The 143,647-nt window shown below is 48.6% G+C and overlaps 1 protein-coding gene across 2 annotated transcripts; it reads right to left on the bottom strand.

Moving 5' to 3' along the window:
• Window positions 1-22,784: 22,784 nt before the first annotated feature.
• FGD3 (FYVE, RhoGEF and PH domain containing 3) lies at window positions 22,785-141,835 on the bottom strand. Of its 2 annotated transcripts, none has more exons than XM_068162579.1 (19): window positions 141,503-141,835; window positions 85,009-85,179; window positions 80,409-80,577; window positions 78,761-79,358; window positions 68,106-68,195; window positions 67,099-67,235; window positions 63,996-64,152; window positions 58,634-58,772; window positions 57,389-57,447; window positions 52,175-52,321; window positions 51,519-51,611; window positions 51,011-51,090; window positions 50,580-50,610; window positions 50,016-50,117; window positions 43,125-43,187; window positions 36,573-36,695; window positions 33,481-33,633; window positions 31,065-31,205; window positions 22,785-24,227 (listed from the first exon to the last, which is right to left on the bottom strand). In XM_068162579.1, exons 1-19 carry the CDS (start codon window positions 141,636-141,638, stop codon window positions 24,003-24,005), a joined length of 2,814 nt encoding a protein of 937 aa, XP_068018680.1. In that variant the 5' UTR covers window positions 141,639-141,835; the 3' UTR covers window positions 22,785-24,002. The 2 variants fall into 2 exon arrangements, with proteins under 2 accessions (XP_068018680.1, XP_068018681.1); XM_068162580.1 differs by lacking the exon at window positions 141,503-141,835 and adding an exon at window positions 110,645-110,839.
• Window positions 141,836-143,647: the final 1,812 nt, after the last annotated feature.

Raw genomic sequence — 143,647 nt, 5'->3', positions numbered from 1 at the left:
CCCGTGGCTGGCACTGGCCCTGTAGCAGCCAGCTGCCAGCACAGAAAATCACGTCACAACTACCTGTGGATAAAAAATAAGAACAAAATTTTGAGTCCCAGCTTGGAAGCCTTCATTGTTGGTAGCTGGGGTTGTGGGGTTTGTCTTCAAAGAGTACAAGCTTATGCTGGGGCGGAGAAGATGACCTGAGGCAGGGCATCCCACCCCCTGCCCTCCTTAGTGTGTGTCAAGGCTGATCTCAACAGCAGCCCACCTGCCTACCCTACTCCCCACAGACCCACCTCACTGCCTCTTGGTGCTGCTGGAAGCCACAGAGCACAGGGTTTGGGATTTTGAGCCACAGCAGGCAGCAGGACTGCAGCAGTGTGAGCTTGAACCAAAGTGCTGGGAAGGTGACCGTCCAGCTCTGAGCATGGCCAGGCTGGGAGAGGCCACTGCTCCAAGCTGTGCATGTGGATTTTCTCCATTAACGACAGGCCCCAGCCAGGGGCCCTGCTCTGAGCTGCTTCTGCCAGCTCACCCCCAGCCTCCCTCGGCAGAAACCAGACTTGCCTCTAGCCACAGGTGTGGGAGGAGTTTCACATTCATTTTCAGGGGATGCACAAATGCCTCCTAAGCTCTGCTGTAGGAGGGGAAAAGTATCATGAAACTGAGCAACTGCACAAGTCTCCTGTACATCTAGGGGCAGCAAAAGCCATGATGGAAATCCCTGATTGTCCAGGCTTGGCAGCAGGCAGAAATGATCTCATGCTTAAAGATCAAACAAAGGTATATGGTCAGATCCTCAGCTAATTTAACAGATGGAGCTGTAACCAAATCCATCTGTTTGCACTAGCCAAGAAGCTACCCCCTGTCCTTCTTCACAAAGAAAGGATTCATTTCATGGTGAATGCTCAGCTTTTGTCACAGTGCTGCATTCCCCCTTCTGCAGCTTGAAATGGATTATTGCAATGATTAATTTTATTAAGCCGTTTTTATTCTAACCTTTTGCCCTTTTCACTTCAAGCACTGGATTTGTTACAGTCTCCGAGTGGTGGATTCAAGTATAATTGCAGAGGTGCTCTGCAGCATCATCAATTTGTTCATTTAGCACAGGGCAGTGTGTGACAGGTACACAAGCACAAGCTCAGCAGCAACTTCAAAAAATGCCTGAAGCTCACACTGGTTAATATTTCTTCCTCTAGCTTGTTAAAGGGACTGAACAAAGGGAAAAATGGCAGCCAGCAAAGTGCTGACACACCAGTACTGACCCAGACAGTCAAAGTGGAATGAGATGCTGAAGAGGGAAAATACTCTGCCCCAGACACAAGCAGTCTGGGACAGAAACATCACCTAGGCCACCACAGTAGTCAGCCCACAGGGAAAGGCTGAAGACCTCCAAAGTGCTTCCCAAAGTTCATACACCACAAAACATCACTTTTGATGGATCCATTTTCCCCCCTTCTCTTTCCTCATCTCAACAGACTGTTGTACCCCTTGAGCTCTCAGCCAGCAGGCTGCCTGTTCACAAAGGTGTGACCATTCCCTTCCACCCCCTGACAAACTCCAGTGCCCAATTTAAGTGGAGAAGCCAGGGGGAGACTGGAAACATAAAAAAATGCTGGGGAGGTAACAAACAGGATGTGGTGGGTTGAAATTCCCCCCAGCCCCCAACGTTAACTTTGCCAGAGCAGCTCAGTATGAAGCTAATGAAGCTGTATTTACAAGCAGAACTACACTCTGCAATGGAATGCAATTAATAGGTACAAAATATGCAGCAGTTACAATGTTCTACAGATATTTACAAGTATCAAACAACACAAAAATCCCCCTGGTCAGAGACCAGGGAAGCTGCCCCTCTGCACTACCCCTACCCCCTTTTTCCCAAGAGAGGAAGGAGCAGAGACAAAGCAGTGGTTAGACTTAACCAAAATACTGCAGAAACAGGTTAATCTCTCCTGAGCAAAACAGGCAGAGAAGAGATCAGAAAAGAGGAAGAATTGTTTTGGCACAGCCAGTCTTATAGCAGATATTTCTCCAATGAATTTGTTTAGAATGATCTTTGGTCTTCCTTTTTATACCCAATAGTGATTTATTGATATTTTCCTGCTTTTCTGCTCAAAACCTTTAAACCTGTAAAGGCATAGCCTAAAACCACCACACAGGATGCAGGAAATTACCCAGAAAGGAATCATAGAATGGTTAGGGTTGGAAGGGAGCTCAAGGATCATCCAGTTCCACCCCCCCTGCTATGGGCAGGTGTCTCGGTCCAGAGAGGGAAAGAGCCTCAGTTCTTTTGAATGTTCCTGTGTTGTGAAATTAGAGGCACAAATGAGGCCAAAATATCAACAGCTAGACTCTTTATTAGTCAAATGAAGTGGATGGATCAGAAGGGGAGAGAGAGAGAATAGAGGGGGAGAGAAAGAGAAGAGGAAGGGAATTGTATAAAGGAAGGGTGCTGCAGCTTTGGCTGCGTTGTCCTCTGGGCAGCCTCTTCAGCTCCATGAGTTGCAGCAGACGGAACTAAGAACACAGGGAGAGGGTTCCTCTTGGTCTGCTGCTCCAAGTCTCTGTCCCGCTATTCTCTCCAGTTTTCCTTCTCAGTGGCATTGTCCAGGTCTTTTCCTCCTGTGTTTTCCTCCTGAGCCAGTAGTTGCTCAGGTCTTTATATACAGTGGTTTAGTCCTTAGGTATGTGTCGAAGAATTGTCCCCCAGGAAGTCTTCCTGTGTATTCCTTTGTGTTTGGACAGGGGTCTGGACAAAGAGGGAGGGGGACTCTGCCTCCTCCTTCTCCATTTAGCTGCCAACACACCTAATACACATCAGGGGCCAGGTGGTGAATCCATTGTCTCACCATCCTCCCTTTCCAGGGTACCTGATGGCTGGAGATGATCTTGTCTCCTGCATATTCCCGAAGGTATGGATAACAGTGGCCTCAGTCCTTTGTCTGGACCAGCAGCAAAGGTGATTCTATCTTTGTTGAGTCACATCAGGAGAGATAAGATTTTCAGTCTCTCACAGCAGGGACACCTCACACTACAGCAGGTTGCTCACAGCCACATCCAGCCTGGTTTTTAAACACCTCCAGGGATGAGGCTTCCACCACTTCCCTGGGCAACCTGTGCCAGTCTCTCACCACCCTCATCCAATCTGAATTTCCTCTTCTCTAGCTTGGATCCATTCCCTCCAGTCCTACCACTCCCTGACACCCTCAAAAGTCCCTCCCCAGCTTTCTTCAGATACTGCAAGGCCACAGTTAGGTCTCCTTGTAGCCTTCTCCTCTCCAGATTGCACAACCCCAACTCTCTGTGTCTGTCCTCACAGCAGAGCAGCTGCAGCCCTCTGCTCCTCCTTGTGGCTCCCTTGTGGTACCTTCCAGTACCTCCAGATCCTTCCTGGAACAGAGGCTCCAGAACTGGACACAGAGCTCCAGCTGTGGTCTCAGCAGAGTGAAGCAGAGGAGGAGAATCACCTCCCTGGCCCTGCTGGCCAGACTTCTCTTGCTGCAGCCCAGGCTCTGGTTGGCTTTCTAGGCTCATTTTGAGCTTCTCATCCCCCAGAACCCCACAAGGAAGTAAAAGCAAACCAGAAAGAGGCATTGTACCACAGTATTAACTAGTGATAAACTTGCAAAAGCACCCATCTGCCTCTGCCCTCACACTTGCCACTGTGTTGTTCAAAAACAGTGCTCTTGAAGTGGTGGAGCTTCAAGGAAATGAGATTCAAAGAGGGGAAACAAATATATCAGAGCTTCCCAGCAAGGGATGACCTATCAGGCCAGGCCCTTCAGCCTCAAAAGTAGACATCTGGGAATAGCCAAGAGAGGGGTCTGGGGATGGTTGAGGAAAGCTGCTGTTCAGTGCTGCTCCCCAGACGAGACCTGGAAGGTGCCCGGGCTGCAGCTTCAGAACCAAGGCCGGTACTTTCTGCATAAGGGAGGTTTGCTGTGGTGTTCTTTGACACAGCATACTGTGAATAAAATGATGCTGTGAAAAATCCCCCACCTAGGACAAAAATCCTTTGCACAGAGCTTTGCTGTCTCTCTCTCTGAAGCAGCTGCAAGCCTCCATCTGACAAGGCAATCCATGAGCATGGGGAAAGAAAGCCTGAGGACTCACATTGCCCTCTGCCACAGGCTGCCTTTAGAAGCAGCTGTTCACAGAGAGACATGACCCCGCTGCCCTCCTGGCGCTGTGCGCTGCTCGGCCCCAGCACAGGCTCACACACGGCTCTGAAGTGCTGGCTCTGGTTCTCCTCAGAACTCAGCTTCTTGGGGGAAAAACTGTCAAATGCATCTTAAGTACCCCCTAGTCATCAGGAGGGAGAGTGGAGAATGAATAATCCAAACGGGCAGGCTGAAATCTAGACATATTATAAAAGATTAAGGTAAATACTAAATAATCCAGCTGCAGAGACGAAGCCCAGCTGCCTCTCACAAAACCTGGCATGGATTGCCCTGTGCCAGTGATCTCAATGGCCACAGCACAGGAGGACCATCCATGTTACCGCTTCTCCTTTCTCATTAGATTTGTAGCTGCCCAAGGCTCACTGGACCCTGTGCACAATACCCCAGGTTTCATAACTACCTTCAAATAACTCAAGGCCAGAGACAGTCAAAAGCTCAGTGCAAAGGTAACCTCATTCCTTCTTCAGCACTTTAAGTGGTGACAGTGATCTGGAAAAGCCCTCTCCCATGGCTGGTTTGCTTTGCTGCAGTGCTGCCAGCAAGTCCTGTCTGAGCTGCAAAGATCACAGTGTGGGCATAAAGAGCTTGGTTCTCACTCGTGCAGTACAGAGGCCCAGATCAGGTAGGAAAGAGAAAATCCATCTGGAGCTGGCTCATTCCTGGCATGCTGACTCTCTGATTCAGGAGTGCAGGTACCCTCATTACCCTCACCAACACACTTCTCATCACCTCCTGAATTAGACACCTGCCATAGGCTGTCCCACATCTAGGGGCAGGGAACAAATCACCAAGGACTCACCGGGTCTGCTCTCTTTGGCACCTCCTTTCCCCCTGCACTTGTCAGCTCCCTTCCTCGTGCTTTGCTCTTGCCAGCTCCTCTTCCTCCTGGTGCCCTGCTACACTTCAGCAGAACAGGAAACGGAGCAGGGGAGCTCACAGGCTGGAAATGGCACTGGAGTGATATTAAGTGCACCTAATTGCTATGTTAATGAACACCACCTGAAGCCCAGCTGCTTTTGCTCCAACCAGTGAGTGTTAATTGGAATAAAAAAGAGAAAGATGACAGATAGCAGTTTAATGAAGTGCAGCAGGGGTGGATGGGCACCTCAGACACAGCAGGCTAATCAAAGGAGCACCTCCCCTACCTGCTGCCAGGACAAACCCAAGGGTGCTCATGGGCACTTCAGTATTTTGGGACCCTGCAGTACTCACAGCTCGCTTTCATTCTTCACCAGGCATGCTCAGAAAAGGTATTCTGTGACTCAGAGGCAGGCAGGGCCTGATGGCCTTGGTCTGTCAACAGGTATCACAAAGACCTGGTGTGTTTTACTTCAGGATTGCAACCATCAATGTGAAATGCTTTGTGCAGCTCAGCAGACCACACGCATGACACACAGAGGAGGCTGTGGACTGACAGCCTGGGTTTGGCATCATTGCTGAAACAGGCTTGACGTCAGGACTGCTCAGCTGAGGCTGTCAGGATTTTAATCCTCACTGCCCCTTGGTTGGTGCTGCTGGCACTGCTGGGGATTTCTCTCTAGACTGATCATGGCTGTGTATAAAATTCAGCTCTGCGCAGAGAGCTAGGAAGGGGCTACCAGCAGCTTTACTCTTATTTATGCACTAATGTGATGGCATAAGCAGGACTTAGGATGCTTAGTCCCTGAGCTAGGCCTCTGCACAGAAGCAGGCTGTACTCAGAAGAGGTTTGAAGACAAAAGAAAATCTTCAGCTTACAGCTTTCATGCCAAATCCTGCCAGTGACTCCCACTTCTTCAGCTTTGGAAGCTCCCAATTCCTTCCACCTGACAGATGGTGAAGAATGAAACTCAGGTCCTGACCTTATACCCTTTTACCTGGATGCACTGAGACATTGCTGTAGCTGTGACAGCCTCCAGAGCATGGCAGTGATGTCTCAGAGCAAGGCAGCAGGGTGCTCTGGGTCCCTTGTGCTGGTTCCTCTGCTACAGGAAGCTGATGCAGACCAAGGCAGACTCTGCTCCAACAGCTTCTGCAGCAGCTGTCCTGTTCCTGGGGGTGCTTTGATGCAGCACCAGTGCACGAGGTTCTGTTAAAGTGCAAATTTCCCTTGATTTGCTTCAAGTGCACCTCCCTGAAGCTTTTATGTGAATGAAATCACAGAAAATGAGATTGTGTTGGATTTGTAACTGGTGGAGTTTTGATAGAGGGGGAGCAGGCTACTGGTGTGGGCTCCTGTAAGAAACTTGGAGAAGCTCCTGTAGGTCCCAGCTGCACCCATCTCTGGCCAGACCAGTCAGTGCCACTGGGATAGTGTATTCAAGAGGGGGAAATCCGTTGGGTGAGGTCTTTTGTTTGGGGTTTGAGGAGCAGGACCTCCATGTAGACACCAGGGTCAGTGAGAGAGGAGGGGAGGCACTCTGGAGCCCATGCTGAGAGGACTGCAGCCCACAGAAGAGGTCTATGCTGGTAGGAGAAGTTTGTGGAGGACCATCTCCCATGGGAAGGATCCCATGCAGCAAGGGAGGACTGTGAGGAGTTTTCTCCCTGAGGAAGAAGAGGCAGGAGAAACAACTTATGATGGGCTAACCACAACCCCCATTCCCTGCCCCCTTAGCTACTGGGAAGGAGGAGGTAGAGAGCTGGGAGCAGAGCTGGGCCCAGGAAGAAGGGAAGGATGGGGAGAAGCTATATTTCAGATCTGGTTTTATTTGCCACTCTCCTACTGTAATTCAGTTGATAAATTGGAGGTGGTTTGGTTGTTTACATTAAATTGACTTTGTTTCCCCTAGTCAAGTGTTCTTTGCCTGTGACCATAACTGGTGACTGTGCTCTCCCTGTCCTTTGTCATGACCCTCAAGCCTTTTGGTGCATTTCCTCCTCCTCATCACACCAGACAGGAGCAGGAGTGAGCAAGCTGCTGCTTGGTGCTCTGTTTCTGGCTGGGTGGGCAAAAAGCACCACAGAGATCTGAGTCTCCTGATTCCCTTCTTAGTGGATTCAGTTGCAAGAACAGCAAGGCTGAGCAAGGAAACCTCACAGGAAACAGCTTTTGCCTACTAGCATGCAGCAGGAGAGACTCTGTACAAGAGTAAAAGAAAAACAAAAGGAGCCATGAAAGGCTTTTATCGAGGAGAGTTTGCCATTTGGCTGTCCTCAGAGTGAACTGATGTGGAACCCACAGCTCTCCAGTGAGATAAACAGTCGTCAGCCTTTCTGTGCACACGGAGCAGAGCTCCTCTCCCCCTCTGCAGCAGACTGGCAGCACTTAACAAGAAATGTAGTGCCTTGCACATGCCCTGCAGGAGTGCCATCAGAACTCGAGGTTGGGGTCAGACTGGAATTTATACACAACAGCACTGGAAGACTCCAACCAGGATCCTAGAGCATTCATGCCTGGTGCTGTTGGGGCTCTTAAGGATAGACAACTTAGAGGCAAACCAGAAGGTTTGTGTTCAAACACAGAGGTAAAATGTGGAAGCAAAGACCAGAATAGTTGTCACAAGTCACAGAGCAGGTTGGAAATACGTAGAGAAACTGGAATTCTGTGGCTGATCTACTCCACCCATGACAACTTTGCAACTGCTTAGACCTGCCTTAAGCCTTGGAGATGTTAGCAGAAGGATTTGTTTCCAGAGACAGTGCCTAAACCAAAGCTAACTCACAGTCAGGCACTTCTGTTTCCAAAAGGCTTTGAGTGCTTGGAGTAACTGAAAAATCTGCATATAAAAGGCTGTTCCTTCTGCATTGCACTTGTGACAGCAATGGGTCTCGTGTCTCAGGAGAACAGTGCTCTGCCTTGGTCAGCTCCTGTGAAAATGTGAAACTCATCTGCTTGCCTTGGAGTAGTTTTCTGAAAGAACCAAAGTACCTTCACAAAAGAGACCTGATGATGTGGCAGCTGGTGGGAAAGCTAATGAGCATGGCACTGCCGGTGCCTCCTGGAATGGCTCATGCTGATAAGAGATCTATTTGAAGATACAGTTCAACTTCAGTGGTGTGGCTTTGAGAAGAGCTAAGGAGAGGCATTATGAACAGTGGTGAAGATAATGACAGAAGGGACCACAAGCCTCTTGTCTAACAGCTTGCCACGAGGTCTTGGCCACTTAGTATTTACTTTCAATACAAATGCATGGCTTCAGTGCAAGTTCAGCCCAAAGGAAAGAATTGCTTTCATCCTGTGACTTTAAATGTAGACAGCTACTTAAAACCACTTAGAAAAATAAACCAGTCATAAAAAAATACAAACAGCCACATGGAAGAGCTTTGTAGTCCAGAACTTGTGTTTATGTGAAGAAAACCTCAGCAGTGTTGTTCCTATCCCATGTGTCCTGCTGTGATCCCTCCACAGTCCTGCACCTAGTGCAAACAGCAGACCTGAGTTTTCCTGCAGGTATAAAAGTAGCAGATGCTGTTGGGAGGATCTCCTCTTTGCTTGATTAGAGGACAGAGAAAGATCTTCCTCCTGCAGTGGTGTTGAAGTAAAAATTAGTATAAAGAAAGAGAGAGGAGTCCAGGGCTCCAGCACACTCCAAGACCAGGTGGGGAAGATCCCAAGAGCTCTGCTGTGCTGCAGCACCAGCTCTGCTCAGGAGAGGGAATGAAAAGCAATTGCAGTAAAATCTTATTTGAGTTTCTAAAGCCAGAAGGTTGAGTTCCAACACAAGGAGCAGAAAGAACTACTGAGAAAGGGGAAGGTAATCCCCTCCCCTCTTCACTTTCAGAGCACAGCTGCACTGTCAAGGAAAGAAAAAAGGCATGAAAAATAACAGCTCCTGTTGTGCCCTCCACTCCAACACTGCTCTGCTGCTGAAGGTCTGGGGTGGGTGATGAGCTCATCAGCTTGTTCATCAGGTCTGGTTTGCCACACACACTGGAGGATGAAGTTCCTCTCTTCCTGCTTGGTTACACTGGACAGCAAGGCAGGCTGGAACTGGGCAGAGATGGTGCTGTGAGCAGGTGTGAGGAACCCAAAAACCCCTCCAGAGGAACCTGGAGGTTCAAGGTTCATAGGATTTGAGCCAAATACACATACCCAGGGCAACCTCTGGTGGCAACCTCTGTGCTGGGAGGATGCTGCCCAAGGCAAGGTGAGGATTGCTGACAGAAGGCTATCAGGTACACCATAGGGAGGCAGAGTAGCAGCAAGATTTTATTCCTCTGCAGTTTCTGGCTGACCCACTTTTCTTGCTGAAAAAAACCCAACACCCTGGCATTATCATTCACACAAACCTGGTTAGGAACTGTCTGCTGCAAGTGCTGCTGAGGAGGTGGGAAAAGCCCATTTTAGAGCTGCAGAGAGTTAGAAAGAAGCCCCCAAATCCATAAAACCCACACATGTACATAAGGACTCTGGGGATGAGTTCTCACTGGCCATTTCACAGAGGTGTAAGATCAGAGCTACACAGAAGCATCTCTGTAAAACAATTAGTTACATTATTAATTTATTAATCAGCTTTTTTCCCCCTTTTGATGGTGCAGCCCTTGGGCTTGTTCAGTAAAACAGTGAGAAAAATGGACTCTTCTCCTCTAAGCAACTCAAAGGCAGGCTTGGCAGGCTGTGTGCTGAGCAAGGCTGCTGATCCAAACCCAGACTGCACATCCCAGAGCAGTACAAGATGAAGGCATGGAAAATGTAGGCCCAGGTCCAGACTACAGGGTCTGCCCCCAGGCTGCTCCCATCCCACAGTGCTGCCTGCCTACTTCCTGTGTGCTTTCTGACTGCCAGTGGAGGTAAGGGACAAGGGGGCAGCTGGGTGTCTCCTGGAGACAGCTGCAAGGAGGGGCTGCTAGACAAGCACCAGAGAGAGAGCTCTAAGCCCTTCTGTGTAAGAGCTGGCAACCCGTTCAGCCTCCCAGGGCGGTGTTAGGCGATGGGACGCACAGACCCAGATCAAGGTTCTCGCTCATATGTGAAAGGAGCTGGAAAGGCAAACTGCCCAAGGAGCTCAGCTCCAACCTCAGACACCTTGCAGGTTATTGCAGGCACATAATGAATGTGTGAGGTTCTTTGGGCTGCTCTTACAGCAACTGAACTGCAGGCAGCCAGCTGAGTACGTGGCTAGCTCTACACTTCTCCAGCTCCCAAAGCCTGGCTGAGGAAACATCTCCCAGCTTTGATGTGATGTTTTTATTTTACCCAGCAGGGGGGGAGAAACCACCAGAGCTTGCCAGTGAGGAGAGAGGTGTTTTTTCCTCTTTAGAAATAAAAAACCAGCCTGTTCCCAGGTTATCACATCAGAACAGACATTTGGAACTGAAGGAGAGAGTGAGCTATCTGGAGCTCTCTGGATTTATTTAAAGCACAGCTCACTCCTCCACCTCACTCTGGCCAGCCCTAGCAGAGTCTTACCTGGCACCCTGGGGCCTGGGGAGGTGACAGTAGCAGCTGGGGAGGATTCAGTTCTCCTCATGCCCATTCACTGTGAGGGTCTGCAAGGAAACCAGGAAATGTAGTAGTCCAGAGTGGCATGAGGGACAGAAAAGGGCAGGGAGAGCTTTGGGCTGCTCTTAAGACTTGCTCATAGGCAGCACTGACACTGCTCCACAGATGCTCTCAAGTCTGTGTTTATGCCTATGCAAGCAAAAAAAGGCTGAGGCCATTTCTTGTTATAGTTAAGCATACACTAAGCATTGCTGGGCAACTCTAAGGGTGCAGTGAATGATACCCTGCCCCCACTCCTAAACTCCACTCTGTAAACCTAGGGAGGAAAACCTGCATTTGACAAAGGAAAAATAGGTCTAAAGAGAGGTCAATGGGAATTTTACCACTGGATTTCTCAGCATTCAGGATATGGTTTCAAACTGTGAAAACATAGGTAAGGGAAATGATTCCATTTCCCCTGTTTCAGAAAGCAAAGCCTTGTTCTAACCTGAACCACAGGGTTCAGAGGTTCAGATTTCCTCTACCAGTCTGGGCTGCTGCTGCTGCTATGAGCAGCATGCACAGTGCCCTGCCTGCTGCACTAATCCAAAGCAGTGTTTCACCAATGCACTGCTTAACAGCAGGCAGCTGGGCCTAGTCAAATGCCATCAAACACACCCTGAGCAGCAGTTTTCTGCAGCTGGGAACTAAACCACTCCAAAGAATTCCCTGCACCGGCCCTGGTGCAGAAAGGGAAACCTGAGCAGAGCCACTGGAGTGCAGAGCTGAGGGGTTACTGCTCCTCCAAAAATGCTGCACGATGGTGGGGCTAAGCCACCGGCTGAAGCCCAGCTCCATCTGTGAAGGGATGTGCACTGAATCCCACCTAAATGCATTCTAAATGATCACAGTGTATACAGAGACCTCTGAGAATGCAAGCCAAAGCTTCACCCCTTGTAATGACAGCCATTCTGCCAGCTCCTTGTTGGCATTCTTGTCTTTTCGAGGTGCCTGATGCTCGTGCAGAACACTCTGCCATGTCTACCATTAAAGGAAGAACTGCTGCTGGTAATTAAGCCTCACATTGTGGACAGCTGCTAGAAATCAGCACTGAGATTACTGGCAGTTCTGCCCTGAGATTTCATCACCAGTGAGCTCCTCAGACAACAACATTGCAGAACATGGGCTGATGCACAATGAAGAAAGTACCAGCACCTGAGACAGCCTCATGACTCAGAATGAGCTGAAATGTTCCACTTGCATTTAGTGTTGGCTTTCCTGAGGACGACTTTGGCTTGGCCAGCACCCCAAAGGAGAGCATTGAAACAACCCCAGCCAAGGGAGTTTGGTCCTCTTGACCCTCTGGCCAACAGGACAGAGGCAGTGGTTGAGGGACAAGGCAAGCTTGTACCAGGCCAAGGGAGTTTGGTCCTCTTGACCCTCTGGCCAACAGGACAGAGGCAGTGGCTGAGGGACAAGGCAAGCTTGTACCAGCCTCTGCCAGTGCCTGAGTACTCAGCAGTGCCAAGCCTAGCTGCATCAGACACAGGTTTAATCAGTGGCCCAGACTGGAGGCAATGTTAGGACACAGCTGAGGGCAGTGGGAATAGGTAGGCAGCACTAGGTGAATGTGTGAGCTGGCAAGAGCGGCAGGAAAGGCTCCACGCACCTCACTCTCCCCCACCATTCCCAGTGCCATCTGCTGGGGGCTTCTCATGTTCTCTTCTCTCACAGCTCCTCCAGCCCTGCCAGGAGCCTGAATTGCAGCCAGTTACTTTCAGCATCACTATGCAGAAGTGCATGCCTGGGACATATTTTTCAGCCATCAGCGATTGACACATAAACATAAAAGCTCTGGTGCTCCAGCAGCCTGTCGCAGTGTGCACGGCGGGGTGGCTGTGATTAACGCCCAGGCAACGTACTGCTGCTGCTCACTGATCAATGTAGGATAAATCCATACATCTGAAAAGCATAAATCCACTGTCAAAACACAACCCCCAAACCCAGCAGCTGCTCCTTTCCAAGGATGGCACTGCCAAACAATCAATTATTTAGAGGCATCCAGTGGACGCTCTTCAGCACTGCTGTAATTAGGGGTGCGAATATCACACTCCTGAGACAGGGACTACCGGTCAGCACCAGTTAGAAACCAGCTTCTCAAGCTTCTCTTCTTGGCTGCAGGTGTTCAAGTCACAGCTGTCGAGGCTCTTCCTTCACCCAGGTGCTGCCAAACAGCCCAGCTCATTAGCAAGTTCACACCACTTTGCAAGCAATTCTTTTGTGGGTGTAGACAAAAAAGATGCAGGAAGGGAGGTGGCATGGAATTGAAGTCTCCAGTGACTCAGACCTCAGGGAGGTGCTTGTGGTTACAGATGAAGTTACTGCCACTGCCCATCACAGTGGAGGGTTGCCATCACCACAGCCTCCACAGGGTAACAGGGAAAAGAGCCCCAAAACACAGCCCCCAAGCTATCCTGCCCTCATTTCATCAGTGTCTAGAGAGGGTGGTGGCTCTACCAGAGCAGCAATGGGCAGAGGGATTTCTGAGCTACTGCCTTTTGCACCACCATGGCTGCAAGGTGGTTTGTAGCTCCCTGCTGGCAAGTAAAACTTTATGACATTGTGCTGAGATCCACAAAAGCTCACCTGACTCTTGCCCATGAAATATTAACATCCTGCAGAGCTCAGACACACAATCCTCTCTCCTAAAGAGACCTGCTGGGAGAGCAGCAACCGGAGCAATACCTGGGGGCGGCAGCAGCAGGCAGCAAGCAACCCACGGTAAAAGAGATTCAAGCTGGTTTTCAGCAGGGAGGGCTCCCGTTTCACACCATGGTTCAGCACTCCTGCGGGCATCAGGCAGGGAGCAGCATCAGGTGTTTGTCACAGAGATGCTGATTTGAGGCCTCACGACCAACAGAGCACTTCAGAGGAACAGGAGCACTTCTCTCTGAATCAGCCCCACACAGCACTTCACCACTGCGATCAGCCAGGTTGCTCAGTGCAAGGGAGCTTTGGAAGACCTGTGGGCATCGATTTGACAGAAAGTCCAGGAGCAGCACCCTGACAAACCTATGGACAGGGAGAGGGTGAAAAACCAGAAAGGAGGATAGTTTGCAGCAACAGAGAAAAGAAAAAAGCAGAGGGAAAAGCAGAGTAAAGAGAAGTGGGTGGTCTAAAGGGGGGGAAGCATTCTGTGCCTGCCTGCTCCTGTTTGTTCTGAAGATGTTTGTCACATTGTCTCCACTGTTTTGGTGCTAGAACATAATTTTCTGCCCTGCCAGCCCAGCTAGAATAGGACATCTTTTAGAGACATTTGTCATCTTTGTAGATTTGTCTCATCAGTGTTACAGAGAGGAGGATTGAGGCACCCTCATCAGGTCTGCAGATGACACCAAGCTGAGTGCTGCAGATGACACCAAGCTGAGTGCTGCAGCTGACAAGTCTGAAGGATGGAATGAGTTAGAGGGCTGAGGAGCACATCATGAGGTTCAGTAAGGCAAAGTGCAAGGTCCTGCACATGGGTCAGGGCAACCCTCAATATCAATCCAGGCTGGGGGATGATGAGCTTGAGAGCAGCTCTGCAGAGAAGGACTTGGGGGTGCTGGTGGGGGAGAAGCTGGACAGGAGTCAGCAATGGGCAGTGGCAGCCTAGAAGGCCAATGACAGCCTGGGGCTGCATCCAAAGCAGTGTGGCCAGAGATGGAGAGAGAGGATCCTGCTCCTCTGCTCTAGTGAGATGTCACCTGCGGTACTGTGTCCAGATATGGGGACCCCAAAACAAGAGGGACTTGGACCTGTTGGAGAGGATCCAGATGAGGACCACAAAAATTATCAGAGGGCTGGAGCATCTTTCCTGTGGGGAAAGGCTGAGGGAGCTGGGGGTGTTCAGCCTGGAGAAGAGAAGGCTCCAGGGAGATCTTAACAGCAGCCTTCCAGTACCTGAAAGGGGCTACAAGAAAGGTGGGGAGGGACCATTTACAAAGGCAGGTAGCAACAGGACAAGGAGCTTTAAACTAGAGCAGGGGAGATTTAGGTTGGAAGAAGTTATTTACTGAGAGGGCGGTGGAATGCTGGAACAGGTTGCAGAGTCGGTGGAGATCCCATCTCTGGTGACATTCAAGGTCAGGCTTGATGGGGCTCTGAGCAACCTGACCTGGTTGTAGATGTCCTTGCTGACTACAGAAGAGGTGGACCAGATGGCCACAGCAAAGCAGCATCTTCCTCTTTTGTCTGCTATTTACATTTATTATTATATTTAGAAAGACTTTCTAAAGTCAGTCACCATCATCATAGGTGGCCCCTGTCTGAGCAACAGGAGCAAAGGACAGCAAAGCATAAACCAGAAAAGGATGATGGGGAAATGGGAAGGAGTAAGATCAGAAATTGCTTTTGAGCAACCCAAGGAGCAGTGGTCCCTGAAAGCTTGCACCAGTCCCAGGAACCAAATGGCAGGAACCAAACGGCAGGAACCAAACAGCTCCTCGGCCCAGCTGCAGACAGCCCTGGGATGATGGCACTAGATAAGGAGGGGAGAGGCCGCTGGAGAGTGGCCAGGCAGAGAGGGACCTGGGGGTGCTGGTTGATGGTAGGCTGAACATGAGCCTGCAGTGTGCCCAGGCAGCCAGGAGGGCCAATGGCATCCTGGCCTGCATCAGGAAGAGTGTGGCCAGCAGGAGCAGGGAGGTCATTCTGCCCCTGTACACTGCACTGGTTAGGCCACACCTCGAGTCCTGTGCCCAGTTCTGGGCCCCTCAGTTTAGGAAGGAGGTTGACTTGCTGGAACAAGTCCAGAGAAGGGCAACAAAGTTGGTGAGGGGTTTGGAGCACAAGCCCTATGAGGAGAGACTGAGGGAGCTGGGGCTGCTTAGCCTGGAGGGGGGTTGTAGACAGTCAAAGGTTGGTCTCTTCTCCCAGGCAGCCAGCACCAGAACAAGAGGACACAGTCTCAGGCTGTGCCAGGGGAGGTTCAGGCTGGAGGTTGGGAGGAAGTTTTACACAGAGAGAGTGATTGCCCATTGGAATGGGCTGCCCGGGGAGGTGGTGGAGTCACCATCACTGGAGGTGTTCAGGAGGAGACTTGACAGGGTGCTTGGTTGCATGGGTTAGTTGGTTGGGTGGTGTTGGATGATGGGTTGAATGCGATAATCTTGAAAGTCTCTTCCAACCTGCTCTATTCTATTCTATTCTATTCTATTCTATTCTATTCTATTCTATTCTATTCTATCCTATCCTATCCTATCCTATCCTATCCTATCCTATCCTACTGCTGCTGCCCCACCAGAGACGTGCTGCACCTCCCTGCACTAGACTGCAGTCAGAGCTTACACACATTTTGATGTGACTTTGTGTACTGCTGCACACCAAATGCCACTTTGTCAGCAAATCAGTGTTTTAATGGCTTCAGTGCTTCTGAAGAGGCCAGTTCAGCCCCACCTCCAGCTTCCCCCGAGCCAGTACTGCTTCCTTTGATGTAGAATTTGGAAGGGAGGAAAGGTGATCCACAGACACAGGGGAAAAGGTAGGCTTGAAACCCACAGGAGCTATTAGGTACCTTGAGAGGACAAGGAGGTGGCAGGGAAATGGGAACTCCTGGTGGAGTGCCAAGTTCCTCTGAGTGGTTTTGTGTGCCTAATTACCTTTCACCTGCATTGATCAGTGCCGCCGCATGGTGACAGCTAGTAAAGCTCAGCCCCTGGCAGACTGCTTTGGGATGGCCAGATTTACCCAGGTGCCTGCAGGGAAGGCCCAGGCTGAGGGGCTCAGCACTGGGCACAGCCAACTCTTTCCAGCCAGAATCTACCTTCAGGAGCTCTCTTTTTTAAATCTTTTTCTTTCTCCACTTAACTTCACTCAGTTCTACCCCAGCCGTTTCTCTCTGGATTATTTCTTGATTCTTCTTTCACATCCCCCAGGACTTGCTGCTTTACAACTCACACAAGCTTCTAGTAATTGCTGCTGATGGCAGACTGGGGAGAACAAAAGCCACGTTCTGGTTTATTACCTTGCACTCTGCTCCTAATGTGATGCTGGAATGCCTGCCTGGGCACTCGCTCAACCCTTAGCACCAGCTCCAGCACTCTCCATCCTTGGACTGCCTTCAGCCCTCACTATGGACATCACAGCTCCACGAAGGCTTTTCCCTCTTGGTTGTCTCTTTATAAAGTCACCAACTGCTGCAACAGCTCCAGAGGCAGCGTGGCAACTGCAGAAAGGGCAGGCAGTAGAAAGAGGGCTGCTAGTGCAGTTATCAAAGCAACCCTGCTCCTGCTGTGCCCTGCACAGCCATGAGGGTGGGAATTCCTCCACGGGCTGTGTGTGACCATGGCCTCAGCACTTCTCAGTTTGAGTCACTCGCCCAGACATTAGCTCAGCAAAACCACTCTACTGCTCCTCTCTCTGAAGTCCTTCCCTGTAATTTATTAGTTAATATCCTATAATGATTCCAGTTATTTCCTTACACCTTTGCTGCTGCAAGCCTTTGAATAACCAAAGTAGGAACAGGATTTCACAGAATTGTCAGGGTTGGAAGGGACCTCAAGAATCAGCCAGTTCCAAGCCCCCTGCCGTGGGCAGGGACACCTCACACTACAGCAGGTTGCTCACAGCCACATCCAGCCTGGCCTTGAACACCTCCAGGGATGAGGCTTCCACCACCTCCCTGGGCAACCTGTGCCAGTCTCTCACCACCCTCATGGGGAACAACTTCTTCCTAACATCCAATCTGAATCTACCCATTTCTAGTTTTGCTCCACCCCCCCCAGTCCTATCACTCCCTGACACCCTCAAAAGTCCCTCCCCAGCTTTCTTGTAGCCACCTTCAGATACTGCAAGGCCACCAAATGTCTCCTTGCAGCCTTCTCCAGACTGCACAACCCCAACTCTCTCAGTCTGTCCTCACAGCAGAGCAGCTCCAGCCCTCTGCTCATCCTTGTGGCCCTTCTCTGGACACCTTCCAGCACCTCCAGATCCTTCCTGGAACAGAGGCTCCAGAACTGGACACAGAGCTCCAGCTGTGGTCTCAGCAGAGTGGAGCAGAGGGGCAGAATCCCCTCCCTGGCCCTGCTGGCCACACTTCTCTTGCTGCAGCCCAGGCTCTGCTTGGCTCTCTGGGCTGCAAGTGCTCACTGCTGGCTCCTGTTGAGCTTCTCCTCCCCCAGCACCCCCAAGGCCTTTTCAGTTATTACTATTGGTCTGGTTTGGATTAATTTACCTTTTTAAGCAACAGCCAATCAACTGCCTCAGCTCCTCCCAGATGTGCTTGAGGGACATGACACTACAAAGCCAAGGACTTCAAGAGTTCCCAGTGTCAGTGGCTGTTGAATGTGATCTCCATCTCCACAAGTACTGTGATACATATTTAATGCCCATGATGGAGCTGCTGCATGGAGGGTTCAGATCCACATAAACGAAGGAGTTTATTCTCTGCTGTCCCATAATGTGCAACAACTGTCAGATGATTTCAGCTATGTTGCATCTTGCTTGCTTTTGCCAGTGACTCTTCCATTCCCAGAGACAACACAGAGTGCTTTGGTCCAACATGCAGCCAGCACCTGCTCACAGGAGAGCACCATCCACTTCCCTTCAGGCTTTGCTGTTGTGAATGGCAGAGCCCTTGCCACCCATACCCAGCAGCAGGAGTGGACACAGCATGGTGTCACACTGATTCCCAGGAGACCTTTGTCACCCAGCTCCCAGGCTTTTCAGTCTCTTGACACTGTTGTTAACCAAAGGGACAGAGGGACTTGGAGCTTGATTATCAAAAGGGGTTTCCTCACATGATAGAATAGAATAGAATAGAATAGAATAGAATAGAATAGAATAGAATAGAATAGAATAGAATAGAATAGAATAGAATAGACCAGGTTGGAAGAGACCTTCAAGATCATCGCGTCCAACAAGCAGGTGGTCCGTACCCTCTCTCAGGGCACTCAGGCTCTGGACTGAGGTCCAGCTTTTCCCAGGGGAGTTGAACATGCACAGGAACAGCTCTCATTTGAGCAAGGGATGTCTCTGACACAGCCAGAGAATAGGCACCGGGTTTGCTCTCTTCTGTAACACAGTTTTAACTACCCAAACCAGTACTTGGCTGCTGCTGCCTCTCCCCAGCTGCTGAAGCCCCACCTGGCTCTGGGAGCTGCACAGCAGATGCTGTGGGGTTGTTTCCAGTTCATGCTGCCCGGTACAAAGCCTATTCTGTTTTAATTCAGTTATTCCCTTTCTCCATGATGTGCTTTTGACAGCATTTACTGTAATTAAAGACTTCTAGAACCCCAATGCAGAGTTTTCCTTGGGAAGATGTTACGTGGACCATCCACACTGTGAACAGCACACTGGGAGCTCCTAAGACAGTTTCCTACCCATGGCTGACTGTGGAAATGTCCCAAAGCTTCCAGATTTGCCCAAATCACCCAGACAGCTAAGACCTAACTCCACTGATGACAAAGGGTTGCAAACTAACACTTAGTGAGAGCCCTTTGCAGCTTTAGTAGAGAGTCAATACTGGGCCTTTTAACAAAGCAAAATGTGCTGCCCAGGGTGGAGAATGCAATGAATAATGCATGTACAAGGGCAAGACACAGGGTTTAACTATTCTTACCCAGCTCAGGAGGCAGCTGGCACTCACTGGCACCAGTTTCACACCAAACATTGCCATCTTCAGCATGGAATTTGCAAGCATCTCCTTCAGCACTGCAAGTGGGACAATGCTGCGTTTTCCAGGCCAACCTCTTCCTGCAAGTGACAGACTGCTATGGCACAAAGCAAATGGCTAATTCCTGGAGCAATGCTAAGGGAACCCGTGAGTCCTTCCCAGACTTAAAGACATCAGCCACAGTCCACAGGAAATCTCTTTGATCTGACTGGATGAACTAAGCCCTCCCAGCTTCCTGAAGCACAGGAAAAACAGCTCCAAATGACAACAAACGTTGGGAGCTGGAAATGAGAGCTTTCCAACACAGCATGCCTGGTACAGACACAGGGACACAAAGTCTCTTTAAGCTGTTGGGATTTCCATTAATTTCCTCATCAAGCTGAACATGACTCATCACTGATCACTGCAGGTTTGATCAAAACCACAAAAACAAAGGAACACTTTGGGCTTTGTCATTCAACTGAAGTTCTTCTCCATTAACAGCCAACATGCTGAAACTCCAGTGCCCTGTAAAAGAAAGAAGAGATCTCCTTTCCTATAACACTCAGAAACAATCCTGACACTTACCTCCCTCTCCTCCCAGGTACTCAGCCACCTCTGACTGAGCCATCCATGTAGCTGATGTACTGGAAGGACAGCTGAAGCACCAAAACTTCACAGACAAGAAACCTCTCCTTTTACTTCCTGTGGCCCTTGGAGACACATCAGATACACCTCTGGGTTCTTGAAACTCCTGTTTGCACAAGAGACCTCCACTGCCAAATTATTTCCCCAAACTATGCAAATTCAACAAATCAAATGATCAGAAAAAGCCTTGGGAGGTCTCTGTTCTATCCTTGTCTGTTCCACATGACTACAACAGCTGAAAGGAGTTGGGGCTGTTCAGTCTGGAGAAGAAAAGGCTCCGAGGTGACCTAATTGTGGCCTTCCAGTATCTGAAGGGGGCCTACAGGAAGGCTGGGGAGGGACTTCTCAGGATCTCAGGTAGTGATAGGACTAGGGGGAATGGAATGAAGCTGGAGGTGGGGAGATTCAGGCTGGAGGTGAGGAGGAGGTTCTTCACCATGAGAGTGGTGAAGCCCTGGAATGGGTTGTGCAGGGAGGTGGTTGGGGCCCTCTCCCTGGAGGTGTTTAAGCCCAGGCTGGATGAGGCTCTGGGCAGCCTGATCTAGTGTGGGGTGTCCCTGCCCATGGCAGGGGGGTTGGAACTAGATGATCCTTGTGGTCCCTTCCAACCCTGAATGAAACTATGAAACTCTTCTGCACAGGTAGTTGCCTGTGGGAGCAAGCACACATCTGTTAGATGTCACAGACAGAAATGATAATACAAGAAGCAAAAAGTTAAAACTAACCAGTGAGCTGTGCACAGCCAAATGCCTGTGCAGTTTATCTGAGCTGTTTCTCACAGCACTCCAGCACTGCCCAGGACTGCGCTCAGGGCTGCATTGCTCTGGGGACAGCAGTGCAGGTATTCCACACGCAGGACCTTCTGCTTTGCACCACTGATCACCACCTCCTGCCCACTAGCACCGGGAGTTTCCCAGCTGCAGCTCTTCTTTCAGTAGGTCATTTACATGAAATACTCCAGCTTCATCAGCACTGAATACCAATGAGACTGACTACAGCACCCTGATTCCGTCAGCAATCAAAGCCCTGTGCCTAGGGAAGTGCAGGAGATGAGAGGAAACATTTATCAGTGCTTTCCCCAGAGCAGTCCCAAGCCCATCAATTTGCCATCCAAGGAGCAAGTGAAGGTTAGGATTTGAGTGCACAGCTATAAAACTAAATGGGGAGAATGCAGATTTTGAAAGCTCAGGGACCCTGCTTGGCTTTGCTGGCTGCAGTTGTGGCATGCCTGTTTATCATCGTGAGAACTCGACTGCCATCCTCTCAGGACTTCTTTTCTGTTCCTAATTCTGTTCTTTGACATGGCAGGAGAGGTGAATTCATCAGGATTCAAAGAAGTCAGATGCATTGAGTTCTTCTCCCAGAATCATGTTCTCAGCCTTGATTTATGTAAAGGACACACATGTATCCCAAGGACAGGGAAGACGAATCCAAAGCCTGAAGGATGCCTCAAAAAGGAGGCAGCTCCAGTTGTGGCTAATGGAGACTGTTCCTTCAGCTTCACCAGGAGCTAGATCAGGCTTGGAAGGAGAGGGTACTGCTGGCTGGAGAAGGGCCACTGGTGAGGACAACACTCCCACTGCTGCCTGTGGCTGAGGGACTGAGATCCCAGTTTGTACCAGCAGCCCAGACTGTAGCACCATTAGTTGTTCCATTTCAGTCTCTAGGCAGCACATTTCATACAGTATCACACCAAAACCAGAGAACAACAACTACATAAAGACTGCATAAGTTTTCTCCTGGCTTCATAAAACTGAAAGCTGTATTCAGGTGCATTAAAGGTTGTTTTGAGCCACCCTTTTCCCTTCCCATTTCTCTCTTGAGAAAGAAAAGAACCAAACCCAGGAGTAACAAGGGGAAACGGTAACAATTTAACACCATAAAAAACACACAGCCATAAAGAGCAACACTCCTGAAGCAGAAATGTTCCAAAAGGAGTCCATTTCAAGGTAAGCATTCCACATCATCACCTGCCCAGGGGAGCCTGGGGGAGGAAACACAACCTTAAAAGAATGATTTCTCATGAGCTATAAGAACTGCTGCTAACTGAATTGAGAGGAGAGGGAAGATGTAAGCACTGGGGAGAGGGACCTGGGGGTCTTGGTGAACAAAAGGCTCAAGATGAGCCAACAGTGAGCTGCAGGGGCAAAGGTAGCCAACAGGATGCCAGTTTGCATCAATCAGGGTGTCACAGGCAGGGATAAAGATGTCATTGTCTCACTCTGCTCAGTGCTGAGTAGGCTGCACCTTGAGCACTGTGCACAGATTTAGTCCCTGCTGCACAAGAAGGATGTGGACAGGCTGGAAAGGGTCCAGAGAAGGATCAGGAGAATGATCAGAGGCCTGGCAGCCCTGCCCTGGGAGAGAAGGCTGAGAGAGCTGGGGGTGTTCAGCCAGGAGAAGAGGAGGCTTAGAGGAGACCTCATAATCCTGTACAAGCACATGAAGGGTGGCTGTCATGAGGAGGGAGATTCCCTCTGAACAAGGAGTCCCATGGCAAAGACCAAGGGTGATGCTGCTGGGGAGATTCCCACTGGATGGTAGAAAAAATTGTTTTCACCATTCACACTCTTAGACATTGGAATAACCTCCCAAGGCAGGTGGTGGATTCCCCTACGTGAGGCAGCTTCAAGGCCCAGCTTGCCAGAGTGCTGGGCCAGCTCCTTTCAACTCTGTTCTTAGCTTGGAAGGGTGGACTGGGTGACCCTTGAGGTCCCTTCCAACCTGATGTGCTATTAAACATTACCACAGCTGACTAAGCACGTGGCTTCTAATGCTCAGCATCATGGACTTCAGGTGTATGATTTGCCAGACCAATGTGAAACCCCAATCCCCAGTCAGGGGAGATCCCAAATCCTTTTCTGCGGGTAAGGAAAACGCTCTGCTGCAGATCCAACATCCCTAGCAGGCTCTGGCTGCGGGGAGCAGCTCGTGTTTCCCACCTACACCAGGAAACGGAGGAGGCTGAAGAGGAAACAAAAGTTAAGCCAAACCATTTAAAAACACAGTAGTGTGACAGCTTTTATTTCACTTTTAACAGTACTACATGCTTACTACTGCTAGCAACAGACATGCCTTTTTTGTTTTGCTCTCTTGGGTTTGGTTTGGTTTGGTGGTGGTGGGTTTTTTAAAAACCAGCCCTGTATTAAATGTTGACCTAAAGCTTGCTGTGCCTCGGAAACCTGGCCCAGGATTTCACTGCATGAACTTTTATTTAAATAGAAAAGTACTTAAGGCTGAAAATAAGACAAATACAGGCGAACAAGCAAGTTAAATTACATATTCAGTTCATACAAACATCTCTTACTCTAAGCACTAAATCCTGTGAATTAGCTGAGAGCAGTTAAAAAAACACAACCACCCTTGAAAATACTTAGGAAACAATATTTACAAAATGATATAAATAAACCCTAGGTCACTTTTAAATTAACCAATGCAACACAGAAACGTCACCTTGTGGTCCTGTGGGTACTAAAAACGGTCTTGTTTATTGATCACAGCCCAGTCTGCAGTATAAAGAGTGTTCACTTACATCCAGGGGGGGTCAGAGAGAAGGAAGGAAGGGATGGGTGTCAAAGGAAAACAGAACTCTCTTATACATGTGTAAAATCGACGAGGCTTCTTCAGCTGGTGTTCTGCACTCTTGGCAGTTGTGTGGCTAGAAGTCCCTTCTACAGCATTTGTCTCACGAAAAGGTCATCTTCAGATGGCTTAGAGAGGGTTTCAGCAAAAGGGAAATACTCAGCACGTTGCTCACACTCCACAAAGACCTTTCAGCGGGGGGGAGGACGGAATGTCAGTGGCCAGCACAAGCCTTTACAACATTTAATTTAAAAGGCAGCATTTATAGAGCTAATCACAGACTATACACATCTTGCACTGAACAACAACCCAAAAGGACTGGAAAATATACATTTAGGGGGGAAAAAAGAGACCGATGGTTTTCCATTGCCTTTAGTACAATTAATGCTTTTCTCCTTGTCTTTTGTTTTGCAACCAGCATCTACATCACCAACAGCTCTAACTACCTTTGCCTTTAACATCTGCCAAGGATCTACTCTAGGTGAGCAATGTACAATGAAAGAAGAGAAACCACTGAGTTTTCTATGCAGACACATGAAAATACAAAGCCATACAGATTTCAAAGTGCCATGAATACCAAATTCAAGTGATGGTTTATAGCATGTAGGAAAGAAACGAAATGGAACTTGCTCTATGGGTTGCCAAGCCCTTCAGCTGTATCTTCAGTTTCCCCTTTGGCTGCTTTGGTGAGAACTTCCATCCATTTGATCTGCAGCTCTTCATCTTCTGCACTGAAATAAAGTGTTTGCTGGGACTGGTGAAGCTTAAAGACATGCTTCACTTCGAACTTCTCACCAGAGCCTGGCAAGCTGACTTCATACCCAGGCAACGGGACGGGGCGCGGGCTTCGGCTGTCCTAAAGGAGAAAGAGCAGATGTAAACATTCAGCCACAGATGCTCTTGGAACTGGAAGCAGCAGGGCTGCACTGTGCTGGGAAGAAAGAGTTCCTCTCAAGGGGGTTAAAGAAATACCTGTTTCAAACAGTTCAGAACTCACTCTGAAGTAGTGAGTGCTGACTGGAGATGCATTACCCTACATCCAAGGCACGACCACCAGACACCCAGGCTAGGCAGCTGCACCACAGCTCTCAGCAAGATGGAGTCTCAGAGTGTGCTGCCAGCCCCTGCATGCCAGAGCCACAGCCTGCCCCTCCTGCCCAGAGCCATGTGTGGGAGCGCAGCCCCGGGGCACACCCGCACTCAGCTCCTCCTTTGGAGCTGCAGTGCTGCTCAGCTGCCCATGAGGAGAGAACTGCTGCTTGCTGCTTTGCTCTCCTTAGCCACCAGATCCTCCCTCGTGGCAAGAGCACTGAGCCTGCAGCGGTGCGGCTGGGGAGCTTTGTGTCATTTCACAGGACTCACCCACCTTGTCTGTTACATTAGCTACAGGCAGTCCCTTTTGAACCTCATGGGATGGATTCAAGATTGGTTAGAAGGAGACAAGTAAGCAGAACTCATTTATGAGAGACTACTGCCCAAGAAAGGACTCTGACATCATAGAGAATGTCAGATCTGAAATCAATCAGTGAATCCTCTCAGAAGGTCTTGTGTTGTTCATGATGCTCTTCAGAGTTGTCAAGAAATTGGAAAAAGAACCCAAATGGAGGTTACTTTGGAGGGGTGGACCCCTTGGTGGGGCAGGAATTGGCTGGATGGTTCCACTCAGAGCTGTGCTCAATGTCTGAGGGTGCCTAGTGGTGCTCCTCAGGGGGCAGGACCAGGACTGATACTGTTTCACAGCCTTGTCAGTGACATGGGCAGTAGGACTGAGGCACCCTCAGCAAGTCTGCTGCGGACGCTAAGCTGTGTGGTGTGGTCAACACGCTGGAGGGAAGGGGTCCAGAGGGACCTATACAGGCTGGAGAGGTGGACTATGCAAACTTCATCAAGTTCAACACCACCATGTGCAAGGGGCCCTGCCTGGGCTGGGGCAATCCCAAGCACCAATAAAGGCTAGGTGATGAAAGGATTGGGAGTAGCCCTCTGGAGAAAGCCTTGGGAGGTGTTGGCAGATGAAAAATTGAGTGAGAGCCAACAATGTGCACTCACAGTCCAGTTGCATCCTGGGCTGCACCAAAAGAAGTGCAGCCAGCATGCTGGGGGAGTGGATTCTGTCCCTCTGCTCCATTCTGATGAGACCTCACCGGAAGAACTATGCTCAGCTCTAGGGGCCCCAGCACAGTAAGGACCTGCTGGAGTGGGTCCAGAGGGGGCCACATAGATGATCAGTGGTATGAAACAACTTCCCCTGTGAGGACAGGCTAGAAGAGTTCGGGTTGTTCAGCCTGGAGAAGGCTCCAGGGAGACCTTAGAGCAGCCATACAGTACTTAAAGGGGGCCTGTAAGGAAGATGAGGTGGAAGTCTTTATCAGGGAGTGCAGTGACAGGACAAGGGCTCATGGTTTCAAACTGAAAGAGGACAGATTTAGATTAGATACTAGCAAGAAAATTTTTCCCATGAGGGTGGTGAGGCACTGGGACAGGTTGCCCAGAGAAACTGTGTATGCCTTATCCCTAGAAGCATTCCAGGCCAGGCTGCATGAGGCTTTGGGCAGCCTGGTCTAGCAGAAGGTATCCCTGCCCATGGTGGGGGGGGTTGGAACTAGGTCCTTCTAAAGTCCTTTCCAGCCCAAACTATTGTATGACTTTATGAAACTCAGGTTCTTGAGCACCCTTTAAAGGCCAGATTAAGTCACAAGGAGAGATATAGCTCTCTAATAGTCACATCTTGAGCTTCAGCCAGCTCATCTAAAGGTGCAGGGTGTGCCATGACGAAGCAAGTCATTTCAACTGATGCCAGAAAAGTGCTTTCAAAGGCAAGTCCCCTACCTAAGCCTAAACCACACAGGCATTGAGTATCTCTAAGATGCTGTTGCCTCTTGTAGCAGCTGCTTGTGTAGCAGCCTCTTGACAGCATTCAGAAGACATCCCACAAAGAGTCTTCCTTTTGTCACCTCATACCGAACGCAGACTTGGTATATCTGAAAGGGGATCACAGCTCTTGGAACAACAGCCAAAAAAAAATAATCAAAGCATCTACTTTAGTAACAGAATAAAGTAATTCAAGGTTCAGAACTGCTCACATCAGTGCAAAGACACAGATTAACTGAAGGGGCAAGAAACACAGGCACCGTGTGTCTGCTTTTCATTTACTGCTTATCATGGGTATGCAAAAATGCCAGAGTCCCTCTGCTCCAAGACCAGGGAGGCTTACAGCAGCTTTAGGTCAAAGATTGCAGGATTCAGCTCCTATCTGAGTGTCAGCAGTTGTCTCCACAGCAGCAGACGATGCCCAGGTCCTGAGGCCACGGCTGCACCCACACAAGCAGGGAGACCTTGCACATGCGGCACGGCGCAGAGCAGCTCTGCGATGGGCACTGCTGAAGCAAGCCAACAAACACAAACCACACCAGAGCACATGCAAGCTCCGCCACACCTGCTTCACTGCTCATGTTGTGGGCAAAGGGCTACCAGCACTTGTCACAGGTGAGGCTGGAGCTGCCCACAGCAATGCAAATGGCACCGTTGGTAGCCAAGGAATGCAGTGCAGCAGCACAGCGATGTCCGCGTGGCACCTACCCAACGTCTGTAGATGCAGGCCAAGTAAGCAGACTGCCTTTGGTCCTGCTGCCTTCCTCCCTTTTCTTAATAGGATGCTTTTGCCACTTTCTCTGTACCTGCCTGATCCAAAAGGAAGGATTTATAATTATCTCTGGATAAGCTGTGCTGCTGACAGATAAAGGTGAAGCACTCAGCCTCGAGTCACACCGCACCCCAAAGCAGATCTCTCAGAGGGACCATCAGCACCTCAGCACTCCCTCTGCCACTAAGCCTTTCCCCTTCTACCTGGAGCCCAGCAAATCCAGGGGCTGTTCTGCACCCACGAGGACCTGGGCCCCACTCCAAGCATGTCAGCAGGACTGACAGGCCTTACAGGAGCTAGATTTCATACTCCATTTTTAACAGCCTGCTGGATTTGACTGGCTAGATTGGGATTTTCACAAACCATCTCTGTATGCAGCATGCCAGGGTTGAACGAGATCAGTATTTCATCAGACCAAAGCCCCCAGTGCTGAGAAGAGCTGCATTTTCCTGAGACAGTGAGTAAGTAGTACACACTGGATGTGTAATACTGTCACTAATCAGTGGCACTGTGCACTCCTCCTGACTGTAAGCAGCACAGTATTACAGGGTTCTTTCTCTAGGCAATTAGAGCAGCAGTTCTGTGTTGCTTTGTTGCAGCCATCACCACATCTGGTGTTCCAGATCTGTGAACAGGCAGCTCAGCTCCACCTCACAGCAGCTCTAGGCAGACATCCCACTCACACCACACACCTCTCTGCACCATGGAAGCTTCCTTACACGAACGAACAGAGAACAGCTACCTACTGATGGGCTACTGTCAACCTCCCCTCCTACTTTTGAGTAAGCTTAGAAGTTTCCCACTGAAACTCCACTCTCTGCCCACTTACGATCCAATTCCAGACTCCTGTGATGCGACGGTGTGCCAAGAGACAAAGGTCTGCAGGGCCAGGAGAAAGGACAGGCAGAGTTTTTTTGTGCAGGGCCATTTAAAGCTTCACCTAAACAGGGTCAACAAAAGAGCCACAAAAACACTTGTCTGAAGCCCTGAGCTCAGCTCCCAGCTCAGCTGCTCCCTTGTTTGTAGGAGTAAATCACATTCACATGATGAACAAAGGACATTTTTTTTTCAGAACTTATAAAGCAAAAATTTCTCTTGGATCAAGCTTGACAATTATCATCTGGCCTTGCTCTCACTGTAATAGAGCTACCCTTTGTATTTCTTCAAAACTTCTTACTTCTCTGGCTTTCTGGGACTCCTCAGGTCTGTGTTTCTCAATCAGATGTAAGTTAATGCCAGAGCTGGGGAGGTAGCTGTGCAGTTTGAAAGGCCAACAGGGGCAGAGGCTCCAAGTGGAGCTCTTGGAGGCACAGACTAATTTCTATACAAGAGCTGGTCCTTAAGCTTGAGGTGGTCTTTGCTGTAAACAAACTCTTCTAATTCCACTCAGAGAAATGTGACAAACAGCTGCACAACTGGGGACAGATACACTGATTTTCCATACCCAAATAAGCTGTGAACTTTATCCTCATATAAAGCCTTAGTAAGCAGGACTTCAACTGCGCACACTTGGGGGATGAATTACTTCTCTTGAGACAAGGATCAAAAGCAAAAGAGCAGTTTTCTTGCTGTGGGTTGTATGCTGCACTGGCATCCCTTCTGTATGGCTGCTGAGGGTGTCAGACACCAAAGCTGCCAGGGCTTGTGCCATAGCCGAAGCTGCAGATCCAGTGTAGCTGGCCCCTCCTTCCCAGCTACTCTTTCTGCTCTGGTTAAACAGGATCCCCCAGCTTCCAGACACCTAGGACCATGCTCCACTTGGTCTGTGTCTTGAGATCTTTAATTCCATTGTTGACAGTGTTATACCTGAAGGGCACCTCTTTTTCAGGCACTGAAATGCTTCTTTGTAGGTCTAAGGAGCTTTGTGAGATGCATCAAGGATGCACCTGGGGCAATAACATTCACAGACACAGTGGCTCCCAACTGCCAGCAGGAGAGCAGCTCCAGAGATTTTCCTCAGCAGTCAGTGTGTACTATGGGAACCAGAACTAACAAGAACATTAGATTAAAACCGAGGGATGGGATTTGCTTCCTAATTCTTTCCTTCAGTTGGGTGCAGACAAGCAGCACACAAGCAGGAAGGGCAGGCTCTGGAAGAAGGGATTCCCTTTTGATGGTTATAGTCTGGGCCTGCAGCTGGGGATTCCCGACAGCAAATCCCGGCTTGCTTCGTGATGTGGGACAAATCAGCCTTGTCCTGGGGGCTTTCCTGCTCCTGTATCACAAGATTTCCCTCCCACATGAACCAGCTCAGGATACCAAGCACTCCCTCTAACTGCTATCAAATCACAGCCAGTGCCAAATGCACACTTTTGCCCTAAACCCCAGGATCTTACTGCTAATAAGAGTTTCAAGACAAATTTGGCAGGACCTGCAATAAAGAACACAGCATCTGGAGCACAGATTCTCCTCCAGCTTCCAACCCTGGCTTTGCAGGAGGAGGCCTGGAGAGTCAAGCACCATCCTGCTGTGCACTACACAGAGCAGACATCCATCCCCTGGGCTGTCACTTGTGCTGTCCTGTGACAGTTGGGTGTCATGAGAAATCTTCTGTCTAGGTCACACCATGTAAGGGGTGTTGCTTCTCAACTTCTCTCAGCTGACACACATTGCTTCTAGGTAAGCAAGGCCAAGGAATTCAGACCTCTCTCCCTCAGTTCCCTCTCTCCTGCCCTGAGCTTGCCTGTGTGAGATGCTCTGGCTCAGTCTGCTTGGGACACAGGGCTCCACTTTGCTGAGGAACAGCTTGCACATCACGAAGCCATTCTCTCTGCTTTGCTTTTTGTACTTTGTTTCTTTCCCCCAGACTCTGACTCCAGAGGGACCTAATGACTGGGTTTGTTGCATTTGGTTTAGTGCTGTCTCAGCCATTTGCTTCTCAACTTGTCATTTCAGTCGTGCACCTCACATTGACTAAGAGGGAAGCCAGGCAGATGAACTGGAATCCTACCCAGCGTGGGGCTTGAAGCCCAGATAAAGCCAAGTGGGCTGAGCTTGGAGTTCCAGATTCAAGCTTTCAGTCCCTCAAGCACACACTTGTTTAAAACCAGAGGTGTTCCTGCTGACAAGCAGGCAAATGGATACCCTTCCAAGGATGTTCCAAGTGCTCTTGCTGAAGCACTTGCCATGGGCTGAGCTTTATTTCAATAGCTCCAGAGAATCAGAGGGAATATTTAGCTCCCAGACTACTCCTAGCTAGTTACACACACAAACTGATGCTAATAAAGAGCAAACCCTTCATACCACTAAAATTACAGCAGGGTAATTGTAGGTTGAACTATGACAGATTTCTTCTTCCATCCCCCCCCAGGAGACAAACCAAAGTTGTTTATAAAAATGTCAAATGGCAAATACAAGATTGGAGATGAGGGCTGTAACTCCAGCATGAGCATTCTTTATCTTCAGCACTATGGAAGCATGCCTACTTCAGTCCTGGACAGAGACATTCCCAGCTCTTGCCTTTCAGCACAACTGCACACTTGTTCAAAAAAAAAAAAACAGAAGAAGAAGGAAATTTGTATCACAGTAAATTATTTCAAGTCAGGATAAACCCACATGATGCTGTGACATGAAGCTTCACCAAACACTCTATTTTTCAGGCTGAAGAGCATCTACATTTCCATCTCCATCCTCTTAACCCAGAACTGGGTTTAGAAAAGCAAAGCTTGAAGCAGCAATGGCAGTATCCAGAGGGCTTTGCAGCTCTGTCCATTTACAGGAAGTGCTTTCCCTAACACAGGGTAACACCACCTCTGAATATTCCTGTCTGAAACCTCTGAAAAAATCAAAGCACAACAAATTATTTTGTTTTGTCCCTTTCTGTTAAAAAATGGAAGACAAAGCTATGAAGCTGAGACATTTGCTCAGGTCAGCAGTAACTGCAGCTAATGGAGGCAAGCTGACCCCCCGCAGGCTTTGTGCTGTATTCAGAACACCCAGTTCATTTTGGCTGAAACCAAGCCAGACCCTTTGGCCTACCTCTCAGCCTGACCTATTTAAATTCTTGGGGGGTTATTCACTGTGTGTTAGCCTTCATGAATGTCATCTTACCTGGCTACTTCCCTGCAGGTACAGGACAAGGGGCTCAGTCTTGGGGATGGTCACCCACATTTTGTACCAAGTCTTCCCTTTTTCAAGGAACTGGAGGTAGCTGCTGAAGAGGCTGTTTTCTGCTGCTAAGATGCTTTGCTTCTGGATGAAGGAAAACAAACAAAAAAAGAGAAAGCTTAAAAGAGATGTTTCCACTGATGCTAATGTGGGCAAAACACTTCAGTGCAGAACCTATTTAAGTTGTCCAGAAGCAAATAACCCTGCAGGGCAAAGACTGGACCGCTCATAAGTGAAGTGTGAGCATTATTGCGTACATCAATAAACAGCACACCCCATGTACAAGAGGCAGATGCTGAATTACTGGTCCCAGGGGACATGAAGTTAAATTCCACTTCCACCAAGTAATTAAGATGATGCAGCTTAGCAAAGTAGACTGAGAGGATTTCAAACGAGTGCAGACGGTCTATTAACAGACACTGCTGAGCACGGCTGCGGAATGACCTGAGCCAAACCAAAGAGCACCTGGGGGAAAAAAAGATTGAAAGTAAGTTTTATCTTCTGCTAGAAAGCAAAGAAAAATAATCTCTTGTTCACATTAGACTTCAGAGAAGTCTCCTGGGGATCTCTGGTATGTGCTAATATCATTTGTAAAGGAGCAATATCTTCAGCTGCCTTTAAGCTTAAGTTGAATGTAAATAGGAGGGAAAGGAAAAGACCAGCTCTGACCTTTTTTGTACACCTATTTTCTTGCATTTTACCTGATCCTCTGCAGATTTAGCAGAAGGCTGGAAGCTTGAGCACAGGATGCAAAAATTACTCTTTTCCTTGTTTTTTTTCCCCACAGCTTTCTGCTCTAATCTGCTTTCCAAAGTAAAGCCATAGGTCACATTTCACTGCTCTGGTCTTTGGCTTTTCAGATTAAGGGATGAAGGGGTCAGGTTCTTTTCAGTGGTGCACAGTGATAGGACAAAGAACAGGTACAAACTGGAGCCTAGGAGACTCCACCTCAACACAAGGAGAAACTTCTTTGGTGTGAGGGTGCTGGAGCCCCGGAGCAGGCTGCCCAGGGGGTTTGTGGAGTCTGCTTCTCTGGAGAGATTCCAAACCCACCTGAATGTACTCCTGTGTGCCCTGCCCTGGGTGATCCTGCTCTGGCAGGGGGTTGGACTGGATGATCTCTGGAGGTCCCTACCAACCCCTACCATTCTGTGATTCATAATTCTATGATCTGAAGTTTTTGATGGCATCAAGATCCAGATCCAGAATCTTGCCTGCACTCTGCTCAAGGCAGGGCAATGTGCATTTGTGTTTCTGAGATCCTGGATGTGCTGACAAAGCACCTGAGCAGCTGGATTCACTTTGGGACACTGTGCTGGTGTCATTTTACCTGTGTGGGTACACTTTAGTAGCCTGGGAACAAATCTGACATGCTGGAAGGCAGGGCCTGGCAGGATCTAAGACTGTTTAAGAAAGCATTTCTTACAGGAGCTTGGGCTATGTTTCCTGCTCAGTCCAGCTCTTATCCACAGTTTGGTTCTGATGAGGAATATAACAAGGCTGGGAGGCAGGCCAATGGCTTCCAGAGGTATGATTTTCAGGGTAAGATCTTTTTCAGTATAGGCTGCAACTGTTCCCCAATTTTCCTTGCAGTGGTCAAAGGAGGATGGTGTAGGTCAGCAGGTCAGTGGGAAAAAGGACTTGCAATGAAGCTAAATTCTCCATGTGTCAGTAGCTCTTCCAAGATCTCCCTCCAGGCCCACTTCCCACTGAGATGAATCTCCGTTTACACATGCAGTGACTTCTGGCTGTATTTCACAGGTGAAATAAACAACTCCCTCTTCTTCAAGCGCCTCACGATGAGCCTGGCAAGCAGTGGCACTCAGCCCTGCCCTGAGGCTATGAAAAGCATTGGTAAGGGAAGGTTCAGCTGTGGGTGGGGATGAACAGAGCAGTTTGCCAGCAGGAGTCTTGCTCTTGTGAAAAATAAGGGTAGGATGTGCCACTGTCCTGGCACAAAGCTTGGTGACATCTGAGGCAATGGTGGAGCCACAGCTCACACAGGGTAGTTCATCTTGGAGAAAAGAGTCTGAGTTGCAGCAGGTCTGAGCAAGTTTCAGTGAAGCTTGATAGTTTTTCAGAAGGCTGCCAGGCTTTTGCACAAACAACTAAGACAACATTTGTTTCAATCATATTTTGACAGGACAAGGAGGAGTGCAAAACTATGTTCTTTCTGGAGTGCCAAATGACAAATAACCCCATCCCCTTTACCAAGCTTTGCCAATAGCTACTGTGCACAGCCTGGGACTGGAAAGGCACCATCATAACAAGAACCAAACAGTTAAATAAACACATGGATAAAGAAGAGAGACTCTCAAGGCAGCTAACAGATGAAAGACTCCCTAGCTAAGGACTGTACCTCTGCAGCCAGTCTTTTCTTTTGTTCTCCAACTGCTTCCACTCCAGGGCTGCAGGGGCTTGCTGGTAGCTGCCCAAAGCACTCCTTGCACACGCGATTGTGGCGGCTGTTGTCTGCCAGAGCCTTGAACTCGGAGCATTTTGCACAGATCACCTGTATTGGGAAGATGCTTTATTAGCCATCATCCAAAGACAGGGCCTCACAGAACCGTTGCTACTGAAGGAAAACCCAGAAGCCAGCGTGGCCAGTAGAACATCTCCCTCACTTACCATCATTCCTAATCACTATCTGTGATGCCACGCTTGTGTCCCCACACCTCCAACTCAAGCAGACACCTGATGCCTTCTGGGAAATACAGCAGCAGCATGCAAGAATGCTTTGCTTTTCTTAGAAGCCTTTAGGAGCCAAGCAGGGCTGAATTTGACCAGGCAATTAGTGCTTTTTAATGCCAACCATGAAACGGTCTGGGGGGGCGGGATGTGCAGAGCAAAGGGGGCTGATGATTCCTCATCAGCTAGGCAGTGCAGCCTGACAGAAGGGAGAACCCAAATGCTACTGACCATTTTAAGAACATTGTCCAATGTACCATCCATTAACAACTCTGCCTGAAGCCAAATGAACAACTTTGGACTCCTTTCCTCAGCTGCCAAGGGCACACAGTGACACAAGTCCCACAAAACTAGCACATGCGAAGAGTGATGGATCTGCAGCTCTAGAACCTGTCTTTAAGCTTAAAATCTGTCTCTCCTACTTGCTGCTGCACAGCTGCTTCAGGGAGAGCAACTGCCCTGCTGCTGCAAGGCAGGGCAGCCAGCCCAGTCTCACACCCCTTGTGGATTTACTGCCCAGTGGCACAGCAGGAACAGTCCCCAGGCATAGGTATGTGCTATTGTTTGCTGCAGTACAAGTTCATAATTACTAGAGGAAGACAACTGCCTTCATTCAGCAGGCATTAAGCAAAGCAGCACTCTCAGGTGGCATTTTTAGTAGCACAACCCTCTGTCCTTGAGACAAACCAGCTCCTGTAATTTGAATGCCATTGCCCATCACAAAACATCACCAAGCCAACAGCCCTTTAACAGTTCATTATTAATAATGCAATTCTTCTTACCTCTCTGTCCATGGAAGGAAATTAGCATTTAATGTCTTTAACAACACTGAGCCTGGCAGTGGAACATGGTAAAGCTCCAGAAATACATTTAATGATTTTAGTAATTAACTAATAAAAGCAAACCCAGAAGACAGGCAATCCCAACTCCAGTGCCAAAGTGTCTCCTTCACAGCAGTATTATCTCAATTGTTGAGACTGAAGTTTCTTCAAATATCTCAACTTTCTCTTCAGCTGAAAATTGATCTCCACTTAAAATGAATCTAAATACCTTGTTCTGTACTAGCTGAACACTGAATGGTGCAACTGAAGTCACAAGAGGCAGGTTTCAAAGTGGTGGTGGGTTGAAAATTCCACCTCCCCCAACATTAAATTTTGCCAGACCAGCTCAGTTGGAAGCAAAATGGAGCTGTATTTACAAGCAAAGCTCCACTCTACAATGGGATGCAATGAATAGGTACAAAATACACAGGACTTACAAAATTTACAGTTAATAAACAGCACAAGAAGCCCCCTGGACAAAACCCAGGAGAGCTAATAGCTTCTCCCTCCCTGCCCCCTCCTTACCCGCCCTGTACACAAAGGGACAAGAGAAAAGAGCAGAGAGAAGTTGTTGTTAATCCCAGTCACAACAAAGCAGTGCAGCCAAAGTCAAGCAGAAGCCAGTTAGACTCTCCCGGAGCAAAGCAGCCAAAAGAGAGACAGATTGTTTTGCACAACTAGTTTAAGTCCATCATCTCTCCAAAGGGATTGTTTAGAATGACCATGATTTTCTTTCTTTACACCCAGGAGTGATTTATTTACATTTTACCACTCTTCTGTTCTAGATCTGTGAAAAAAATTTGAAGACATAGCCTAAAACTATCACACAAGTCCTGCTACAGGAATCTGTCTAATCTTGGCTGTGGTTGTGATGTTCAGAAATAAATTGAGAATTAAGCTGTCAGGGAATGGCACTGGGGAGGGGGTGGCTAAATGCCTTCAGCCATTTGGCCTTGAATCTCCAGGACTCATTTTTAATTGTTTTTTTTTTTTAGTTTTCCAGCAGGAAGAAACTGCTTTGGGGCAAGGAATTCTTGACAGCTCTGCTTGAGGGAAAGAACAGCCCATCCGTCTTTAATACTGTATGTTCAGCTGTTCCTACAAGGAAGAGGGTGTATCACAGTATCGCCAAGGTTGGAAGGGACCTCGAGGATCATCGAGTCCAACCTGTCACCACAGACCTCGTGACTAGACCATGGCACCAAGTGCCACATCCAGTCCCCTCTTGAACACCTCCAGGGATGGAGTCAACACCTCCAGGGATGGTGACTCCACCACCTCCCTGGGCAGCACATTCCAATGACGAATGACTCTCTCGGTGAAGAACTTTCTCCTCACCTCCAGCCTAAACTTCCCCTGGCACAGCTTGAGACTGTGTCCCCTTGTTCTGGTGCTGGTTGCCTGGAAGAAGAGACCAACCCCTTCCTGGCTACAACCATCTTTCAGGTAGTTGTAGAGGGCAAGGAGGTCACCCTGAGCCTCCTCTTCTCCAGGCTACACAATCCCAGCTCCCTCAGCCTCTCCTCACAGGGCTGTGCTCAGGGCCTCTCCCCAGCCTTGTTGCCCTTCTCTGGACACGTTCAAGTGTCTCGATGTCCTTCTGAAACTGAGGGGCCCAGAACTGGACACAGTACTCAAGGTGCGGAGTGAAGAAGGCTGTCAGAAGGTCATCCTGTTCCTGCAAACACAACAGGGGGGACAACTCTCTCCCCCAGGAAAAGCACCACCTTTCCTTTCATCCACTGCGGCACGGTGTTCCCATTTAATAAAGTCCAGACTAAGCCTCTCACACCTCTTGCTCTGTTTTCCCCAACTGGCAGAGAGTAGAGCAAGTGGAAGGACCTGTCATGAATCTGCCAGTTCCTGAACTGAAAAAATAAAGACTTCTCCTCAACATTCTCTGGGGAGGGACCTAAAGAGCTGCATGGGCTGTGATACTTACTGCCCCGCACTGCTTACAGTGGTGCCGCCTCTTAGTGATGGAGTTGAAGCTCTCGCTGCAGCTCTTGCAGGCCTGCTTCTCCTTCTCACGCTTGGACTTGGAAGACTTCCTGCAGGAGTCACTCTGAAAAGAAAAGCACAATTGTGTGATTTCTTTTTTCAAATTAAAATAGAAAAGACAACAAAATACTTCAGAGAGTTCTGTTGACAAAGATCCTCCTGGGGCTTCACACCACTGTAGAGCAGAATTCACATCAGCTCTGCTGACAGCCCACAGCTGGACAGCGATTCAGCCATGGGGTGTTTCTGGGAGGCATTCTGTAGTCTTGGATTGCTAAAGCAAATTACTCAAGTCCCTCTCTGCCTACTTCTGCCCTTACTGCCACTGAGTGACCTCATCTCACTGTTGGGAAGGAGGAAAAGAACTTGGCTTGGGGCAAGTGTGGCTGACAAGGCTGACCTGAAAGGACATTGTGGAAAGGCTGGTGCTGGTCTCTTCTCACAGGTAATTAGTGATGGAACAAGAGGGAATGGTCTCAAGCTGCAGCAGGGCAGGGTGAGACTGGACAGTAGGAAACATTTTTTCCCAGCAGGATTGGTCAGGCACTGGCACAGACTGCCCAGGGAGGTGGTAGAGTCACCAACCCTGGCTGTGTTTCAAGGTTGTTTGGATGTGGTGCTTGGGGCTCTGGTTTAGGGGTGACCCTTGTAGAGTAGGGTTAATGGTTGGAGTTGGTGATCCTGAGGGTCTCTTCCAAGCTGGACATTTCTGTGATTCTGTGAACTGACAACATGGGCTTCGATCCTCTGGCACTCAGCTCTGCTGCAATGGGACCTGCTTAATGTTGGTGACTTTGGGAGTGTGTTGTAACCTCTTCTGTTCAGGGACAGTAAATGAAAATTTAGGGTAAAACAGCTTGACTGAAGAATTGAACAGTGCTGGCAGAGGATTTTTGCACCATCCAATTTCAAATGCTTAATTTAGGAGTTTCCTTAGGCTCCCTCCTAGCCCAAGCTTCTCAGGAAAATGGAGACACCTCAGACACCTGCTACCAACTGCCCTTGCCAAGAGGTGCTTTCCATCAGCTGTCGAGATAGCCAAGCGCTCAAGCTGCCACCTAAAGTCACTCAGTAAACCAAAGGGTACAACTATCTGATCAACAAGACAGATATGCAGATCACAAAGCCTCCCACAAGGCTTCAGGTAAAGCCTCTGCTTTGTTTTCTTTTTAAAGAAATACTGTTCCTCCCTCCCAGTGAGGGTGGCTACGTGCCAGGGAATAGCAGCTCCGCAGGGGTAAGCCTGGGGCACCCACAGCCCAGCAGCATCTGCATGGAGATTCAAGGCTCATGGAAGCGGCTGCATTGTGCTCCTCTTTCATGAGAAGAGTTCTGATAACTCTCTTCATTTCATTTAACAAACTAAGGTTTCATTTAGAAACCTTTCCTCCAAGTCCAAAGAGCAGAAGTACTTTACAATTATTCAGAAAACAAACCAAGTGAAGCTCAGGCTCACTGCAGGTTACACAGCCTCTGGATTCCCTGACAACCTCCCCTTCCCTTTAAACCACTCCTGCCTACTAAGTCAGAGCTTAAGTCCACTTGAAAGTGAACAATTCCTCTTCTTCAGAGCCTTTATTTAACACCAGGATGTGGGGGTGGGAGGAAAGGCAGCAGCACCTACCATTAGCAGAGGCTGCTCAAGGGTCACCGGGCAGGTGTCACGGCACCAGGGAAATCCTGACATTCACCCTGAGGCCTCACATTAGTGCTTATGACTAACATGCAGAAGTCTCTAATACAGGTTTTCAGGTCAATTTATTAAAAAATATCACACCAGATTTTGTAAATTGACAGCACTCTCCCTTCTCTGAGCTCCAAGTCCCTATCCTGCTTCAGTCCCTTCCCTGGCTGCAGAGGAAGTGCACATTGTCCTTCGGCAGAGCTATTGGACCCACCCTGCCTTGTAATGGCATTACACAACACACCCACAACTAATTACTTCTAATTAGCTGGGATCTTTCAATTTCATTATCTTGGCTACAGTTGCAATAATGTTTCCAACTCCCATGCAAGCCCAGAGGAGTTCTGCAGTGCTGCTGGGTGAAGCAGACTCACAGGACGGGTGTCCCCATGTCCGTGCATGCCGGCTGTGGTCCATGCCCACGGATCGAAGCTCTCTCACACACATCAGCTGAGTGCTGCATTGCACTTGGCTTGGGAGAATCCAGATGTAACCAGTCTGCCATTGAATTACACCAACTGAATAATGCCTTGGGTGAACCACTGGCAAAAACGTTCCTTTCAGACTCTGTTAGACCCCTCCAAGTAAGGAACATAATTGAGGCAATTCAAAACAGCTTTTACTGATTAGCAGCAATCTACAGAGTCACTTATTTATTCATATCATATGCATTGGCTAATGCCAGGCATTTCTCACCCTGATTTTCATGCTAATGCCATTTAATCTTTTAGAAGAGTGATTTTCCTTCCACTGGCCAGGGATGGATTCCCCTCAAGTTGTCAGAGCAAAGCATTCCTGCATTAGTCAACCTTTTTTTAACTTTTTTCTCCCTTTTCTTTTTAATAGTTGCTTATAGCATAACAAACCTTTTCACTCGTGATAATACCAATTCCCAGTGCCACTGGAACAGCAAGAGCATAAATGAAAGCACCACATAGCCTTGAGAGCTGAAAGACAGTCTGGAGGAATGCTAAACAAAATGAGCTTTGGCTTTGAAGTGATACCCACACATCTGAGGGCAAAAATGCTGGTGTTCCTCTACCAGCACGTGAAGGGGACTGCTGCATGCTGAAACTGGTTAATTTGATTTCTACTCCAAGAGCAATTTCCAGCATCACCCAGAGGCATTTTGCAGCAACACAGATGAGGCTCAAGTTGAATACTTCCTCTAATGGATCTTGCATTTACTTCCTCCTTGGTGTGAAACAGTCTGGACGCTGTCCACTGTCAGATGTCCATGACTCATGTATTGACAATGGAAAGCAAGCAGAGAGGGCATCGAAGCAAGCAAGATTTATTCTGGCTGCTCATGGCTTGGCTGAGCAATGCTCTGCTGCATACAGCACTGGCTGGATAGGCCCAAAGAGTGGTGGTCAAAGGAGTTAAATCCAGCTGGGGTCACCAGTGGTGTCCCTCAGGGCTCAGTGTGGAGACCACTTCTGTTTAACATCTTTGTTGCTGATCTTGATAAGGACAGAGTGGATCAGCACGAAGTTCTCCCATGGCACCAAGTCAGGTGGCAGTGTTGATCTGCAGGAGGGGAGGGAGGCTCTGCAGAGGGACTTGGAGAGATTGGATCCATGGCCAGCATCACCAGGGTGAGCTCCAACAAAGCCAAGCGCCAGGTCCTGCACCTGGGGCACAACATTAGTGATGGAACAAGAGGGAATGGCCTCAAGCTGCAGCAGGGCAGGGTGAGACTGCACAGTAGGAAGCATTTTTTCCCAGCAGGATTGGTCAGGCACTGGCACAGACTGCCCAGGGAGGTGGTGGAGTCACCAATCCTGGCTGTGTTTCAAGGTTGTTTGGATGTGGTGCTTGGGGCTACGGTTTAGGGGTGACCCCTGTAGAGTAGGGTTAATGTTTGGAGCTGGTGATCCTGAGGGTCTCTTCCAGCCTGAGTGTTTCTGTGACAACTACAGATGAGCTTTTATGTCAGACCATTAACCTGTGCTGTAGTGGACAACAAGCACTTAACACTAGCTTTATCAATCAAAAGGGCCCTGTCTGAAGAGGTCTTCAAGTCTCTGATGAATACCTGCAATGGTTCATGGTATTCCTCATTGTAAGAGTTGTAAGAAAAGATAACGAGGATGAAAATGCATTTTCTTTATGACTTGGCAAATTCCAACAAGCAATTACAGTGTTGTTACTTAAGTGCTGACTGTGAAAGACTGAAGGAGCTCTTTGCTCTCCATTCCTGTGAAAACCATGAGCCTGCTGCACAGGGGCTCAGAAACTGCCCTTGCTATGCTTTACACAGCACTCAGACAGAGAGCTTGTTGCAGAAAACAAGGAGCTGCATCATAACTGACAAACCCTGCCTAGGACACATAAAAGTGACTGCTACACTGCAACTATGTATTTCATGAAACAAGCAGCATTATTCACCTGTATTTATGTATGCTAAGAGGAAGGCTAATTCCAAGCTGCCCTAGCTCCAGCTGGAAGACCTTGTTACAAATGTACTTGAACAGTTGTCCTATTTCTCATTTCTTTCTTTTCCTTTCTTTTTTCCCCTGGTGTACAGCTCAGCTTTGCAGCTGGCAAACCTGACAGGAGAAAGAAATTGCATAAATTCAGTCCATAACCAGGATCTACAGGACTGGACTGTTTGGACAACTCATTTGCTTTTACTCTACAGCTGCACACAACTCTCTAACCCTTGACAGTTTCCTCCAGCTTTAAGATTTTGGTGGAAAAAGAGCATATACCCCAATGAAAAGTGCAACTGATGTATAGAGCTAAGTGACTGCACGGTGAAGGCCTTTGGCCTGCCTGCTTCGAAAGGCAGAAATCACAGTGAACCACTGGAGACTCCACCTGCTTCTGAAAGGCAACAAAAAAGGGCTGAGAGGAACAACTAGAAAACCACTGGGCTCAGGAAACCTTTCTCTTAGAGCAGCCAGCAGATGATCCTTCCTGCAGTAGCTTTTCATAGCCTTTCACTTTTGCTACCAAGTAACGCTGAAGAAGGCCCAGAAGACTCTTCAAGAGACTCAGAACCAGCACAGGAAGATGTTGGTTTGCTGACCACCACTACCACCAAGTGGTTTGCATGTGGAAGCTGTTAAGCACTAATCCACTTGCTGGTGCACTCACAGAGCTGTTCCTGAAGCAAAGTTATACCACAGAATCAAGAGCTGCTGAGCTAACCTCTGAACTCCCTGCCCGTGCTGCCCTTCGCCGCTCGCAGCAGGACAAGATCCCAGAACCAACGCTAGGCAGTTCTGGGGATTTTTACCTTTGTGGTTTTGATCAATCCCATTTCTATTTCTGTCTCAGAGATTAAATTTTTCTTCAAACAAACAACTTTAGGAACTGTGTTCAGGACTTGTGTGCCATGCAAATCACTGACAGCTACTTCAAACCTGCTAAATAGATGTATGTATGTACATTTTTAACATACATTTCTCTGTGAAACAAGGCCAGCAGAAGTTTCCACGTGCTTGGTTTCAAATCCTGTATCAAACAGCTTTTTCACTAACCAGCTAGCTCTCTCTGGCAATGAGAACTAAAGGATCAGGGGCACCAATTGCAAAGCTGACTACAAATCAGTGGACAAATAATAAACAGCAAGGAGCACACTCACTGCAAACACTTGGGCTTAATGAACTCTTGCTTGTATAGCTCAGGTTGCTGCCACTGCTCAGGGATACTCTGGAAAATCTAGCAGGAAGTTACAAGCTTGCTAGAACAGCCCTTTGCTACTAAAGGTCACGCTAATACACAACATCCCATAGCATGGCTCAGCAGACCAGGGATTTTTTTGGTGGTTATTTCCTCTTGTTGGACCTATTTTTCCTAGACTCAGCCAACCTGAAGGCATTTCATGAAAATCTGTTACTCTCAGAATCCATTTTGGAAGGCAAAGATAAGAATGCTACAAAATAGACCTCACTAAGAACTCAGAATCACAGAAACATTCAGGTTGGAAGAGACCCTCAGGATCACCAAGTCCAACCACTGACCGTATTCTACAAGGATCACCCCTAAACCATATCCTTAAGCACCACATCCAAACAACCTTGAAACACAGCCAGGGTTGGTGACTGTACCACTTCCCTGGGCTGCCTGACCAATCATGCTTGGAAAAAATGCTTCCTACTGTCCAGTCTCACCCTGCCCTGCTGCAGCTTGAGGCTATTCCCTCTTGTTCTATCACTGACTACCAGCACCAACCTCTTCACAACCTTCTTTCAGAGAGCTGTAGAGAAGCTCTGGTTTGACTCAGCAGCAGTTACAGACATTGTATAGGGCAAACCCACACAAATACATCTCACTTTTTCAGCAACCAATCACTTACAGGCCAGAGATGCACCCAGTGCTATCATCTCCTCCTTGCTATTGACAGAGACACGAAGAGCACAGTACAGAAAAAGTGTTCATCAAAGCTTGGTGCTGGAGAGGAAGTCTGGAGTGTGACAGTATTGACCAGCCAGGTTTCCCTGTCTCTCTTTTCCCTCTTTCCCCAGGTAGCTTCCCACCAGAACTCAAACAAACATACCAAAACCACAAAACTGATGCTAGAGATGTAGCAATCAGCTTCCCTCCAGCTAGGGGCCTCACAACCATCCCCACACACACCTTCAGCATGTATCTGGAACAGGATAATTCAAGTTCACTGATGGTATACACTCTGCAAGCAGCTGTGGGTATAACTTAGCCAAGAAGTTAAGGACAGAACAGTTGCAGCAACAGCCAGCAGAAGACAAAGCCACAAACTGAACACTCTCTGATACAAAAGAAATGCAACCTGTCCCCTCCCCCTCTTCCCTCCTGCCTTCCTATTAGCTCCAAATTACTTACCCCTCCGAATGCACCAGCACCATCTGCTCCTGGCATTGATTCCACCGAGCTGGTGCTTGCTATCTGAGGGAAACAGAATGACACAGACCCATGTGAGCATGGACATTCTTCTTAAAACAGATCAAACACTGCAGAAGGAAACATTTACTTTTAGTCCCTCAACTATTTGCTTGTGCATGCACTTTAAATGCACATGTACAAGACACCCTCAAATGCTGGCTGGGCTCTGCAGTGGGTGACTTTAGAGATGAGGCTGTGTTTTGCTGCAAGGTGCCAGTTCCCCAGCAGCACTGCAGGAAGCAAATGGCCAGGTTTGGAATGACAGCGCTACGCTGGGGCAAGTGCTCTGTACAGCCAGTGGGTTCTGAGGAGCAAGTGGTAGTTACTCCATTCAAACAGTACTCAGCTCAGTTCCTCTGAACTGCAATACATCAGTCAATGCAAACTGGCATCTCCATCCATCTATTCAACACATTCAGCACATCTCTATGCACTCAGTACATACAGAGAGTAACTAACAAGCTTTTCTCCACCAAAATCCCAGGCTGTGTCCTAAAAGGAAAACCATCTCAGCCATCACTAGCTCACAGGCAGCTTGCTAGCTTACAGCAGGCTCTCCAAGTGTTAGACTTGTGCTCATGTCTCCTGTTACTCTGACAGATGATTCTCCCTTGGTGGAGCAGACACCATCTCGTATTTCAAGGTTATCCAAATCTCCAGTGCATTTTGGCACTCTAGCTCCATTCCACTTGAAAGCAAAAAGGTTTAACCTCTGTTGCTAGAAACAACCTCCACTGCAGCTCTGAGTGAGCAGCCAAATCGAAGAGCTATTCATTCAGCTACCTGCTTGTATACTGATGCAATCAACTGACTGAGGAGAACACCAAAGGAACAAACGCATGCCCTGGGGCTAGGACTGCACCACTCCCGCTCACTTCCTCAGGGAATGCAACTTCAGCAGAGGAATACAACTTCAAATCCAGTCAACTACTTGGGCCTCTGCAAGAACCCAGCAACCCTGAAGTCTTCACAACACCTCTTTCCCAGTCCTATGGAAAGGGGAGATCCTAATCGACTCAGGTACTTAGATCCCTCTGCCTAGTAAAAGGAGATCTGTGTGCTGTGACACAGGATCTAGGAAAGGAAATGAAAAATACAGAGAGGAATTGGGGTCTGAAGGAGATATTCAGAAGACCCCCAGCAAGCTGAGGGACCAAATTTCTCTAGTTGCCTGTTACAGTCTCTGTGTCCTTATTTGCAATAATGTGCCCAAACCCAGACACTCTCTGCTCTATCTGGGAAAGGTTTCAAAAAGTGTTTCTGCCCTTGATGTGACCATCACCAGTCAGTGTGTGAGATCTGCTATGGAGGAAGACAGATACCACACACTTGTCAGAACCACCCCAGAGCTAGGGGGAGGAACAGAAATGGGGGTAGGAAATGATGACATCACAGGGTCTAAAAGTCATGACTTAGCCAAAAGAAGCACCCCCAGGTCTCAGATCTAAGGGATGCCACTTCCACACAGCTGAGCACTTCGCAGCACTTTCTATTGCCAGCCTTGTAACAACGCACAGACTGAGTTCTTCCCCTATACCATGAGCCTCCAGCTCTTCTGAGACCCGGCAGTGGTAAAAAAGATCCTTGTCTTCAGGAGTATTTTTAGATGGCACTGAAAAAAACCCTTTCACATAGCCTTGAAATGCTGCAGATGAAAATAGAAAACAGGGAAATGAGTGTCCTCTGTCTGAAGGAACTGAGCCACAAAGAGACCTTGCAGCTTCTGAAAAGGCTTCTTTAAAAGACCACTGCTACAGTCCCCCTGCAGAGGACAGACAAGCAGCGACTCCCAGTATTCACTTCCTGACAAGGGGGAGTTTATTAATTGCTGCAAATTATAGCACAGGCATAATTATTGTAATTTCTTCCTCTAAAGCACACTGCCCAGTGTTCCAGACAATAGCAAGGGTGGAGGATGCTGCCTACAGCAGCATATTGTTGCTGCTAGGAATGCTCTCAGTGCCTGTCCAGTTTTCCTTACACAGCTACCATCAGCTCTTTGTAACTGACAGCCATATCTGCCCTATGCAGGCATGACATCACTTCTCCAAGCTGATCATCTAGAGGAACTACTCTGCTGAAAATGCAGGTTGGCATTCAGGCATAAGAGAAAAAAAAAATCAGGGTGCATACTGCCTTAATAGCCCAGCCAGGATACCCAGGGCTCTGCTCTGCTTGACATCTATGGACCAGTAGAGCATGAGCAGTGCTACTCAAGCACTGCAGAAGCAAACTCCAGTGGCATTTACAAAGCAAGGTAACAATAAAGCAGCTGAGCAGGCACTGTGACTTAACTGGACAGCAACAGGATCCTAGGCTCTGCTCTCAGTTTAACTAGTCCTGGGATGAAGGAATATCTACTATCTGTCCTGAGCCCCCTGGGAAACCAGTCAGATAAAAATCTACCACAGCTCAGTCACTGAACCAGATCTGGGAACTCAGAGGTTTCCAAAGTGGTTAGGTACAAAAACAAGAAGAAAAGTTTAGAAGGGGGCACAGGAAAGGGAAGATAAAAAAGTTGTCAAATTTAATTTCTGCAGATTTTTTCTCTCCCTGTGCTCCAAGATCTACCATGTTTGACCACTGACATCATCACCACCTAGGCAGCGCTGCACAAACGTCCCTCTCCTGGGCCCCCTCTCCTCTTTAGCTTCCAGCAAATGACTGTTGCCAAGGTTACTGCCAACATTTTCAAGGCAAATGAGGAGATGTTGTTCTCATGCTCAGGTGACTACTTCCAAAGCAGAGCTCTCAGCAAGCAGCAGCCAGAGAAGCCCACTGCTGCTGGAGAGAAGTGAATGAACCTGCTGGCAGGTGCAGCTGGCTAGTGTTCCCTCTGAAACAGTCACTCTCTAAGGCTGTACAACTCAGGCAGTGAAGAATGCAGCAGCAGTGTTCATTGCTGTGGCTGAGTACTAGACTGAGGTGGGCAGGGGGGTCCCAAAGCCAGGCAAACCTGAGGGAAAGCAGAGAGACCCACTAGGAGATGAGCTTGGGAGCCCTTGAGAGCACCAGTGCCCAGCCCCTTCTCCTGGCATAAGGAGAAACACCTGCAGGTGTGCCCAGGCTGACCATCTGCTTGCCAAGTGGCTGAGCACAAGAAACAGTCACAAGGCCACACAACATTAGAGCAGCTGAGATGGGGGTTCATGGGTGGTTTCCAAGTGATGTTCCTGCAGCAGGCACCACTGAGGAAGAGGCACCTTGAACCCTGGTGACCCAAGGAAAGCAGGACTCCACTTCATCCTCCACTGTCTAACATCACCATCAAAACCAGATGCAGAGCTTTAACACCTCTGAACACCCATGAGCAAGGCTCACATGGGAAGCTTCACCAACATCATGCAGGGAATAGCACAAAAAGGAAAGAAGTGTGGCTGTAGTGGGTGAGTCTCTTTGTAGGGCACTGAAGCACCTATCTGCCAACCCAACAAGGAATCACAAGTGGTCTGCTGCCTCCTGGGAGCTACAATCCAAGATACTGCTGAGAGGATGCCACAGCTTTTTAAGAGCACCAACTACTACCCACTGCTATGCTTCCATGGGGGCAAAATCCAAAAGGACTGTAAAGTCCTGGGGGTGCAAGTGAAAAACCTTGGTGCCCATGTTATCTTCTCCTCCATTTTAGCAGTCAGAGGAAGGAGAAGTCAATGACATACCGATGATGACAATCAACTCCTGGCAGCTGGGGCTGTCACAAGGGGGTTGGATTTTACCACAAAGGCACATCCTTTCAGGACTGTAATTGTTATGGAGGGATGGAAGCCACCTGTCTCAAAGAGGTGAAGGAATCTTTGGCAGCAGGCTGGCCAACTTGGTGAGGGGAGCTTTGAACTGAAGGACTTGGGGGGCAGGGTTGAAGATGACAGCGCTCATGCCTTCTCAATCCAGCCAGGGAATAAGCCAGGCCAGCCAGAGCAGCAACAAATGTTCCTTAGCAGCCATCCAAGAGGTGAGTCAAACGGCCAAGGGTGTGGACAACCGTGGTGGATGCTCTTGTACCCTCCAGGGAAACCTTCTTACTCAACTGCCCCTCTGAGATGCCTGTACAGCAATGCATGCAGCATGGGTGGAGAACAGGAAGAACTAGAGGTGTGGGTGCAGGTGCAGGACCATGGTCTCATGGAGACACAGTGGGGTGGCTCACATGGCTGGAAAGCTGTCATGGATGGCTATGGAGTTTTGAGGAAAGTCAGGCCAGCAAGGTGAGGTGGTGGAGCTGCTCTTTATGTGAAAGAGCAACTGGAATGTAACAACCTCTGCCTAGGGGAGGACAAGGAATGTGCTGAAAACTTATGGGCAGGCTAATATGGCTGACACTGTAGTGGGGGGTTTACTACAGACCATAAGGCCAAGAAGTGGAGGAGGCCTTCTATGGACAGTTAAAAGAGGCCTCATGTTCACATGCCCCCATTCTCACTGGGGACAGTCACCCTGGAGTTTGCAGGAAAGACAACACAGCGAGGCACGTGTAGTCCAGGAGGCTCCCGCAGGGCCGCGATGAGGACCTTGTAATGTAAGGGGAAGGGGAGCCAACAAGGAGAGGGGTACTGCTGGACCAGGTGCTAAGGAGCAAAGAAGGTTTGGCTGGAAATGTGAAGGCTGAGGCAGCCTTTGCTGTGGTGACCATGAGATGGTGGAGTTCAGGATTGTGTGAGGAAGCAGCAGGGTAGTCAGTAGGATTGCAGCCCTAGACTTCAGGAGAGACAACTTTGGCCTCTTCAGAGTCCTCCTTGGAAGAGCCCATGGGTTAAGACTCTATCAGGTAAGGAGAGTCTGGTTAATATGCAAGCAGCACTTCTTCCAAGCTCAAGATGGATGCACCCTCATGAGTAGGAAATCAAGCAAAGGAGGCAGGAGACCTCCATGGATGAGCAAGAGTCTTCTAGAAAAACTCCAACGGAAGGAAGCTTACAATCTGTGGAGAAAGAAACTGCTCACTTGGGAGGGATATAGGAATGGAGTACAGGAGTATATAGGGATGAAATGAGGAAAGCTAATGGCCTCTTACAACTAAGTCTGCCACAGGAAGTAAAAGAGGAGAAGAAGAAGGGCTTCTTCAAGTACATCAGTAGGAAAAGGAAGCCTACAGAAAATGTGGGTCCACTAATGAATGAGGTAGGAGCCCTGATGACAGAGAATACAGAGAAGGCAGAGTTACTGAACACCTTTTTGCTTGAGTCTTCAGTACTAAGCCCAGCCCTGGGGAATCCCAGTCCCTGAAAGTAAGAGAGAAAGTCTCTCTCAGTCAAGGAGGATTGGGTTAGAGGTCATCTGGACAAGCTGGACACCCATAAATCCATGGACCCTGACGGGATGCATCCACAAGCACTGATGGATCTGGCTTGGAGAACAGGAGAGGCCTCAGGGCTAGAAGAAAGCCAATGTCATTCTGACCTTCCAAAAGGGCAGGAAGGAGGACCCAGGTTAACTACTGGCCAGTCAGCTCATTCTGGAAGTCATCTCTATGTGGGCAGAACAGAAGATTGTCAGTAGCAGTCAGCATGGATCCACCAAGAGAAAATTCTGTTTGAGCAATGTGATGGCCTTCTCTGATGGTGTGATCAGCTGAGTAGGTAAGAGGAGAGCAGTGGATGTTGTCTGCCTTGACGTCAGCTGCGTCTCGGACAGTCTCCCAGAACAGGGAGAAGCTTAGGAAGTGGGGGTCAGATGAGTGGACAGTGAGGTGGATTGGAAACTGGCTGAACAACAGGGCTCAGAGGATTGTGATTACCTGAGCAGAGTCTAGTTGGAGGCTGTGGCCTGTTGTGATCCCCACATGTCAGGACTGGCTCCAGTTGTGTTAAACATCTTTGTCAGCAATCTGGATGCAGGGATTGAGTGTACTCTCAGTCAGTGGCCTACAGGTTGAGGGAGGTTGCCCTCCCTCTCTGCTCTGCCCTGGTGAACCTGAACTACTGGGTCCAGGTCTGGGCTCCCCAGTTCAAGAGTCTGTGAATTAGTAGAGACAGTCCAGTGGGGAGCCATGAAGCTGCTGAGGGGCCTGGAGCATCTCTGTGAGGAGCAAAGGATGAGAGCTCTGGGGCTGTTGAGCCTGGAGAAGAGCAGCCCCAGAGGGGAGGTGAGCAATGCTCAGCAAGAGCTAAAGGGTGGGAGGCGAGAGGATGGGGCCAGACTCTTGTCAGTGGTGCCCAGAGACAGGACAAGGGGCAGTGGGCACAAACTGGAACCCAGGAGGTTCCATCTGAACATGAGGAGAAACTTCTTTGGCGTGAGGGTGCTGGAGGCCTGGAGCAGGCTGCCCAGAGAGGTTGTGGAGTCTCCTGCTCTGGAGAGATTCCAACCCCCCCTGGCCATTGTGATTCTGGGCAAGCTGCTGTGGGTGCCCTGCTAGAGCAGGGGGGTTGGATTGGACGATCTCCAGAGGTCTGACCCCTACCATGCTGGAATTCTTTGGCTCTGATGTTTAAGATCCTTTTCAAATGCATCAATTGCCTTTCAACCCTTTTTTTTTTTTAATTGTTAAGAAAATAAGAAAAAAGAAATAGAATATATCTCTGTGGAGATGGGGAAAGGTAATGACCAGCCAGCCACTCAGCACACTGAGGAATCACACCTGCTGTGGCTAATAGTCACCAGTCTGGGAAACAGGACCAGTAAATCTCTTGCACTGAATTACTCTGGGTGATTTATTCCATACCTGCATGCTTGAGTAACTGTGACTGCTATGCTTCTGAGAGCCAGAGAAATGGAGCTCACTGTACTATAATGTAATAGAAACATCAAGAGCAATATCACTGTATTTTAAAATGAGCTGTGTTAGACTAGTTTAATTACTGGTGAAACAGGGAGTGAAGCACTGATACTTACTGAGGAATCAGGAAGATGCTCCTCCTCTTGAGAAAAAGAGCTGTTGAAAGCTCTGAAGGTCTCACTGTTCTGTTTGTGCTTCTCAATTGTTGCTTGAATGACCTGAGACATAAATTCCAGCAGAGAAGAGAGGAGTCACAAAGAAGCCTTGGAAAAAATCACCTCACAGGAAAATGGAGAGTATGAAATGGGAACTTAAAAAGCTGACTAGCAGTGGTGGGGTCAACTCACTAACTAAAGCTAAAGACTGCTAGCTGTATGAAGTCAGACTGCCAGAATACACAGGGCTAATCTCTGAGGGCTCAGACTTTGCCCCAGTGAGCTTGATGACTGCAGGAAATGGGAACCTACTCAAAATCCCTGTACACTGCCTGGAGCCACTGGGGCAGCAGTGGGACCCTGAGTGTGGCTTCACATTTCTCCATCAGCAGCTCTCCCAGACTGGACTACACAGCTTCCTCACACAGCTGCAATCCTTCAGAACCCCAACAAAGATCGTTCCAAGACCAGAAGGTGCTGCCTGCATGGTAATTTCCACCCATACCAGAATTGCTTTGTGTTTACCTGAATCCACTCCCTCTTCTCCTCTTCTGTCCTGTTAACACAAAAGAGAAATACAGAAAACATCATCATTTACTTCCAGTATCTTCACTAAACTCTGTTCACATCTTTACAGCTTTACATCCATCATGACTTTAGCTTTGTATTCACTATAAATGTCATTACTCATTACTGACCTCATTTATTACCAAGCAAATGTCAAAAGTGTTTGAATTATCAATCCAAACAATTAGTAATTGTAGGTGGAACCCACAAGCACTACTATAAACACTCCAGGCATGCAGAAGAGCCCTCTACATGGCACTTTACCACTGACTTAGGACACCTTAGGTCTTTACACCCTCTCTTGTATATAAGTGAGTTGCAAGTCTCTGATGCTCATCTCCATGTAGGAAAGCTGCCTCATACTAGCACAGATAGATCAAGCACCATACCTGGCCTGCAGTTCCAGTGATCTCTTTCTCCCTGTTATCAAGAATGTGTGAGTCACGTTTGGCTTGGCAATTTCCTGGACCTGTGAAAAGAACAGGTCAGTTTCTTACTAGCACTGCCCTCAACCACTGGTGATGACTTACAAATCTTATCCATACTTTGAAATGCTTAGCTGGAAGGGTCACTCAGAGCACAGTACACCAGGGAGACAAAACAAAGGATTGTTTCCTTAATTATTCATCACACCCAGCTTGTGAATCTGCATCACCAGCAGAGGAGTGAAAAGGTGACTTCTATCAGCCAGGTGACAAGGGAAGGCTTTCAGTCAAGGCATGTCCAGAGTCACCATTCAGATGACTTCTGCATATTAATTACAGAAGCATTAAAAGGAAAAAGAAACCTGAAAGTGGGGTTTAGACTTTAGTTACATCTCTACATGCCTATGCTGTTACATTTTTAGGTTGAGAGGGGATCTGCTGCTACTTGAGCAGGGAAAGCAGAGATGCAAACCTGCAGTCCTGCAATGTCCATCTTCTCCCGAACGCTGAACTTCTGTCCAATCAGCCTCAGCTTTGGCACGCAGTAGAGCACCATGCTGTTGAACTGTGAGGAGGGAAGACTGTAAGCAAAGGGATTATGTGCTGGACAGACACTGCACCCTGACAGGGCCCCTGTGCTTTACTCTAAAATGCACTCCTGGGAAGGGATTTAAGCAGCAAGCTAGGCTCACATGTTGTTACTTGAAAGGAGTGAACAGCCAGACCCACGGACAGTCACTTCCCCCTTCCTTCTCTCTCTGGTACCAGTTTGAGCACCCTGAAAGCAAATGGGAGCCACTGTCTCCATGTCAGGGTGAGCTGGCCACCGTATGCAGCAAAGCACAGCTGGAAATGCACCTTGTTGGGTGCTTTGGAAAAGCACAGCCTCTGAGGAGGAAGCTGAGAAAGGCTCCTCTGGGCCTGAGGAGCCATCAGCAAAGGCACAAGAGTGGAAGAAGGAAGAAAATCCTCAGGAAAAAGATGTAGAGAAAGCTGCTGCTCAGAGGAGTAGCTGGGCCCAGGTGGTGAATGGGTTTGTATCTGAGACCAGGGAGATGGGAAAGAAAGGCAGAAAGGTACCACTGCACAGCAACCCTCTGCAAACAGGGGAGCACCAAAAGCACTCACCAGGAACAAATACCTATCCTGTGCTGTGCCATTCTTGGCTGACAGCTTCTGAATGTGTCCTTCTTTGATGAGCTCGTTGGCTGGGTTAACAATATCCTCCTCACCCCCCAGCCGCTCGTAGACTTCCAGCAGCTTGTGCATCTTCTCCTGCAAGGACAAAACCCCAGCAGCCTAAATAAAAGCCTTCTGCTTGGTGTGCTACTCAGAGGGTTTGTGTGGTATTTGTAAATAAGCAGGAAGGAAAGCAGCCTTTCCCTTCTGCTCTAGCTTTGCATTTTCAAAAGTTAATGACCACCTGCTCCACACTACTCAGTACTCTCCTCGCTTTGAAACATCACTCAGGAATGCCTGCCCTTGGCAACACTTGAATGGCTCCAGTTTGATGGCATGTGGAGATTTATCCACTTGGTACTTGAGAATATTCCTATTCAAAAATAAATATGTATGTCTAGGAGAAATGGCATCAGGCCCTGTACAACCAGTGCCCAAGATGGAGAGCAGTACATTTCCAAACGGTTTTCTGGTTTGAATGTATTAAATGAGCTTCTACCCTGCACTTCCAACTAGGATAGCATTCCTCAGCCTCTGAGAGCTTTCACCTCCTGCACTGATGCTGATACCAGGGCAGGTAGGTGGGTCTCCCCCAGGAAGCATGGCCATATTCTGCATTTCTCAGCTAAGGCTGACACCTCAGCTCTGTGGGAACGCTGCAGCCCTAACAAAAATGAAACGCTACCTCAGAAACTGGCCAGGGCAAAGCGTTTCAAATACAGCCTGAACCTCAGCAGCCAGCCCGATCATTTGCCAGGATCATTCACAAAACCATTACTCTCTACTTTTCAGCAAAGCACTGTTCCTACTTTATACTGTCACCTAAATGTTGATGTCCCTGTACACAGCATTCAAAGGGATGAAGGCAACTTGTTCCCACACTTGCAGCTGCTACTGCAAGTGCAGCACTGCAGCAGCTTTAAGGAGCCCAAGTAAGCAAGGCGTGGAAACCTTGCTACTGAGCTACAGCATTTGGGAAGGTTTGGCTTTCAACTACAGGCTGGACTGATGCATTCCAAACAGCACTGCCAGCCAGTGGTCTATGCAATCACGCCCAAATATGTGCCCAAAGCACAGCTCTGAATCATCCCTCTACCTCTCTAAACTGGAATGTCAGGCCTTGAGACACTTTGCCTACCTCCACTTGAGAATTTGCACCACAGATACACATCACATTGGTTCCTGTCCTAATCAATTCTTCCAGCCAACCATTAGACAAATGAACAAGCAAGAAAACAACCAAAACACTGAAGAAAACCCAGGCAAACCCAGCCCATTAAAATAAACACACTGCAAAACCCAGCGGAAGGCAGGGAAGGATGTGGACTGAAAACAACTAAGCAAATCCCCTAAGCCCCAGAAGGCAGGAGACTGAGGAGATGAGCAAGGCATCCCAGCAATTTAAAACCAAAACAACCAACCCCAGAGAACTCAGCAAACAGTTTTGTCTAGAGGAGAAACTAGAACACTAAGAGTCAACCTAAAACCTGAGGGACAACTGCACTGCTAGAAAAAGTCAGATTTGGAAGTGTGATTTCCTTCTTCTGCTACCCCAGAAAAGGAGGAAGCAGGCAACAATTAATTCAGACCTCCACTGCCTTTTGGAGATTTTGCTGCAGCCCCTGCTCTCCTTGGTTTGGCTCTGAGCTCACCCAGCTGTTCCTGCTGTGCTGGGGGCTCTGCAGGGGTACAGGGTGGTGCTGCTGGCACGTTGGACTGCTCCCCAGTAACCCTCACATACTGCCCACAGCACACCCACAGCACCTCCTGCTCAGACAGGTGGGCTGGGAAACCACAAGGTCTAACCTGAGATTCCTGCTCATGGATTTCTGCTGCTCAGGCAAAACCTATTAATTACAGAGGAACGTGGAGCAGGAAGGTGCCCTGATTAGAGGCTCCAGGCTCTTACCAACAATAAGGCAATGTGGGTGAGAGGGCTGAGGAGGAACCATCTACAGAGATGCCTAAGGCCAAGCAGTCCCCACCAAGTATAAGGACCAGCACCATACAGAAAAAGAGAAGGGTTATAGCTGTTGGAGACTCTCTCCTGAGGGGAACAGAGGGACCCATATGTTGTCCTGACCCATCCCATAGAGAGTCTCCTGCCCACCTGGGGCCTGGGTAAGGGACATCACCAGTAGGCTACCCAAGCTAATCCAGCCTCTGACTATTACCCATTGCTGGTGATCCAAGCTGGAAGCTATGAGATCGATAAAAAGGGCACCAGGACAATTGAAAAGGAATGCAAGGCCCTTGGACTATTGGTTGATGGGGCAGGAGATCAAGTGGTGTTCTGCTCAGTTCCCTCAGTGGCAGGGGTGCACACTGAGAGGAACAGGGGAACCCAGGCCATCAACAATTGGCTCAGGGGATGCACCTGACCTGCTGGACCTAGATGGGCTGAATCTATCTAGACAGGACGAGAGTTGGCAGGGCTCATTGGGAGGGCTTTAAACTAGGTCTGAAGGGAGTGGGTGAGGAAACCAGTCTCTCTGGAGAGGAGAGAGAGGGACATGAACTAGAGTTAGATGAGAAATCAGCAGCCCAGCTGCAGTGCAGGCACACCAATGCACACAGTGTGGGTAACAAACAAGAGGAACTGGAAGTCTTGGTCCACCAGGAGGACTATGATATAGTTGCCATTACAGAAACATGGTGGGATGATTCACACAACTGGAGCACTGCACTGGGGGGTTACAAGCTCTTTAGGAGAGACAGGGGAGGGAGAAGAGGAGGAGGGGTGGCTCTGTGCATTAGGGAATAACTAGATGCTGCAGAACTTGAGGTTGAGGATGAAAGGGTTGAGTGCCTGTGGGTTAAGATCAGAGGGAGGCCTAACAAAACTGACATCCTGGTTGGAGTCTGTTATAAACCACCCAACCAGGATGAGGGGGCAGATGAAATATTCTACAGGCAACTGGAGGCTGTCTCAAGATCATCAGATCTTGTCCTTGTGGGCGACTTTAACCTGCCAGGCATCTGCTGGGAGCTTAACTCAGCAGAGAGGAGGCAGTCCAGAAGGTTCCTAGAGCACATGGAGGACAGCTTCCTGATGCAGCTGTTAAGTGAGCCTACCAGGGGTCAGGCTCTGCTTGACCTGCTGCTCTCCAATAGAGAAGGGCTGGTGGGAGATGGGATGGCAGGAGGCTGTCTAGGGTGCAGCCACCATGAGATAGTGGAGTTCTCAACATGCAGGGAAATAAGGAGGAGCAATTACAGAATCCTCACTTTGGACTTCCTGAGGGCAGACTGCAGCTTGTTTAAGCAACTAATCTGGAGAGTCCCCTGGGTAGCAGCCCTTGAGAACAAAGGGCTCCAGGACAGTTGGACCTACTTCAAGTAGGAGCTCTTGAAGGCACAGGAACAGGCTGTGCCCACGAGCTGAGAGATGAGCTGAGGGGAAGGCTCTGGGCCTGGATGGGCAAGCAGCTCTTGCAGGGATTAAGGGAAAAAAAGAGGAAATATCTCCTTTGGAAAGGGAAGAGGCAGCTCATGATATGCTTGAGGATGTTGTTAGGTCATGTAGGAGAAACATCAGAGAGGCAAAAGCCCAGTTAGAACTCAAGCAGCACACTGCTGTGAAAGACAACAAAAAGCATTTTCATAAATACATTAATGCTAAAAAGAGGGCAAGAAGAACCTGCACTCCTTATTGGACCTGGGGGGGAACATTCTGCCCTGTGCTCAGCACTGGTTAGGCCACACCTGGAGTCCTGTGTCCAGTTCTGGGCCTCTCAGTTTAAGAAGGACATTGAGACTCTTGAAGGTGTCCAGAGAAGGGCAACAAAGCTGGGGAGGTGTCTGGAGCACAGCCCTGTGAGGAGAGGCTGAGGGAGCTGGGGTTGCTTAACCTGGAGAAGAGGAGGCTCAGGGGAGACCTTATTGCTGTCTACAACTACCTGAAGGGAGGCTGTAGCCAGGTGGGGGTTGGTCTCTTCTCCCAGGCACCCAGCACCAGAACAAGAGGACACAGTCTCAAGCTGTGCCAGGGGAGGTTTAGGCTGGAGGTGAGGAGAAAGTTCCTCACAGAGTGTTGTTGGCCATTGGAATGTGTTGCCTAGGGAGGTGGTGGAGTCATCATCCCTGGGGGTGTTCAAGAGGGGACTGGATGTGGCACTTGGTGCCATGGTCTAGTAGTCATGAGGTCTTGGGGGACAGGTTGGACTCGATGATCTTTGAGGTCTTTTCCAGCCTTTTCTATTAGGTTTCTGCTTACCAACAGGAAAAGCATCCAAGACAGAGAGCAACTAGCTGGTGGCTCCACACTCCTGCTGTGGAGATGATGCACACAGTCCCTAGAGGAACAGCTACTGAAGGCCCCAGATCAGAATAACTTCCACTGAAACACAACCTGGTGAAGAGACGACGCTGGACTCAAACAGAAACAGATGGTTTCAAAACTGACTTTCACTGAGCCACACTGAAAACAGACATCAGCTGGCTGCTTCCCTGCAGCAGCCACAGGAAGTGTGGCCTCACAGTGTCCCTGTCAGACAGGAGAAGGAAGCTGGGGTCTGATCTGGAAGGGCATTCAAAGCTTGTATCCAAACTGAGCAGTGAGCACTAAGCTGGGTCTGCAGCCTTTCAGACCTCTTGGATACAAAAGCTGCTGCTGAGGCACTTGGGTGCACAAAGGAGCTAACACCTGTAGCTCTAAAGTCCACTTCTTTCAATGGCAATGCACTGGCTGCTCTGTGAGAACCTCTGAACACTCAAACTCCCCCCAGTCTCAGACTGCCCCCTGCTATAGCTTGCCCAAGCTACTGACACGTGCTCACCATGCAAGGGGCTGAAATCCACCCAAACAAACCTCCAGCAGGACTGCAGCAATAGGGGGAAAACCTGCAAGGATAGCTTATGACACCTAACTGGAGTACTCCAAATAAAAATCAAATACTGAGCTTTATGAAGACCTCCTTGTGGAACCACTGTGTCCTTAAGAACAAGGAAAGTAAAGTTCAGCCCCAGCACCCCATGCTAACACCATGCAACAGCACCATTTAGGATAAAGAGGACTCCAATAGCCAACTGATGTTTAAAGCTTAACTCATTGCATTTGAAAATTCTCCCCAGCCCACTTGACTGTGCCTCCTGCACTGGGGAAGCAGTGGCTGAGCCAAGGGCTTCAGCAGAAGCCAGCCCCACTTTGCAGTGCCCACTCACCATCTTGCGGATGGCTGCGTTCGAATGGTTTGCTGCCGTAGATATGAGCTCCAACGACTCTGCAAGAAAGGAGCAACAGTTAGGCATGCTCTGGATTGTAGCTCTTCATAGCACCTTGGAGGGGGGGTTTCATCTCTCTGATTAGTGTTTTTCCTGCAGAACTCTGCTGCAGAAGCAAGGTCTGCATTTTTTCCTTCCATAATCACAGAATGTTAGGGGTCAGACCTTGAAGGATCCTCCAGTCCAACCCCCCTGCCAGAGCAGGAGCACCTAGAGCAGGTCACACAGGGACACATCCAGGCAGGTTTGGAGTATCTCTAGAGAGGGAGACTCTACAACCTGCCCTGGGCAGCCTGTTCCAGGGCTCTGTCACCCTCACATCAGGCTGGATGTGAGGAGGAGGTTCTTCACCATGAGAGTGGTGAAACCCTGGAATGGGTTGTCCAGGGAGGTGGTCGAGGCCCCGTCCCTGGGGGTGTTTAAGAGCAGGCTGGATGAGGCTCTGTCCAGCCTGATCTAGTGTGGGGTGTCCCTGCCCATGGCAGGGGGGTTGGAACTAGATGATCCTTGTGGTCCCTTCCAACCCTGAATGAAACTATGAAACTATGAAACTATGAAAATATTCTTCCTCCTGTTTCCATGGAGCTTCCTCTGCCTCAGCTTCCACCACTGCCCCTTGTGCTGACATTGGGCAGCACCCAGCAGAGCCTGGCTCCAAGCTCTGGGCACTTACCCTGCACATCTTTATCAACAGCAATGAAGTCACCTCTCAGGCTTCTTCTCAAGCTACAGAGCCCCAGCTCCCTCCTAACCCAGGCCTCGTGTGCTTACAGCAGCACACACCCTGTTTTGACCCTAGAGACCAGCTGCAGGCCACCTCTGGTTTCACGGCTCATGAAGCCCAGCTTGCTTTCCTAGGCAAGCCATTTCTTCCTCCATCTGCTGTCAGGATGACCTCCTGCATTTGTCCTTGGCTATACAATAGATTAAATAAGAATGTCAGATGTTCCACCACTACAAACTTCAACATTTTGCCATTTATTTGCCCAAGTCCCCTTCACTGACACACCAACCCTTCTCTTCTCTAACCTCTACTCCAAATCCCTTTGTGCTGTCTTTGGCAATCATTTCCTTATTCAGGTGTCCATTGCTAGCCCAGCCCTAGCTGTATGTATCTGAACACAGAAAGAAAAAGCTCTCCAGGATTTTCTGGTGCTCATTAGACAAAGAAGAGTTCAGGTGTACTTTCAGCATCTTTCCTGTCTGGAGACTCCTCTGGAAGTTTCTTCAAATAGTCCTTTAGGAGAAGCTCGTAGCGGGGAATTCTCTGCACCGGTTCAAGCATGTGATGCTGCAGTGTCAGATTGCCACACACCTCCTGTTTCTGCAAGGGAGAGAAAACAGACACTGAAAAACAACAATTAAAAATGACCATTCCCACACAGTTAGAGGGAGACAACTTCACAGACTCAGAGAGTCAGTTAGGTTAGAAAAGACCCTTAAGATCATCAAGTTGAACTGTAAACCAGACTCCACCACTGTCCTGGGCAGCCTCTTCCAGGGCTTGACAACCCTTTTGGTGCAGACATTTTTCCTCATGTCCAATCAAAACCTCCCCTGGTGCAACCTGAGAATACTTCCTCTTGTTCTGTCACTGGTTACTTGGGAGAAGAGACCAACCTGCCTCTAGCCTCCTTTCACAGGATTGTAGAGAGCAATGAAGTCTTCCCTCAGCATCCTCCCCTCCAGGCTGAACAATCCTAGTCCCCTCAGCAGCTCCTCAGCAGACCTGTGCTCTAGACCCTTCACCGGTTTCACTGCCCTTCTCCAGCACCTCAGTGTCTTTCTTGAAGCGTGGTGCCCAAAACTGAACTCAGTATATGAGGTGGTGTGGGACCTCACCAGTGCAGGGAGACAATTCCTTCCCTAGCCCTGCTGGTCACACCATTGCTGATGCAGGTCAGGAGACTGTTGGCCCTCCTGGACTCTGCTGATTAGCCAAAGCCTGCCTGCTGGAAGCCCCAGGTGCCAGCTCTGATGACTCCCTCTTTACTCCGCCAACAAATGCTAAGTCTGTCATTTCAGAGATTGATAGAATGGTTTGGGCTGGAAGAGACACTGAAGATCATCCAGTTCCAAATCTTCTGCCATAGGCAGGGACACCTCCCACTAGCCCAGGTTCTCCAAGGCCTCATTGAAGCTGGCCTTGAACACCTCCAGGGAGAGGGAATCCACATGATCGATGTGCCCAAGATGACCTCCAGCCATTACATCCCCCACCAGTCCTTCTCTGTTCAAAAAGGGTAGGTCCAGCAGGCGCCTTCCCTAGTTGGCTCTGTCACCAGCTACATCAGGAAGTTCTCCTCCCCTCACTCTAGGAACCTCTGGGACTGCTCCATCTCTGCTGTGGTTCATTTCCAGCACACAGGAGGGAAGTTGAAGAGCTCCACAAGAACAAGGGCCAGCGGTCACAAGGCTTCTGCCAGATGCCTAAAGAGTATTTTCTCTGTCTCTTTGTCCTGGTTGGATGGTCTGTAGCAGACTCCCACAGGACATCTGCCTCCTTGGCCTTCTTCCCCATAAACACTCAACCCTCTCCTCACCATCATCAAGTTGCAGCCGTCGGTAACACTCCCTGGCACACAGGGCTACCCCGGCGCCGCCTCTCCTTCCTTGCCTATCCCTTCTGAAGAGTTTGTAGCCACTGGCTGTGGCACTCCAGCGGTGTGAGACATCCCACCCAGTTTCTCTGATGCCCACTAGGTCATCGTTTTGCTGACACCCAAGGGCCCCCAGCTCCTCCTGTTGTTTCCCCTGCTGCAGGCATTGCTGTTGATGCTCTTTGGTCGCTCTCAAGGCCTCACCACTGTTTTGCAGGGAGAAGGCCCAGTCTCTGCCTGCCTGGCCTCAGGTGCTCCTGTGGCTGCTAACCCATCTGTGACCCTTGTGTCTCTGCTGCCACGTGGGTCTCCATTCCCTGCCTCCACTGGCAGCCCCTGCTAGCTCCCATCCTTCAGACACCGGTGTGCTGCCCTTGGGTTAATTTCCAGCCAGCCTGGGGTTGTGCCCTTCCCCCTTCCAATCCAGTTTCAAGCTCTTTCAGTGAGTGCTGCCAGCTCCTGGGCTGGGATCCTTTTCCCCTCTGAGACAGGTGTGGCCTCTCTGTTGCCAGCAGGTCTGGTGTCCTGTAGGTCAACCCATGATTAAAGAACCCAAAGTCCTGATGGAGACACCAGGCTTGGAGCCGGGCATTGATCTGCTCTTCCTGTTCACTCCCTCATCACCTCCCACAGCTAGGGGAACAGATGAGGACACTGCTTGTGCTCCTGACCCCTTAAACAGTCATCCCAAGGTCCTGAAGCCTCTTCATTGCCCTTGGACTTCCTGCTGCTACTTCATCCCTACCTACCTGAAAGATCAGTAGTGCACAGTAGTTAAACCATCATTGCCCTTGGGTAAACCATCATCACTTTTGGCTGAGCCATCCCTTGGAACCTCCCAGGGATACACTGCTCACACTTCATCTCTGGAGAAGGAACTGCCTCAAACTCTCCTCTTTTACTGATTAACCAAGTAGGGTGGTGGGTTTGAGAGAGTAACTAAATGTTACCTGGCAAGGAATTGATCATCTCTATTGCAGAGCTAGGGAGTGTTGCCATGTCCTTTCTTCCACAGAATCTAGATCAAGTGAAGGGATGTGCCCATTTGTAAGGGAGAAGGAGCACAGTAAGAATAAGCAGCTAGTTCTAAAGCACACAGGAAGCTTCTGGAAATGAGGTCATCTGCCTTCTGAACCCCACCCCTGCACACACTCTTAGTTTCTGAAGAATAAATCCGATGAAGAGCGACTGAAGGAACTGAGGCTGTTCTACAGCTCCCTGAAAGGAGGCTGTGGAGAGGTTGCTGCTGGTCTCTTCTTTCAGGTCATTAGTGACAGAACAAGAAGGAATGGCCTCAAGCTGCAGCAGGGCAGGGTTAGATTGGACAGCTGGAAGCATTATTTTCCCAGCAAGAGTGGTCAGGCACTGGCACAGACTGCCCAGGGAGGTGGTGGAGTCACCAACTCTGATTGTGTTTAAAGGTGGTTTGGATGTGGCACTTGGGGCTATGGTTTAGGGGTGACCCTTGTAGAGTTGGGTCAGTGGTTGGACTTGGTGATCCTGAGGGTCTCTTCCAACCTGAGTGTTTCTGTGATTCTTCTCCAGGGCATCATCCTCAGCTCACTCATGCCACTCTTGGTTTGTTCTAGCCCAAGCAAGCCCTCCCCAGCCATGCTTTTCTCAGAGAAAGACTCTTAGTTCTTTCAGGGATCTGCAGTTCTCCTTGGAACTACAGCCCCTGACACACTGCTGAGTCACCCAGCTCTCAAAGCCTGCAGATGATGAAATCAGTGCCCTGCATCCAGATACCAGCTGTCCTGCCACAAACTCAAAGGCATAAGTTTGCTTTTAAACATGCACAGTGCAGCAGGGTGTCCAACAACTGTTTCTAGCTGATGAAGGGAATTTGCTGTCTCTCAGTTTTACAGCACTCTGGTTCCCAGACAATACAACTAAGAGGGGTAGATCTCTCCAGAGCAGGAGACTCCACAAACCCCCTGGGCAGCCTGCTCCAGGGCTCCAGCACCCTCACACCAGAGAAGTTTCTCCTTGTGTTGAGGTAGAATCTCCTAGGCTCCAGCTTGTACCTGTTCTTCTTTGTCCTATCACTGTGCACCACTGAAAAGAGCCTGACCCCTTCATCCCTTAATCTGAAAATCCAAAGACCAGAGCAGTGAAATGTGACCTATGGCTTTACTTTGGAAAGCAGATTAGAGCAGAAAGCTTCAGAGAGCCATGGAAGTGGCTTGCCACAAGTGGAAGACAGCAAAACATCTGCATGCTTACTGTACAGGGCTTGCTGTGCAGAACCTTGGCCAGAGTAGGCTGGGTTCAGACAGAAAAAGGTTAGAAATGTGGAGTGAGGGCCTGGTAGGAGAGGACCAACCCCAGTTTCTGCTTCCAAAAGCTTTTGTCTGAGTCACCAGCCAGCAGCTCCTGACCCTCCCTGCAGGGCCTCTCCTCTCCCAGCTTGCTGGGGGATTGCTTGATTCCCAACAGCTGGCCCAGCCACAGTCTTTCCATTTAGGGCAGGCAGCTGAGCTCCTTCCCTAGCTTAACCTGCTCCCTGCCAGCCCTGCCCTCCCAAAGCAGGGGCTCTGCTTGTCCTGCAGTGGCCCAGGGATGCCTGCAAGCCTGCTGAAGCCTGCAGCGTTGCTTGGGCTGGCCCAGAGCCCAAAGAAGAGAGAGGGTTTTCATGCCAGCCTATGCACAACTCTTCTCCCCTCCCCACACAGCTTTTTATGTAATTAGAACACAGAAATCCATGCTGAGCATCCTCCTGCAGAGCTGCAGTCTCCAAGAGCTGCCTGCTGCTTCGTGAGGCTCAGCAGAGTCATACCAGCAGCAGATGCTGTCAGTGACATGCCCCAAGTCAAACACAGACACCTCAGAATGAAAACACACCTATCCAAAAAGCAATCAGAACTACTCATGGGGCAGAGGAATCAGGAAGAGTTTATAAATGGGTATTTGCAGTCAGAGCTGTTGGGCTAATGGCAAACTTTCCTCCTGTGACTTCCAGTACTCTTAAATACATAAGCAAGAAAAGGCCAGCTGTGTGAAAAGCCTGTGTCACAGCAGAGGAGAGAGGGCTGCCACCAGAGTGGTGTGGGTATAGCATTGCAGCTGCATTAGCTTGTAGCTAAACAGTGTGCCATGCTCAGCAAAACCAGACCCCCTCAAACCAGTAGATGAGATCTCCAAGGCACAAAAGTCCTGGCAGTCTGGGGCAGTCCCCACAGACTGGAAAAGGGGAAACATTGCCCCCACTTTCCAAAAGGGTAAGAAGGAGGAACCAGGGAACTCCAGGCCAGTCAGTCTCACCTCTGTGCCCAGAAAGAGCATGGAGCAGATCCTCCTGGAGACACTACTGACTCAGAAGAATAGTGAAGAGGTGATTGGGAACAGTCAGCATGGCTTTGCCAAGGGCAAATCCTGCCTGACCAACCTGGTGGCCTTCTATGAACAGGTGACTACATCAATAGCTGAGGGGCGAGCAACTGATGTCATTTACCTGGACCTGAGCAAAGCCTTCAACACTGTCCTGCCCCACATCCTGGTCTCCAAGCTGGTGACACATGGGTTTGATGGGTGACCACTAGATGGATACAGAACTGGCTTGATGGCCGCACCCAAAGAGTGGGGTGACCTCATTGCCCTCTACAACTACCTGAAAGGTGGTTGTAGCAGGGAAGAGGTTGGTCTCTTCTCCCAGGCAAGCAGCACCAGAACAAGGGGACACAGTCTCAAGCTGCACCAGGGGAGGTTTAGGCTGGAGGTGAGGAGAAAGTTCTTCACCGAGCGAGTCATTCGTCATTGGAATGGGCTGCCCAGGGAGGTGGTGGAGTCACCATCCCTGGAGGTGTTCAAGAGGGGATTGGATGTGGCACTTGGTGCCATGGTCTAGTCATGAGGTCTGTAGTGACAGGCTGGACTCGATGATCCTCGAGGTCTCTTCCAACCTTAGTTATACTGTGACACTGTGATTATGTCAACTGATAACATACCTGTATGTTCTGAACAACGTCTTTGAAAGGAGAGGACCTCTGCATACATGTGTTCACCATGTCCATGGCCCTGTCAAAGTTCTTCACATATTCTCCATACATCTTCAGAAAAGGAGCCAGCTTCTGCAGGATATCTCCCAGCCGTGGGTTGACATTCCTGTGGGAAGCAGACAGCCAAGTCCTGAGATCTCTGGCAGCCAGAGCTACACTCCGAGCTCTGGGAAGTCACAGTTCTCCCCCGCGTGCATAAACACACACATATGCAAGCCAGGTATTTCAGGCTAGCCTGAAAGCAATCTGTAAGGTACCCTAGATGAAGCCTTAATCCTTAATCTAGACATAGGAAGGATGATATTCCTGTCCCCACTGTCACCTCCACAGTGACAATCAGGTTGAAGCTGAGTGTGTGCCGATAAAGACACCTCTGTATCTCTGCTGTCCACACATAAATCTTGAGGCAAACTGCTGCTTCTCCAAAGTAATTTTCCACCCTCAGCCAAACTTCTGCAGAAGCTTTCATGCAAAGATGGTGCTCAGTCCAGCTGAGCAGTCCCAGGGGGCCAGACATATCTCCACCTAGACACATCAGCAGGCTGGGACAGCAGTAGCCACACATCTTTGTCTCCTCCAAATTCACAGGCAGGCCAAGTCAGCCTTTTCCCCCACCCCAGCTTTTCTGTCCTGCTGACCTCACAGTGTGCAGTCTGACTGCCCTAACCCTCACCAACCAAGTAACAAGCTCATGCCTTCTCTTGGCTTCCAGACTCTCCAGTCTTCCTCCCCTTTTATTGCAGCTGTCCAATCCAGGTACAAAGGTGCTGAAGCTCCTTTATTCCCTCTGGTCACTGATAAACTGTGTGGAGGCTGGGCTCAGCCAAGAGGCATGTGAACTTTGGTCTGGTCTTCACCACTCAGGGTCCCTGGGAAGGTGCAGTATCAGCTGTCTCTGCACCTTCAGTGGCAGGACACTGCAGCTGCTGTGCTATCTCAAATTGAGTCTCCAGATGTGCTTTACAATCACAACCTCTCTACCTGCTGCTGCATTTCTGCCTTACCTACAATTTATTACAGTGGCCAAAATTTAACTGGATTCTGACCTTTATTACTCAGTGAGAAAAACCCTAACCCCCTCCAAACTACCCCTCTTTTCTTCCAGGAAGTGCACACAGACTGTAAGCACTCAGTGTTTATTCTCTCTCAGAACAGAAGGCAAACAAATTCTGGGGTAAAAGCTTGTGCAATGCTCAACAGCATCAGTGGTTGCATAACAGACCTAAGCTGATTTGTGATATGATCTGATCAGGCCAGATTTCCCATGGGTTGGCTGCTATAATACTAATTTTAACATCAAATTTTATACAACCCCCCAAAATTAATGCAAGTCATCCACAAAGTCTGCAGTGTGGTGTGGAACATCCAGACTGGGCTACCATGGCAGCTACAGGCCTGCTGGGCTCATCTCAGTACCCAGCGAGACAGTGGAGCAGATCCTGCTGAAGACTCGACTGGGGCACAAGAAAAACAAGGTGTGGCTGGTGGCAACCAACAGGGCTTCACCAAGGGCAAATCCTGCCTGACAGACTTGGTGGAAAAGGGAAGAGCAACTGATGTCATCTGCCTGGACTTGTGTTAAAGCATTCAACACTGTCCCACATGACATCCTGGTCTCTAAACAGGAAGGACCTGGATTTGAGAGATGGGCCACTGGCTGGATAAGGAATTGGCTTGATGGCCACTCTCAAGAGTTGCAGTCAATGGCTCAATGTTCAAAGGGAGAGCAGGGATGAGTGGAGTCCCTCAAGATCAGTACTGGGGACTGGTGTTGTTAAATGTCTTGGTGGCATGGGCAGTGGCATTGAGGCACCCTCTGCAAGTCTGCAGATGACACCAAGCTGTGTGGTGTGGTCAACATGCTGGAGGGAAGGGATAGCATCCAGAGGGACCTGGACAGGCTGGAGAGGTGAGCCCAAGCCAACCTCATGAAGTTTAACAAGGCCATGGGCAAGGTCCTGTACCTGAGGCAGAGCAATCCCAAGCACCAATCCAGGCTGGGTGAGGAGCCAATTGACAGCAGCCTTTCAGAGAAGGACTTGGGGGTGCTGGTTGATGAGAAGCTTGGCATGAACCAGCAACATGTACTGGCAGCCCAGAAAGCCAAACTTGTCCTGGGCTGCATCAAAAGAAATGTGACCAGGAGGTCAAGGGAGGTGATCCTGCCATTCTGCTCTGCCCAGACCCCACTTGGAGCACTGCATCCAGTTCTGGTGCCCCCAGTACAAGGACATGGAACCGCTGGAGTGGGTCCAGAGGAGGCCACCAAGATGATCAGAGGGCTGGAAAACCTCCCCTGTGGGGACAGGCTGAGGGAGTCTGGTCTGTTCAGCCTGAAAAGAAGGCTCTGGGGAGACCCTCAGGCCTTCTCCCTGAAGGGGGCTACAAGAAAGCTGGAGAGGGACTGTTTGGAAGGGCCTATGGTGATAGGATGAAGGGCAATGGTTTGAAACTGAAGCAGGGCAGATTTAGATTGGACATTAGGAAGAAGTTCTTTACAGTGAGGGTGGTGAGACGCTGGAACAAGATGCCCAGAGAAGCTGTGGACACCGCATCCCTAGAAGTGTCTAAGGCCAGGCTGGATGAGGCAACCTGGGCTAATGAGAGGTATCCCTGCCCATGGCCGGGGGTCGGACCTGGATGATCTGTAAGGTCCCTTCCAACTCAAGCCATTCTAAGACTCTATGGTGCATGTACCTTCTTGGAGAAGTAACCACATGTTGGCTTTTTAATACTTCACAGTGGAGCCAAAATAAGCAATTGCCTTCCTTCCTTGCTTCCCACTACTGTGATTTCCTAGTACCACACTACAGCAGAATGGAACTGCAGTAAGGAAAACAGCTCTGGCAGCACTTGGGGCTGAAAAAATTCTCACAGCATACTGGAGATTCTGAGCTCTCAGGTCTCCTTCTGCAGTCAGAAATGCCGGAGAGACTCCATACAAGTGAATTACTGGGTCACACAGCTGCAAACCTGGAGCCAGGCTAGGCCTGACGCTTGGTACAGCTTCTCAAATGTGTGTTTTAAACTAACTGTAGTGACAGGTACCCACCATTCTTGTGTGATTCTTGTCTTGAGCTCAGGAAGAAGAAATTGTCCATGGAAACAATAGATGGAGGAAATATTTGAGAAGATGCCTGTTATCACTTCAGATGAAATGCCTGCTTCTGACAGCTTCGTGCAAAACACCTGCAGGAGACAAGGAGACAGTGCCAAGGGCCACTTACAAACACACCCCTGGACATGCTGGCTTCAGACTGCAGGCTTACACAGCTGAGTGCCTTAGGACACAGCCAAATCTTTGACTGGTAGCCAGCCTTCAAGGTCTGCCAGGAGGTTCTCAAAAGGTGAGGCAGTCAGGGTTTGATTCATAACCATGGGCCACAGCCATCAACGGGGAAAGTCTGTGGGGCAAGTTGAAAAAGATCAATAGATGCTGCTTCTTGCTTCTAAAAAGTATTTGGTGAGCACTGTGACTCATCCTCACTTTTACTTCCTTCTTGCCTCTCTGTGGCTTTTTGTTCTTTGACATCAGGAGAGAGATGCCTGACCCATGCAGACTCACCTCGGTGTTTCAGTGGAAGGAAGCTCAGCCTCACCACAACCAGTTCTGCTCCGTGCCCACGTGTATACCTTCTGGACAGCACTTATGAAACACAGTGGGTGACAGAGAGCCCCGGCCAGACTGTGAGCGTGGGGCTGGCCCCTATGGCCTCAGTTTAGTACAACTCTTGCACACCACAGAGCAGTCATGCATTTCATCACTTCTCAGTGCCTTCAGCACCTCGTGATTTCCTCTCCACGTACGCTCAGGAAGGAACCGACGCTGGTGGAGCCTGCGTCGAGGCTGCTGCTTCCCGATTCCTCCCTCTGCTACCCTCATCCTCAGGCCCCAGGCCATGGAGCCTTCCTCTGAGACCCACAGCACAGAGCCTGGCAAACTCCACCTCCCACCCAGAAATGGCATTTTCGTGCTACCAGGCTATAGGTTAGGGGTTGAATAGGAGGCATCATTGCTGCTCACAGAAAAGAAAGGGAATTGATGCAAAACTGAATTACCTGGTCCAACAGATGGAGTCTTTTAACATAAGCTTCTTCTGTATGCAGCAGCTCATTTGCAATGTTGAATAGCTTTTGGGGCTCTGTACACTGAAAAAAAAGGTCACAAATAACACAATCCATCTGCACCTGCAAACCTCAGTTTCATCAGCTGCTCCATTTTCTCAGCGGGCCAAATTCCAAGCCAGCAGAGAAGCCTGGAGTGCAGGAAGTTAACACAGTTCAGAACCTGCTCCACATCCCTCATCAATGGGTTTGTTCCAGAGACATTCTTAAAGCTATTTCCTGAAGGGCAACTAGTGATGCAGCCAATGGCTGAGCAGGACATCACTCTAGCTCATTATGGGTTTTTATAAGGAACCAGAAGCATCCTCCAATGCTGGAAGTAAGTCCAGCCCAGTTGGTAACTGAGGCACTAAATTGTAGATCAGCTCAGGTCCTGTAACTGAAAACTAGAAACCAGACCTCTTTGGCTTCAGATTTCCCTCCCCTCTCTGGCATGTTTTTGTGCAGCTTTAAACATCAGCCAGTGCCCTGGAAAGCATTTTTAGCACTACAACCCAAGTCATTCAGTGAAGGCCTTCACTAAGCTCCCTTAAAAAAATAGAATAAGAAAGGACTAATTAAAAACCTTGAAGGTGGTTATGAAGCACTGGCTTTATTCAGCTACACAGTCTCTTTGCTCTCTAAGTGCTTTTAAATACCTGAACCACTAGGATCCAAGCTTTAGCTTTCTGACAAGCTCTGCAAGCCTTTTAAAGAGTCTTAATGCCATGCTTACACATAACCAAACCAGCCCAGACCCGAGGCTTGGCTGCTTTCTGTTCAGGAACACAAGCATCCAAAAGGGGCAGCAAGGATAATCAAACACAGGGAAACTTTACTGGGCTGCAACCAGGAAAAAATTCAAACCTGAGATGCATAAATGATTAATGGAACAGACAGCATCAATGGCATGAAATTATTCACTGCTTTTTCCAGGAAAACTAAAAGGCATCAAATAAAATTACTGAGACACTGCTTCAAGAGCAAGAGCCACTTGCTCAAGCATGTGGCAAACCTCCACACAGGATGATGGAGGTCCTGGACAAATCCATGGAGTACCAGTCCAGAGCAAGCGTGCAAAACATGCAGGGCTGCTCCTGGTCCAGGGAGCACCTGGGCTGAACACCAGCAGTGCTCTCCATCCCAGCACCTGCTAGCATTTGCAGCAGGCATTTCTGAGTGTCACTGTGCAGGCCACCATCACACCCTCAAAGAATGTCCATTAAACTCTCTCTCCAAGCTTCTTGGGTATCACCTTATTTTGTTTCTAAGCAAAGCAGACAGGAACAATGCAAATCCCCCACTGTCAAAGTGAGAGAGCTGGAAGCCGTGAACCAAACACAGCTATCCCTCCTGAAACGACACTGCACCCAACAGGAAGGACCTGCAGGCCTGTGACACAAGCAGTGAGGGAAGGTGAACGCCTCTGCTGCATTTGAAACAGCATCAGCCTTCCTTCAAAGCAATGTCTCTCTTCCAGGCACAACCCTGAAGCAAAGGGCACTCTGCCTTCCCTGCTACACCAACCACTTTAAGCCACCTCTTTTAAGCTATTCTAATGTGCTACACAACATCCTGCTCCAGTCATACAGCTACCTCTATGTATTTAGGGAAAAAGAATGTCAAATGACAGCACAGCAAAGGTTTGCATTTGTTACAAGCAAATCCAACAAGCCATTGCTTAAAACGAAATGCACTGCTTCCTGTTCCAATTTCAGCTCACTCTGAGCATCTCTCACAGAAAGAATTTCCCTGCCAGCTTTGCTGGGCACAGAAGAGTGCCTGAACAAAAGGCCCTGATGTAACAGTTCAGCATGCCAGCTGCCAAGAGCTTCCTTTGATTTGTTTGAATTCACAATTGGAAAAATAATTATTTCCAACCAAATACTTTTGTTCTCAGAAGTAAATCTTTACATAGCAGAGGCACTTTGTAACCTCCTAACCTTCACCATCTGCAATTCAGTTTAGATTTCCAATAAACTTGCTGACATCTGCTTAAATACCAAACAACTGCTGAACAGACTCCCAGCCCGAGCTCAGCCCTGTCTTCAGTTGCTGTCTCTGCTAGGGGCAGCTAGCTGTGTTTTTCAGACTAATTTGTGACATATTTGCCTTTCAATGCAGATTGATTTTTAAATGAACAAGCAGATGAGTTAGGCCTGAGCAGCTCTGTTCTTTTACCCTGGTGTTGGCCCCCAGCAGCAGAGCTTTATCACAGCTCAGCTCCCTGTGACCTAGGCACTCCTCCATGCTCTGTGTTTCCAAAGGAGAAGGAAAGCAGCTCTGCAAACTCAGATGTGCATTATTCTCAGTCCTTGTATTTACAGCCTTCCACCTGAAGCAGGCTCTGGGCCACTGAGTTCCTGCTCACTGCTGCTGTGCCCAACATGGCTGCTGCATGCTCAGCACAGCCACAGCACCAGGCTGCCATCCCCAGCCATGCACTGCAGTCACATCTCCTGCAGCCCTGTTCCAAGGGCTGGGCTGCAGGTGAGGAGAGGCAAGGAAGGGGAAGCAGTGGGTGCTGACTTCATGACGCAGGAAGCTCTGAAGCTCACTCCAGCACTTGCAGCAGCAGACGCCTGATGCTCTTTCACTGCCACGTGGAAGGTTCAAAAACTCATTTCCAGCTGCAACTGGCCATTAAACATTTTAACTGAAAAGGAAACACCAGCCTGAAAACAAACAGAAGCAGCTTTCCTAAGGGTCGGACTGGCACCTGTACCTCCAATAGCCCAGGCACAGCCATGTGACCGTTTGAGGCTGTGCCTTTAAGAAAAGGGACAGCGCTGGGGCACTCTGGCTGAGCTAGGCCTTCTCTCTCAACCCACTACAAGCCACCAGCGGGGGAAGGGCACATGCTGAGCTCAATTGTGTAATGATGTGGCCACAAGTGCATCACTGCTCCTTGCCAACCCACTCACTGACCTGACTGGGTGCCTGCCAAACATGCCCGGGATGAAAACACCGACCTGGTTACCCTGAAAAGCAAATCTGAAATGCAAATTTAAAGTATAAGAAAGGCTTGACATGAGAACCCTTGGGCAACACCCTGCAGCAACCACTCCCAGCCTGCTCCTGGATCACAAGGGGCTTTCAGTGAAACTTGTAGGAAGCTGCTGGGATGCAGCTTACACTGCAATCATAGATGGTTAGGCTTTAAAACCCCAACAGTCACCTCTAAGATGAACACAAACTTACAGAAATATTGTAGGCTAACCTCCTGCTCAAAGGAGCTGGAATGGAGGTGGCAAAGTTACCCTGCGCTTGGTCATGCTCTTTGCTGCAACTGAGATCTCCGCTTCCTCAGGATATTTAACCCAGCCGATGGGAACACACACGCTGGCCCGGAAAAGTCAGATGACAAAAACATTGACCTGTGCACAGCTTTCTCAGAACATACACAGAGATAATTCTACCCCAAGCTCTGTCTTGTAGGACTGCAGGCCAAATTTTCCAACACAAACTGTACAGTAAAATCAGAAGTGAAACTCCAGCCACATACAGGCAGCATGGAAGCCTCTGCCAGTGACTGCAGGAGGCCCACGTGGGACTTTGTTACTGCTGTTTTACACAGCAGGAAGCAGGACAGATGGAGAAAGGCTTTTTTTGGTTGTTGTTATTACTGAAGACCACATATTCCTCTCAGTGAAAAGTATCTGACCAAAAAAGTATGAAGTGTTGGCCACCTGAGGAGCATTGCTCCGTGGTTCTCAGGCAGCTGGCAGAGCAGCACAGCTCGTCTCTTTTAGGTCACTGAGGGTTTTGTGTAACCATCAACGCCAACATGCCTCACCTCCTGGAGCTCCTGGCACTTTCCAAGACAACATCCAAACTAATAAATAAATCCCCCTTGTTCATTTCCATTTTGATAAAAGATAACTGGGAAGCCCACAAAGTCACTCCTGAGATTTTACAACACTCCAGTACTGTTGGGCCAGTAGTGAGATCTGTGTGGCTGTGCTGCAGACTCCCAAGGGAAGCCACATCACCCTGCAGAACTGAAGCTAGATTCAAGCACGTCATTCATCAGGCAACATGGCCTCCCCAGCCATGGGTATGTGGATGGAAAGAAATCTGAAGCAAAAGGGAAGGAAAAAGCAAATCTGACTTTTTTTCCCCATTTCTCTTTATTCCTGAGCTTCACTTCACTTCTATCCCAGAAGCTACTGAGCCATCATTAAATCATTTTGCAGCTGTAATTCTTATGCATCCCACTCCAACTACCACAAAGCTTCCTAGAACCCTGCAGATTCAGTGAAGAGCTGGTTACCTCTGCCCTGCAGCTGCACAGCCTGGCACTGGGGAGAGAAAGGGGGAAGCAGGAAAAGGATGCTGACTCCAGACAAAAGGCCTTCTGGAGGAGCTGGGGTCTCCCCCAGCTCTCAAGCCAGCAGCTGGTGCCGACTGAACCTTCCTCTCTTCCTTCCAACAGGGCAGACACCTTGTTCTTTGGAAAAAGAGCAGTTTTAGCAAGGGTGATGTGAGCTGCCAGCTTCACCTGCACTGAACAAGGGCAAGAGCCAGGTCCTCCACATGTTCTCAAACACTGGAACAAGCTGCCCCAGGCAGTGCTGGAGTTACCATCCCTGGGGGTGTTCAAGCAGCTGCGGACATGGTGCTTAGGGACACGGTTTAGTGCTGACCCTTCAGTGCTGGGTCAGAGGTTGCACTGGATGAGCTTGGAGGTCTCTTCCAACCAGATGTATTCTGTGACTGAACAAGTCAACTTTGAATGGCACTGGCTCTCCTCACTGGAAGCTGTGCTCCTTTACCCTGACCCTTACGTCCATAGTGTCCAAACCCTGCCACAGAATAAAAGGGGGGAATGGAATGATGATGTGGGCACCTAACAGACAACTGACTCCATGCACCACATTCCCAGAAGAAGGCACAAGCCTTATGCTAGAGAAGGCAGCAGACTCAAAGCTCCACACAGCTGTGACAAACCAGCCCTTTTGGTGTAGCTTGGTCAAGGTCAAAACTGCCTTTGGGAAGGTGACAACCACTCAAGATGCAACAGAGGACCTGATATGCATCACATACATGCCCTTCAAGAGGAAGAGGGGCACAGCAATGTGCTCTTGTGGCCAAGAAGGCCAGTGGGATCCTGAGGTACATTCAGAAGAGTGTGTGCAGCAGATCCAGGGAGGTTCTCCTCCCCCTCTGCTCTTCCCTAGTGAGGCCACACCTGAAATATTGCATCCAGTTCTGGCCTCCCCAGTTCAGGAGGGACAGGGATCTGCTGGAGAGAGTCCAATGGAAGCTACAAGGATGCTGAAGGGACTGGAGAATGCCTGGTGAGGAGATAGTGAGAGCCCTGGGGCTGTTTAGTCTGGAGAGGAGAAGACTGAGAGGGATCTGATCAATGTCTATCAATAGCTGAGGGCTGGGGGTCAGGAAGGAAGGGACAGCCTCTGCTCACTGTGCCCTGGGATAGGACAAGGGGCAAGGGATGGAAACTGCAGCACAGGAGGTTCCACCTCAACATGAGGAAGAACTTCTTGACTGTGAGGGTCCCAGAGCCCTGGAGCAGGCTGCCCAGAGAGGCTGTGGAGTCTCCTTCTGTGGAGCCTTTGCAGCCCTGTCTGGATGTGTTCCTGTGTGACCTGTGCTGGATTCTATGCTCCTGCTCTGGCAAGGGGTTGGACTGGAAGATCTCCAGAAATCCCTTCCAACCCCTAACACCCTGTGATCCTGTGAACAACTCAACTCCTCTCAAGGCAAGGGAAGCAGGCAGAACAAAAGATACCCTTGGCTCAACTGTGAGCTTCTGTGTCTGCTCAGAACCCAAAGGGGAATGTACCAGAGATGGAAAAGTGGAATGTCACCTGTTGAGGATTGCAAGGGCAATACCAGGGTGTGCAGAGATGCAGTTAGGGAAGCAAAAGCTCAGACTGAGCAGGAATTGGCCAAAGATGTCAGAAATCTTAAGAAAGGGTTTTTCAGATACATTAAGAAGCAGAAAGAGAAGGAGACCATTGGACCACTACTAAACAGGAGAGGTGAACCAGTCACCAGCAGTGCCACAGAAGTCCTCGATACCTTCTCCACCTCTGTCTTCACCAGTGCTGTTGGGCCCTGGGAAAGAGGCTGCAGGGTGTTGCAGACACAGACCCTTCAGTGAAGGGAGAGCTGCTGTGTCAGCTATAGCAGGAGCTTGGGCCTGGATGCCATCCAGCCCAGGGTGCTCAGAGCTGGCTGATGTCCTTGTGAGGCTGCTCTCCATAATCTTTGGGAAGTTGTGGAGATCAGGAGACGTCCTTGAAGGCTGGAAAAGGCTAAACCTCCCCCCATCTACAAGAAGGGTTCCAGTGAGGAGACTCATTAGCCTCACCTCAATCCCTGGGAAAGTTATGGAACAAATCCTCCTGGGGACCATCACAAGTCAACTGCAGCACAAGAGCAGGCCAAGCCAGTGTGGATTCAGCAGGGGCCAGTGGTGCTTGACAAACCTGATCACCTTCTGTGAAAAGGCAGCTTGCTGGGTCAGTGCAGGGCAAGCGGTGGACACTCTCTACCTGGACTTCATAAAGGCTTTGGACAAGGTGCCCCACAGCCTCCTCCTAGAGAAGCTGAACCCTTACAGCCTAGGCAAGTGGTCTGTGGGGAACCGGCTCTATCCAAAGGGTGGCAGTCAGTGGTTCCTTCTCAACCTGGCAGCCAGGCACATGTGAAGTTCCCCAGGGATCAGCATTGAGCCCAGCACTGGTTAGTATCTTCAGAAGTGATCTGGATGTTGGCATCCAGAGCACCCTGATAGAGTTTGCAGATGACAAACAAAATAAACAAAAGCTTCCTCTAGAGATCTCTCTCTTATAAATTAACCAAGCATGCTACAGATTGTGACCTCTTCACTCTGTTTTCCAGCATTATTTCACACAATCACAGAACATTAGGGGCTGGAAGGGACCTCCAGAGATCATCCAGTCCAACCCCCCTGCCAGCGCAGCATCACCCAGGGCAGGTCATACAGATCACATCCAGAAGGGTTTGGAAAGGCTCCAGAGCAGGAGACTCCACAACCTCTCTGGGCAGCCTGCTCCAGGCTCCAGCACCCTCACAGGGAAAGTTTTCCCTCCTGTTCCCCTGGCACCTCCTCGGCTCCAGCTTGCCCCCAGTGCCCCTTGGCCATCCCTGAGCAGAGCCTGGCTCCAGCCCTGCACATCTTTATCCCCAGCAATGAGGGCAGCCCTCAGGCTCCTCTGCTCCAAGCTCCAAGCCCCAGCTCCCTCAGCCTGGCCTCACAGGGAGATGTTCCACTGCCTGCAGTAGCTCTGTAGCTCTGTGCTGGACTCTCTCAAGCAGTTCCCTGAGGTCCTTCTTGAACTGAGGGCCACAAAACTGGACACAATATTCCAGATGTGGCCTCAGCAGGGCAGAAGAACCTCTCTTGACCTAGTCACCACAGCCCTTCTAATACACTCCAGGATGCCACTGGCCTTGGCCACACATTGCTGGCTCACGGTCATCCTTCTGTCCCCTGGGAACCCTAGGTAATCTTCCCCTATGTCTCTCTCCAACAGCTCAGTCCCCAACCCCTACTGCTCTGTGGGGTTGTTCTTTCCTAGGTGCAAGACTCTCCCCTTGCCCTTGTTGGATTTCATTCCGTTTCTCCCTGCCTAACTCTCAGCCTGTGCAGGTCTGGCTGAATGGCAGCACAGCCTGAGGGCTGTCACCACTGCTCCCAGTTTGGTGTCATCAGCAAACTTGCTGACAGTGCTCTCTGTGCCCTCTTCCAGGTTCTTGATGAACATATGGAATGGTGCTGGTCCCAGTACTGACCCCTGAGGGATTCTACTAGACACAGGGCTCCAATGAGACTCCATCCCACTGAGCACAACTCTCTCTTTCTTTCAACCAGTCCACATCTACCTCACTCCCTGATGGTTCAGGCACATTTGCTCAGTACAGCTGGGAGGATGCTGTGGGAGATGGTGTCAGATGCTTTCATATCATGTGGATACTTAACCTAAAGAACAAGACTTGAAACCAACCATCAAAACTCTGATGCTTTAAAAAACAACTGTATTTGTCAGCAAAGGACTTCTTAGTCATATGGTGAAGTCTTCTGCTTGGGTTTGTCACAGCTGGCTTGATACTGTCCCAACAGAAGATTTAATACCAGATTAAAGATCTTCTTAATTTATTGCATTTTCTCTTGCCTGCCTGTTGCAGCAAATAACCTTCCAAACACCATTTCAGTCACAGACACACCTACAGCTGCGTGGTTTAGGTAGAACAAGGTACACAAATTAAACAGAGAAGCGCCCCAGTGTGTGTGCACACACAGGAGGGGAAGACCAACAGCTGCAGCTGAGTAGCCTTGCCTGGATATGGAGTTGCTGCCCAACTGAAATGTAAACAAGGCTTCACCACAGACTGCTGAAGAGATGCCCCCAGCATGAGAGTGACATCGAAATGCTGGAACCAGAGGAGGCCACAAAGACCATCAGAGGGCTGAAGCACCTCCCCTGTGGGGACAGGCTGAGAGTTGGGGCTGTTCCACCTGGAAAAGCCTCTGGGGAGACCTTAGCACAGCCTTCTAGTACCTGAAGGGGCCACATGAAAGCTGGAAAGGGATTTTGACAGGGAGTGATGGGAGGAGAAGGAATGGATTGAAGCTGGAGGAGGGCAGATTGAGAATGGAGATTGGGCAGAAGTTGCTGAGAGTGAGGGTGGTGAGACCCTGGCACAGGTTGCCCAGGGAGGCTGTGGGTATCCCCGCCCTGGAGTGTTCAAGGCCAGGTTGGACGAGGCTGGTGTGAGATGTCCCTGCCCGTGGCAGGAGGTTGGAACTGGTCCCTTGCAAGCCAAACCATTCTGTGCCTCTGTCAAGAGAGGCAGGAGATGCAAACAGACACTGGTTGGAGTCTTCACCGCTCAGCTGTTTCCTACAGTCCCATATGAAGTTCTTGCACACATGACAAGACACAGGTCTCTCTTGGCAGTAAGGACCCTCCTGTCCTACTGGAGTTGGAACAGGCCAACAGATTCTGGATGCCAGCTGCCATGCAGCACTGCAGACCTTCAGAGAGGTGAGTGAGATCCCCATCTACAGAAAGCAGCCAGATTTGGCCAGACAGACCTGGTTCATGCAGCCCTCACTGCTTCCTGCTCTGCTGGGCCCTTTCCACTCCCCTCTGCCTAAGCTCATGCTAGCACCTGGTGTGTCTGACAAGCTCTGCACTGGCAGAAGGAGCAGCACAGCAGGGAAGTATCAGAGAGTCCTGGGATAAAAGGCAGCATCTGGATGACATGGAAGGGAGGTGAGCCAGTCACAGCAGCTTGAGATAAAGCAGCAGGAAGAGCACCAAAGCAGCCGTGCATTCAGGAGAGAAACCCAGGTTGTTTCATACCTTTCTCTAGGTATGGCTGCCTTGTCAGGCTTCCACTGGTTTTGGAGAAGGGGAGACCACAGAGCAGTAACTGTACTCTGCAGCTCTACCTGTCAGCAATCAGAGACAACTTCTTGCACACCACATACAAATTTCCATTGCCCTTCAATATTCACTGGCTAATCTGACCCAGAAGCTGCCAAGTGAGTTTCCTCCACCACATTTCCCAAGGGACAAGCTCTTGACATGCACAAACTGAGATGCATTCTGTGATTTGAGCAGAGCCACCTGACGTGTGCAAACCTCCAGCTCACTAGCTACAGTTCAGTAGCTGCTAGTGCTCATCACATTCTACAAAGAAGCCAAAATCCAGTATATTCACTTGACTGTCATGGGGGCTGAGGGGTAAAACAAACAACCCAACACCACCCCCAAACAAACAACCAGAAAACCCCACCACATACTGTTCCCAAACACAACCAAACCCCCAGCAAACAAAGAGGGGAGCATTTTGCAGACATTTTGCTCAAAACATCTTCTGGTTTCTTTGTTTTTCCTGAAGAAATCTAACCCATTCTGTCATCACTACTTGTAACTGTCTGGATAAGGAGATCATCAAAGGAACCTTGCTTTAATCTTATACATCTGCAGAAAATACACAACAGCCTGGACTACATTACCCTGGATTGGAAGAAAATCTCTTTTAGCTGCAGCTTCCTGAAGAGCAGTCGGATATAAATGCTCCCAGAACAACTTCTGGGCACTTAGGAAGCAGCCACCCCAACAGAAGCACAGGCTTCATGTGAAACCCCAATCTAAAGGAATCCAAAGTTCCTGTTAGAAGAGAGTTCCAGCAGGCACATCCTGTCTGGGTGCAAGACCCTGGCCCTGCAAGATGCACTGCCCAGTCAGCCCCACACACAGCATGGAGCCCCACTGTCAATACAACAAGCAGCTGAGCCTAGAGACCCCCAAACAAGAACTCGAGAGGTGAGTCTGTGTCTACCAAAGCACTGGACGTTTACAACTGACCTCTGACTGGGATGGATTCTCTTACATGAAACCTTTTAAATCAAGACTCTGAACCTTGTTGAAAGATACTATCTAAGTCAGGAACAAATGATGACCTGCATCAAGCAGGAAATTATGACGACTCTCATGAGCCTTTGACATAAAACCAGCCAACAAACACTGCAAACATGAAAACGATGCAGGGGATCTCTGGCCAGCATCAGGAGCTGGTTTCAGAACAATTCATAGCAGCTACTTTACCTTGTTTACATCCAAATACTCTAACTTTGGCACTTCTGCTGTCTCTTGCTCCTCACTGCTCCCTTCATCAATGTCACTGTCTTCATCCTGCATGAAGTCTCTCTTCTGCTCTGCAGAGGAGGGCTTGGTGCCCTTTTTGTCAGGTTCCATCTCTCCTGGGTTCCCAGCCCCACCAGGCTTCTTCTGCTCTGTGCCCTCCTCGCTGGGGAAAGCCTCCCCTGCCATGCTACAAGAAGGACTGTCAATGCCACTGTCTCTGTTGGGAATCTTCCCATTACTGTTCAGCTCTGCAGTTGAGTCCTTACTGCCAAGCTCTCCAGAGGACTCCTTGCTCACAGTCACAGCAGTGGAGTCTTCATGGCTTTTGCTGTCACCTATGCTTAGCTCTTTGATTTTCATGATGTCTGTGTTCGATAGGTCTGTGCTGCAGGGCAGCTCTGGCTCATTTTCACACTCTTCACTTTTTTCATTTGTGGAAGAGCTGCTGGAAGCCACCAGGTCACAGTCACATGAGCCCAGCTGTTTGGATGAGTCCAGGCCAGGTTCCATCTTAAGAGCTAAATTCAGCTGGTTTCTTTGAAGGATATGCACAGGTTGCCTGCAGGTGAAGAGAAAGCTCCACAGTCATTCAAATTAGCACTCAGAGGTCTCAAGAGAGTCCCAAGAAAGAGAGGGCTTGGTTATCATTTGAGACAAGTGTGTGCAAATGGCTACAGTAAATGCACCCCCTCATCTCCAGTACAAACACACCACCCCGAGCTGGAAGTTCAGCTGAAATGGCACCGCACTGTCCTGGGGACAGCTTGGTTTGGTGGGTGGAGGAAGGAGGACTCATCTCTTCAAAGCAGCATTTGGTTGTGGGCTCATTTCAACAGGAACTTGTGTTCTTCAAGAGAACAAAGCCTTTGGGGCAAGGTACTTTCTGCCAGAGAGAGGATGCTTGTGAAGCACACAGTTTTTCCCTTCCAGAAGACATGCTCCCAGACCCACCCAGCTGACATTACACTCCAGGTGCAGCCTGGGCTCTGTCCCACCTCCCTCTTTACGACAAAAGCCCACTTAGTTCCACCAGGCAGATTTGGCCTTCAGAGAGTTTGGTGTGTTTGCAAAATGAGCTGATTTACAGCAAAATGAAAGTGTTTTTATCCCATTTAATGCTTCTTGGACAAGAAGTTTCAGAGGAAACACCGTTCTACCTGGTGCTGCTTCACAGCACACGGTGACTGAACTCTGCCCTGCCTCCAAGAAGCAACCTAACAGCAGGTACGACCTTCACTGAATCTCAGACAGAAAACAAATCTTTTACATCACAATAATCAAGTTCCTATAAGGCAAAAACCAAACCTGGCATCAAGTCAACTTAATGCAAGCAGACCCTGGGCCACTTGTTCCTTCTGGCAGAACACTTAGCAAATTCAGCAGGTCTTAAACTCCTTTAGAACAACTATGTTAGAGACTAGGAGCCACTGCAACACATGCTTTTGTTGAAAGGTAAAGAAGTAACAGCCCTTGTGCAGGCAGTCAAGTTTTGTGCTTCCAGTAGGTAAGGCCCAGAGAGGAGTTTCCCCATGATCATCACAACCAGAGACTCCCCAAGGTAAGAGTGCAGGAAGGGTGACCGGAGCAGACCTCCCAGAGCCACACTTACCTAATGCTCTCGAACTTCTCAATGAGCGTGTTGACTCCTGCTGATATGGGGATTTCCTCCTCCCCAGGCGCTAAGCTCCTTGACAGCTTGGGATCAGCTGGCAAAGGCCGAGAAGGTGCAGGAGGAATTCTTTGATGCCCAGCTTTGAGATGGATAGGCTTAGGAGGTACTAATAAAAGAGAGCAGAGAAAAGGGGACCGTAAGTCTCCATCTTCTTTATCCTAACCTCGTACCAAGGTCCAAGGTCAACGCAGGATGAGGGGCATCCTATCCATTCTCTCAGCATCCTGTATGAACTGCATGGGGCCAGTCCTGCAGCATTTCTCCCACCAAAGGAGGCTGCTGCACACTGCAGAGCGGTGCTGGGCTCCTCTTTTTTATTTTTAGAGCGGTATCTGGTGCGGCAGCGAAGCCAGCAGCTCGCTAGACTTCACCGTTTCCTTGTTACCAAACAGGATGCACAGCTCACACTTGGGTTTTGCAAATGTGCACCATCTCAATCACACCAAGGAGCTGCCCCTCCCTCGCCTTTGCAAGACTCAGGCACTCTGTTAAATCTCTTAGACTGGGAAAAACCGAATGAAAAACACAAAAATAAATCAACCGACCCAAAAGCAAACACAGAAAAATAACCCACTGTGCATTTCAGTGCCTTCTGCTTGCTCGGTCAAAAATGCCACAGGCAGCTTTTCTTCCTTTCATTCTCCCTCCCCCATCTCTTCTGTGGTGTAGTCTTCATAAATTTCCTTCCTCTTTCGGTGCTGCCCTGAGCTCTGTACGATCGAAACACAGCAGATGTAGGAACGTGCGCCTGCTGCTCACGGCTCTCCCGGGAGGCCGCACTGCGAGGTACCCCACACAGCTTGCTAGAATGGAACTGGAATGCAATGTCCTTTTGAACAATGAGGCAGACTGTATGTTGCTTGAGAGTAAATGGCTTGGGAAATAGGCCTGCAGTAACCTATGGCAACAGGTTCATGTGCTCTTACACTTCCACGCAGTGAAAGCAACCTGCCACAGGCAGACTGACGCTCAGAGGGGACAGAAGGACTCCCGCAGCACAGCCTGCTTGGTGAGGTGCTGCCAGGCCTCCCTCTGCTCCAGGTTATCCAAAGAATCACAGAAACACTCAAGTTGGAAAAGACACCTTGGGATCACCACGTCCAGCCACTGACCCTACTCTACAAGGGTCTCCCCTAAACCATATCCCCAAGCATTACATCCAAACAACCTTTAAACACATCCGGGGGGGGCGACTCCACCACCTCCCTGGGCAGCCTGTGCCAGTGCCTGACCAATCCTGCTGGGAAAAAATTCTCTCTACTGTTCACTCTAACCCTGCCCTGCTGCAGCTTGAAGTTGTTCCCTCTTGTTCTATTATTGATGACCTGTGAAGAGAGACCAGCACCAAGCTCTTCACGACCTCCCTTCAGGTAGCATTAACACACTGCATGAGGAAACTCTCAATACCAGTTTGACTGAACAACATCTTCAAGAACAATTTATTACAAGTATTTCCAAGTTTTAATTGCTCCATATGGCACATTGGCACAATGTAATTAACACTGGAATGGAGCAGCAATCAGCACCTGTTCCCAAAGCAATTTCAGGGTTAATTTCTCCAGGAAGCTAATCAGAGGCACATGCACCCAAAAAGCCAGGACCTGTTGTCCCTACTCTGCAGAAGGTTCTGCATTCTAAGCTCCACATCAGCTCAAATGTCCTCCCCCTCCCTACTCCAGCAGCTGGGGAGCTGCTAGGGATGGTCACTGCCTGAGGTCAGTAATGAAGGACTGCTAAAAGACTTCTTGAGCTTTGAGTATAGGTACTGGAGCCAGGGCAGAGGAGGGCAAGGAAGCTGTGAAGGGCCTGGAGAATAAATCTGGTGAGGAGTGACTGAAGGAGCTGGGGATGGTTAGTGGGAAACAGAGCAGGCTGAGGGGAGACCTCCTGGCTGTCTACAGCTCCCTGAAAGGAGGTTGTGGAGAGGTTGCTGCTGGTCTCTTCTCTCAGGTAATTATCACAGTATCACTTAGGTTGGAAAGGACCTCGAGGATCATCGAGTCCAACCTATCAACACAGACCCCATGACTAGACCATGGCACCAAGTGCCACGTCCAATCTCCCCTTGAACGCCTCCAGGGTCGATGACTCAACCACCTCCCTGGGCAACCCGTTCCAATGCCGAATGACTCGCTCGGTGAAGAACTTCCTCCTCACCTCGAGTCTAAACCTCCCCTGGCGCAGCTTGAGACTGTGTCCCCTTGTTCTGGTGCTGGTTGCCTGGGAGAAGAGGCCAACCTCTTCCTGGCTACAACCACCTTTCAGGTAGTTGTAGAGGGCAATAAGGTCACCCCTGAGCCTCCTCTTCTCCAGGCTAAACAATCCCAGCTCCCTCAGCCTCTCCTCACAGGGCTGTGCTCAAGGCCTCTCACCAGCCTTGTTGCCCTTCTCTGGACACGCTCAAGTGTTTCGATGTCCTTCTGAAACTGAGGAGCCCAGAACTGGACACAGGACTCAAGGTGCAGCCTAACCAAAGCAGAGTACAGGGCACTATGACCTCCCTGCTCCTGCTGGCCACACTATTCCTAATGCAGGCCAGGATGCTATTGGCCCTCCTGGCCACCTGGGCACACTGCTGGCTCATATTCAGGTGGCTGTCGATCAGCACACCCAGGTCCCTCTCTGGGAGCTCTCCAGCCACTCCGACCCCAATTACTGACAGAACAAGAGGGTATGGCCTCAAGCTGTGACTGGATAGATTTAGATTGGACATTAGGAAGCATTTTTCCCAGCAGGATTGGTCAGGCGCTGGCACCGGCTGCCCAGGGAGGTGGTGGAGTCATCAACCCTGGCTGTGTTTAAAAGTGGTGCTTGGGGCTATGGTTTAGGGGTGACCCCTGTAGAGCAGGGTCAGTGGTTGGACTTGATGATCCTGAGGGTCTCTTCCAACCTGAACATTTCTGTGATTTCCCTACATTACTGAACTCTTTGCATCACCAAAGGATAAAATCAAATCTTCTGTGGAGTTGAGCTTTAATGAGACACTTTCTATAAAAGGACTGATTGACTCAGACTCCAAACCCTCTGGAATTCCTGTTTTCAACAAAGGTTCTAGAGTGCAACTTCCAAACTAGAAAGCCTTACACAGGGATACCAGGTAAGCAGAACAGAAGTTAATTTTCCATAGATGAGATAGTGGAGCTTTCTGTTTTGTTCACCACACTGCTCACTGCTGCCTGGCCACATTTCTCCTTTTTGGAGCAGGTGCCCACTGCAGCAGCACAGGCAGGAGCCCAGCCCACATGCCCTGTCAGGCCCTTCATGCCCGCAGGGTGGTCCACAGCACTCCAGAGCTGCTGAAGTGCTCCCAGCCAGCCACCAGTGTCTCTGCTGCGTGTGGAATAGTTTCATGGCTTCTGGTTAGTGCACCCCCCCCGACCTGGATGAGAAGGGAGCTGCAAACCACTTCTGTCAGTTCTGAACTCTGATTTACTGAAATGTTTTGAGCAAATGAGACACCACCAGTGAAGCAAAGTTGCTGCCTCTGGCAAGCACTGCTTAGGAACCAAACTGAAACCACCAAAGACGTCAACTCCTCCACAGTTCATCCAGTCCAACCCCTCTGCAGTCAGCAGGGACATCCTCCACTAGATCAGGTTGCCCAGAGGCCTGTCCAACCTCACCTTGAATATCTCCAGGTATGGAGCCTCAACCACCTCCCTGGGCAACCTGTGCCAGTGTTCCACCACCCTCCTGGTGCAGAACTTGATCCTCACATCCAATCTCAAGCTGCTCTGCTCTGGTTTGAAGCCATTGCTCCTGGTCCTGTCCCTGCAGGCCTTTGCAAACAGTCTCTCTGCAGCCTCCTTGTAGCTCCCTTCAGGCACTGGCAGGCTGCTATTAGGTCTGCCTGGAGCCTTCTCTTCTCCAGACTGAACACCCCCAGCTCCCTTAGCCTGTCCTTGTAGCAGTGCTGCTCCACCCCCCTGAGCATTTTTGTGGCCCTTCTCTGGACCCTCTCCATCAGATCCATGTCCTTCCTGGGCTGAGGGCTCCAGAGCAAAGTGGCAGAATCACCTCACTGGACCTGCTGGCCACACAGGTCTGTGGAATTACAGCAGCCCACAGGACTGGCTCAGCTGCCAACTCTCCTTTTGAAAACAAACTCATTCCATGCAGGCATTTCCTGTTGCCATGCACAGCTCTGACAGCAAATGGAAAACAGACCAGATTTAAACAATAAGCTATTCTTACCTACACACTCTAAAAACAGAAGGTTATTGAAGAATGAAAAGAATATTGCTCAATTAACCTCACACCTCGCAGCTGCACGAGGTGTAAGAGTGCTCCAGGAAATGGAAATGGGCAACTTTGGCGTTCTGCTATTCCCAAATCCATTTCTTCTTGAAGGCTTCCCCAAGAAGTTGCAGAACACTGGAAAAAATGCAAGCAATAAAACCCTCCCAGCTGTACTTGAACCCTAGAACATAAAATGACTACTTTGCTGTGGCCTCAAATGAAACCAAGGCATGCAGAACAACGACGCTTCACACGCGCTGGAAGCTTGTACAGTTGCTGCAAGGACAAAGCTACTTGCCTTGGGGCTTCTGCAGAGGATGCATTTTGGGCAGTGGAGTTTTGGTTTTGGCCTTCCTTCCAGTTTGATGGATACATTGTGCTGGGCTGATGTGCTGCAGTTCCCCACATGCTTCCGAGGCTGGATTGGAGTTAGTGTGGCATTTGATTTGAAAAGGAGAACACGGGCAACCTGGGAGGGGAATAAAAGTAACAATCATTGCACTGCTACTGCTGCAGCAAACCTGTGCTCCTGGCAGGAGTGTGCCATTCATCCAAGCTCCTGAGGAAGGGGAGAAGGGTAGCAGAGGGGTGAGTACAACCAGTCTACCCAGCCCCAATAATCACCTCCTACTGACTGACTGCAAAGGACAGGTGAGATTTCACTTATCACAGCTTTATTTCATTGTTGATCCCTTTGCTGTGGACACCCAACAAGCAGGAAAGTTCCAAACCATTTCAGAAGGATTTCTCCAAACAGCAATACAAATTCCCCCAGCACACGGAATCCATCTCAGTTACAGTGAGCAGCCAGCGTGTCCCACACAGGGGAACGATCCAGGGGCTATTCCTTCAGGTTTCATCACTCGAGTTGCAATTAACTGCTTTCTGCTATGCCTCTGTACATAAACCAGTAATGCTCCTTCCAAAGGCTCTGGTCCAGAAGATGTAATTAAGATATGAGTCAGTGGGGAAACAGAGAAAGAAGTGATTATTAGATTTGTTTGTCTCTTCATTTAACATCCTTGATTGATTCCTGTGGGCACCGTGGAACTAAATCCAGACATCCATTTTCACACGGCGGAGACACGACACGGAGTGGGGTGGCAGCTTTGATCTGCTTGAAGGTAGAAAGGCTCTACAGAAAGATCTGGCCAAGCTGGAATGATGGGACACAACCAATGGTACGAGATTTAATGAGTGCAGGGTCCTGCACTTGGGTCACAACCACCCCATGAATGCTCCAGGCTTGAGGAAGCGTGGCTGAAAAGTGCCCAGCAGAGAAAGACCTGAGGGTGCTGGTGGACAGATGGCCAAGAAGGCCACCAGCATCCTGGCCTGGATCAGCACTAGCATGAAGAGCAGGACCAGGGAAGGGATAGCCCCCCTGGACTCAGCACTGGTGGGGAGAGTATTTGGGTACTTGAGTACTGGGGTCAGTTTTGGGCCTCTCCCCACAAGGAGGACATTGAGGTGCTGGACTGGATCCAGAGAACAGCAGCAAAGGTGGTGAAGGGTCTGGAGAATAGGTCTGGTGAGGAGCAGCTGAAAGACCTGGGGTTGTTCAGTCTGGAGAAGAGGAGGCTGAGGGGAGACCTCATTGCTCTACACAGCTCCTTGTTGGAGCCAGGTGGGGGTTGGTCTCTTTTCCCAGTGATAGGACAGTGGAAATGTCCTGAAGTTGCCCCGGGGCGGGGGGTTAGGTTGGACATCAGAAGAAACTTCTTCCCTGAAAGGGTTCTCAAACACTGGAACAGGCTCCCCAGCAAGGTGGTTGAATCCACATACCTGGAGGAGTTTCAAAGAGGTATGTGGTGCTGAGGGCCATGGTTTAGCCCCAGCCTCAGCAGAGCTAAGAGAATGATTGGGCTGGATGATCCTAGAGGGCTTTTCCAACTGAAACAGTACTGTGCTTCTATGACACTGCATTTCTTGGGTTTTGTGGGTTTTTTGCACTTGTGCCAAGCCTACAGCTAGATGAAGCCCTCACCAGCTTCACTGATGTGTCAGAAGAAGGAAAAAAAAACGTTTAAACATGACTGTTTAAAATTGCTGCTTATGAGCACAGGTACAGAGATGCTTCCAGCAGCACTGAGAAGTGCAAAACATCAAAAGTGAAAATTTAAGCACTGTTCCATAGACAAAACCCACCCCAGAGTGCAAAGAAAGCAGGGCAATCATTCTTTCCACGTTCCTGGATTAGAGCAGGCCTGTGGAGAGCAGCGCTGTCTTGCTGGAGCCAGAGGTGACCTGCAGCATGTAAAGAGGATTCCTCTCAACGTGCAAAATCAACCTTCACCTTCCTGCCCTGCTCAAGAACGTGGCATTAGCCCCTCAGATGCAACCCACTCCTGACCAGATTCATGGGGGGGATCAACCCCTGAACTGACAAACACCTCTCTGCACATCTGGAGCCCTCTCCTGGCTCTGTACTGATGGTATTAAACCAGGATGTGACCAGCTGAACACAGACTTTGAAAGCTGAGCCACACAGAACGCTTGGGAAGCCTACCTGAGGGATGGCCTCAAAGTGCAGGAACTCACACACCAATACAGAGTTAAACAACAAACCAAACAACAAGACCCACAAACCACAACATATTCAAGTCCATTTTGCTGACAAAAAGGAGAAAGAAAACAAAAGATTCAGGTGGCACAAATCTATTAACTGATCTCTGCCACCCAAGTACAGCCTCCCTGAATTCCTCAGTGTGGCTGCCAGGCGCTGCTGTCGAAGCCTCATTAGCATTTCTGCCACAAAATCTGCTTTCCAGCAGATCTGAGACCAGCTACTAAAACATCCTTCCAGCTGAAGCCAGGGAATTTATAAGTACTGGGTTTGATTCAAATATAATTTCAGTTATCAGGGAAATGCAATGAAAGCAGACTATTAGAGCAGATTAACAGATTACTGCAAACACATCAGCGTGGAAAGAGCTCACGCAGATGCCTCAGCTCTGAGCACCCAGAGCTCCCTGTGACAGCCACTGCAGTGCTGAGATGGCTTCTCAGGGAAAGCATGAGACTTCTGCTGTATCAAGAGAAGCTCAGCACAGCCAGAAATGGAAATAGTGCACAATGGAAAATCTCTAATTTCAGAAGGGCAGAATGGAGAAGACTGAGCAGGCATTCACCAGTGTCTGTGTCCAGAAAGCAATCCAGCAATGCTGCATTTTCCTACAAATGCATGATCCAGTTCTCAGTGGACAAAGCTCTGCAGCTGAACAGCTTTCCAGAAAACACCTCCAGTCATGCCAAGCTGTTTGGGCACACAAGTGGTGCTGGCCACCTCTCTGGTGAGCACCGAAGCACCCAGCAGATGCTGGTGTGACCACAGTACCCCAAAGCAGCTGAGGGAGGACATTCACAGCTCCTCCTGTCTTTGGGTGCTGCTTCCCTGGGGCATCCTGAGCCAGGTCCAGCTCTCCCTGTGCTGGGATTGCCCTTCAGATCAGGCCCTGGTTGCCCTAAGCATCTCCCGGTCCTCTTACACCACTGCCACAAAAGCGGTCGGTCTGGTCGGTATCCTTTTGCAAAGCTTTTAGCACTAAACCCCAATTCCTTCTCTTTCCTACTGAGACTCCTGGCTGTGAAAGCAGGTCTGACCCCTTGTGCTTCTGTACTGGTAAGAGCTGGTGGTTACCTGCTGCTTCCAAGTGCAGGGCACCACCAGACACCTCGTTTATCTTTGTAGCCTGGCTAAAAGCTCTTAATGCCTTGCTTGCATTACTGATCATGAAAGTGTTTTGATCCTTATTTTACAAATTCACATATAAGTGTTGCTCTTCTGCTGCATAACCCTGTCAGACAACCAAGGCACGTGTTCCTCCACTGCCAATTACCCAACAAATGCAAATCTTGCCTGAAGCAAGCCCTGCACTTGGCTCTGAATGCCCCAGTGGCATTTGCAGAATAAATACTTAGTGAAGCCTTATGCTATTACCCAAGAACTAAGGCCTGATATTAACATAAACAAATGCATCAATAATCATCTAAAGGCCAAATAATTTCTATCCTCTTGTACACTGCAGAACTATTTTAACTGCTCCAAATGCACCGCTCACCACCTACTGCCCGCACGCAACCCACGCGTTCACTGCCAGGGTAGCCAGAGAGCAAATGGACAGCAAGCAGAAAATGAAACTGGTAAGCAGTTGGAAAGAAGAGGAACTGGGAAAGCCACAAGTGCCTTAAGCATCAAATGTAGTGCTGGCCCTAAATCAAGAGAAACATGCAGGGGTGAGACCACAGGAGTGGCTTTCATTCTTTCCGATTTCATTGAAGCCAAGCTGGTTCTCCCTATTCATCTCCCTTGTGGGCCCTAGGGGCTGCTTTTTGCACACAAGACAAAAATCTGCTTCCTTACCTTGTTGCAAGTGCTGTAACATGCTCTGTGAAAACAAGAGGCACTGGGTTATTTCACAGGGAGTTCCCTGACAGGACACCCCACTGCCTGCTGAGCCTGCTCCAGGCTGCTCCTGGGAATGGGAAATGAGAGGGATGACCTAAGGAAGATTCCTGCATTGCCCAGGCAGGCACCCCCGAGGCACGTGTGGGTCTGCCAGATGCTTCCAGAGGTGAGCAGGTGAAGGGCCCCCCTCATGGCCTGCCCTCTCACACCCCCAAACCCAAAGGGCCCAGTGCAGAGCTTCTGCTCTGCTCTCCAGCGCGGCACGGTGCAAACCTGCCTGGGAGTGGCCCAGCAGTAACTGCCAGGGAAGCACTGGCACTGCAAATGGACAACAAGTGGGGGCTTGCACCCAAAATCGACCAAGCACTGCTGATAATCAGCTGTTCCTCCCAGAAAGCCTGGCTGATGCAGACCTCACATCTGACCCCTGGCTGCCTGTGACAGCACTGTGCAGATGTGGAGTGTGCCAGCACCTGCCAGGCAGGCACAACCTGAGCATGTCCCTAGATTTGGAATCCCACAATGGTCTGGGCTGGAAGGGACTTGGGGGTGAGCTGGAGGGACATGAGCCAGCAATGGACCAGAAAGCCAAGGGCAGCCTGTGCTGTATCCAAAGCAGTGTGACTAGAGATAGAGAGAGGGGATCCTGCCCCTCTTCTCTGCTTTGCTGAGACCTCACCTGCAGTGCTGTGTCCATCTGTGGGACCCTCAACACAAGAGAGACATAGACCTGCTAGAGGTGGTCCAGAGGAGGGCCATGAAGACGAGGAGGGGCTGGAAGACTTGGGTGTGTTCAGCCTGGAGAAGAGAAGGCTCCAGGGTGACCTTAGAGGTGCATTTCAATACCTGAAGGTGACCTACAAGCAGGCTGGGGAGGGACTGTTCAGAAGGGCCTGTGGGGAATAGGACAAGGGGCAATGTTTTGAAACTGGAACAGGGCAGATTTAGGTTGGACATTAGAAGAAATTTCTTCCAGTGAGAGTGGTGGAATACTGGAAGAGGTTGCCCTGGGACATGGTTGAAGCCCTGTCCCTGGAGACATCCAAGACCAGAGTTGATGTGTCCATGGGCAGCCTGTTCCAGCTGGACATGTCCCTGCTGCCTGCAGGGGTGTTGGACAATGTGATCATTGAGGTCCCTTCCAACTTGATGCAGTCCATGCATCTGTGACAGTCAGTTCTTGAGTTTAACTACAGCTTTCCCACCACACCTGAACTCACCTGGCTCTGCAAATAGGCATGAGGACAGCAAACCTCAGGGGATCCTGAACATCAAACCTAATAACTGGAAGGCAGAGTTATTAACTTTTCTGGTTTAACAAACTAAAAGAGGAGAGGAAAAACTCCCTCTCCTGGGTGAAGTATTCAGCTGGCATTCTCCCCCCCAAAAGGCTTAAGTGAATAACTTTAGGCTGACATAATAAGCACAGTAACTTTCTTTGACAGCAAATTCACAGGTAGAAGGGGAAAAACCCTGAGACTCTTTCATCTAGTATGGAAAGTGGGTTAAGCAAGGTATGAAGATTGTAGCATAACGAGTGACAAGGTAAAGGAGCAATGGCCTGAGGCACAGCTCAGCCAGCCTGACATTGCAGGTGCCAAAAGCCCTGCCGGTAACACCGCCCCCAGGACACAGCAGATGTGGCCATCGGTGACAAAAACCCTTCCTCTATAGCAGAAAGGCAAGAAGAGAAGAGCAGCCAGATTGGTCTCTTTGGCACATACAAGTTTTGTCCCATCTTCTCCTTTCTGCAGTGCAAAGCAACTTGTTTAACTCCAGTGCTAGACTTCAGACCTAATTCCTACAGCAGGTAAAGTCCAGGTACTTAAAGTCCAACTTAGGCTGCTGCAAGAGCCCAACTGCAAAGCAGGAGGAAGATCTGGAATTTCATTTACACATTTCATTACAATGAAATGGAGAATGCATTAGCTCACATCTTGTTCTGGCTTTTGCAAAAAGACTCGCTGGAGATGACAGATAACACTCCCCTCACCCCAGCTTGCTCCTGATCACACAACAGTTCTGTGGCATCAATGGCAGGCACGGGGCACAGGCAGCAGGCTGCACAGGTGCAGGCAGCAGCTGAGCACTGCTGCAGACCAGAGCACTCTCAAAGGCAGATTCCTATCGGTGTTCTCCTCGTTGTCATTCCATCACCACACACTCACTCCAGCCAGGCATTGCCCTGACCTGCAGGCTGAATCCCAGCCCTGTGTCCTGCAGCACAGCAGCTGCGTTTCACCTCACCCTGTCCTCCCTCTGCCTCTCCCCAGTTCCAGCTGGCTCCTCAACTCCTCTTTTCCTGCTTAGGAGTTCAGCTCAGCTCTGGTCTCCCCATTCAGCCGGAGTATGTGTTGCTTAGCCAGGGACTGCCCCATATAAAACTGCCTTTGGTCGTCCCCAGCTCTCAGCTGCAAGGCCACCAAGGGCGAGGTGCAGTGACCACAAACGCCTTTTCACCGCAGAGTTCCTAATCAGAGCCGCTCTTCTGTCCACTTGACAGCCTCAGAACCCTGGCTGACACCAGACATGGCCAGGTGCACATGCTGGACCCTGGATGAAGGGATGCACTCAGCGCTCCCAAGCCTTTCTCCCTCAGTAAGCACAAAGCACTCTGGCTTCTCCTTTTTGCCCTGGCAGGTAACAGGTTCCTCCTGATGATGAAAGAGTGCTGACTTACAGTTACAGTGATTATGCAAATCAGAGAACATATTTCAAGATAATAACACTCCTGAGACTTCACATCTGTACTGCTTGAACAGAGGCACTGTGACACCAGAGCAATCCCTTACTGTAAAACCCTACAGAGATTTTACACCAGTCAGACACAAACAAGTGACCCCAGCCAAAGCCACTGCCACTTCTTCCTGTCACATCACCTGTATCTGCCTCACTTACCACCTTGGAGATTCTCTCCCAAGAACAAAGAGAAAGCAAGCAGACCTACAGTTCCCAGAACTGTTTATATGGTATGGGGAGGAGGGGAACAGGGTAAACCAAAAAGATGGAAAAGCATTAGACTGGCCACCTTCAGGGAGCTGAGAGAGCACTCTGGTAGCCCCTGCAAGCAGGAGTCTGCCCTTCATTTCAAACTGTGGAGAAAGAAAGGGTCATCTGCTGCATCCTCCCTTCACTAGTGGCTTATTGTGCTCCTACTAATGACAAAAGCACCGTACCAGACCCACACTATGCACATGATGCTGAGGATTGGTTTCTTCCCCCTAGTATCAGGTGATAAGTCAAGAAGAAATGGCCTGAAATTGTGCCAGGGCAGGTTTAGGTTAGAGACTAGGCAAAACTGAGCTCAGATTTTCTGCTATGGAATGGAGCTTTGCAGGAGGGGAGCAGCTGTGTTACCTCAGTGTGCTGCTACCTCATACTATCAAAGTTAAGAAAACTTCCTTCTTGACAAGCACCATGCTCTTTCACTGCTCTGCTAGCAGAGCTGCATGCTGCACACCACAGCACCCCTCTGCAACAGTGTCATTCCAGCCCACAATAATCACCCCAGGAGAACACACTTCAGCTGTTGGCGCTGCTGCTGCTTGGAACAATACCAAGCTGCAGAGTCTTAGAGGCCGGAAGAGACCTCTGCACATCATCTGGTCCGAGCTCAGAGCAGGGTAATGCACAGCAGGTTGCTCAGGACTTGGTTTGACTCTCTCCAAGGAGGGACACAGATAATGATGTGACAGCTGTAGTAATAAAAGATTCTTTTTCCCCTATTTTATACAACATTTCACTACACAGACTGTAACGAAACCACAGTGCCCACTGCTCTCTCTCCATCAAGAAGCACTTCACTGACAGAGTCAGAAGAAAGCAGCACAGGCAGGAACCAGAGAGGGCTGCACTGGAAGATCAAGCCTCACTTGGTGCCAAGACAGTAACTGCAGTTTAGAGAAGTCTTCACAAGCCTATACAATACTGAGAGACGTTGAGCAAAAGCATCCTCAGGTCTGCGCTGCCTCCTCATGCACAGCACCCATCCCATACAGCTACTGCAAAGCCATCCAAGCTGAAGCTTCAAAGCAGTCCCGATAGCGAGAGCCTAGATACAGCTTCCTGGAGACTTTGAGCCTACAGCTACGTTGCACTGGTTCCTCAGCTAACCAGAACACACCATCCTTACCATCCCCTGCACAGCCTCAGGCTCTGCTCACTGTTTCAAGCAGAGACACGCCTGCTAGGGTACTCCAAAGGTGCTTTGCAGCCGGTGATCCCCATGCCAAACTCCATGTCCAGCTCTGAGGTTACATGCAAGGTATTCTATTCTTTGCAGATGGAAGGGTCAAGAGCAAAGCTTTATTCCCTAGCACTGACATCTCTGTAGCCAAGATGAATGTTTCTTCACTCTGAAGTCTCTAAGGACTAAAGGGACAGCAAGAAAAAGAACCTGGAAAGGTTAAAGGTGCTCCACAGAAGCAACACACAGATAAATATACTGCAAGAGACTACAAGCCCCTGAACCAGCCCCAGTATTCTGGATCCCAGAGCAGACTCAGGGTAGTATAAAGCATCCTTTATGTTTATTTCAGCCTGGCAAGCTCCAAAGAAAGGAACCCCAGCTCAAAGGCCTGTAACACACTACAGAATGCAGCTACAGTAAAAGGAACTGTTACTGGTTTTCCTAACAAAATTGCAGTTAATTTATTGTATCTGTAGCAACTACTCCATCTCTCCTGGTATCTGTAATTGTACTTTCATCAAGCAGTAACTGCGAGCTGTGAACACAAGGACACTTTGTAAGAACCCAGGCAATTAGTTGGGACAACAGTTACACATCACAGACAACAGAACCCTTGTGGCTCACTGCTAAATCTTCATTCTAAAGGGGAAAACATATCATACTTCATCTCAAAACTGAATTACAACCCTGCCAGCAGCAACTTCAAAGACATTTTGGAGAGATCTGTAGCTCCAGATGAACATCAACTGGTAACAATTCCAGAATCCAATCCTCAGCCCACGGTACCTGTTCAAATGACTACCTTGAAAAGAGATGGCACTTTCATTGCCCAGGCAATAGTTTTGAATCCAGAAATAAACAAGCAAAGAGTTCACTCCATGAAACATGACTGGCAACCAGGATTTTCAAATATAAATCATAGTATCATAGTATCAGTCAGGGTTGGAAGGGACCACAAGGATCATCCAGTTCCAACCCCCCTGCCATGGGCAGGGACACCCCACACTAGAGCAGGCTGGCCAGAGCCTCATCCAGCCTGGGCTTAAACACCTCCAGGGATGGGGCCTCGACCACCTCCCTGGACAACCCATTCCAGGGCTTCACCACTCTCATGGGGAAGAACTTCCTCCTCACCTCCAGCCTGAATCTCCCCACCTCCAGCTTCATTCCATTCCCCCTAGTCCTATCACTACCTGAATGCACAGCTAGTGAGGACAATTCTAAAGCAGGTTACTTGCACAGGACACGGCTGGGTATTTGTGTTTCCAATCGTTAGGTGTAAAACAGCAGTCAGTCACTGGCTGCTCTAGCTGCTTTATTAAGGAGAAAAGAAGTAACAGAAGTAAGAGAGAAGTAAGAGAGATTTAAAAATAAAAGTAATGACAGAAATTTAGAAGGCATTAAGAAAAACACAAAGAATTTTCATTGTAGGAGAAACCTACTAAAAAAAGATGAGTCTAAGGTTATTTCGGGGAATGACCTGCAATGAATTTGTGATCTTGAGCTCTTACAACTAGTGGTGAGGATAATGTGATTTCTGTAGCTGATGACAGCTGTATCAGGTTCTTAGAGTGGGATTTTTTTTGTTTGGTTTGATTTTTCCCAGACCTGTTATCAATATTGGCTTCAGCTAAGCTTAACTTCCGCCAGGTCACAGCAGGAGGAGATGAATGAGACACCTTCTAGGGCAATCTCTTTACACTCCAAGTGAGGACATGAGTTAGCATCAATCAATGAATAATAATAATAAAACATCTCCAAGTGCCCTGGTATGCTTTCTGCTTCCTGGCAGCACACTGCTCAGTATCAGCAAACACTGCAAGCCCTCCATATCCCTTCAAACACAAAGTCTGCCTCCTCCCTTCTTCTTGGTCCAGCCCACCCTGCTCCATTTCACAAGTGGCTGCCACTGAGTTGCTTACCCACCACTGAGCTGTGGCACCAGAGGTCTGCTTTTCAATATGGTCAGCAACCCTTCTCCTAAAGAACTGGTGACTGTCACCAAAGTTGTGCTCAGAAGGCACCAATGATTATCAACAAAGTTGGGCTCAGAAGGCACCTGAAGCCATTATGCTGTTCATAAATAAAAGGGAGCTAACTAGAAGAGGCTCAGAGCATGGGGTCACCCCATACTCAAGTCTGACACTCATAACACATGCAAAGCCTGCACACTGAGATGTCCCAGGGAAGTTTAGGCTGGAGGTGAGGAGAAAGTTCTTCACCGAGAGAGTTGTTGGCCATTGGGATGTGCTGCCCAGGGAGGTGGTGGAGTCACCATCCCTGGAGGTGTTCAAGAGGGGACTGGACGTGGCACTTGGTGCCATGGTCTAGTAGTCATAAGGTGTTGGGTGACAGGTAGGACTTGATGATCTTTGAGGTCTTTTCCAACCTTATTGATTCTATGACAGGCAGACCCTGAAAGTGACCTGGAGGATGAAGCCAAGGCCCTGCTAGTACACACAGCTCAGCTTTCCCATTGCTACTCACTCAGCCAGGACTTCTCCTTGCTCCCTCCCTGCTCCTGCCTCAGTCCCTCAGACGTCCTGCAGTGGCACCGCAGGAACAAACTCAGAGGGACCAGCCCTGCTCCCCAGGCTGCCCTGCTGAAGCTGCTCTCTCAAAATGGAAAACCTCTGCTCAGGTTTCATTATGTACTGTGGCAGAGGCAAACCCACTAGCAAAATAACTGCTCAGAGATGTTTTCCAATGTGAGAGCTCATCTGTGCTAACAGTCAGGAGGAAGGCAATTGTTTGTTCACTGCCAGATGCATGGCTGCTGATAAAACAACCAGACCAAAACCAGGGACAAACATAAATGGGGGAAAAAAATTTAGTTCATGTCTCTGAAGTTCTGTTCACAGATCAGAGCAAGGTTTCCTCTTGCACCATGGTGCAACTTCTCCACAGGAATGCAACTTTCCTGGTCAGGCTCCTAAGCAAACCATTCTTTGGTGGAACAGACACTGCTGTTTGGTGGGGATCCGAGGGAATGGAGCACCCCAGAGCAGCCAGTCTGGGGTTCTCAGATGTACAAGAAGGCCACATGCTGTGTCACAGAGCTACTCACCTTAATGAAGAGGCACAGAGCACAAGATCTACAGTTGAGAAATAAATACTACACTGATCTTCCACTTCCTGAAACAAGGAGATGCATCTGATAAAAGCAAAGCATTGTGCTAATGATCAGCTCTTTTCCCACCAACAAGTTTCATTTAATGGCTACCCAGTACAGGTTTAGTTAATGGAGTGCCAGGATGCACAGCACACACTAAGCACAGCCACTTTTCAAAGTTAGGGACCCAACCAGAAACGTTCCTCAAATGCTTCATCTCCCTGATCTCACTTGCTAATGGAATTACAATGGTTAGATCACTGTTAAAATCAAACAATCCACTCTAATCATGGGTATTGGGTTTGGCTGAGCTGGAGTCAATTCTCTGCAGAGAACAGCTCCAGTGCTGTGCTTTGCAGGGCTGTAGCTGGGTGTTGATAACACACCAGGGGTTTGGCTACTGCTGAACAAGCATCTGGGCTGGGCTTTTCCAACCATTTCCCCGCCCCAAGAGTACACTGAGGGGTGGGCAGGAACTTGGGAGTAGACTTAGCCAACCCAGCTGACCAGTGTGTACAGCAGGTGCTGGGGGGTGCTTCTCTCCATATACTCTGCCCTGGTGAGACCACACTTGGAATATTGTATCCAGCATTGGGGCTCCCCGGTTCAAGAGAGACAGAGACCTGCGGGAGAGAGTCCAACAGAGAGCCATGAGAATGCTTAGAGGACTTGAGCATCTCCCCTGTGAAGAGAGACTGAGAGTTCTGGTTCAGTCTAGAGAAGAGAAGGATGAGAGGGAATCTGTTCACTGGCTATCAATACCTGAGGGGTGGGGGTTAAGTGGAAGGGGCCAAGCTCTTTTCAGTGGTGCACAATAGTAAGTCAAGGAACAATGGCCCTGCTTGACCTGCTGTTCTCCAATAGAGAAGGGCTGGTGGGAGATGGGATGGCAGGAGGCTGTCTAGGGTGCAGCCACCATGAGATAGTGGAGTTCTCAACATGCAGGGAAACAAGGAGGAGCAATTACAGAACCCTCACTTTGGACTTCCTGAGGGCAGACTGCAGCTTGTTTAAGCAACTAACCTGGAGAGTCCCCTGGGTAGCAGCCCTTGAGAACAAAGGGCTCCAGGACAGTTGGACCCACTTCAAGTAGGAGCTCTTGAAGGCACAGGAACAGGCTGTGCCCACGAGCTGAGAGATGAGCTGAGGGGAAGGTTCTGAGCCTGGATGGGCAAGCAGCTCTTGCAGGGATTAAGGGAAAAAAAGAGGAAATATCTCCTTTGGAAAGGGAGAAGGCAGCTCATGATATGCTTAAGAACAAGAGGACACAGTCTCAAGCTGTGCCAGGGGAAGTTTAGGCTGGAGGTGAGGAGAAAGTTCTTCACCGAGAGAGTTGTTGGCCATTGGGATGTGCTGCCCAGGGAGGTTGCAGAGCCTCCTTCTCTGGAGACTTTCCAAACCCACCAGGATGCTTGCCTGTGTGGACTGCCCTGGGTAATGCTGCTCTGGCAGGGTGGGGTTGGACTGGATGATCTCTGGAGGTCCCTTCCAACTACTAGCATTCTGCCAAAGGAGTATTCCATGCCATATGACATCAGCTCAGGTGTAAGAGCTAAGTGTAAGAGGGCAGTGGGAGGCTATCCATCGCTGGCATCTGTCCTTCAGGGCCCTGCCCCTGAGATGACCTTGGCCTGCGGATGGGAACAGCTCTCTTCACTCTCACCTCCGTGTGTGGCCTTGGCTTGTGCTTAGTGTCATTAAATTGCTTCTACCTTATTGCTGTCTTTGGTTGTATTTTCCCCTCTCCCCTGTCCATCTAAGAAGGGGAGCAATAGAGCAGCTTTGGCAGGCATCTGGCCCCCAGCCAGGGCCAAACCTCTGCACAACAAACTTTTTCCTATCAACTAAACTTCAATTTATCACATGTTCTAAACTGTGTTATGGGCTGGGTTCTTCCTTCTGCCATGCAGTAAAGGTTTGCTGCCAAGTATTTTCAGGCACACAGAGAAAAGCTCGAGCCATAAGGCTGGGGGAGTTTGCACACAGTAAATGTGATCATTTAACAGCATCGAGTCCCCATCCACTCCCCAGGCTGCTGGGCATGCAGGTGACAATGTGACATTAAAAGTGCTTGTCTTTGGCACTAGAAATACAAATATTTTTGAAACAAAATAACCTAAAAGGCAGATTGCAGGATTCATAACATGAAGTGGCAAAGGCTGACAGATCAAGTGGTTCTGGAGCTCCAAGAGGGCACAAACAAGTCAGAGTCAGCACCATCTGGGAATCGGGCACCAGGAGCAGTGGGGCAGGAACCTCTGCTCTCCCCAGGGAAATACCATGTGGCAAGCCCATCATTACCATCATTATTTACACTGCACCATGGAAGTGCAATGACATTCCATAGACAAATAAAAGCCTAGGAAGCCCTGCCTTTGGGAATCAAAAGCTGCTAGAACAGAGCAAAGCTGTGCAAGCAGAACTCCCCTAGGCCTTCTGAGGCAACCCAGGTGCACACTGCCAAGCCACTGCTTTGGCACTTCTGCAGCAAGCACAGAGGACACGGGCAGGATGCTTGCTCCCACCTTTTTGACTCCTTGTGGAACACAAAGACCTTGGGCTGTGCTGAAGTGGGAAGAACATATCCACAGCAGAAGTACTCTGCCATGTGGTCCTTCCTGCCATCCAGGATCAGTAGTAGCAGGAGGCAGGATTTGGAGTGAAGAGGGACAGAAAACATCTGATTTTAACTTGTTTGATGAAGGAAGGAGGCCACAAAGTTAAGAACTGTCTGGAATAAGCAGCTGATGGAAGCACTCAGACACTCCAATGACAGCCATGATGTCAAACAGTTAATAACTGAGTTAAAACAGGGTATTAAACTGATTAAAGGAAGGTCAAGCTGTGACTAAGAGAGGGCGACAGGTAAGAACCAGTAACAACATGAATTGCTCAGGCCATAAAGGAAGCTGAAAGAGGAGCTTTCTCTTCCCTTGCAATGTGGATGTAGCAATTAGTGATTTACATTTAGGTGACACTCTGCAGCATTTCAGAGAGACACAGGCACCCAGAGTGCTACCAGCTAGTGAGCACTAAAGATCTTTTTTTCACCCCATGTTCATTAGTAACAAATCCATATGCCAGCACCGTAAGACAGGTACCAGCAGTGAGTGCTCCAGAAGTCAGCAAGCAATGGGAAGAAACGGCTGTAAACACTTAACAGCAAGAAAACCAAAGCTACTGTCTTCCTTGGCCCTCTGGTGCTGGCTGCAGCAGGGGGCTTGGCACCATTGTCACAGGGATTAACTCCCCCCGGCTCCTGCAGCTGAGCAAATTACTGCCTCCTCAGCAGACCTGCCATCAGTGCCTGTGTGATCAGAGTGCAGAGAAACCTCAAACTGACACGTTTTATCTCACAACTGGGGCAGGCACCTTAGCCACTAAGGATCTGAGCTGATGGCTGCTAGATTCCTGTTCTTCCACAATTTGACAGCAAACAGCTGCACTCCTAGAATCTCAAAAAGGTTAAGTTTCTGTTCAGGTTTAGCACATTCCTTAATTTGGGACAAATGAAAGCGATCAGAAATTAAATACAAAACAAACAACACAAACCCACAGCTTCAGCAGGGACATATCAAATGCCAGCAGTGGGCCCTTAACTGCTTCAATTCAATTGGCATTTTCAGGCTACCTGAGAACAGATCCAGGGCTTAACAACACTAAAAGATTCTGTGCTGTGCACTGCAGAAGCCACATTCAGTCCTCTTTCCTCACTTGACTCAAGAGGTCAAAATTGGGAGAAGAGTGGAAGTTGTTGCTGGAGATTTTCCAAATGTTTTGTGTTTCCATAAAAATGAGAATTTATTTTAAGAACTCAACAGAGGGAAGTCTCATTAAGCAAACCCAAACCTCCCACAAGCAGCAGTCATCCACAATCAGAAGATAACAAAGAAATGCCACTTCTAAATCCACTTTACTCTGCAGGTGCTTTAAAGAGGCAGACCAGACTGAGCAGCACAACCTGTGCAGCAAGATGACTTAGTAGAACGGTGCTACCAAACAATTCAAGACCAAATCTCTGGTACAGGGCCAGAAGAGCAATGGTAAAATTGATTTAAGGATCTTGCATGTGCCACACAACCATTGACATGTGCTTCTTCAATGAACAAACTTCTGCAGTTATCCTCTTAGCAAATGCCTCAGGTCTGAAGCAGCAGGCCACGGCCTCTCGAAGGTCACAGACGTGTTTTACACCTGCATGCGTTTCCTGCTCACAGCCAGCACCAGTGTATGTTCTGGATCCACTGTTGCTCTCACTGCAGCTTAAACACTGTGTGCACACATGGAGGTTACAACCACCCCCTAGGCTGGCATCATTCAACCCCCAAACTTGCTCTAGCCTGCAGTTTACTTCAGCAGTTCTGAGCCCAGATTTCATAGAATCCTAGAAAGGTCTGGGTTGGAAGGGACCTCCACAGTTCGTCCAGTCCAACCCCTCTGCACTCAGCAGGGACATCCTCCACTGGATCAGGTTGCCCAGAGCCCTGTCCAGCCTCACCTTCAATATCTCCAGGCATGGAGCCTCAACCACCTCCCTGGGCAACCTGTGCCAGCGTTCCACCACCCTCCTGGTGCAGAACTTGTTCCTCACATCCAATCTCAATCTGCTCTGCTCTAGTTTGAAGCCATTGCCCCTGGTCCTGTCCCTGCAGGCCTTTGCAAACAGTCTCTCTGCAGCCTTCTTGTAGCCCCCTTCAGGTACTGGAAGGTCACTACTAGGTCTCCCCAAAGCCTTCTCTTTTCCAGGATGAACACCCCCAGCTCCCTCAGCCTGTCCTCATAGCAGAGCTGCTCCAACCCCCTGAGCATTTTCATGTCCCTCCTCTGGACCCTCTCCATCAGGTCCATGTCCTTCCTGTGTTGAGGGCTCCAGAGCTGGACACAGCACTGCAGGTGATGTCTCCCCAGAGCAGAGCATAGGGACAGGACCTCCTCTCTCCATCTCTGGCCACACTGCTTTGGATGCAGCCCAGGCTGCCATTGGCCTTCTGGGCTGCAAGCTCACACTGCCTGCTCCTGTCCAGCTTCTTGTCCACCAGTACACCCAAGTCTTTTTCACCAGGGCTGCTTTCTACCACATCACCCCCCCTTGTATTGACAGTGAGGATTGTTCCAGCCCAGGTGCAGGACTCTGCACTTCCTCTTGCTGAACTTCATGAGGTTCACCTGGACACCACCTCTGCAGCCAGTCCAGGTCCTCTGGATGCCATCCTGTCCCTCTGGCATATCAACAGCACCACTCAGCTCGGTGTCACCTGCACTCTGCTGCTGGTGCCTTGATCCCACTGTCTATGGCACTGATAAAAATACTAAACAGTACAGGTCCCAGTATGGACCCCTGAAGGACACCACTGTCATTGCTCACCATCTGGACTTCAAGCAATTGAGGACTGCCCTCTGGGTGTGATCATCCAGCCAATTCCTTACCCATCCAGAAAATCCACATCTCAACCTGGCAAGTAGCATGTTGTGGGGGACCCTGTCAAAGGCCTTGCTAACACTTCTGGTACAGAACAAACCCATCAACATAAACACTGAAAGCAGGGACACTTTTGAGCAGGACTGCAAGATTCAGGCCAAGTTTTAATTAGCTTGGGTTTTTCTTTTCTTAAGCTGATATTCATCTCCCTGGGTAAGTGATCTCAGAAAGCTCAGCTCATCCCTCTGCACAGTGCTCTCAGAGGGGGACAGACAAATGACAGCAGAAAGCATCAGCACCATTCACAAGGCTGCATTTCACAGAATCTTATTTGCTTTGTTCTTAACAATGCTTTAAACCAAGTGCTGATTTGTCTAGAGAATTAATATCCCAAATGCAGATCTTCACAGAGGACTGGAGCCAGTCTGAGTAGCAGAGGACTAACCTGTTCATCAGCAGACAGTCCTCACCCGCTGGAGCGGGGACAGTGTCTTACAGTCTGCCTGTGCATTGAAGATCATGCAATTACCAAACTTGAAAGGAATATCATCTACACCAGGAAAGGAAGGACCAATAATGGGGTGACCAGTGAAGGACAAAGAAGCAAGAAACATTTTAGTACTGTATGAAACAGAACTGATTTGCAAACCCAGTTACCCATGGGATGTTGTAAGAAACAGTGAGCACTTAGGGGAAGAACTCACGAAGGGAGCTGGACTGTGCAGGGTTTAACAAAGCCATATGAACTCTGGGATCCTTAGGCACAGCTGTCATTAGTCCACTCACTGCTGTCTAGTTCTTATGATTAGTATCATTATTATTGCAAGAAAACCTGTGGCAGGGGTATTTTTACCCTGTCCATCCCAAAGACCTAAATGAATTCTTCCTGTCCAGAGTTCCCCTGTCAAAACTGTAACCCCTAAACTCATCAGGTCTGTTCTGGGCTAAGGCAATCACGCCATTTATAGCCCATAACCCTGTAGGTGGAGAAACATTTCAGCTCCTGCAGGTCCTGCCTAGGATATAATCTTCGTGATGGCAAACTCCTCTACATGAAACGGAACTGATGGTCACATTGAATGTGTTTCTGTTTTCCCTCCTGATTAGGATTCACAGCATTACTGGGAGCTACTTTATGTGTAGCAATGTTGTGCCCTCATCTACCAGAGGAATTAGCACAATTCCTTCTTTTTGTCTCACTGCTGAAGCCATCCATACCACCTTGATGCCAGTGGCCTGCTAGAGTTGTGCTCCTGATCTTCACTTTCCTTTTCCCTGCTTACCTCAGCTGAGCTCCAAACACACCATATGGGTACAGGCCCTAGAGCATGGAAATAGGGCTGGGAGGGCAGCTGTCACTGCTCTCTGCAGGCTGACTCTCAATTCACGCAGCACAACTACCTTCTTGCCCATGGAACTGCAGACTTGGACCCAGAAACACAATACAAGTTTCATAGTTTCATTCAGGGTTGGAAGGGACCACAAGGATCATCTAGTTCCAACCCCCCTGCCACGGGCAGGGACACCCCACACTAGATCAGGCTGGCCAGAGCCAGATCAGGCTGAACAGAGCCTATACAGAGTTATACAAGAATGGCAACCTCACCCACTTTGAATGCAGGCTCTCACCCAGGTGTTCTGAGCAGCTCCCTACACCATGATCCAAACAACAAAGACAACACACAGCAGCAAAACATTGGATTTGGAAACTAAGCTGAAGCCCAAGAGAGCACATTGTGCTGGTTTTCCTCTATTTGCTCCACTCAGCTACTGAGCCAACAGGTACCCCAACGTTGGACAGCCCTCTTTTGAGGCAAGGGTCTGTAGAAAGTTTCCAATATGCATAGCTTCATTCTCTGAAAAGCTTTTCTTCTGACCTTTTACAATTACTTTTGTTTCTTTTTTCTCCCCACCACTTACCTGCTGGTACTGCCCCAAAACACCCAGCCTACCCTGCCTGACCCCACACAGTTCATCCTTTCTGTCTGGGCAAGCTTCAAACTAGCAGAAAATGTGCAGCCTGAAAGACCTGCGTGTCCCCCCAGGCTTAATTAAGTGGCTTAGAACTAAACCCATTTTGTGCTCCTTTAATGAACAGACTCACACACCATTTGTGGGAGATCTCCAGTCGGTTTCCAAGCACAGAAGGATGAAGAGAAAACCCCAGGGTCTTCCTTACTTTGAAATATTCTCTTTGTCCTCTCTCACTGTCAGCAAGACCAGGGCAGGGAGTGTCTGTCTGAGCTGGGCACTGCTAAGGCCACAGCTCAAATCCTGAGGTCTGTTTTGGGGCCCTCACTCCAAGGACATTGAGAGGCTGGAGCAGGCTCAAAGCACAGCAACAAAGCTGGGGGAAGGTCTGGAGAACAGGGCTGGGGAGGAACAGCTGAGGAAGCTGGGGGTGTTTAGTCTGGAGAAGAGGAGGCTGAGGGGAGACCTTCCAGCCATCTACAACTCCCTGAAAGGAGGTTGATGCCAGGTGGGGGTTGGGCTCTTCTCCCAAGGAATAAGTGATAAAAGGACAGAGAATGGCCTCAGGCTGCACCAGGGAAGGTTTAGGCTAGACATTAACTAAACAATTTTCATGGAAAGGTTTGTCAGGCATTGGCACAAGCTGCCCAGGGAGGTGGTGGAGTCACCATCCCTGGAGGTGCTCAAGAAATGTGTGGCCATGGCACTTGGGGACATGGCTTAGTGGCCACGGTGGTGCTGGGCTGACAGTTGGACTCAATGACCTTAGAGAGATTTTCCAGTAACAACAATTCTGTGATTCTGTAACAGTGCAGTTTGAGCAACCCTCAACCACACAGAGTAGAAGCCTCAGCACAGACAACCCTCTCCTGAAGCAGACAAGTCTTTCCCTCATCCAACAGTCGGTCATCCTGTCAGGTCAGGTTGGTCAGGCAGGACCTGCCCTTCATAAACCCACAGTGACTGGGCCTGATCCCCTGGTTGTTCTCCATATGTTGTGTGATTGCACTTGAGATGATCTACTCCACAGCCTTCTCTGGTACCAAGGTCACTCTGACAGGTCTATAGTTCCCCAGATCCTACTTTCTTCCTTTCCTGTAGATGGGTGTTTGCTACCCTCCAGCCCACTGGGAGCTCCCCAGGACTACAGATAAATAATGGATAGTGCCTTGGGGAGCACATCTGCCAACTCCCTCAGCACCCTTGGGTGTAGCCCACCCAGTCTCAGAGATTTTGTGCGTCTAAGGGGCGCAGCAGGTCAGTGACCACTGCCTCACTTATTGTGATGACCTCACTGTGATTCCCCTCCCTGGCTCCTGGCTCATGAGGCTGGGTGTGCAGTGAGCTGCTGGATCCAGTGCTAAAGACCAAGGCACAGTAGGCATTGAGCACCTCAGCCTTCTCCTCATCCTCAGTCACTCTGCTTCCCTCTGTATCCAACAAAGGATGGAGATTTTCCCCAGGCCTCCTTTTGCTGTTAATAAATTTATAGAAACATTTTTTATTATCCTTAATGGCTGCAACTGAGAAGAGCTGTTTCATACAGTTCTAGCTGCAGGGAAGCCATGGGCAGACTAAACTGCTAGGGTGCATCTGGCCCAGAGCAGAGGGGACACAGCAGATCAGACCCAACTCTTGCAGACCTTACCCAGGATGGTAAATTACAAGTTTTCCAAGCCTGAATGTGGACACAGGCAGACACGAGTAGCCCCGTGGATTTCAGGGTGACAGCTTCCAGGACTACCTACCATGAAAACACACTGACCTTTCAGTGCTGGTACTACCCACATGCTTGACAAGCTGCTCACAGGGCAGAGCCCTGCAGAAAGTCAGAAAGACATTGAATTTTGTAAAGATAACAGATCACCCACTTTGAGTCTTCAAAACAGCTACTGGTATTAGAAAGTCAGCTCCAACCAGGATTGTAGGACCTTATGAAAAACACCAAGAATGGTTCCAGAAAGCCCACTGCACACCTCACTGCACAGCAAAAGAAATGCAACTAAAAACACAAACACAATGGAAAGGACATTCAGAAACTCCAAATCCAGCAGTTATGCTAGCTGGAAGAGATTCTCACCTCTCTCCATTACCAACATAAACCCCACCAGCTGTCAGCAATGTTCAGGCTTTCTCCAGTCTCAGGCTTTGATGACCTAAATATTCACTGATTAGTACTTCCCTGCATTTAACTCTTTGAGGACCCAGACCTGAAACACTTCAGATTTCTCAGAGGGAAGAGCAGAGCAGCTTCTTTTTTTTTTTTGGGGGGGGGGGGGGGGGGGGGGAGGGTGGGAATTCAACCCAGCAGATCAGCCCAGAAGCTCTACAAATTGTGCCTTCTCTATCTCCATGGTAATACCTCAAGTTAATGGCAATTGTCATTCCCTCTGCCTCCCATAGCAGTGTTTCCAAAGCAGGGCATTTTCACACACCAGCCCAAATGTGCAGCAGCAGAAAGGAATGGCACATCCCATGCTGAAGAGCAGAACTGGACAGAAGTGCAAGGTACAGATGATGAGACTAATGGTGCAGTTTTACCCAACACCTAAGCCCGTCCAACTGAAAGCCCTCCTGCCCTGCTCCCTCAGCTACAGGCACTACATCATTCTTGGTTAGATTTTTATCATGTCAATAAATTGATCCAACCCTGAGCAGGCTCAGCTCATCCCAAGTTCTGTGAAAGCAGGATGGGAGCCATGCAGATGGCAGGCAGCAGAGTGGGGCTGGACTCTGAGGTGTCTTCTACCACGACACAACAGGTAGGGCAGGAACTTTGACAGGTCCTGTGTTCTACAGAACCCTGTCACGATCTGGTTCACCAAAACTCAACTGGCCAATAGGCAGAAGCACTGTTTCTCAATTATGTTTGCCTAACGGCATGGGAAGAACCAGAGCAGGCTGCTGGTGTCCTCAGGAACCAGCAGCGCTTGGAAGAGGCATCCAAACATCGACACCCTTCCTTCTCCTTAGAAACAAAGCCAACTAAAGGTGACTGTAAGCACCATAACCACAGGTTCACCTTCCCAGCTGCTCAGACCCTTTTGGCCATTCATTCCACAAATTTAGCTGAGGTAAAGCCAGTTTGGTTTTGCAGACATTTAGCTCCTGCAGTGGAGTATTTTCTCCAGCTCTCTCTCATTTCTGAGGAAAGGGGTTTTTAATGCCACAGCTGCACTCACAGGGCAAACCCCATGCTTAAGGCACAATGCTCAATTTTGGTTTCTTGTTGGAGCTTACAAATGCAGATTTTTGTTGTTGTTGCTTTCTCTCCTTGGGGGGGCTGGGGAGGTGGAAGGACAGGGGAAAAGAACAAATGCTCTGTAAAACAGGGCCCAATTTTAACAAGGAATTGTGAATTTAGCCACTCTGGTGAATGGCTGGGGGGTGTGTGTGTGTGTGTGTGTGTGTGTAGGGGTTGAGTGGAGGAACCTTGAAAGTTGGAAAGACTACTTGGATGCAGCTCTTCATAGCAGCTCATACACCAACACTGGCAAAGACCAAGAAGGACAACACAAGTCTCTGACACAGCAAACTTAGACTGGTCCTAATGAAACACTGCAAAGGAATGCAGCCCTATTCTGTAGGAGGGAAAGCAAGTCTTTGGTTTCCCCACTTACAAATGCATCAAATACATAGGAAAAAACCCCAATCAAACAAATGCCTTGACTTCAGGTGAGTCTCTAAGCTCTTCAAGCACTACTGTTAACATCAGATGGAGTCCAAAGCATCACTTCAGTCTCCAGGAGCCTACAAAGCAGAAATGCTGCAATGCCTTCTTCACTGGCAGTCTGTTGTGTCTCTGCTGGACCTTCGTATGTGGATTCCTTTTGGCCTGGATTTCCTTACAACACCAAGCTTGGTTCAGATCCTGGCCCATGGGAGTAAGAAGGGGTTTGTTGTTGTTTGTGTTTGCAGGGGGTTGGGTTGGGCTGGGTTGTGGTGGGGTTTTGTTGGTTGGAAGGGTTTTTTGGAGGGTGGGGGGAGGGTGGGTTTTGGTTTTTTGCTTGTTTGGTTCTTTTTAACTACTCCTAAATTCATGACTTACAAGTTTTTGCCTCAAGCACTTATGGCATGCTTCCTGACTTTAAGGATCTTGAAAGCAAGGTATGTAACCACAAAAATCTCTACAGCCCAACTCCACTCAATTCTTGCTCTTACTTGTCCTCCTCACTGACTTCTCTCATTGTTCTGAGCCCTTGGCTCAAATGAAATCTTTTCTCAGATACTTGAGTTGAATTTCCAAAGGACTGGACTTGGTGCAGCTGCTGTATTTGAAACGATAGCATCAGGTAACATGAAGGAGATGTCGTTCTTCCAAGGGCATGGTCTTATGCAGGGCCAGATCATTCCTGTGAAAGGTTACTTGGAACCTCAACATCAGACAGAAGTCAACACTTCCCCAAACTAAAAAGAAGTCCAGTCTACCCACTGGCAACTAAAGCAGCAGGATGGTGGGATGGAGAGGGAAATGTCTAGGTTCTTCACTTTCTCATGTCAAGCACCTAGGGTAACAAGTCAAAAGGCACTGACAAGCTGTATTTGCATTTCGGTTCCCTGAATACCAGAATTGCTCACAGCTCTGGCAGAAGTGCAAGTAAATCCAGATGCCACAGATCCTACATTTCAGGGGCACACAGGCACAGGTGACAACTGCCAGTATTTTTACTTCCATTTATCCAAATTACAGTGCATTTTTTCATCAAGTAGTATAAAGATAACTTGGAAGTACACAATTACCTTCCTTTGCCGACATCAAAGCATCACCTCCACAGAGCATCCACTAGTACTCCTTATTCCACTAATCACTATGAATTATACAGGTTGCTGTTGAAAGTATGAAACAAAACCCTCCCTCCCACCCTACAAACCTTGTTAAAAGCAGGCAGAAGATGGCACTAGATGAGATATCTTCAGGTAAGATGTCTACTCCCCAAAGTAAGTAGAACTAAGATTCCCGAGTTGGGTCACTCCAGAACACTATCCACGAAGCACCCACCTAGCTCCCTGCACGTGCCTGCAGCTGGGGGAGTGCAACCAGAAGCCAGATGCTGTCCCATCACTGCTTCCCAGAAAAGCCTCTTAACTACCGTGCTGTAGCCACTGCCTCTCTTGCACACCCTCCCTAACCTGGCCAGTCTTCCCTTCTAACCAGCGCCAGCACTTCACAAGAGCTGGAAGCGCCCTGTGCAAGCTAATCGTCGGCGGGCCAGAAAAATCTACAAGTGGCAAAATGAGCATGCCTCAGACCAAGGGATGAACGGACCCCAAGCCAGGGAGCGTGCCTCCTGGGAGTCCTAATGAGTGGGAAGGAACGGCTAGCAACACATTTTGCAAAAGCCTTCACCCTCTTCCTGCCTGGGAGGTGCAGTCGGCACTCCTCAGCACAGACAGGTGGAAGAACTCTTTGTTTCTTGACCAGGATCAGACTTTTCTGTCCCTGAGTTTGCCTCAAACTCCAGTCTGGTCTGAATGCAGATGCGCTTAACCTTAGCTCACACAACTGTCACAAGTCCCCAGGCTCCATGTCTCACATGGTAAAGAACACAGGACCACAAGAGTGCAGCAGTTTTCGGGGGGAGCTGCAATGCCAGCCAGCATCATGGGCAAGGTTGACCTTTACTGCTGCTGGGGCTGCTCATGCCCATGTTTAGGTCCCATCATAGTTGTACTCCAGGTTATACACATTGGACTGTGCTTAATCAAAGGAAATCCTTGCAAACATCATTAAGAGTTGGACACCGTGACAAATCCCATATCAACAGGAGCTGTAGGATACTCCCTGTCAAACATCGCAGAGAATGCATAAGTAATTTTTTTTTCACTCCCCTAAACAACACCACAACAGAAAAAGGGTGGAGGCAAAAACCTGATGCAGGTCCCCATGTTGTCATGGTGACTTCACAGACGTTATGCACGTCAGAGATGTTTGGAAGTGAGCTACCTTTTCACCCCTCCCCAACCAAATAATGCAAGGAAGGAAACCCAAAAATGCTGCCAGCCTGTCACAAGGCAGTCACACAGCAGTGCAGTCCCCTCAGCAGGCAGCCCCCCTGAAGCACTCCCCTCAGCACTACTGCTGCACAGTGCTTCGTGTGCTCAGACATGGAAACAGAGAAGCAAAGAATTGACAATAACAACCTGTCTGATCCATTTCTCATAGGAAAGGAGGATACTGTTTGAAACATGCCTGACCACACTTCTATCAGACAGGCTTCTGCTTTCAGGGTATTAAAAACAATCAATTACTCACAGCATCATTCCCTCCTTTCCCGGCTGCAGATACTGCTGCAAGGGATCAGTACCACCACATCCACACGTGACTACCACACACAGCAACCGCTGCACACATAGCCTGAGCCTGCTCCGGGATGGTCAAATCCTCCCCACATCTCCTCACAATGCCGCACAAACACGGGTTCCCCAAAGCATGCACCGCGGAGATCATCCAAATGAATCCGGCTCGTTAGGGCCAGAAGCACAGAAGCACTTCCCAAGCGCTCAGGCAGAGCGCACGCTGCCGGCTGCCGCCGAGCGTCCCACTGCACACCAGCCAGGGGCAAATGCCCACCGCCAGCAAAGAGCAGGCAGCTGCCTTCTCTAAACCGTACCTGGGAAGACATTGAAGGCTCTGTGAGAAAGCAAGATCTGCAACAGCTCACAGCATGTAAGCTCGTCAGCAGCTCACCAGCGCAGCCTGCCCAGCCATCTGCCCCTCTCCCCGCAGCCTCGCAGCCGCTTCAGGACTTCCACGGTTGGCTTCACAGAAGGGGAATTCTGATAACCCCACCCCCGAAGTTAATCAATTAATGAAGCAAGACTGGGTTTTCCTTACTAAGTAACGGAGGGACACTAGGTCACTTGAAGGTTGCCCGTTCTTTCCTGCTGCAGGGCCTCCCAAATAGCAACTGCCCATCCAAATTCAGCCTTTTTTTTCCTTTCTTTCTTTCTTTTTTCTCTCATTCAAAGCTGTAGGGATACACTCAGCCCTTGACAATGCCAGCTTGCATGATGAAAGAGCAGAAGTAGTTTTGAGGCTGCAGAATGCCTTCCTCGGGTTACCATGGAAATAAATGTGGGAAGGGGAGGGGGCTTCGCTGATGGTAATGCTGCTGCTCAGTGGATATGCTTTAAAGCCAGGCTGCCTGGAACTGCACGCCGGAACAAAATGTGTGTCACTACTACCACTGCAGTTTTTATCGGCACTTTCATTTTCACCAAATTTCATAGAGTTGAAAAGCATGAAACTTGTCTGAGCTGCTGGGGGCAGGCTGCCTGAAACACACACAGAGCATAAGAACCCTCCAAAGAGGAGCTGAAGAACTGGAACTTTATTTACATATTGGAATTTGCACAAATGGAAATCGATGCTCAACTGCAATTGAAAATTGGTCGACAATGCAAACCTGTTGCAGAGCTGAGGCTGCAGCAAGCGTGACCAGATCCAGGAAGGCTTGATACGGAGCGGCAGCTTATCGGTAAAGTGCAGGGCAGCATTTCTGTCCTGGACAACTATCACGCACAGTATGACACAAACGAGCTCCATGGTTTCGCTGCTGTTTGCACCAGCAAAAGCAGTGCAGGCATCGAGACACAATCGCTGCACAGCTGCTCCTTCGGCAGCAGCTGGACTCCACATCAGCACGAGTTACTGCTCCTTGGGTCTTCTCACAGTCCCCACTCAGACTCAACAAAAACATCCAGAGTAGAAGCCAGGCACGAAAATTCCACTGAAGATGCCAATACAATTTCAAACTGATGTGCACTGTCTTTGAGCACATAACAATTGCTAGAGGTTTTTACAGAGAGAGCTCCACCTTAGCATGCTGGCCAGACCTCCTCCTCTCTCCTCAGCCTCTCCTTAAAGGAAGACAAGAAGCCTGCATTACACAACAGACCACTCTGGGTATGCAAGCACAGCACCTAAAGGCAGTCCACTCCAAATTCCAGCATATGTTTACTTAGCATTTTCAGCAGGCTTGTTTAAAGAGTTAAGCCAAGAAGAGAGAGTGGGCCAGAGCTATGGGCCATACAAAAGGACAGATGTGGAGGAAAGCTGAGGTGAAGACCCCATCAGAACAGTTACCAGCCAGCTGGGCACAAGACCTGTCAGGCTGTGGAATCTCTCAGCAGAAAACCCTGCTGGTGGCTGCTCCTGCAGCTCCTCTAGCAAACAGCAGCTGCTCCCTCCCTGGAGCTCCCTCTTTGTCATTCCAGATGCACATGGGGGAAAAGGAGACACCACCACCAAGGTCAGAAAGACCCAGAAAGATGGCTTGTATCTCCCACCCAGAGGACAACTGGTGAGAGCAGTGAAAAAGAATGTTTCCCCTCACAACATTTCACAGCAGGAAGATGATGGAAGAGATGTCCCAGGGAAGTTTAGGCTCAAGGTGAGGAGGAAGTTCTTCACAGAGAGAGTTGTTAGCCACTGGAATGTGCTGCCCGGGGAGGTGGTGGAGTCACCATCCCTGAAGGTGTTCAAGAGGGGACTGGACATGGCACTTGGTGCCATGGTTTAGTAGTCAGAAGGTGTTGGGTGACAGGGTGGATTTGATGATCTTTGAGGTCTCTTCCAACTTCATTGATTCTATGATTCTTTGATTCCATTTATACATGTACCATCCCTAAAAGACACCCTGCTGGTACAGGAGTGAAGTAACTGCAGAGGGCAGGTTGAAGCAGAGAGCAAAAAGCCTAGTTCACATTATTTCTGTTTTCCTCCCCAGTCAGACAGGATTTCACCATTTCTTCACCAGACCACAACTCAAAAAGCCTAACACAAACAAGACAAATCTTACATCACAGCACAAATAAGTTTTGCTGATTTTGTGGTACCCAGATCAGAGGGTGATTCTCTGTGCTCTCCTGTGCTCCTGTAGCTGCCCCCACAGTCATGTCTTTACAACCACTGCTAGTAAAGCTTCACCCAAAGCCCAATCCCAATTCCTAAACAAAGCAAAGGAAGAGCAGAACTGAGCCTGCCAGTGCGAACACAACAAAACAGCAAATGCTACAAACATGCCCAAGTGGAGGGCCTAGAAAGGCTTAGAACCCCAAACAGCCAGGAACTAGAGCAGCCCAGCTACTGCTGCAGCCCAGTGCCAGGGAGCAGCTCTGCACAGCTCCTCTAGCCTAGCCTCACAGTCCTGGCCACAGCCCCCTACACTGATGAAGCTTTAGACTGTGGCCCTCTCAGATCCCTATGGGTAAAGACCAGTGCAGGACGGAGCTAGTCTGGAGTAACTCATGTGTCCATTGCCCAGCTGGCAGCTGCCTGTCTGATGGGTCTGCCCACTTCTCTGATCCTTTCTAGGCACCTAGAAGGCTCTCTCCTTTCTAGGGACCCAGCTGAGGAATTTTGAAAAACTGAAGGCAAAAAGGACAACAAAACCCACAACCAACCGACGGTGGAGCTTTCCAGCCCTTTTGCCAGGCTGCTCTGCAAGGAGCACTGAGGCACAGAGCACAACTGCACACACCCCACACCCCCAGGAAACCAGATTAAACAGCCACACTGCTGACTGCCAAGGAAGCTCAGTGACCTCGGGGAGGGGGGGGAAGAGTTCCCGTGGGAGCAGCTCAGATGTGTTAATTCTTTTCTTTAAAAGGCAGCCTGCCAGGAAGAGCCAAAGGTAAGTGAGGCACAGCAGAAAGCCAAGAAACTGCAGGGAAGGCAGCTACTGTTACTTCTGTATGTGCATTAAAAAACAAAATCACATGTATCCAGCTATGTCTGGAAAGAACAGCCAGGAGGTTGCTGCAAAGTCTCCCTAAAGGAATAAAAAAGCCTGGTTCAGACTTTCTAACAGCTACAGAGCAATAGTCTCAACACCAGCCTACCTTCCTGTGAATAAGTGGCTAATACCACTGTGCTTGAGGAAAGCAACATGCAACATATCATTCTGTGTCTCCTAGTAACAAGGTAAAGGATTGGATGTGCAAAGCTGAGGGGGAAAAAGCCTGAATTTAGTCTTCCATTGAGAAAGAATAAATTGAACAAAAATGACAAGTGAATGGCTAATTATTACTATGCAAGCCTCCTGTAATCTTCTTGAAGCTTTTCATTAGAACTGTTCACATGCAAAGAAATGAAGAACTAATCTTTTTGTTGCTGGTAGTTTTAGATTATTGATAAACTCCTTGCTGGAAGAAGAAAACAGAGAATTTAAATTATTTAAAAGGCCAGTGTTAAGGATAAATTAACCCTTCAAATCCTGGATACAGCAGAACAAGGAGATACCTGTGGTGTGTTTACCCTTCATTTAATACTCTGATGACTACATTCATCTGCAAATGAAACAAAGGAAAGCACTGTCAGCTTGCCTAGCTGCAACACAGACCTGATGCAGACACTTCAGTTGCTGTGCATTAACAGCATCACCAAGAAGCCCAGAAGATGCAGCCAATCACTCAAGCCATATGGTAATGCTGAAAAGGGCACCTGTGCATAATGCACTAGTAACTTTTAAATAACCAACAGAAAAAGCTGAAGTGCTTCATTTGTCTGAGAGTTCAACATGTGCAGCAGGTGACTGCACTATAGCTTCCCTAGTAAAGCAGCTAGAAGGGAAATGGTAGCAGCAGCTCATGAAACTGGAGCCACACCGAGGGACCTGCAGTCCGTGGCTGTGGTTTGCAATACGCATTTTCACCATTGTCTCCCATGCACAGCTGACTGTGCAGGCATACAGAAAACTCAGGATGGTTCCTGTGAGCCACACAGGTTTTCCACATATTCTAAACTCGTGAAAAGGGAGCTGAAGTGATTCTGTGAAAGCCAACTTTTCCCAACCTTGCCCCACTTTAAACCCTGCCACTGGCAATGGCCAGCGCTTCCTTCCCTGCCACAGCAGAGCCACTCCCCATCTGCACTAACAAGGCTGGCAGGTGCTACCCTAAAATGAAGGCTACTTTAAAATGTCAAACTGGTTTATCAAACAGTGAATCTGCAGCTATGATAGCGGTGCTGCAGCTTTAAGGCACGATTGGTCCAGCCCACCTGGTGTTCCTTTCCTGGCATTAAGTCAGCTGAGAATGTTGTACTGGCTTTGCTCTCAGTCACCTCTGCTGCAAAATGCATTCCTGGGAGAACTCAGCAGCTTCATTTGTTTAGGCTTGGACAAACCAAATGGAAAATTTTGCTCTGGTCATACAGACTTCTGCATCTTATCTTAGACATTTCCCCTTAAGGTCCCACAAGAAAAAAAGCTAAGTTTGAATCATCTGTAGGGTGTAACTGGTGACAAAAGCAGCTTGAACACCCAAATAACTTGGGCCACTTGAAAAAATGATTCAGCAATAAAACCAGATTAATGGGTTGTTCTGAAACAGACCTTTGATCTATCCATAGGATAGATATAGGAGAGGTTCAAAATCAGTATCAGATTTCACTGCACTAGTAATAGATAATTGTTATTGTTATCATCACCATCATCAACTACAGACTGGCAGTGCTGATAAGGACCTCATAGCAAAACCTTATGACAGACTGTAGGCCTAGGGCTGCCAGAGCACTCCACTCCAGAACCACATCAGAAGGGTCAGGAGAAAACCAAGAACTGAGCCAGTGAGAAGTGGGGAAAAGGGAAGGACGGTTCCTCCTGGAAGTACAATCAAATGAAATCTACCAGAAACAAATATAAAAGATGTGGTTGACCTTTTCCATCCTCATTGTATTCCTGTGGTCAGCACATCTTCAAAAGTAAGCAGAACTGAAGTGAATGAAGTCACTGATGTGAGCTTTGTCATTTCTTCCAAAATTCTTAGCAAGAGAGACCAAAGGCAGAAAGCAGCAACGACAAAACAGGCCATGCATATTTACTCACAGCTGACTTTGCAAGTTCCACTTTTGTTTTTATCAGGACAAAACCCCATGAACTCATTTCCTCCAGTTTCCAGCAAAATTCATCATTAAAACACAGTTTTAAATAGACTATGACTTCACATTCAAAACAAAGACAGCCTTTGTAGAAGGGCAGCCACAGTTGTGTGCTTTGAATGGTGTGGAACACTGACCAGCTTTAGCAAGAGCACGAACCAGGCCAGTCACTCGAAAATGGTCCTATAGAGCTCTGGGGTTTTTAATGCGCGCACACACGTGCGTGCCTGCGCCCGGAGGGTCGCTCCCTTTAGCAACCACAGCTTGCAAAGAGGGAGCTTGCTGCTCTTGGAGGACTTTTTCAGGGTAAAATTTGATGCATCACCTATTTCAGAGTGACAGGAACAAAAACTTATCCACAAAGGCACACACAGCAGTGAACATTTTTCTTCCCCAAACAGCACAGCAGCATGCTGGCAGAGATTAGGTCCCTGAAGTTCTGAAATCCTCTTGGTACCAGAAAGAAGTCCAGCAAAAAAAATGATGAAAAATGCTCACATTTCCTTATTTTGCCAAGTAAGAAGAGGGGCACTTCAGATCCTTCCCAAAAAAGCTCATGGGACAAGATTCAGGGAAATACCTTCCTCAGGGGTTGTGTTTCCTAAGTTTCCTTACTTTTACTCATCCTCCCTCCAAATCCCAGAGCCAGTCAGCCCTGCAGGAACTCACAGGGATATCATCCTCCCCATGTATCCCGGGTTGAGGCAGATCCTCTCTTGCCTTTCACCAGGGCAGAAAAATGAGACTCATACAAATGAATTGCAGAAGTGATGGAAAATGTAAATGGAAAAGCAATAAAGTGTTTTACAGAAGCTACAAGCATAGTGACAAAGAAGATCCCAAAGCATGCAGAGTCTCTTACAGCACACCCAGAAACCTCCCAGTATTTCCCTCCTACCCACCTGAGGCTACACCCAAAATCCCTAGGGCTCTTTCTTCCCCCCCTCCACTGTTAGGCTAATGTCAGCTGGGCAGATCTGAGGTTGCCCTTCTCCTCCTGGCATTAGGCCTAGCCAGGTCTAAGAGGCCTTGAAATAACTCCCCTTTCATTAGCAGATAGGGAGCATGTCCCACAGGAGCAGCAAGGGAGGAGAGAGAGGAAGTGTGAGACCTTGCAGATGGATTTATAGGGAGCAGGACATGATGGGGATGAAACAGGCAGCTTCCTGTGTCCACCCACTGGGCTGGACACCCCGGGCACCGGAGGTGTATCTTGTGTGGCAGCAGCAGGAGGCACCCTGCCTAAACTGCCACACCATGAAAAATGTAACACAACCAAACCCAGCAGCTCCAAAACACAGAGGTAAGTCTGCCCAGAGCCTCACCTACAGTGCATTGCTGAATGGTTTGGGTCTCCTCCAGGCTGCAGTTTGGATGCGCTTCAAAGGCTGCAGGAGGGGAAGGCAGGGGCAGCGAAGGACTGCCATGAGCTGTGTACCAATGGTGTAGGCAGCCCAGCAACCATAAGGCTAGGACATTCCTGTGGCTTTTTGGAAGATCTGGGATGGGAACACCAGGCCTTGCTCTTGGTGAGAGCACTTGGAGAGCAGCTTGTTTGACTAGTGTCTGGTTTTAATTTTATTATTACTACAAAAGCACCTGAAAAATCCCAAAGGCCAGCAGAGCTCATTGAGACAGGCACTGTACAAATACTTACTGAAAACCAGACTTGGTCCACAGTCCACACAAAGAATGTTTGGAAATGAAAGGGGAGAAAAAAAGGAATAAAATAAATAAATAAAGCAAGCGTTGCCAGGGTTTCACAGCAGGAACAGAACTGCAGCACAGACTCCTCCTGGCTGTCCTACCCAACTCCTGGTACCCCACTGCCTGCCCTCCAGCACCAGCTATGGAGCTGGAAGTACTGCTTCAGAAAAAAAAAGTAACTGTGAGCCTTTGTTTCTTCACTCCCCAAAGTAAATAAATGAAGTACAGCTATTCTTTGCTGCACACAACTGGCACAAGGGACAGGCAGGGAAATTCATGTGGGAATCCCCTGCTAACCACTGGCAGAACATCACTGGCACTACAGAAAGCAAATCCCTTCATTAGTCACAGTCCAACGCAAACAAAATAAGCAATCTGCAGAAAAAACAACGTCAGGGAGCACACAGAGAACAGACATCATGCAAAGAAGTTACTGCCACAATAGCATTTCATGCAAGAAGTGAAAAGAACACAGTACTGTAGCACAGAGCTTGGCTTGGCCCGAGCAGTGTACTTGCACAGAAATCTTGCCATTGAAACACTCCAAGTGGTGTCTCCAAGCACAACTTCCAGGCTTTCAAAGAGCCTGCTTGCTCTCCATGCTTCGCTGAAGCAGGGTCAGGCCCCAGCTACCATTACAAGCTTTAGTGTTTGAAAGCTCTTGTCCTCCCTAAGTTGGAGGACTTATTTGGATTTACTTCCACAACTCCACTAAAAATTGCTTTTAAAGGTATGTTGGCACAGGGGAAGAGGCAGGTGGGCTTGTATATAGCTTTATAGCAAAGTGATATTATCCAGGACAGAAAGTTGGGTTTATAATAAGCATCTCTATGAATACATGGCAGATGGGCACATCTTGGTGCACCAGGAGCAAAGTTAGAGCTGTGGTGATATAGAATAGAATAGACCAGACCAGACCAGACCAGGTTGGAAGAGACCTTCAAGATCATCGTGTCCAACCTATCATCCAACACCACCTAATCAACTAACCCGTGGCATCAAGCATCCCATCAAGTCTCCTCCTGAACACCTCCAGTGATGGTGACTCCACCACCTCCCCGGGCAGCCCATTCCAATGGGCAATCACTCTCTGTGTAAAACTTCCTCCTGACCTCCAGCCTGAACTTCCCCTGGTGCAGCCTGAGACTGTGTCCTCTTGTTCTGGTACTGGCTGCCTGGGAGAAGAGACCAACCTCTGCCTGTTTACAACCCCCCTTCAGGTAGTTGTAGAGAGCAATAAGGTCACCCCTGAGTCTCCTCCTCTCCAGGCTAAGCAGCCCCAGCTCCCTCAGTCTCTCCTCATAGGGCTTGTGTTCCAAGCCCCTCACCAACTTTGTTGCCCTTCTCTGGACTCGTTCCAGCAAGTCAACCTCCTTCCTAAACTGAGGGGCCCAGAACTGGACACAGGACTCAAGGTGTGGCCTAACCAGTGCAGTGTACAGGGGCAGAATGACCTCCCTGCTCCTGCTGGCCACACTGTTCCTGATGCAGGCCAGGATGCCATTGGCCCTCTTGGCTGCCTGGGCACACTGCAGGCTCATGTTCAGCCTACCATCAGCCAGCACCCCCAGGTCCCTCTCTGCCTGGCTGCTCTCCAGCCACTCTGACCCCAGCCTGTAGCTCTGCACGGGGTTGTTGTGGCCGATGTGCAGAACCTGGCACTTGGATGTGTTTTGCAAAACCCCACTACAAGCCAGGCCATTCCTAATCACTGCTGTGCTCACTGAGCGCACACCAGTGCTTGCACAGAGCTCCTGCAAACCCACTCAGCTCCAGCCTGTAGTTTCCAACGTCTTCATCTGGGACGCTAGAATGTGTTCAATCCTATCCTGTCATACAAAAGACTTTCCAAATGCAAACAAGAAAACTCCCAAAGCACTTTATGCAGTAACACTTCTATTGACCTGGAAATACACATTAATTACAGAAATCCAACCATCCTCCAGAGCAGATTTAGCAGGTTTTTGCTTAAGAGATCCAGACAAAGAAATGCTCCATGACCAGAGCCTGGCCCAAGATGCTTTGGACCCAGGACAAGCCCAGAAGGATTTACTTTTGTTCCCTTATTTTCAAATAGCCATGAAACTACATCCTGACTTGAGGAATAAACTTACCCGGCCCTCTTGTCCTACCCTAACTTACCTATTTTATGGCAGCCAGGGCTTCTATGATCAGTGCTTCTCTTTTAAGCACACTCTCTTCCACGGGTTTACATGTCTGGCACAAGACAGTAACAAGTTCTTGGTTCTAGCTTGCTGCCAGGAGGTTTGGGTTTGGGCTGGTTATCATGTGTTTTGTCCATATTAATGACATGCTTCAGGCAAATGTTTGGCAATGCACTGCTAGCCCCAGAAACCCATTTTCCCCAGGGAATGTATGCCCATACTGCTACAGTAATATGAAAACCTAAGATGCCTATATGGGAAAGGTGGGAAACTACTGTACCAGTTACCTGGACCTGTTGGACTATGGGGGGGGGGGGGGGGGGGGGGGGAGGTAGAAGGGGGAGTGAGGGAAAATAAACAAAAGCAGGCATGGCCCAAGCGGAGCAAGGAAAGCCAAGATGCCACATTTCAGCAAGCCCCAGGTTTCCCATGGTGAGCAAATGTGCATGCTGTACAGGCAAGCTACCCATGCCCTCAGGTTCATTCCAGCAGCACTAAAGCAGAGCTTCACTGAAGCCCTTGTGAACATTGTACCCTTCCTCACTCTGGGAAATGCCATTTTCCACACAAGCAAGCTCAAGTTGTTATTAAGGTAAATATTTTGCTGCTTGACAGTCTTCTGCCTGCCCACAGGATCTGCTCCAATCCTCTAGCCAAAAAGAAAATGAAGTTTTATGTGCTATATTTTGTCCCCTTCACTAGTACAGCTTGAGAGGATTGTGGATTTATTTTGTTTACATGAAACACATTGCCTTGATTCTCAGAGGGACAAGGGACTCTTGCAGCAAGGCTCACACAGTGGCAGAGCCCCAGGATTGCCCTTACTGCTCCCACGAGGACATGGCGATGCGGCTCCTCCAGAGCTCCACAAGCACCCAGGAACTGCAGCTCAGGCAGCCATCACCTGCCATCATTTAGTGAATTCAGCTTGAACAGATACTGAATCAGGGCTGAGGTTTATCATCAACACACTTGCCATGCTTGCTTAGCTTTGCTTATAATTAGGGATGCATAAAGTCCCATCACCTAATTTCAAACCTCCTTTGGACACAATTTAGAAGTTTGGCTAGTCTGAGGATTACTGAGGTTTTGGTGTCATTTTTAATGGGGTTTTGATACAAAACTGAAGAATACAGTGACAAAAGACTTGACCTTAAGCATTACAAGAAAACCCAAATGAAAGTGAAAGGCAAAGAGTTTGGATATAAGATGGAAAGAGAAGAGGAAGGGCAGCAGAGAAACCGACAGACTGTGGCCAGTATGCTCTTTCATTCCATCTTTTGTGTAATCAGAGGTGGAATTCCTCTATTTTAATACACTTCCCAAGTATGAGAGGTGGAGGAAGTGCAAGGAGAAGAGAGGGAGGATATGTGTTTAGTCTACGCACAAGACAAAAGATGAAGGGAAACTTCTCAGCTTTAAATCAGTGTGGGCACCGGTTATTGGACTGACTTTCCTCAACACTCCAAACACAAGCTTAATGTTCCTTCTGACACCCAAGAGCTTTCCAAGTGTGTTAAGGGCTTTCCATCTCTCAGACCCTGTCAGTCAGGTCTTGTGGCACCTCACTCAGACAGACCACAGAGCGTTACAAATGTCCCATCTCCAAACTGATCCCAGACTGACCCTTCAACTGAATCAGACAATGCCTGAACTTCTGCCTGGAAAATACACAGCTGGAGACTTGTAAAAGTCAGTTCAAATCCTGCAGCCATAAATAAAATACTGTAAACTTACATCAAACACTGCAAACCTGGACCTTAGCTAAAGAAATTGCTAGGCTGGCAGACAATACTGATATCTATGCACATGTCAGTGCTCCAGTGGCTCCTAAAGCAGCTCTGAGAAGCAGCTCCCAAGAGGACACCATCCTGCCACTCCACTCTACTCTCAGGAGGCGCCTGCAGCTCCACATGCCCAGTCTTTCCCTCACCTTTTTTCTTTTTTCCTACAGTCACTTAGAAAGAAAACCATCAGTAGGAAAAAAAGAGAAGGGAAAATTCCAGGGTAGGCCCCATAGGCCACTAATGGAAAAGACCAATCCCAGATTTCCCCAAGATTAACCTTCGGCCAGATTTCAAACACAGGTGGCCTTGCCAGCATATATCCTGCCCTGGAACTAACCCACCATGGATCTGATCAGGGGAACTCAGCCATTCTGTCAGGAATGTGTTTAAATCCACGTGCTAAACACACACATATAAGCAGAACAGTTGCAAGACTTTTCAAACATGTGCTAAGCAGAGGATTCCCAGGTCTCCAGCAAGAAGTGTTCTTTATTACACATGCCTTCTCCTCTTCCACAGATTGCTTGCCCTTTACTAGCTGCCCAGAGACAGAGTAAAGGGTTATAATGCATTAAGACAGATAAGGTGACTTTGTTCCTCAGGTGCATGTGGGGGTGGTGATTATTTTTTTGCTCAAACATGTAACAAAGAATAATACTGGGCACTGAATTTTAGATTTCAACGTTTCCCCATAAAAGTCTAAGTTCTTCAGACTTGACACTGCTCATCAGAAAATGGAATTTCAAAGAGCAAAATGCAGCACCAGGAGCTCAGTATCACAAAGACAAGCCACAGGTCACAACCTCCCAATTCCAGTAGCGAAGCCAGTGGCCACAGGACACACTTCAGGTCCTCCTGCCTGGCAGGTCCACGGAGATGTCCACAGATGCTGCCATCACCTCCTTGCCTGCACCCCGGGTGCTGAACACATTGAAGTGCAGAGCACTCCAGAGGAATCACGAATCAGGTTCCATGATTTGGCATTTCCCAACCAGGGTAAAAAAAAATCATGAAAAATTCCACCAGGAAATGGCCAGTTTTCACTTTGGTCACAATGCCAAATCTTAAGACCACAGGCAAACAGGTCAGGTTGAAAATGCCTCTGTTTTATGTCTCTGCACACTGCAGCTCCTTTAATCATCATGAATGGAGTCAAGAGAAGAGAAACTACGCATTGTGTCAATGAAGTCACCTGAACCACTAATGCCAGGTCACGACCACACAAAGCCAAAGTGCTTGGTGAGAGCCAGGGTGTCAAGGCAGACACCTTGCTGAGCAATGCAAACCAGCTGCTTAATCAAGCTAAAATTAAACCAAATGAGTTACCTTGGAAAACAAGAAAGGCACAGCCACAGATTTATGTTGTCATAGCCCATGTCTACTCGAGCTGTATTATTTCAAAGACAGTATCACTAAAATGTTAATCTCAGAGCTTTTGGTTAAAAACAGCAGTGAGACACATTCCTTCCTAACCCATGATGTCATGAGCACGCTGCTTGTGTGTCTACCCGCGAGGGGGGGATTACTTCATACAAAATCACACAGCAGCCACTGACCCTTCTCACACATCTGTAAGCCTAAAGCACCACATGGTTGGAAGAGGAACAATGTGACCCATTTCATACTTCCCTCTCACTTATTAATTGCTTCTTTGGACAACCAGCAGTCAGAAAGAAACTGCTGCACACAGCATGACCAGCAAGCTGTGGGTGTAGCAGCCTTCCGGTGCTCACCCCAAGGTCAGTCCCTGATGGCAAGTCTGGACCCTTTTAAAACTCACAGAACCATCTAAATCTCATTATTTTATTGACTTCAGACAGGGGAGGTACACAAACAGCAGAGTTTTATCCTCTGCTCTATCACACCGCTGCTACACAGAGAGTTCAGCTCTGCATGGGTGCAAAACAGAGCAACCTTCCCTTGCACACTTTTATCCAAAGCCTTCATAAAAATTTCCCCTGATTAGGGACAAGGGTCAAAGGGTGGAAGCTGAGGCATGGAAGTTCCATGGAAACAGGAGGAAGAATTATTTCCCTGTGATGGTGACAGAGCCGTGGAACAGGGGCTGCCCAGGGGGGTTGCAGAGTCTCCCTCTCTGGAGATACTCAAGACCTGCCTGGATGTGTTGCTGTGAGGCCTGGTATAGGTGATGCTGCTTTGGCAGGGGGTTTGACTAGATGATCTCTCAGGGTCCCTTCTAGCCCCTGACATTCTGTGAATGTTTTTTTTCACTTAAGGGCACATAGGAGAATGCCACATAAAGCATATAAGCATTTCTGAGACACACCCCTACAATTTTACAAATGTCATATGAAAACATCTTTGGAAATAAAATGTTCTGAATTTTACCCCTTCTAAACCAAGGAACACAGAATTGTTAATGCAAGACCACTCATCTTGTCATCTTTAAGCACCAAGTGTCATCTGGTGGATTGACAGGGAACTGCACTGGAAGTAACCTTTCCTTAGTGCAAGCTTTACTAGGGAAGGAAAAATAAAACGAGGGAGATACAATATTTACTCATAACCTTATAACCAGATAATAGAAGCACAAACCTGTGTCAGGTGCAGGTGTGTAGAAGAGTATCTGCCATAAGACTCTCCTAACACACCTAGGGATTTGATGGGCTGATGTCACAGAACAGTGATTCAGGAAACTCAAGTTGTGTATGATGACTTGCTGTCCAGATGCTACTAGAAACCTGTTCATCTCCAGCAGAGACAACAAAAAACATCTTGGACAAAACACCTCTTAAAAAAAGAAGTACCTGAAGAAATTGGAGCTGTAAGGGAAACAGTTGTCTTGGTGATGTGTCAAACTGTTCTCCTCATGGATAAAATGACAATAAAAAAATCAGATGCCTTAATGGGGGCTGACAAGTATGCTGCAATTCTTTAAATGAAAGAGCAAATACTTAACTAGAAACTAAATGTCCTATTTCTGTGTCTTTTCACCACACATTCTGGTCTCTCTTTAAACCAGAATTAGCTACCTTTGACATCATGAATTTAAATACATGTATCTCCTTTTTCTGTCACTGGAGACACGTAAAAGACTGAGTAGAGAAGAGAAACTACAAACTAATGAAGCTACAGGGTGAAGGGAAGGGAAGACAAATAGTCTTTGCCAGGATCACCACAAAAAGATTAATTTCTACTAGTTTTCATGCTTCAATTCCCAAAGTAACTCTCCTCCAACAAATGCATTAAAGTCCTTGATTTTGAAATACATTATTTACCAGACTTGGTAAGCAAATCGTGAGGAAGATCTCTGGGGAAACACTCAGGTTGATAGGAAGAAGTAAAGCAAGTTACAACACAGAAAAATCAGCAGTATCTTCCTGCCCTTTCAAACAACTTCATCACTTGCTGTGAAAGACCATGGCTGGTAACAGCACTAAAGCAACTTTCAACTGTTTGAAACCACTGCAAAATGTGGCTGCTGGAAGAGACAGCCCAGCCTCCATGACATGGCTCTGTCGAGCTCTACAGAAGTTAAGACTCCAGCAAGCTCAGGCATTAATCCAAAGTTAACTTGATGAGGAAAGGATACCTTTTACACGCACAATCAATCCACTCTGTGACTCTTCTTTGCTGTGTGGGATCAAAGGTTTGAACAGAGAGGAGTAGCCAAGACTTAATTTGAGCCTTGGAGCACAGCCCTCCCTTGTCACCATCCCCACTTCAGTTCTGACCAACGAGCTTCTTAGGAGTCTCCCAACTCATCTCACCCTGCAGTGTTTTTGTTTGTAGCTCAGCAGGGGCTTGGAGCAGATGACCTGGACTCCCTTCAGAGGAATTTACCTGAAGAGGCATTCAATGAGGCATCCAGCACACAACAGCAGCTAACAGGCATTTGCTCTACAGGGCCTACCCTGCGCTCATCTAACTCCAAAGCCTTTCACACATGTAGAGGGCAGACGTAGGGTCCTCAGCATCACCTTCCGTCCATAGATCCACTTCTACAGGCTGCATTTATTGCTGATGTAGACCCAGCCAACATAAGCTATTTTGTATGTATTTGATATTTCCAGCCTAAAAATAAATGTTTTACCTAAGCCAAACCTACTGCTAAGCATTAAAAATGAAAAGTACTTCTTAATAGGGACAATACCAACTGGAACTGCTTCCCGCCCCTGAACCAGAGACAAACATACATCCAGAATCGTTTATGTGCCTCCCCTCCTAGCCAAATCCAGTCTTCCCTTAAGCTTGACACAAGAGAGAAGCCAACCACTGCCACACTTTTGGTTTTGAAGTCCCGAGTATTCAGGAGGAGGTGAGAGCAAGCTTCTCAGCGGGGATTTCCATCAGGCAGCAGCCACCAGGAAAACACCACTGCATCCCAAGTCACAGCTGCCATTGACAAAGAGCTGATCCATCTGGCTGCAGGGGACACTGCGTTCACACACTCTAAACCAAGCTGAAACCTTAAAGCTTATCCAAAATGTCAACAGACCCAGTTCCTCATGCAAAGAGCTGTCTTGCTGCTAACAAGCTATCCTAGATCTGACCCAGTCACTTGAAATAACCTAATCCTCTTCTTTTCAGGCTCCCAATAAAGTCCTCAGTGACCCTAGATGAGGTAAGGAAAAGACAAAAAGCTTCCACAAATCAGAGGAAACAAAGCCAACCCTCTTCTCAACTTTCTCAATAGCTTTCAGAAGTCCAACAGAGCTGACAAAGATCAAAATGCAATACCTCAAGGCTCAATTAAAAAGGTAGTTGATTCACTGTCAGATTACAGTGCAAGCACTGTATACTAACACCTAAAGGTTTAGCTGTTTAAGTTTTGCAGTATAAATCAGTACTTGAAACAGGACAAACTTCTGGTTCTCCCAATCAGAAACTGTCAAGAGACTAAGTTCAAAGTGTAGTCTGCCTCACTACAGAAAAAGCTGAAACAAGTCACCTGAGCAGCACTTACCTGCCACTAACCTAATTCCACACCCAGCTGGTTTGGGTGACATCTGAAAACACTTAAGGTAACTAAGATGGTTAGAATGTTTACTTTTAAAGTAATAATCATCTCAGTATGCTGTTCCACACAGGTACTCCTGGTCCTCCAAAGTGAAGACCAGGGGAATAAAAAGCTCCTAACTCTACATACATAAGAGGAGCCTCCTCCATGAACTGTGAGGCAGGGACAGTGCCAGAATCAAGTTGTGTTACAGCTCAAGGCACCAGAATGTCTTAACAGAGTGCCAAGTGAAGCCACTTGAATGTGGTGTCCTCATACCCCTTGAGGGATTACAAACCCTATGTTTAGGGCCACGGAAAGAAGTGGAGAGATTTACGAGAAGCATCATGGCTTTATCCAGAGTTTCCCAGTATGCCCACTTTTTCCACTGGAGGAGTTGGGTGGTCTTCTGAGAACTCAAGTAACTGTCAGTTTATTCAGTACACACAGACAGAACACTTCCCCCCCCCCAAGCTTCCAGCTAAAGCAATCTCCTGCCATACACTTTACAGATTCCTTAAATACACGTCTTTCTAGTGTCACTTTTACTGTTGATGCCAAGCATGCTGCCTGCCAGCACAGCAGCAACTCAGGCTTGCAATGGGGGAGAAGCATTCCTAACAATATTGAGCTAGGAGTTTCCTGCAGCAGCAGAACACTGATGAGCAGCTGCAGAAGTGCAGCAAATGCTTGTCTCCTCCTAGACTGGAGCAGCCAGTTTAAGATGCCAAGACAGCCTCCGGTAATACTGTGACCCCCTGCAAGACATCCCGAACTGCTGCAGTGGGTGGTTTAGAGCATTCCCCATTGGGTAAGATCACTGCAAAGCTTTCTTTGACAGAAGCCAAATCACTTCTCAGCATCCAGCAGCTTACTTTTCCCGCTGCCCACCTAAGCATAAACAAGCCCCCGAGTCCCTGATCTCAAACACATTCCCCGCTGCAATGGCAGGTACCTTGGACTGCTGCAATTTTTCCTCATCTCCCAAGTTCAAGGCAATCTCATCTTTCTAGGTGTGCCCACGATCTTCATGAGCTGAAGTGCCTCTTCAACTACTTTCATTGCAATGAACTCACACCCAACTGACAAAGAGGAAAACGAAGGGGGGAAAAGCCCTGTTTCTACTTTTATTTTCCCATTGGAACAGAGGGGTGCAGCAGCCAGCAAACATTTGTCCTTGTCATTTCCTGCTCTTGTTGACTGAAGTCCATCACACCACCTAAAAAACAAAACCCATATCAAGCCTGTAATTAGAGAGTGGAAAAGACAGTAGGAAAACAGCTTATAAATAGCCTGGGTTTTTCCTAATGATATTAATACTTGAGAACAAACACCCAGCATTAACTGTGAACTACTCTGGGTGTCAGACACTGACATTACTTCACAACCAGCATCCTCAGACACTTCCAAAGATCATCTACGAATCTCCAACGTTTGGACACAAAGGAGAGAAAACCCATGCCATGGCTTGCACTGAACTCTGAGTTTGGTTCAGATCTTTGGGCATACTGAGGACCTAAACCTGAACAAAACAAATACCAACTGCCTCACAAAGCTAGGTAGCATTGCATGAGAATTGTATCAGTGGGAATGATGCAAGGGAATGGTATGTCGGTGGAGTCTCCATGAAGTGAGAAGAATCTTGTTTTGGGTTTTTTTTTCCCCCTGAAAAGACACTCTTAAATATTTTACCTTCTGCTGCACTGGGTGTGCTCACTATTGCAGGATGCCTACAGCACTTAAACCAAACATCTATGGTTGTTTGTGAAGTGCCATCCCAAATGCCATGAACCGTGCAGACCGTGCAGACAGCAGGAAGCATTTCACCCCATGGCTACATGACAGAAAGCTATGGAGTGTCCTAGCTTACAGAAATTGCAAGCCCACTTTTATTAGTGGGTTTCCCAACCTGAATTCCAAAAGTACTGTTCCTTTTCCAGTGCCAAATCCTACCAAGATCTGGAAATGTCAATACAAACTGAAGCTGAGCTCGTATTTCCAAGGATCTGCTGCTTGCCTCAACTAGGATGGAGGTGTTTCAGCATGTGTACAGCAGACTATGCTCTTTTGGAAGGCCTTAAAAACAAGCACACAAAAAAGCCCTCCACATCCAAGTCTATTTGGAACAAAAATGTTGCTGGTCCCAGCCAGCAGACCTTCAGCTACCCCAGCTGTGTCTCACCCTAGTTCATCTGCTCAGACCCTGGGAGTCAGCTCCTGACAAGACAGCTTAGCAGAAGACAGCTTAAGGATCACTCCTAAATTTGGAGAGTACCAAAAGGAAGCAATTAAAATGTAAAACACAAACAACTATTTTTCACAAGATCAATGCAACAGAAGTTGAGGAAGGAAGAAACTGTGTTTGCATTAACCTCTGGAATAGCCACCACAGTGGGAATGAATTCAGAAGTGAGAATCTGCCGGTTGGGACCAAATATTTAGAAGACAGTTGTCAGCACTGAAAAACAGCCCAGAAGGAAGGAAGTCATATTCCTGATTGCTCTCAAGAAGAGACTGTGTTGCAACTAATATTAAAACAAAAGACAAACCTACAAAGCAAAGCCCAAACCCAAAGCCATGCACAATTTAATTAATAATAGCCATCAGAAACTGGAAATGCCTTGAACTTGATTTCAACCCTTGTATTTGGACTGCCCAGAGAGGAGCCTGCAGAGAGAGCAGCAACACTGCCCCATCTAGATCAGCTCCAAGTAAGAGACCAGATATGTTGATATCTTTACTTCATATGCTTCAGTCAGGGCACAGCACCATTATTTATCTTCCAAAATTCTGCTTGTGGAAATCCACAGCTGAGTCTATGCTACAAATCAGACTTTACAAAGGACTTCCACTAAATAAATGAAGAAATAACAACGGGGGGCGGGGAGCAGACTTCCTGGGTTTTGTTTTGTTTAAAGAAACTACCTCAAATCCTGCAATTGTGAGATCCAGTACAGGGCTCCAATACACATACTCAATGCATTTTATAAGGAGACCAAAATACAACAGGCACTACAGTTTAATCAATACCAGCAGCATTAAATGAAGGCTCTACACACCATTTTGAACAGGCCACCTGCGGACAAATTCAGTCAGCTAAAGACATGGCAACACTTTCTCATCACTAAAACCCAGGCTCAAAAAAAACTTCAGAGTCAAAACAAGAAAGTTGAACAATCTACATCCAGGTTCTGTGCATTCCTGACACAGGTCAACCAAACCAAACAAACAAAAACCCAAACAAACAAAAAACCCCACCACAACCACACCTCCTTGCCTCCTTGTAGTCTTTATGATGGAAAATCTTGTGAATTCCATTTGTTTTATTCTGGATATAATGCATAGCATTAATTAAGTACACATTCATTCAACACACTTCCACCCAGCCTTAACACCATCTAAGAAAATACTATAGCAAAGGAAGATAATTCTCAGCACAATCCTGCCTACAGATCTAACAGGAACTTGAACATCACTGCCAATTTCCAGCCCAGGCTCCCTTTTGGAAAGGTATTTTTCAAACAGATTCCCTTTCTCTAGGAATATTCAGGCATGCAATATGGCTGATGGACTCCAGACCTGCACTGCTTCTCCAGTGACACTGTAAAACAGCCAAAGAAGAATCACTCACTAGCCATGCACAGTATTGCCTGCTCGGGCTGTTGGGATGAGGCTTTGTCTTGCTCCAGCCTTTGTGTTATGTGACCTCCACTCAATGTCTGGCAGCAGAAATGTCAGGGGTATAAAAAGCCTTTTGGGTCATGTCTTTAAACCCCAAATTACATAGAATTACATGGGATAAACCAGGTTGGAAGAGACCTTCAAGATCATCACGTCCAACCCATCAACCAATCCAACCCACCTAAACAACTAACCCATGGCACCAAGCACCCCATCAAGTCTCCTCCTGAACAACACCACTGACGGTGACTCCATCACCTCCCCAGGAAGCCCATTCCAATGGGCAATCACTCTCTCTGTATAGAACTTCTTCCTAACATCCAACCTAAACCTCCCCTGGCGCAGCCTGAGACTGTGTCCTCTTGCCTGGGAGAAGAGACCATCATCCGCCTGTCTACAACCTCCCTTCAGGTAGTTGTAGAGAGTAATAAGTTATTGAAAAACTAAAAACTGGAGCACTCTGCATGCTCTGCTTGCAAGTGAAGTCTTCTCTTCTGCATCATTACACCAGGTGGAGAAATCACAACTCTGATTTTACATTCTACCTTTTCAGCAAGGGGACACCATCATCAACTTAAAAAAAACCCCAGATTTAAACTACCACTCAATTGCCAAGCCTTAAAAACAACCTAAAACATGAACAAACTAAGCCAAAATGGAAGTTACAGAATTGTTCCATTGGAACTGCTCCCCTTTCACAGCTGTGTTCCCTTGGAAAACCCTAACCAGTATTCAAAGAACTTTCAACTGTAGTCCACAAAAAAGTACTGTAAGGTCTTCAGTGCAAAGGATGGTTTTACAGTCTTTTTAGAAACCCATGGTGTTTGGTCATCTCTGCATTTCAAAAGGTGGATCAACATGTATATGAAATATCAATTTACTAATCAAAGAGCTATTAGATGAAGCCACATCCTTTTTTTTTCATCGCAGGGTGAAATAAAACATCAGCACAGAGTGCAAAGCTCCCCCTCAGCAGGGTGCCTGAGGATTCCCTGCAGGACGCACGGCCCTAAGGAATGCCAGCAATGAGCAACTTTCCTGCTTTATCACATCACCACACCCAGCATTCTGTAAGCCACACCCAGAGTCTACATGCTCAAAAGTCTGATTTAATACAGAAGAGGTCTTTTTTCATCACAAGATAGAGGAAACAATAAATAACACAACTGAGGAGACCGCAGCAGCTGCCAGGACTGCATGCATAGGATCTAAGTCTCAAGGGCTTGGATTTAAACCTGACTTTCAGAGGGCTCAAAGGGCAGTTTTGCAATCTCCAGAAGGATCTGAAGGCCAGTGCTGTTAGCCTATAAAAGCAGCAACTCAGAGTTTGCTCATTTTTATTACAGACTGCTAGGCAGGCAGATGCCACAGCAGAAACCCATCTTGGAAAGAGAACACAACTGCAAGATGTCCAGACATGTGGGAGAGTATCAACAGTGCAAGTGGGAGCTGAGCATCATCAGTAGCACAGAAGGGTTTAGACAAATGGATGACCCAGAATTTGAGGTTCATCCAAAGAAGCTGATGGAATAAATAAGGAAACAGGAAACCAAATAACTGAATGTGCTCAGCAGATTGGGAGCATACTCTTAGGAGCCTATACCTGCGTGCTTGGGAGACCCAAGCAATGTAGGTGCAAAAGAAGATGGAGTGAAAAATCAAATAGCCAAGCTGAAACCTGTGCCCTCAAGATGCTCATCTTCAAGAACATTTCACCAAGCCATTTCCAAATGACAGGCACCTCCACACCCTCCATCGAACACCACCCTGTGGAGGCTCTGCTGCCACAGTCATTGGGTGAGATCCTGTACAATGGGTGTGTCTGAAACCCAACGCAGCAAGGAGGGAAAAAGGATCATTGAAACGGTTCATGCTGTGCTCCACTTGGAGGTAACTCATCCACAGGTGTCTCAGTGCTTTGCAAGAGTCAAACTGCAACATTTTGCCTTTCACACAGCAGTGGGGTTGAACATCCCTGACCTTGCCCAAGCTTCCTGCCAAATACAATGCTTTAACACTTCAAACAGACAAGAAAAACAGCAGCACCATCGATTCACAGGATGGTTTGGGTTAGAAGGGACCTTAAGGACCATCCAGTTCTAATCCCCCTGCCATAGGCAGGGACACCTCCCGCTAGCCCAAGTTGCTAAAGGCTTCATCCAGCCTGGCCTTGAACATCTCCAGGGAGGTGATATCCACAACCTCCCTGGGCAACCTATGCCAGTGTCTCCTCACTCTCACTGGAAAGAATTTCTTCCTCATCTCCAATCTCTCCTGTAGCTCCTTCAGGTACTGGAATGCTAAGGTCTCCCTGGAACTTTCTCTTCTCCAGGCTGAACAGCCCCAACTCTCTCAGCCTGTCCCTACAGGGGAGGTTCTCCAGCCTGATCTCTGATCATTTTGTGGACTTCTCTGGACCCTCTCCCAGCAGTTCCATGTCCTTCCTGTGCTTGGGGCACCAGAACTGAAGGCAGTGCTCCAAGAGGAGTCTCAGCAGAGCAGAGGGGCAGAATCCCCTTGCTGTGCTTCTGCTCTCTCTGCTCTGGATGCAGCACAGCACACAGCTGCTTTCCAAGCTGCTAGTACATGTTGCTGGCTCATGTCAAGTTCATCAACCAGCACCCCCAATTCTTTCTCTACAGGGCTGCTCTCAACCTATTCTTCACCCAGCCTGGATTGGTGCTTGGGATTGCCCTGAGACGGATGCAAGACCTTGCACTTGGCTTGCATGACTAAGTATGGTATAGCTAACTGCAGCAGGTTCAACCCGACCCACAACACCCTCAAACTCCAGGGGTTTTTTCCTAACAAGAGTATTAGCAAATTAAAAAACAAACAAACAAAACACAACAAACCACCAAACTTTTTGGACTTGCACTGGGAATTAAAAAAATAAATAAATTAGACTATCCTTTCAAGTGACTAAAAAAAGCATCTGCTCTGCATTCCAAGTGAAGCAACTCTTTGGCTGCAGGACCACCAAAGTCAGCAGCCACAACTCTGATCAACATCTCAAACCCAACAGCTCCAGACAGTATGGATGGGACAGGCTAGTCTAAGGAAACCTTCCTCTCCCTTAGCTGTGAACACTTGCACATCCATTAGCAGAGCAGGAATGGCAAAGCAAGAGAGGTATTTGCTTAAGCAGAAAAAGATTTAAGAAATGAAATTCTCAAGTGCATCACAATTAGGAGGGGGAACTGTGGCCCCAATTTTGTTATTTGCCCCTGCATTTTTACAGCCAAAAAAATAGGCTGCAAGCATTTTAACAGCAATTAGTAAAACAGGTCCAGGAGGGTCTCAGCAGGCAGCAGCATTTGCTCCTCCTCCATGGGAAACTTCACTCCAAGTGCAGGACTGCTGCAGCTGGTGGGAGCAATGCATGGAGATAGCACACCTGGCTCCAACGAGAAATTGGAATGGCTGAGATCCTCCTCCAGGCAAAACCCATCCAGGGCTTTGCAGATATTCAACAAACAGGGGAAAATGGGGACAAAATTGTGAACAGAAACCCCACACAGGCTACTTCAATGCAAACCATCCGTTCCAACATGCAGCTATCCGCTGCTACAGCCTGGGGCCCAGACCTTTCGTCACTGTTAAGTTACTGTAGCTTCAGTCACGGCTCCGGCAGAACTGTGTCAACCAGCAGTGGAGATTCAGCTGCAGGGACACGATTCCTTTTTCTATCGAATTTAAGGGTGAGTACAAGGCACAGTTTGCATTGACTTGTGCATACAGCTGTCTGTCCTACACGTGCTCCCAGCAGCATTTAGCCTGGGAGCCAAACTACTGCTGCAGGGCTCCAAATGCAGCCCCAAGCGGTGCATCAGAGTCAGATGGGAAGAGGAATCTCTGCTGAGAGCCATCAGGAGAAACCTCTGTACTGCTCCCACAAAGGCTGTGAGAAATGAGATCACTGTCTTGCTTTCCCAGAAAGGGTTCAGTCCACGCTGGTCATGCTGCAGGATGACAGCAAAACCTAGGCAACAGGAACACAGGAGGCTCAGATCTGGTGGTGTTCTTGTGCATTGGTTTGGTGGTGGGAGGAGAGGAGAGGACATCACTCCTCCTTAACCTTGTTTCTTCAGATCTCCTTTTGTTCCGTACCCTGGAGAACCTTGCCTCTACATGTGCAGTGTCCATAGGTGAATTTCAAAGTGTTTTGGCCAGGCTTCCCCTTGTACAAATCTCAGATTTGTGAATTAACTGACATTCAAACCCCTATCTTCCTACAAGGAAGCACAGAATCTCTGCAAACCTCATTCTGGAAGACAGCAACGTTTGTGGCATACACTGAATGGGCAATTCCTACCAAACATGGTCAAACCATATTTGGAGAACCCTTCGAGCTTCCTTTCCCCACTCCTTCCCCAGCCCCAATGTTTGGTACAGTAACTTTCACCCTGTTCCAACCTCAAGGCCCAGAATGATTGCTGAAGTAGCAAGAATCTCATGAATGTAAATATTTGCTTAGGGTTAAGTTACTAAGAGAGAATTTCTGCTCAGACCCTGTAAGCTCAAAAAGAAAGAACAAAGAGGCCAAGAGTTTAAGAAAACTGACGCCCAGCGTTAAAATCCTTAATAACAGCCTGGCACCTGCCTGCTTTCCAGAAGTCTAAAATGAAAAGGAGAAACCTCTGGCATCCAAGCATTATCTTTACCTTCCCCAACATGCTGGGAGTACTGTGCCCTTTCAACTTCAAGGCATCAGATGCTTTAATAGGAGGGCTGGTAGCCTTCCAAACTCTCCATCCAGATTGCCACGATGGTATGTACAGATGTGTACGCTGCACACATGCACTGTACCCAAACACCCCACCTAAAGGATAAAGGTTGGGTTTCCAGTGACAGCTGGCATCTACCCAAGGTTCAAAATACCACTGTTTTAGCCTTTCACATTAATTAACCAGCTCAGTGAGTACCACATAATAATAGTAGAGGTAGCTACACTTAAAGTAATGGCTCTGTACACTTCAGTGTTATAAATGAATGAGCCAATTAAAGTCAATTGAATATAGTTTTAATTTGAAAAGAGCAATTTTAAAGCAGTAAGAGACATGCAAAACAGAGCTGGGTGCTAAAATGCACACTAATAGCTTTCTAGCTACCCTTTAAATATTCTACCCTTAATATATATGCATAGAAAGGTGGGTTTATTGAAATTACTTTGTCCTTCTGGGGGTCTTTCAATGATGTAATCCTCTAGTCAGCACAGCTGGTGGGTTGTGTGCTAAGTCCTTGTGAGTGTGTCTTTTTAGTTCTGCTGTCAGAATCAACGTCCTTTCCCAGAGATGGGTCTCCACATAGGTTCTGTTGATTCTCACAATCACCCTTCGTGTTTATGTCTTCTGTAGCAACTTCTCTTCCTTTCTCATCCTTGAACAACTTACTATTTCATAATGCTTCAACTGTTAGCTGTCAATTCCTCACATTTCACTAGGGCATTATTATACAGACATTAAAACAAATAAAATTAATAAACATCAGGTTATAATAAAACCTACAATCTTACTCTATACTAAAACAAGTCAAATTAATCATAAACAACTGGTTATAATAAGGCCTAAAAAGCATCTCACTCTAGTTACATATGTAAGTTCCCTGTGTCTGATCCCTTTTCTCATCATTCATGCTCCTGCTTTTGCTTTAATCAGAATCATCTAATTGACACAAATTATCATTCCTTTTATGACATTCAGCAACAAAATATTCAAAATGCTTGGAGGAAAATGGCAAATACAATCAAAACTGATTCATTCAGCAAGCAAGCGGAAAAATACTCTCTCCTTGAACCTTTATTAAGCCAAAGAATCTGTAAGCAGCAGCACCAAATCAATCTCTGAAAAAACTCACAAACCAGAATTACCTTTCCAAAGGCAGTGCTTCAGCATTTTTAAGTGTAACCTCAGTAACAGCATTATTCATGGCCATGCTGCAATTCACAGGACCTACAAGCTTTAGCAGCTCCTTGCCACTCACAGCAGCGGTCTGCTCCCTCCCTCTTTGTTAACACCTTAGGATTGTCATCCCAACAGATACCTTTTCCTACTATCAACAAGGGATTTGAAGATGAAGAATCGTACATTCCTTCGTTCACTGCCTGACGGCAGCTTCTCACCCTAAGAGGAGCAATCAACACATTTAGAAGTAAGGCAGCAGCCTGCGCGATTGAAGACCACTGCAACTGTTACTCCTGCCTGTGGCCACCCTGACCTGTCCAGAGAGCCACCACTGCTTCACATAGACACAGACCTTGGTAACACTTGACACAGGCCTTAAAGATAGAAAAGCTCCTTCTCCAGGCCCATCACAAGCACAGAGTGGGACCCACAAAAGTCTGTCTGAGCAGCCTCTCAGGGTGACAGCAAGCCCAGACTTCTCTGTCCCTGTGCCACCACTTAATGTATATGACATTATTCAGGCATTACCAAGTGCTTAGCATGGCTGAAACCTCTTTGAGATCTTCTGCAAGTTCTTATGCTGCCAGCTGCCTGTCAAAGAGCCTTGGGGTTTTTAGAGTTCATAGCAAAAAAGGGAGAGAAGAAAGATGGAGGAAGAAAAGCATCCTGATCTGAAGGATATTCAGTAGTCCAGCTCTGAGGTTGGAGGCTCAACCCTCTGTTAATGGAGCTTCTGCAGGTGACCAGGCGACAAAATCACTTCCCTGAGCTCCCCAGGGACCCTGCAGTGATTGTGGCATGAGACAACTGAGCTTTTACTATGTAAACAACCTTCCTGCCCAATTCCACACCCAGCCCTCACACAGCACTTAAACCAGTGGCTTTCTGGCCCACACCAGGGCCTTAAGCCTGGCCAAATAAGAAAGGTGCACCTCTGAAAGCACGGAAGCGGTGGATAGCAATGAGCTCTGCGAGACAATCACATTGCAGAGACCAAAATAGCAACACTTGTCAGTGACATCAGAAGAAAAAGCAGGGAGAATGGAACTTGAGAGGTGGTGTCAGGGACCACAGAGGCAACTGTGGTCAAATAATTCCATTCAAATGTAGTCACTCAGCTTCACAAAGTGAGGTCATGATTGCACATCCTGGGTATTTCTCATGGAAGTCTGTGGTGACTACTACCAGCAAAAGTAACGGCCACAGCAAGGAGGAAAGGCAGATGGACACCAAGCTGTTGCTCCAGTTAGCAATGCAGGAAAGGACATCATGCACTAGCTCTGCTTTGCTCTGCTGGCTGGTTTAGCATCTGCCTGGTGATCAAACCCGCAGCACTCCAGTTCCAGAAACTCCTAAAGATAGCCACTAGAGATGAAGTGAAAAGCCACTGTGTGAGAGAAAATTCAAAGACTCTTCACATTTTAAAACATCCAAAGGGTAAAATGCAAATATAGTTCTACTACAGCCTGCTTTTAGGAGATGTCTGGGAAATGAGAGGGAGGAGCAAAAAGTTTCATGGGAAGCACTTTCCAGCCTACCTCCACTATTGTTCCACCAACAAAGACCTTCTCAAATTTCACTACTCATAACCTCCAAACGAGCCAGAGCTTTCTCGCTGTGCCTGCCTGCCTTCCAGTTACAGCATGCTCCAGAGGACACCACAATCATCTGCAAATATCTATTCCCAATTTCACCTGCATTTCCAGGGTGGAGGGCTGGGGTCATCTGCCAGGGTAAACAGGACTCAGTGCTTAGTGGGAAGTTCAGAGGGGATGGCAGAGGACACGAAAATGAGAGCTGACAGCTGGTGGTGGACACACAGTGTGGCTGATGAACTGCCACATCATGGAAAAAACTAGCTAAGGAGTTTGATGATGCTCTCTCATCATTTCTCTCTCTCTCACTTGACCCTCTTATCTCAGGCTCTCTCAAATTCTGTTTCCACATCTGAAAAAAAAAATCTATTGTTATTTTTTCACTTTCAACTAGTTCAAAGGATTTGGGATAGTGTCAGTATTCATTCTTATGCAAGAACTGTAAACCAGTCTCTCAAGTGAAACATTCATTTCCACAGCAGAATGTGGTAAAGATGACAAAAAAAAAAGAATACTGCAGAAGTGATTTCTATTTTTGATCTGCCCCACTATTTACTCCACTCAGGTAAGTTAACATCTGCATAATCAACAGCCCAAATTTCTACCACAGTATCTGTACCCAGTCCTGGGAGCTAGAATTATTTATTGCTTTGGGTTTACAAGACACCTCTTGCAAATAGTTTCAAATTCTTCAAGTTTTCAGTATTCAGTAAATGAAAAAAAATCTTTGCATTTCTTACAAAACAGCCTGAAGAAGAAAATTAATTTTCCACATTGACAGCTGTAGCAGAAACTGACACATCAGAGAGGAAACAAAGCATTAATTGCATCACTGCTGCTTTACGCTCCCGGCCCGTTCGGTTCTCACACAGACCACTCCTCATGCTTGCTAACAGAAGCAGGGCTGGCAGCAGTACTACTGATGCCCAATTGTCTTTACAAAACCCCTAAATGAAACAACATACAAACAAAATGCCCAGTCATGGCTACTGAGCCGAGTCAGTAGTAGCAGACTTGGTTTTCCAAGTCAGGAACATCCAGTATCCACTTAGCCAGCCAGGCAATGAAAAAGCTGTCCCCACAGAGCTCCTGCAGAAGTTAGTTGTCCATTTTCCATTCAAAACCAGCAGGAAACATGGATTTTTGATAGCATTTCAGAGGGCAGTAGTTCCCATCTCACACATCTTATTTGATGGCAAGGCTTCTCCAAAACACGGAGCAACCTGAGCAGGAAGGTCTGAGTACAAAATTCTTGGGAAGCTTCAAAAAGCCCTGCCACAAAGCTTGTCTTGGAGGCAAAACCAATCCCAATCTGATTTCCCAAGTCTTTCCTTCCCAGTGTCCTAGGGATTCAATAATCTATTTCCACTGCTACTGGTCTAAGATGGTCTTCCTCTTCCAAAATCATAATACAGAAGCTCATCTCAAACAAAAGACCACGAGGACCATGACCACTGTATTTTCATTCCCTCATTTCTATTGGTTTGAACATAACATCCCTTCTTGCATCTCTGAGACACTTCAAGACTAAATAAGCTTTCAAATTGCAACCTCCTTGCATGTTATCATCTCAGTTGGAGTTTAAGGGCCATCTGCAAGAACTCTGCTGGTTAACATTTCCCATAGCATCACTACGGCACACTGGATTTCCTTAAGGAATGGGCCAACCTAGGATGAACCCCTTCATCCTCCTTCCTGATCTCTGTGGACAATACCTGACAGGGCAGGCAGCTGCACACCTGGAAAGAGGCAGGGCTTCTCTGGGAAGAGAGAGTCCTGGCTTCATTTCTAGCAAGAGTTTTAGACACACATTTAAATGCAAGGAGCTGCACCAAAAGGGACTGGACAACAGCAATTCCAGCTCCATTTAAGAATTATTTCAGCCAAGACTACACAAGCAGGGCACAGCTGACCAATCACACAAGGTCAGCCTTTACAGACTTCTGCTTGATCACCATGGTCTAGGTGCAACACTGAAAACAGAAAGCACTCTCTGAGACACAATCACAGTCCACAAAACTCCGCATTCACACCTTCAGTGGCATACATACAGCACCTGTCTACGTCAGACCCCTGGCTCTCTCCAGCACCAATACAGAGACTGCTAGTACAGGGATGTCAGCTCCTGCAGGCTCCAGTTCACGGGGAAGACTTGCCTACAAATGCAACCCATGGAAGACTGGTACCCAAAGAGCTCAGGAGGTACCAGAAGTCAGACTGTATGAATATTCCTCGATCCAGGGTAGATGGGGAGCCTCAGCAGATCTGCAATTCATCACAGTCTTTCTAGGACTGATCCAGCCTTTACCTACCCAAAAAAGCAGGGCAGAGAATTTTTTAAGATAAGCATTTATTTCTTCCAGAGCAAGTACTCTAAACTCAATCTCATTTCTAAGCTTTTTCTCTAGCTTTATTAAGGCGAGAAGAAGATATAAAATATGAAGAACTGGGTTATAAAGAAGCTAACAGTAGGAACCGTGTGACTAACATCTCATAGCAGCATTGTGAAAATGAGATTTCTATTAAAAATAGAAAGAATAGAATGCAAGCATATTTTTAGTAATGCATTTCTCACCACACATAGACCATTTACATTCTGCATACTTCTCCACTTGGGCAACAAAACCAGTTCTGGTCAGGAACAACTGCCAATAGTCTCTTCTACTCTTTGGTGCTGCTGCAGATCAGACACTGCAAGAAGTCGTTAGTCTCAGATTCTTTTAAAACCCTAGAGACCTTCTCCTTTGTGTTACAGTTCCCTACAGCCTGCAAGGGAGCTAAGGTAGAGTATATCCCTTTAACATAGTTTAACCACTCTTAATATCTGGAATGGAAAATGTGACTTCGGTACTGAGGTTTAAAAACAGCTACAATGTATGCAGCCAATTTTCTAAACATGACCCTCACACGGTTTCTTAGAGTTTTGGGTTTGGGTTGGTGTTTTTTTTTTGCATGAGAATGTAGAGCTTGCAAGAGAGAGACAGCTAAATGCAACAGACCATTATGGCTCAGAGGTTTCCAGTTTGCAGCTAGAAATGGTTTACATTATAAGTACTAACAGCTCCAAAAGGTATTTTAAAAGGGGAGACTGGAGGAACACTTTGCATTTCGTAAGTGTCTAAATATAGAGCGGCAGGAAATAAATCTGATCTATGCAGTTAATAAGAGTCTTACTTTGGTAAGTGTTTAACATAACTGGCCTTAGATGAGTTTAGGGAAACTAAAAAGGTATTTACACATCTTATATTTACACCAACGTGCATCGTCAGCCCTGCAGGGACAAGGCGTTCCTACGGTGCCTGCAGACAGCCACCAAGCCTGCGAGGCCCGCGGTGGAACTGCCCGCAAAGCTTCACCTCTGTGAAGGTGAAGAGCAGGGCAGTAGCATCTGCCAGCCCCAGCTGAAGAGCTCAGGGCTAGGCAGGCTGGTTTAGACTCGACTAACAATGGGCTTGCTTTAGAAACACGCCAGCCCGCTCATCGCGGGAAGCAAAAAGAAAATGAACAAATAGCAAATAAAGAAGTTCGACATGGCTCCGCATCTCTCCAAGCTGCACCGCTCCAGGCCGGGCCCCCGCCCCGCGGGCTAGCCTGACCCCCGAGGCCCCAGCACCCGCGGCTGCGGGCTCTGTCCGGCTCCCCACGGCGCGGCGAGAGCGGGCGGGGAGGAGCGGGCAGCGGGGGGGCGCCGGCGGCGCCGCCGGGACCGCGCAAGGCAGCGCCGGCCGAGAGGCGAGCAGAGGGGGCGGAGGCAGCCGGGCCGCGCTGCCCCTCCGGCCCTCGCACACCTGGAGCGGGGCCGGGCTCCCTCCGCACCCGCCAGAGAGACACCAGAACCCCCGCCGAGACCCCCGGCACGCACACTCTGCTCCCCGGCCCGGGCTTCCCGCGGCTGCCGGCCGTCCCAGCCTCCACTGAGCCGGGGAGCGCCGAGGTGGCAGGGAAAGCTCTCCCCTGGGGACAGCAGCTCCCCGGACGGGCAGCGGGGACCTGGTGCGAGGGGCGCAGCCTTACCCTCAGGCTCCATCTGCTCCCGCCGCCGCGCTCCGGCGCTCCCCGAACTGCTGCGCGTAGGGCCGGGCTGCACGGTTACAAAGGCGGTCGCCGAGCGAGGGGGGTGGGTTTCCTCTCCCTCCCACTGCAGCTGCATCGCGCCATGAGGCGCCGCCAGCGGGACGAGGCGCCCCCAAAGGCAGCGGCGGCAGGAGCTGCTCCCGCCGCCACTCGGCTCCGGCCCGGCCCAGGCGGCCAGCGGGACCCGCCTGGAGCGACCGCGCCGACTGCCGGGACAGCAGGGGTCTGCTCCCGGCCCTGCGGCGGGCGAGGAGAGCACCCGTCCGGCCTAGTACTTCGTGACGGCTGGGGGCGGAGTCCCCGCTGCAGGCCACGGTGGCGGGGAGGGGAAGACCCCCTCTCTGCAGCCATCCCGCCCCGCCGCCAAGCGGCTCCGGGGCAAGAGGCGGTCGCCGCTCCCGTGCCCCCGGAGGCAGCGCTGCGAGAGGCTCCCACTGAGGCGAAACTGCCCCCGGGTAGCGCTGGCAGTGTCGCGGCCCGCGCCCCTGGGGGGATCAGCCGAAAGCCTGGCCGGCAGGAAGGGACACGCAAGCCCCTCAGGACGCACACCACATAAGCTTCTCCCTCTTTCTTTGGTCAAGAAGCAGGAGGTGTCCGCGGGGCAAAGCCCCAAAACGGGTCAGAAGCAACAGAAAGGGAGTCTTCGAAAGCCTGCGGGTTCCCACAGCAGCTGTTGCCTTCAGAGCCCAAAGCTCCTTGGTGCAGCTGCTGGGGGCAGCTGCAGAGCACGTGGCAGGGCCCAGCTGGGACTGCCAAGGACGGCTGCCCAGACCGGTGTCCTGATCCTTTGTGTCACCAAGCAGTTCAGACATGATGCCTGTTGTTTCATCCACTCAGACGACATATCTTCCTTCTTCTCAGGAACACACCACAAGCCACAAGGTCTTTTGGAATGATAATTCGTGTCAATTAGATGATTCTGATTAAAGCAAAAGCAGGAGCATGAATGATGAGAAAAGGGATCAGACACTGGGAACTTACGTAACTAGAGTGAGATGCTTTTTAGGCCTTATCATAACCAGTTGTTTATGATTAATTTGACTTGTTTTAGTATAGAATAAGATTTTAGGTTTTATTATAACCTGTTGTTTATTAATTTTATTTGTTTTAATGTCTGTATACTAATGCCCTCGTGAAATGTTAGGAATTAACAGCTAACAGTTGAAGCATTATGAAATAGTAAGTTCTTCAAGAATGAGAAAGGAAGAGAAGTTGCTACAGGAGACATAAACACGAAGGACGATTGTGAGAATCAACAGAACCTATGTGGAGACCCATCTCTGGGAGAGGACATTGATTCTGACAACAGAACCTATGTGGAGACCCATCTCTGGGAGAGGACATTGATTCTGACAACAGAACCTATGTGGAGACCCATCTCTGGGAAAGGACATTGATTGTAGCAACAGAACTAAAAAGACACACTCACAAGGACTTAGCACACAACCCACCAGCTGTGCTGACTAGAGGATTACATCATTGAAAGACCCCCAGAAGGACAAAGTAATTTCAATAAACCCACCTTTCTATGCATATGTATTAAGGGTAGAATATTTAAAGGGTAGCTAGAAAGTCATTGTTGTGCATTTTAGCACCCAGCTCTGTTTTGCATGTCTCTTACTGCTTTGAAATAGCTCTTTTTGAATTAAAACTATATTCAATTGACTTTAATTGGCTCATTCATTTATAACATTCCTACTTCTCAGGAACACACCACAAGGTCTTTCAAGTGTCTTGACAAGTCAAACCAGGAGGTGCTTCTCTGACCTCACTGCAAGCAATTGCAGCTGAGCCAGAGTGATGCTGTACTTTGTGGGCTGCAAAGGGGGGAAGAACTTATTCCAAATATCTAGTCTACCTCTACCCTCCTCTAGCTTGAATCTGTTCCCCGCAGTCCTATCACCCCCTGACACCCTCAAAAGTCCCTCCCCTTGTAGCTTTCTTGTAGCCCCCTTCACATACTGGAAGGCCACAAGGTCTCCTTGGAGTCTTCTCAGAATGAACAACACCAACCCTCTCAGTTTGTCCTCATAGCAGAGCAGCTCCAGCCCTCTGCTCCTCCTCGTGGCCCTTCTCTGGACACCT

This window comes from Melanerpes formicivorus, unplaced genomic scaffold (assembly GCF_026170545.1).
Source record: "Melanerpes formicivorus ecotype bairdi unplaced genomic scaffold, bMelFor1.0.p_v2 SCAF_66, whole genome shotgun sequence".
NCBI lineage: Eukaryota > Metazoa > Chordata > Aves > Piciformes > Picidae > Melanerpes > Melanerpes formicivorus.
Note: the sequence above shows the minus strand (reverse complement) of the source record. Positions and strands in the feature narration are given on the sequence as shown.

What these genes read in the sequence shown, in the direction of transcription:
- FGD3 (XM_068162579.1), bottom strand. Translation starts at nt 141,638, where the DNA reads ATGCAGCTGCAGTGGGAGGGAGAGGAAACCCACCCCCCTCGCTCGGCG. An exon ending in TCCTCTGCAGAAGCCCCAAG is followed by an intron (nt 80,578 to 85,008) that starts GCAAGTAGCTTT and finishes CTCTTTTATTAG; the next exon opens with TACCTCCTAAGCCTATCCAT. An exon ending in AGAAGAGGGAGTGGATTCAG is followed by an intron (nt 50,118 to 50,579) that starts GTAAACACAAAG and finishes TTTATGTCTCAG; the next exon opens with GTCATTCAAGCAACAATTGA.